Source organism: Spea bombifrons, chromosome 1 (assembly GCF_027358695.1).
Source record: "Spea bombifrons isolate aSpeBom1 chromosome 1, aSpeBom1.2.pri, whole genome shotgun sequence".
Classification (NCBI taxonomy): Eukaryota; Metazoa; Chordata; class Amphibia; order Anura; family Pelobatidae; genus Spea; species Spea bombifrons.
This window is the reverse complement of record NC_071087.1, coordinates 77,120,015-77,264,193: the sequence shown is the minus strand read 5'-3', so window position 1 is coordinate 77,264,193 and position 144,179 is coordinate 77,120,015. Positions and strand designations below refer to the sequence as shown.

Sequence of the window (144,179 nt, the reverse complement as noted above, 5' to 3'; positions counted from 1 at the left end):
GGTGTTATACTAAATGTACGTGTGTGAGAGTGATTGGTGTTACGCTGAATGTAAGTGTGTGAGAGTGATGGGTGTTATGCTAAATGTACGTGTGTGAGAGTGATGGGTGTTACGCTGAATGTAAGTGTGTGAGAGTGATGGGTGTTATGCTGAATGTAAGTGTGTGAGAGTGATGGGTGTTATGCTAAATGTAAGTGTGCGAGAGTGATGGGTGTTATGCTGAATGTAAGTGTGTGAGAGTGATGGGTGTTATGCTGAATGTAAGTGTGTGAGAGTGATGGGTGTTATGCTGAATGTTTGTGAATGAGGGTTTCAGATAGCATGGATGTGTAAGTGTTGGGGGATAGCTTGGCATAGGGAGTCCGTAATCACATTCCTTTCATGCCCAGATTCCAGCATGTAGTGGCTGCCTAGGCATGATAGGAGTGTGATTGCTGTTATAAATTATTTTTTGGTCCAACTTTGGTGTGTTAACACTTTTATTGGACAGAATAATTCAATGACAGTATTAATATATATATATATATATATATATATATATTTATATATATAATTGCAAACAGCAATCACACTCCTATCATGCTAAGTCAGCCAGCACATGCTAGAACCTGGACATGATAGGATTGTGATTGTTGTTATATGTATGTGTGTATGTATATATATATATCTATATATATATATATATATCTATATATATATATATATATATATATATATATATATAATATGTGTGTGTGTGTGTTAATATTATTGTTGATTTTTTTGTCTAATTTTGGTGTTACTTTTAATAAAGCATTTTAAAGGTTTTTTTGGGGTTTTTTTTTTCAATTTTGGCCAAGTGAATGCTGAATTTTTAGTTTCAGTCCAGAATTTTCATTTCGGTGCATCCCTACTTAAAGTGTGTGTGGGGGGGGGCACATACAGGATCTGCCACAGGTGCCAAATACTCTAGGTACGCCCCTGCATCATGCGGCTGTCAGACCCAATGGCCATGCCTCAGCTCCCCTTCCCTCGTCTTAAAAGGGGTGTGATGAAGAGCTGAGGCATGCGGTGCCTGCACGCCGGCCACTTTAATTTCATTAGGCGCTGGTGGAGTGACTGCCGCACGACGGCCGCTTTCAATGTCGCTCGCAGCCGCTTTGATGGTGCAATGGGCCAGTTGACTAGACTTGCCCCCCAGGCCTTAGGCTGCCAGCCCTCCCCTGCTTCTTACCCTAATAAAGTTGGCAACAAATATATAAACATAATATAAACGAGAGGTTTTGGTTATATGAATTGGCCAAAGCATAATTAAGCTCACTATGTAGGAGGTGAGAGTAGGTTCTCACCCTATTGAGAGTGTGCCTTGACGTGGCGGGTGAGCTTAACTATGCTTTGGCCAATTCATATAACCAAAACCTCTCGTTTATATTATGTTTATATATTTGTTGCCAACTTTATTAGGGTAAGAAGCGCAGACAGTTTTTGTTTTTGTATACATTGTACAGCCAATACACTGTTTTTGCAGCATGCTTACACCTGTTTGGTAGGCCTCGTATTATACATTTGTATTATTTGAGCCTGTGACTAGCTTAGCGCACCGACATTTTTTTCTCTTCCGTATGGCAGAATGTATTGTAAATTATGGCAGGGCAAGCAAATACAGGTTGAACAGTCTCTTAGCAAGAAAACGTACGTATGGCAGGAAGCCCTCAGGACGGTGCACAAAGCAGGAAGCCCACTGGACAGGGCACAAGGCAGGAAGCCCACTTGAAAGGGCACAAGGCAGGAAGCCCACTGGACAGGGCACAAGGCAGGAAGCCCACTTAAAAAGGCACAAGGCAGGAAGCCCACTCGAACGGGCTCAAGGCAGGAAGCCCACTGGACAGGGCACAAGGCAGGAAGCCCACTGGAAAGGGCACAAGGCAGGAAGCCCACTATTGAGAGTGTGCCTTGACGTGGTGGGTGAGCTTAACTATGCTTTGGCCAATTCATATAACCAAAACCTCTCGTTTATATTATGTTTATATATTTGTTGCCAACTTTATTAGGGTAAGAAGCGCAGACAGTTTTTGTTTTTTGTATACATTGTACAGCCAATACACTGTTTTTGCAGCATGCTTACACCTGTTTGGTAGGCCTCGTATTATACATTTGTATTACTTGAGCCTGTGACTAGCTTAGCGCACCGACATTTTTTTCTCTTCCGTATGGCAGAATGTATTGTAAATTATGGCAGGGCAAGCAAATACAGGTTGAACAGTGTCTTAGCAAGAAAACGTACGTATGGCAGAAAGCCCTCTGGACGGGGCACAAAGCAGGAAGCCCACTGGACAGGGCACAAGGCAGGAAGCCCACTGGACAGGGCACAAGGCAGGAAGCCCACTTAAAAAGGCACAAGGCAGGAATCCCACTCGAAAGTGCTCAAGGCAGGAAGCCCACTGGACAGGGCACAAGGCAGGAAGTCCACTGGAAAGGGCACAAGGCAGGAAGCCCACTGGACAGGGTGCAAGGCAGGAAGCCCACTGGACAGGGCGCAAGGCAGGAAGCCCACTGGACAGGGCGCAAGGCAGGAAGCCCACTTAAAAAGGCTCAAGGCAGGAAGCCCACTGGACAGGGCACAAGGCAGGAAGCCCACTGGACAGGGCACAAGGCAGGAAGCATTCAGGATCAGGTACTAGTCATGATCAGGTCAATAGCCAATAGTTCTCGTTCTCCTACACAGTGGTTTCTTTCAGCGGGAGAGAGGGTACGAGAGAAATAGGCCACAGGATGTAGTTGACCATCAGTCTCCTGTCTTTGTGACAGAACAGCGCCCACGGCAGTGTCTGAGGCATCCACCTTCGAGTGTATATGGATATTGAGAGTCAGGCATCTGCAGTATAGGTGTGGAAATGAACTTGCCTTTCAAGTAACTGAACGCTCGTTGGGCAAAATCGTTCCAGACGAACTTGGTGTTCTTGGAAGTTAGTGCTGTGATGGGTTGAACGTGCTTAGAAAAGTCTCTTATGAACTTTCGATAATAATTGGCAAAGCCTATGAATCTCTGTACCCCTTTACGATCAGTAGGTGGGGGCCAATTAAGGATCGCTTCTACTTTCTTGGGGTCTATTTGGATGCTGGTGGGAGAGAGGATATACCCCAGAAAATCAATGCTTTGGACATCGAACGTGCATTTTTCCAGTTTGGCATAAAGTCTGTTAGCAGTAGATCCAATGATGGTGAGAAGATTAAAATGTCATCCAGGTACATGATGACAAAGTGGTCCAGAATGTCACAGAAGACCTCATTAGCAAAATGTTGGAAGGTGGAAGGGACATTGCAAAGCCCAAAAGGCATCACTTAATATTCAAAGTTGCCATACACCTGAACGCAGTCTTCCACTCATCCCCATGTCGTATCCTCACCAAGTTGTAGGCTCCCCATAGGTCAATTTTAGTAAAGATCTTAGTCGATCGTGCGTGTTCGAGTAATTCAGGGATCCGTGGAAGGGGATATCTGTCTTTTACTGTAGTGTTATTTAATTTCCTGTAATCAACACAGGGTTGCAAACGGCCGTCCTGGGGACATAGAGGGACGAATGAAACCCCTGGCGAGACTGTCATCAATATATTCTTTTAATGCAGCCAATTCTGGTTCAGACAACGGGTAACAACGTTTGTTGTGTGGGTAAGGCAAACCGCTGTCTGTTTCAGACAGGTCTGGTTGCAGCATGGGGAGGCGAAGCGGAAAACCCCTGTCTCCCGGTTGATGGAAGGGTTCTGTAGTCTTAACCAGGAGAGACCAAGGATAATCAGAAAAATGGGGGATGGTATGACATAAAAACGAAGAGACTCGATGTGTCTATCTCCTATTTTGAGGAGCAAGCTGATGGTTTCTCGGACGATGGGACCAGTCTTCAAAGGGCTGCCGTCGACAAGTAGGATTGAAACTGGGTGTTTCTTGTGATGCGTCGGGGTGAAGAGGGATTGGACTTACTTAGAGAGTCCACGAAGTTGCCGCTTGCTACAGAGTCTATCATTGCCAGCAGCGTGGTGGATCTCTTACTCCACCGCAAGGAGACAGAGAGGGAGAGGTGAGTTGACATACTAGGCAACTGGTCTGAGGGAACATATAGATGGACTATAGGCCTCTTACCCTTGGAGTAGCAGGCACGGGATCTGCAGTATTTAAAAGCGTGGCCTGCTCTGCCACAGTACAGGCAAAGTCCCAGGTTTCTGCGTCGCTCTTTCTCTGCTGCGGACAGGGGAACTTGCACAATCCCGATCTGTATTGGCGCCTCCTGAGACATGGTCAACTGGTTAGCAGGGGAGGACCATACCGGGGTCCAGGTGGAATTGGTGGTCAGCCGTTCCCTTCTCCTTTCTCTAAGGTGACGGTCGATCTGGGTAGCGAGCAAGATGAACTCTTCCAGTTCATTAGGAATAGTGGTGCGAGCGAGTTCATCCTTAACGCCGTCTGAGAGGCCCCAACGGAATTCATCGTGCAGTGCCGCCTCATTCCACGATGAATCAAGAGCCAGGCATCTAAACTCGGGGAGTTGTTGAAGTTCCGCGTCCACCAGAGACCGTTGAGAGAGCGAGAGACAGGGGGACAGTTAAGGGACAGCCGGAAAGGGGGCTTGAAAAAGTCTATGAGGAAACCCTGAACCGAGTGAAGAACCCACGGATCTAGGGAGACGAGGGGCCAGTTGTGAGAAAAGAGCAATAGTCTGCCCGCAACCCTTGGGGGGAAGAGAGATTTGAAGATAAATGACAGTTGCATGCTCGGAGCCTCTGGAATCTGGAAACAGGGCCCAGAGCCTGTAGCCAGATCAATATGATGGCTGGTAGGTACGGGAGCCTCTAGTTGCAGGCTCCTCAGACATCCAGCCCTGGCGGAAAAACGCTGACCCGATGAAAAGGCCTTCCTCGTGGAAGAGCTCTCGTAAAGGATGTAAAAATGTTGACCTGTTTGTTCAGTTCTTTAATAAAGGCATCGCTAAAGAGGAGACCCTCAGCAGTTGGACCCAACTCTTTGAGGCGTAGAAGGGCAGCACAGTGACGTTCAGTAGAAAGGGCCACGTTCTCGTTAGCCAGCAGAATGACACGTCTGACATGACCGCTTGATCAGCCATCAGGAACAGCTGTGTTAGGGGGACTGCAATGTCCAACAACTTATCCTGTGTACCCCTAATGGCCGTTCTTCCTCCTTTCTTGGGGTCCCGGCCTGTCTTGGACATATATGTCACCATAGTGGGGTCAAACTCCGGTGTCTTTAGCACCCTGTGTGGAAGGATGGGGCAAGGGCACTCCATCCACAGTTTATTGCGTACCTCCCTCTCCACAGGCTTGCAAATCCACTTTACCAGAAAGTTAAAGACGTAGTCTGGAGGTGTCCACTCAGCGGAGAGTGGGTGTCTGATGGATTCTGGGTCAAACCAAGGTTGGCCCACAGCGTCCAGAGCATTAGATTCCCCCAGAGTGTTAGTCGTGCCTGTTGGAGTAACCCTGTAGGGGTCTGAGTCACCTGTAGCTAGAGCCGTCTCACTGAACATGCGAGAGGTAGGGAGGTCTGGATTGCCAAGACCCAGATGATAATTGTGTGAATGTCCTCCCCAAGCATCCAACAGGGTGTAGGAACTACCTGCAGCCTCGCCATCCTCAGATGAGGAATCAGGAACATCCCCACTGAGCTCTAGGGCAAAGCTGCCGGGAACGTGCACAGCACAGTGTTTCCCTTTACTGGTGCCAAAAAAGAATACCCTTGCACGGGCGTTTATGTACTGAGCCCTCAGTATCGGGATCTGAATGGGCGAAATCTTCTCTGCAGCGTACTCTGGAAATAGCTAAATAAATTAAATAAGTGAAATGAACTAATAACAATAAAATAAATTAGAATCAAGAAAAATAAATAAAAAGATCATTTTCCCCCGATGGATTTTGAACCTGAGACCCTGCGGATCCAACATGCTCTGTAGTCAGGTTGTATAAATAAAGAAAAAAACATAAGAAGGCAGCGATTATCCAAAAGGAAAGGGGAAACATGAAGGGGTTAAAGTACCAGGAGAAGACCACAAGGGAGGAAATGAACAGCAGTACATCCTGGGGGCCCAAAGAGACCAGGCAAGAGGAGAACAAAAAACAAAATAAACAGAACAAAGACATCCACAGGGTAATTGAGGTTATGCACAAATAAGAAAAAACAAATAGATGTTGACATATGAAATCAAATAAAACAAAGCTTAACATACATAGGGTAATAATAAAGAAAAAGCCGACAGGGGCTCATCATCACCCACAAGATCCAACGCCCCCCCAGACCATGGTCAACACAAAAACAAGAGGGGACGAGGGAGGATGCAGACCTTTTCCCATTGGTGATCGGAGAGGGACTCCCCAAGCGCTTCCTCCCAAGATCCCATAAATGATGGGGGAGTAGAAGATGTGTTTGCCATCAGCAATCGGTACGTAGTGGAAACCCCACCTCAAGGCATCTTCTCTAGTCAGTTAAGCTGCTCAAAAGTCATTAGGTCCCTAGTCAAATTATGTGTCACGGACTGGGTCCAAGCTGGTGACTGGAAGGACCCAGCGCGCCCGATGGTTGTATGCAGGAGTCACGATGCAGCAGTGGAGTCTGGGGCAGGGCCTGGTTGCAGGGTGACCACACTCGCCCAGGCGTTGAGCACCTAGGTTAGTGCAGCCAAACACCAGCGCCCTGATATGGCAGCAGATGTAGTCCAGAACAAAACAAATCCTGCAGGCACCCTGGAGTAGGCATGAAGCATATCACATGGATCACGAGCAGGATGCTGCAGGCTGGGAGAATGGAAGCTAGGCAAAGGTTAATGTAGCAGACACATAACAAGCAAGGGAAAGGGAGACCAGGCAAGAAACATGATATAAGGTATATACACGAGAAGTGGCTCGAAACATGACATGAATAACGCAAGGTATAAACAGGCACAAGACAAGGAATAAACATAACCAGACAAGACATACATGTTACAGGGCACAACAAAGGACAGGGAAGAAGGCAAGGAACACAGGGGAAGGAGTGAGGAGCCGGAACCCTCGGACGCTTCTTCCTTTAAGCAAGGATAGGAAATCTTAACTGGGACATGGGGAGAGGAGAGAGGAACCGGAATCCTCAGATGATTCAAGGAAGAAGGGCAAAGGTACATAAAAGACAGGCAAACATGAATACAGAAACTAGCCTAGGACTACATGATAACTATTGGAGATTTTGTCACATGATATGGCCATAGTATGCTTAGCCCACCACTACGCCAAAGTACTCCAATGACGGTGGGTCCTAACGCTAATCCCTGCTGACAGTGGTACACAACAAACCACACATAAAAACCAAACACATAGCACTGAGACATACCTTAGACTGCAGACTGAGACAAACAGAACACACAGGTGGGGCACACCTAATAAAGGAAGCAGAGCTGAAGCAAAGAGCTGGAGCAGAAGCAAGGAATGGAAAATAGAACAAAGCAAAAGGAAATCCAGGAATGGATCAAAGCAAAGCAGAGAAACTAAAGCAGGACAGATATGAAGCTCCGCAGCCTGGGCAGAACGTGACATTATGTTTGCCCAGAAACATAGAAAGTGACGGCAGATAAGAACCATTAGGCCCATCCAGACTGCCCAACCTCTGAGTACTTACCTTAGTACCTGCCCTTATCCTATATCTAGCTTGGCCTTATGCCTATCCCATGCTTGCTTAAATGTATTTACTGTATTAACTTCTACCACTTCTGCTGGAAGTCTATTTCAGCTATATAGGTTAAGATCCTTTAACCTGTCCTGTAAGGTTTTCCTGTAATCCATGAACCATTTTGGTAGCCCTTCTCTGAACTTTCTCCAACATATCTGGAGATACGGTCTCCAGTACTGTACACAATACTCCAAGTGTGGTCTAACCAGTGATCTGCACAACGGCATGAGCACTTCCCTCTTTCTACTGCTAAAACCTCTCGCTATACAACCAAGCATTCTGCTAGCATTACCTGCTGCTCTACTGCATTGTCTACCTACCTTTAAATCCTCAGAAATAATTACCTTTAAATCCCTTTCCTTGCACGTTGAGGTTAGGACAGTATCAAATATTCTATATTCTATACAGCCCTGACCATTTTTCCAATTTACCTAAATCATTTGCCATTTGGCTTCTCCCTCCAGGAATATCAACCCTGTGGCAAATTTTTGTATCGTCAGCAAATAGACATACCTTTCCATCAAGACCATCTGCAATATCACTAATACAAATATTATAGAGAATGGGTCCAAGTACAGATCCCTGAGCTACCCCACTTGTAACAAGACCTTGCTCTGAATATACGCCATTGACTACAACCCTCTGTTGTCTTTCACTCAGCCACTCCCTAATCCATTCAACAATGGATTAGGGAAGAGAAGTGATATAGCGTATAAATTGAGTGAAGCGGAAGTGCTAAAGCCCTTTGGGTCTGGGAGATGGGACAACCCAATCAACAGGGAAGGGAGCATCCAGATCCCATGCATCCGACAGGTAGGACTCAGGAAGAAAGCCCATTGACCGAAGGAACCCTCCTTCCATACCCGGCAAGAAGTCCAAATTGCACGCAATAGGTGTCAACAGGGATGGAAAGGGTGAAAGTGTCCCTCCATTCAGCCTTAAGGGCCAAACACCTAGAGTAGCACGAACAAAGGGATTAGAACAGGACAAAGCTGGAAGAGCCCCCAGATGAAGCCACATGCATGATCACTTGTTCCAATTCTATCCATATCAGCGAAGGCAGACGATAGTTCCATTCCAGAATGCGCTGCAGGTGTGAAGCATGGTAATAGCCAAGAAAGTCGGGTAACGCAAGGCCACCCTTATCTTTCGGTCGGGTAAGCACAGCATAGCGTAGTCTGGGACTCTTTCCCCTCCAAACGAACCGTGTCATTAAGGAGCAGAGCTCCGTAAAGAACACCCTCGGAATAGAAATAGGTAGTGTCTGAAAAAGATATAATACCCGCGGAAGAATGTTCATCTTGATCACGTTGATCCTGCCGTGCCAAGACACATGGGGAAGAGTCCAGCGCTGCAAATCACCTCTCAATTGTTTCATAAGTCTGGGGAAGTTTTCCCCATACACCACGGATAAGTCACTCGGAACCCAGGCTCCCAGATATTTTATGTTATTATGGCACCACCTGTAGGAGAATTAATCCTTAATCATCTGCGCCTCACCCGAAGGTAAAGAGACATATAGGACCTCAGTATTTTTCAGTATTGATCTTGAAGTTAGAGAGGGAGCCATAAATACGCAACTCTTCATGAATATGCAGAAGGGTGATAATGGGCTGAGAAAGTGGGCAAGCAAATCCATGGATCCTGTGGGAAAGGTTCGAGTGAAAGGGCAAACAAAAGGGGAGATAGAGGGCAGCCTTGACGTGTACCGTTACGAATCGGAAAGGGTTCCGTGAGTGCACCGTTCAATCGGACTCGAGCAGAAGGTGACGAATATAAGTATGTGATCCAGTGGAGCCAAAAACGACCGAAGCCTGTAGATCGGAGGGTCTTGAACATGAGGTCCCTTGCAACCCTATCGAACACATTGGAGCCTGGTCACCAAAACCTTCACAAAGATTTTTGAATCCGAGTTGAGGAGAGATATGGACCTGTAGCTCTGGCATAACAAAGGATCCTTGCCGTCTTTAGGCAGCATAGAGATCGCTGCCATTAGTGAGTGAGGATGCAATTGCTCACCGGACCTCACGGCATTGAGCATAGATGTAAAGGGCGCCTGCAAGTGCTTCCAAAAGACCCTGTAATATCTGAGGGGGAGCCTATCTGGTCCCGGTGCTTTCCCGACAACCATGGATTTCATGGTGGCCAACACTTCCTCAACTGTAATTTCACTCTCTAGGTCCTCAGATTGATCATCAGTAAGTTTGAGGCGTACATGAGTATCCAAGTAGTCACTGATAAGAGAACGCCGACGTTGCGCCCCTGTCCAAATATCTAAAACCCATTTATTAGCCCCTGCTGTCCACACTGCCCACATAGAACCTGACCAGCACCCAGATAACACACATAAGATTTGTCACCTTTGTCCCCAAATAGCCCAGCACAAGTCAACTTTGTCCCCAAACAGCCTGGCCTGTGCCACCTTTGTCCCATAAACACGCTGCCTGTGCCATCTTGGTCCCCAAGGCTCAAACCTCCTGCTAGTGCCATCTTTGCCCTTCCACAATTATACATCTATGATACACACAAACACTTTTACATTCACTCATTAATTTACACTTTCATTCAGACAACTCATCCACACATTAACTCATGCTCTCCCTCATTCAAACAATTCATCCACACATTAACTCGTGCTCTCATTCAGACAATGCATCCACATATTAACTCATGCTCTCCCTCATTCAGACAGTTCATCCACACATTAACTCATGCTCTCCCTCATTCAGACAATTCATCCGCATATTAACTCATGCTCTCCCTCATTCCAACAACTCATCCACATATTAACTCATGCTCTCCCTCATTCAGACAACTCATGCTCTCCCTCATTCAGACAATACATTCACATATTAATTCACACTCTTTACTTATATCTACCCCCTCTCCCTTCCTTGTCACCTTCTTACCCCTTTCCCTACTACCCTCTTCCTCAATATCTACCCCCTCCCCTTACCTTATCACTTTCTACCCCCTCTCCCTCCCTTATCACTTTCTACCCCCTCTCCCTCCCTTATCACTTTCTACCCTCTCCCCCTCCCTTATCACTTTCTACTCCCCCTCCCTTATCACTTTCTACCCCCTCTCCCCTCCCTTATCACTTTCTACCCTCTCCCTCTTTGTAGTTCTCTCACCTTGAGATCCAACAACGGGAGCAGGAGTCTTCTGTCTTCCTGCACTGCCCGCTGCTTCACTTCTGAGCGCCGTAATATGACGTCATATTTTGGCGCTCAGCAGTGAAGCAGCGGGTACCAGCGAGCGGCTTTTAAACGCCAGCGAGCGGTTGCTAGGCGCCCCTCTCTCTCCTCCGCATAAAAAAAAAAAAAAGACGGCGTTTAAAAGCCGCTCGCTGGTGCCCGCTGCTTCACTGCTGAGCTCCGAAATATGACATCATATTACGGCGCTCAGCATGAAATGCCGGCATCGGGACGGAGGTAGAGGCCTCGTGGAGGAGAATGAGTGGCGCCGAGCGGTTGCTAGGTGCCCCTCTCTCTCCTCCGCATAAACAAAAAAAGACGCCGTTTAAAAGCCACGTTTAAAAGCATGAGCCATAGGTGCCATACCCTAGATATGCCTCTGCCTGTAGTTTTTTTCTCTCTTTTCGAAACTAAGACAGATTAAACTGTGTCTTTAGATCATTTACTCTACACTAGAGTTACACTAGAGTTATATATCTATTTCTTTTTTTGTGCTGCCTCAGCAGTCGTAAGATCGCTTTGGTTCAATTTTTGCACATATCGTGTCGCTCACACATTCACAAGAGCTACACAGGTTGCATATATTTTTTTTTTGCGCGACTTCATCTTTTTATTGATGTCCTGCCTCCGCAGTCGAATGATCGATTGGTGTTACGCCCAATTCTCCTCTTTCCCTCTGTTCTACATGTTCCCTGAATGCCGGAGAGACACATTGCTTCTCCTCACACTGAACGGCTCTACGCGTGGCTCATCGCTGAGTGACTTATATCTAACGAACTTCTCCTGCACTCTGGGACTTATTCTCGCACCTATAGCCACAGGTTCAAAACTGCACTTTTTAACCCAAGTAATTAGCCTCTGTGATGATCCACCTGCGCAGCCCTGCCTGTGCAACGCAGACATAATTTGAAAGGTCTGACTTCTTTTGTTTTGAGGCTATAACCCCTTGGTGCCTTGTTAGGGGGAAGGGGGGGACAGGTTTATATGTTTTGCATACTTGCAACTTTAGCTCCAGGTGGCCCAGTAGTGATGTCCGGATCATGAACGAATCGTTCATTTGATCCGAATCTTTTTAGTGATCCGGATGAATCGGTTCAGTAGACGATTCATTTGTAGCAGTTCAGTCTGTGAATCATGCAGTTGTAACCTGATCCTAGAGCGAGTCATCTGCAGAGCACTCAGACACAGACTCTGGGATCAGGTTACAGCTCATTAATTCACAGAGGAACGATGACCGTTACCGTCTCTTGCTGTTTGGGGGTTGTTTATTTTGGGGTGAGGGACGAGGGTGGCTGAGTACCCCCCTTTTTCTTTTTAAGAAACAATATGATGAGAGACACAGCAGAAGGACATCAGTAACCTATCCAGAAATGCATGTGTGCAAATCAGCATGTATTAGACCTTAGTTTACATTAGTGATTAAGCATGGGCATAGGAACTGCCTTCAATTAGATGGGGGGGGATAGAATTCAGTACTGGTACATCAAGTGGTTTATGTTTATCTTTGAAGCATCTTATTCAGGAGACATAAGCATATGTCGGGGAATGCGGTTCATTATATATCATGCCATATCCCAGCTCATGGCTTTACAACATCGAAAGGAGCCCATGTGAGAGTCATGATAGCAGTAGCACGGACCTAAATTTATAACACAGCTTGGTGGGCCAGTAAGAGAAAATCAAAGGAAACTGCCATGATCCACACTAGTGATGGGAAGTTCGGATCATTAAAGTGAATCGGATCATTTCGATTCGTTCACTGAAATGATCCGATTCATGATCCGGATCTTCGGATCACTCAGTGTGCCTGCACGGAGTTAGTGTTTTCCAGTAACTCCGTGCAGGCACACTAACGATTGGCCCCGCTCCTTTCATTATGAATCCTCCCCCCTGCCTCCAGTGATGTCAATGAAGGCAGAGAGTCGTTCAAAGATTCGGATCTTACAGGGATCCGAATCTTAAAGTGATCCGGATCATTGTAAGATCCGGATCATTGTAAGATCCGGATCATTGTAAGATCCGGATCTTTGAACGACTCTCTGCCTTCATTGGCATTCTAATCATTCAGAGAATATCACCATACTGTTATAAACAAATACATTAATAATCACTGCTCCCAGGATTTACATTCCCCTTTACCTGCAACTGCACCTTAAGCTAACTTTATTAAATTAATTAAATTAACCCTCACCATTAAATTAACCCTAAACACCCCATCAACCATGACTGCCCCTAAAATTAACCCTTAACACCCCATCAACCATGACTGCCCCTAAAATTAACCCTTAACACCCCATTAACCATAACTGCCCCCAAATTAACCCTAAACACCCCATTAAGCATAACTGCCCCTAAATTAACCCTAAACACCCCGTTAAGCATAACTGCCCCCAAATTAACCCTAAACACCTCATTAAGCATAACTGCCCCTAAATTAACACTAAAGACCCCATTAAGCATAACTACCCCCATATTAACCCTAAACACCTCATTAAGCATAACTGCCCCTAAATTAACACTAAAGACCCCATTAAGCATAACTGCCCCCAAATTAACCCTAAACACCTCATTAAGCATAACTGCCCCTAAATTAACACTAAAGACCCCATTAAGCATAACTGCCCCTAAATTATCCCTAAACACCCCATTAAGCATAACTGCCCCTAAATTAACACTAAAGACCCCATCAACCATACCAATTTATTAGGTAATTTATCTGGAGTATATGCAATTAATTAAGGGGCAGTTATGGTTAATGGAGTATTTAGGGTTAATTTCAGGGTCCGTTATGGTTAATGGGGTCTTTAGGGTTAATTTCAGGGGCCGTTATGGTTAATGGGATCTTTACGGTTAATTTCAGGGGCAGTTATGGTTGATGGGGTATAAGGGTTAATTTTATGCTGATGACTGAGGGTTAATTTAATTAATTTAATAAAGTTAACTGTAGGTGCAGTTATAGGTAAATGGGGGCAAACTCAGGGGAATCTAAATCCTGGGGGCAGTGTGAACATTATTAATGTATTTATTTATAAAAGTATGGTATCAGTAATATTCTCTGAATGATTCGAATCTCTGTAAGATTCGGATCCTTGTAAGATCCGGATCCCTGTAAGATTCGAATCATTCGACTCTTCGGATCATTCGACTCTTCGGTTCATTCGACTCTTCGGTTCATTCGACTCTTCGGATCATTCGACTCTTTGAACGACTCTCTGACTCTATGAGTCATCGTTCCTGTGTGAATTAATGAGCTGTAACCTGACCCCAGAGTCTGTGTCTGAGTGCTCTGCAGATGACTCACAGCTCTAGGATCAGGTTACAGCTGCATGATTCACGGACTGAACCGCTACAAATGAATCGTTCAGTCTAGTGAACCGATTCATCCGGATCACTAAAAAGAACCAATTCAAATGAACGATTCGTTCATGATACGGACATCACTAATCCACACTGCCCACAAAAAAACAGGAGAGTAAAGATGCTTTAGCGGGTAGCCCGACTATGTACAAAAATTGGGACACATGAGAGATGATAATATCCCTTTAATTAACTACAATATACACAGCAAGAATTAAATACACCAACCCTTTATGCCCATATTTTTTGAGAAAAGGGGAAAAATATCCAGCATTAGCTAACACTGTACAAAAAAGGCAAAAATGTATTAGTAAATGGAACAGCAGTTTTAATTAGCATTATTGTAAAAATGTCAGCCCACGTATCGACATATCTCATCTTTCTACATACTTATTATACCTCTCGTACCCTTGCTAATTAAACCCTAAATCCGTATATTTTTAGTTTACTGAAGGTATTTAACCTGTTATACACTTTCATGAAACTCTCTTTCACCTAGCAATATCTTATATAGGAGATACAGTTTTAATTTGAGCTCAGTCAATTCAATGGTATCTTAAAACATTTGATTAGTTATAAATAATCAATTGTGAATCATGTATTTTGGTTCCTTCATCCATATGCTTTCAAATGAGATCACCCTTTTCATTCAGCACACCTTTCTGTTGCTGTGCCTTATCTTGCAGTTAATGATTAACTGCACATTACCCATTACCCAAGATAACAGTCCAGTTGAGTGGAACTCCCTCTCCATATCTAAACTCAAAGACCTGCCTGGCACAAGAGATCCGGGCTCAGAGCTGGTACAGCGAATTTAGCCCGCATACTTCTTTAACATACAGATAGAGAATCGTGCCCAAATGGCCCATACAGATTTCTGCAAGGTAAATACTGTAATTAAGCTTTTTATAAAACTTATTGCTACTTATTAATATTATCTTATTTCCATCCCAATTTCATACTTTTGCTCCACCCCTACTGCTCTCCACTTATCTACAGTTTTTATTTGTATTCATTTTTTTAAACTCTTCAGTTAAGCACTTATAGTATTCCCGTTTCCTGTCACAGTGTATTATGTATTCTTTCTTCAGGCAAATCCACTTGTAATAATTTAATCTTAACATTAACATGACGACTTGATGTGCCATTAAACTCCACCTACTTTGTCTAAGTCCATGTTAAATAAGAGACTATATCTGTTTTCCTGTAGGATTTTTATCTTTGTGTAAGAAAGTTAGATGTACCACGTGCTTCATAAACTAGAGCAGTCTCTCCTAGGGGACATGGAAAAAGAACTGGAGCCTACAGATATATTTTCAGAAGCACATCTGACAAAGCATCATTAAAATAAGTGTTATGTATTCCATCCCCTTCCTCTCTGAGAAGGAAAGGAGCAGGAGACCCGTTGCATGCCCATCAGACACCTCTACTGCGCAATCACAAAGAGGGTCAAGACTTTGTGACAAAATGCCCAACTGGGGGGATACACCAAGCTTTTCATTTGATTACTATGATCACAATGCACGCACAGAACGTGGAAGATCACAACACTTGCATGATACAGAGCTTCCACCATCAAATGAATCAAAACCCACCAGACGTTTCATTCCTGATTCCTGGAGGAGCTGCTTTAGGAGAAATAAAGCAAATGGTGAACCTTTCACATTAAAGAATGTGGAAGGGGGACAGCGCTCACCACCTGTCACCCCTCTTCTTGATATCAGCAGAGACTCCAGCCTAACTGAAAAGAGTGATGCCCACACCAAGTCATGCAGCACCATCAATTCCAGTAAAGAGATCCAGATCAAGAAATCTTCGGATTCCATGGACAGGAAGAGTCAGGAGTCCACAAACTTCATGGAAAAGGTAGAAGCATACAACCTAAAATACTCATATATGAAGTCCTGGCCAGGTTTGCTAAGGATCTTAGCTGGAGTTCAACTTCTTTTTGGTGGGGTAGTATTTGCCTGTGCCTGTTCTTACATCCAGAAAGACTATCAATGGTACAATCTATTTGGCACTGAACTCCAAAGGACTTTACCTGGTGGCTACAGCTACTATGGCCCAATGACTCCATTTGTGTTGGTTGTGACCAGTGTTGTGTGCCTGATCACCTTGATTCTATTGGGGTTGGGTCTAACTATGTATTACCGGACCATTCTCCTAGACTCCCACTGGTGGCCTCTGACAGAGTTTGCCATCAACATCATCATGTTCCTTCTTTACATGGCAGCTGGAATAGCTTATGTAAATGACATAAATCGGGGTGGCCTCTGCTATTCCGTGTTTGCTGTGAATCCACTGATGGCAGCCTTCTGTAGGGTGGAAGGTGGGCAAGTGGCTGCAATAGCTTTCCTCTTCTTCAACATGTTTCTGTATTTGGTGAGTTCCCTGGTGTGCCTAAAAATGTGGAGACATGAGCAGAGACGGAGGCAGGCCAGCAAGGTTAAGGTGAGGGATGTTTTCTTCAGACCTTGAAGTTCCTTTCATCGCATGTTCTGACATAATGTAAGATTTCTGAAACAATTTCATGACCACCACTGCTTCTCACAAAGTGACTTTTGTTCACTTCATTTCTATTTCAGTCTCTTATCTTACCATCAACTTTTTTAACGCTTTCTTTCTACATATCATATTATTATTTTGTGTCACGTTATCTAAACCACATCCATCAGAAGTGAGCTAGACTTCTACACCCCAACAAACACAAGCAATGGACAATGTTATGTGACTGTTGCTTGCCTCATTTAAAAAAGCCTCTTCCCTTCTATTTTTTACTGGCTCTTTAAAAGCATGCATCAATTAATTACATCTGCTTATAAAGAACATTGTTTGTTTTTAGTCTCCTTGTACTTTTTAAATATTTTTTTTATGTGTGGTCAGTGCATCTTGACACATTTAACCACAGGAATATGGCCATTTGCCCTAAGACATTCTCAAATTGAAGTAAAACACACTTAACCTAGTTTGAAGGGTTGAAGAATTTTAATCCCAAAGGAACAACTGGAAGTTGATGCAACATTTACAGTTGGTTGAAACTTATCATAGTTACCATCTTATTAGGTATAAAGCAAAGTGAGTGTGGGCCATTGTAGGCCATCTCATAGCTCTCATTCTCCCGTTTTACTAGATATCGAGGATGATGGAATATTTTTACTGTTTCCTTTACCCTCAACGTCAGCACATTATTAAAATTAGGAAGGTAAAAAATAGACACAACTGTGTCTATTTTTAGACAGGCAAAACTGTGTTCAACTACGGGTCTGTTGAACCTTATTACTAGTTGCAATATCCAGAGAAAGAGTATTATTTTTTATTGGCCATCTATAATGATGAGGAAGCTTGCCACTTAATAATTTGAGGGGTTAAGATACATTCATTTTAAGCATCATTCAAATAATTCAGAGGATGTGGGAGAGGTTAATACAGCAAGATAATTCAAACATGCATCAGACAACAATTACACTATAAGACAAGGCCAAGAACCAAATAAGGATTGAGGCTTTTGCACAAGAAAAATGGGCAGACTAGATAGGCCGAATGGTTCTTACTAAAATTCTATATTCCCTTGTAACTCCTTTCTTTTTTGCAGAGATTGGACAGACCTAGAAGGATAGTTTTCCAGGATGAAGTTGAACATTTAGAAGGAATGAAAGGGAGAGTTACCAGTACAATCAATTTCTCAGACAAAGGGAGTGACATTGGTGTCTTAAATCGTTCCATTCCCACAGGTTATCGACCAAAACCTCATGTGGTACCAGACTATGTATTGTAAGCATCTTAAATCCTTCTTCAGTCCTCCTAAGGCATGTGTGCAATAGAATATAGTTAAGATATGATGTTCAGAAGGGTAAAATATCTTAAAAGGGCCTTTGGATGCAACTTGGCTTATTTTGGTCCAGTTAATATTTTGTTTTTAATTGATGAATGATCATTATGGGTAGTTAACTAAGCTTTGCTGAATATAGCATTGTTTTGACTAAAATAATCATATTACTTGATTGTGGTGTTATATGTCCTCTGTTTTAAGAAAGTATCCAGAGATCAGAACCACAGATGAACGAGAAAGTTACAAAGCTGTGTTCAATGACCAATATGCAGAATACAAAGAGCTGTATGGGGAGGTGAGAACAGCAATGGTGAAGTTTAAAGAACTGGACAATATGATGATTAAATTGACCAGTGGGCCACAAAGCCAAAAAGTGAGTTTGATAAATGACGTGCAGCTCTACATAAACATTTCTAAATCATTAAAGGAAAAATGCAAATATATACCATTGAACCAATGTCTTAATGTTCTACAAATCCCATCCTATCATATCCCATTATGGATGTGGCATGGAAATCATTCTGGATATTTGGTGAAACTGTTCCCTTATATGTTCTTTTTGGTCCTCAGTTCATTACATAATAGCTAAACATTAATACCTCATTATTTCACCCTATTAGATTGCTGCTTCACCAGACATATGCCACACAATGGCATTGGCCATACACCTCTATAAGGCAGCTTAATGTCTCATTGGCACTCATTGGCAATGGCGGTGCACCTAACCTGTAAAAAAAGAGAGAGACTAATGGAGATTAAATTCAGACCTTGAAACAGATTGTTTGAAAGAACAAAGAAATTAAAAGATACAGTGGATATAAAAAGTCTACACATCCTTGCTAAAATGCCAGGTTCTTGTGATGTTAAAGAATGAGACAAAGATAAATTGTGTCAGGACTTTTTCCACCTTTAATGTGACCTACAATGTGAACAATTAAATTGCAAAGCAAACTGAAATCTTTGAGGGGAAAAAAACTCACAATAACCTGGTTGCATAAGGGTGCACACCCTTAGACCAATATTTTGTTGAAGCACCTTTTGATTTTATTACAGCAGTCAGTCTTTTTGGGTAGGAGTCTATTAGCATGGCACATCTTGACGTAGCAATATTTGCCCACTCTTCTTTGCAAAAGCGCTCCAAATCTATCAGATTGCGAGGACATCTCCTGTGCACAGCCCTCTTCAGATAACCCAACAGATGTTCAATTGGATTCAGGTCTGGGCTCTGGCTGGGCCATTCCAAAACGTTAATTCCCTTCTGGTGAAGCCATGCTTTTGTGGATTTGGATGTGTGCTTTGGGTCATTGTCATGCTGAAAGGTGAACTTCATCTTCATCTTCCTAACGGACGCCTGAAGGTTTTGTGCCAAAATTGCATGGTATTTGGAACTGTTCATAATTCCCTCCACCCTGACTAAGGCCCCGGTTCCAGCCCCAAAGCATGATGCTGCCACCACCATGCTTCAATGTGGTTATGGTGTTCTTTGGGTGATGTGCAGTGTAGTTTTTGCGACAAACATACCTTTTGGAATTATGGTTAAAAGATTCAACCTTCGTTTCATCAGACCATAACACATTTTCCCACGTGCTTTTGGGGGACTTGATGTTTGTAGTTGCCAACTTCAGCCGGGCTTGGATGTTTTTCAAAAGGCTTCCGTCTTGCCACCCTACCCCATAGCACATTCATAGGAAGAATACGGGAAAGTTGTTGTCACATGTAGCACACAGCCAGTACTTGCCAGAAATTCCTGCAGTTCCTTTAATGTTGCAGTAGGCCTCTTGTAATCCTCCCTGACCAGTTTTCTTCTTGTCTTTTCATCAATTTTGGAGGGACGTCCAGTTCTTGGTAATGTCTCGGTTGTGCCATATTTTCTCCACTTGATGATGACTGTCTTTACTGTGTTTCATGGTATATCTAATGCTTTGGAAATTATTTTGTACCCTTCTCCTGACTGAGATCTTTCAACAATGAGATGCCTCTGATGCTTTGGAAGCTCTCTGCGCACCATGGTTTTTGCTCTGAGATGCAACTAAGCAAATGACAGGCAAATCCTACTAGAACAGCTGAACTTGTTATTTGTGATTAATCAGTCACTTTAAATGATGGCAGGTGTGTAATTACTTCTATTTAACATGAGTTTGTTCATTCTGAACACAGCCACAGCCCCAGTTATAAGAGGGTGTGTACACTTTTTTTTCGACAAAGATTTCAGTTTGTTCTGCAATTGAATTGTTCATGTTATAGGTCACATTAAAGGTGTCATGATTTATCTTTGTCTCATTCTTTAACATCCCAAGAACCTGGCATTTTAACAGGGGTGTGTAGAATTTTCATTTCCACTGTAACTGGTTCCATTGAATAGAATTGATTTCCCCTTTAAAACTTACTCCAACCTGCTATATGCTACTGGATGCATCTTTTGGCCCTGAATTATAAAGCAATGAGATTATTCACTGAGCAAGGATGCATATCATTCTTGCCTTGAGAATTAGGGAACCATCTTTCCCTGACTTTGCACTGATTCCTCATAACAGATCCAACACTCATTAGCTTTTGCACCCAAGACTATACCTTATTCTCCTATAAAGTTGTACTTGATGCAATCTTTATATGCCTATATTAAAGAGTTTATGGTGAACATATAATATATAACTATATAATATAATAATATAATATTATATAATAATAACTATATAATAGAATTAGAAGCCCTACAGCTTTCTTGTTACCCGTGGGATCATATAGTTTAGCACATATCCTAATAATGTTTGTTGAAGACCAGTTTTAACTGACCAATCACACAAAATTAACTGCACTTTTTATTACCCTTGGTTTATATGTAACACCAGATTAGTTGTTTAATTTTCCTGTTGAAAAAATTGACTATATGTTTCCAGTTACAGTAGTGCATCTCCTTTCATTTGGGGGTCTTTCATTTTTGCACCCTCTGCAAAATGTTTATCTTGTCGTTTATACTGTATTATTCCCTAATGTGCTCATGTGTTTCAAAAGAGAAACCAAAACATTTTGCTGTACTAAAACAACTCAGTCTCACATTTGGTAGAATTACACTTTATTCACAATAGGCTGTGTAAATAGTCCTTAGTTCTTCTTGTCTTCTAATATTTTCAACCCATTCACAGCTCCTTCATTCTTCCCACCTACATCACACACAGCAGTGGTTAAAAGCTCCAGACTGGATCTCATAAGTGTTTTTGCACTACATCATTCTAGCAAGAATAAAACTTTCCGATCTCAGGCTATTGCTTTCAGTGTATTCTACCCTCCATCCATAAAGGGGCGCACAATTCTTCCATTCTTTTTTTCTGTACATTGCCTCTGAGGAAGCTTTTAGGCAAAACATATCAGGTCAACTACAACCAGAAGTCACGAGTCATAAGTTGAAGAAATTCTGTATTGTATATCAATTTTATTAAATCTGGACTACATTCCTTTTATATAAATTGTTACTTTTATTTAAACACTACAAAGCCCTAACTATGTTTGCTTAAAATGCCTGTTAAAATATAAATCAATATAAAAAGATGGACTCTGAAATCACCTGTGAAAAATGTGCTTTGACCCTGCCATTTTGAAATAAAATGACAGCTACAACAAGGGGCTGACCCAGAGAGCTTGCAATCTTATAATTTAATTTCCTATATATTTTCTTCACTGCTGCCAGAATAACATTTAAATGTAAACACTGCAATTTATTGAAAGTTTAACATCTTTAATAATTTTTGCAATCTTATAGGCACTAGACAGAATGAAAACCATTACTCAAATATATGAAAAGAAGAAAAATGTAAGTGTAACAAACTTAGATGTCATGGTCATTGAATGTCACGTTATCCAACAGCACTGGATCATTTATTCAATAAGAGTTAAAACATACTGGCCCATCATGAGAAATTCCCTTTGAAGTGTGTTATACTAAATATGTGAGCTCAGTAGAATCATCCTGCTGTTCTGTTAGAGGGTCTTTCTAAACAGCAGATCCAAGACTCTTGCCTCATGGAAGTATGATGGCAAAAGCTTGCAGTCTCCTCACATACTTATACCTGTTAGAACTCTAAAAGGACTGACCCTCTATTATCACATTATGTTTTATTTCTGATTTTTCTTTTAATCAAACTGCATATGAAATGCTGGTACTAGGAAATACCAAAAAAAAATAGAATTCAGATTGTAATTTCAATTTTCTTGTGACCTGCATGTGTAGCTGAGATAAAGGGGCAAGGCTTGCCACATATTGGGCTGGGGTTGCCCCAACTCAGCTTGAAATTACCGTATTTGCCCGAATATAGGCCGCACTTTTCCCCCCACTTTAAAGACTTAAAGTGGGGGGAAAAGTGCGGCCTATATTCGGGCAAATACGGTAATTTCAAGCTGAGTTGGGGCAACCCCAGCACAATATGTGGCAAGCCTTGCCCCTTTATCTCAGCTACACATGCAGGTCACAAGAAAATTGAAATTACAATCTGAATTCTATTTTTTTTGGTGCGGCCTATATTCGGGGTCTAGCGCCCGACGCCTGGGACATGCAGTTCCGGGCGCCGGGCAGGCAGCAGGGTTAGGATACAGATCCCCCGCAGCGGTGCAGGGGACCTGCAGCCTACTCTCCGATACGCTCAGACAGCCTCCCCTGCCGGCACTTTTTTCTATGTTGGCTCAATAAAAGATATCAAATTTGACTGAAGACTTCTCTTGGGTTAATACTGCTGTATCCTTTTTTAGTATCCAAACACTAATCTTTCAGTCCTAAGGATTTGTAAATGTTTAGCTCTGTCAATTAAATGTAGCGTGTATGTTGCCTTTCATAAAGGGTATGATTTTAAAGTGATAAACCTACTTTTATTTCCTCAGGACCCTGGATTTCTTGAGAAACGTGAACGCTGTATGTATTTAAAGCAGAAACTCACACACATCAAGAAACGGATCCAGGATTATGACCAACGGGAGGGCTCTGTGTATTTTTAAATGTTTTTTCAAATATATTTATGGATAATTTAGTTCTCATGCAGCAGCTATAGTAATGCAGTTAAAGACATATTTAGGAAAATACTACTTTAAATATAAACATTTAATGTTTAAAGTCTGTTAATGTTAGCCACTTCTAGATACCACCTTCACTTATTGTACAGAACAAAGAAACATTGTCTTAATCCCATCGCAATCTTGGCCTAAGCCGGCACAGTAAACACGGTGCACATGGAACATGTGGCATATCCGGACATGTCAAGGGGAGCAGACTCCGTAGAGTGTAGAAGCTCTTAATAGGCTGGTTGGAAAGATACAAGATCCCCCTGCAACTGGCCCATTTATACAGTGGAGGACTGTAGACCTCCCTCGCCTCTTTTCTATTCTAATTTAAGGCAGGTCACAAGGATATGTAACATCTTGTCCATTTGCACACATAAAGAGACATGCAGTGTAGGTGACAGAGGTCTCTTTGCATAGTGGGTCTGGTTGCTGCCTAAACAGTGATAAGTACATCACTAGGGTTTCTGATACTAATCATGCACCTTATTCTTAAACCTTAGATTATAGACCTTAGGGGTAGTCACTGGTAGAGCTGGGTGCATTCAGCCAAGCTTACCCTTAAAAGGAATCTGCCTATTTATTCTCATGGGGAAACTATAGACAGGGCAAGAGTTATTTATGAAGAGAAAAGCCGGAAATGGGAAGCATATTGAACTATGTCTGCAGGGCTCTAAGGACAACTGACTTTTCAACAATATGTCTTTATCAAAGGCTACACATCTTGCTCCTGCAAGGGCAACCTTTATTCTGTAATGAAGAGTTCATGTCACTTTTATCATACGAACAGCACTTTATTGCAATAAATTACATGAAAATATTCTTCTGTGTATAAATCTTAATATTGATGCTATAAAATATTGGAGAAAGCACAAGGGTATTGCAGAAACCTGCATACATTTGCAGAAGCAACACCACAAAGATTTAAAGGGGCCACACATCAAAGTATATACGATGACTGGAGTGGGCCTTTAAAAAGATGCAAAAGTAATCTGACCAAAATATAATTAATAAAGAGCACAATGAATAAGCAAAACTTCAGATCAGTATTTATGAAGGCAATTGGAAACAAGTACAAAAGATCCGCAGAGGATCAGGGGTTTAGAAGTAAAAAAAAAAGATTCGGCCACCGTATGAAATGTGTTCATCTTATGCTTTGTTTAAATTATATTTTCACATTTGTGAAAAAAAAATCATTAGATATAACATTACAAACAAACAAGAAATAAAATCCAACACTTTCAAGAAGTAGACCAAATAATATAAAGGACCCGATAGAAGAAAAATAAAGAAAAGTGGATACATTTCACAAATTATTTCATTAAAAATAGACTTTCCTGAATTCTTATATAATTCTGTGTAACATTATTGATAAATTAGTGTCACTTATATGCAGGTCTCTCCCCTCCAACATCTGTATTGCACATTTAAAAACGAAACAGATCAGAATAAATGGCACATTCGTTGTTTGTTATAAAATAATAATGACAACAAACAAAACTTGGTTCCTCTGTATTAGAGTCCACCTTTTGTTACACTGCCAGATATACCCATTGATGGGAGCAATGAGGGCAAAACAAACAGTAAAACATATCAATGTGGGCTTGGTGTTACAAGGTGTAATAGGCAGATAATAACATGTTTCCTTTCCTTGAAATCTTTATTCAGAGATTAACAACCCATATTATGCAAGAGAATGAAAAAAACATAACATAGTGTAAACTTTGTAACAAGGTATATATTTTGTGTTTATATTACTGGAGTCACAAACAGAGCAGATGTAAAATTCTAATCAAAAGTTATTGCAAATTCTCTTTAACCTCTGGGGATGAGAAAGAAACAATATTTTTAGAACAATTATAGGTTTTACATACTTTTATTGAAATGTAGCTTCTTATATTTAAATCCTGAATACAGGATACAACATAGTATCCTTATTAAGTATGAGGTTCTATCAGTCTCTGTTAAAAAAGAAGGGAATAGTCTATGTCCAGTCCAAAATGTTTGGACGTGTTTCGCCCAATGAATGAGGCTTCTTCAAAGCTGAGATTGTGACTGAAGTTTCTTCAATGTTTTATGTGCTCTGCAGTCTGGTGTCACGATAATGCATATTCCATCCAGGCACATTTTTCCGGTTGCATATGAGAGCGATGTAGGCAGGGGCACATGGGGTGAAAGGAGGGATGGAAGCAGGGCAAAAGGCCACCAAGGTTATGGAACCTTCCTACTCCATGCTGAGGTTATGGATGAGCAGCACACATCAGCTTACTTTTTGGCAGCACTTTTTGGACCACAGGTAGGCACAGCAGTAGAAATGAGAATGGTGGTTACTGATGGGGCAGCAAATATGGTGAAAGATGAGGACTTTGTGGGTTTGTGTTGCGCAGAACATATACTACACCTGGTGGCAAGGGCAGCTATTCCAACTGACAGGTGGTGTAGGCTTGAAAAGTGCCATAAGATTGCCGGGCACTTTCACCACAGTGTAAAGGCAAGCAAGAAGCTGAGGAAGGAGGAGGAGAAGGCAGGACTACCCCACAAACATCTATGTCAGGATGTAGTCACCCACTAGAACTCCAACCTGGATATCACGGTGCAGATCCTGGAGCAGCAGCAGGCTCTTCACTCCATGTCCTCTGAGCAGAGCATTGTGGTTTCCAGCCCATTGGGCAGAGATGAATGGCCATTAATGGGGCAGGTGGTGGCAGTCCCGAAGCCATTTAGGTATGTGACCGAGGACTTAAGCTAGAGCACTACCACTTTGGGCCAGGTCATCCTCCTACCTACCTTGAACAACACATATATGACTTGCTGGAACAAAACTAGGTCTTTCCAAGCAAAACATTACAGGTTGAGGTTGTGAAGCTGATCAGTAGGCTGCTAAAGAAGCTGAAAGGTCGCAAGCAAGCGATCATGGAAACCTTAGAGTACATGCTGGCCACTCTCTGTGACCCAAGAGTTGAGCAATTGGCCCTTAAATTTATTTTAAAAGCTGGAGAGACATGTTTATCCGTAAGGTGCAAGGGATACTGAACAGAAGGAGCATGCTAAGAGAAGAGATGCAGGAGTTGGAAATGGAAATTCCCCACAGCAGTGGCAGTAGTGCCAGCCACATGTCCCAATCCCTTGCACCAAGCAGAGCAGCTGTAGTAGACTCACTGGAGCATCACCCAATTAGGTAGTGGCCCTCGATATTTTGGTGGGTACTAGCGCTACGGATTTTTATGGCGCTATATAAAACAATAAATAATAATAATACTAGAACCACCCAAGCTCCCCAAAGTCAGTGTAGCGCCTCTGAAATGGTGAAAGCCTATCTTGAGGAATTGCCACTACCACCTGATACTGACACTCTATGTTGGGACCAGCAAGCTGTCTCTGGCCCAGTGTTGCTTTCATGCCTACTAATAAGCGTTCAAAGTGAAAGGGTTTTCTCTGTTTTCTCTGCAACATACTTAACCCCCAGAGAACACAGCTCTTCCCACACCTGGTTGAGCAGATGGCCCCAATGTTCCCAAATTAGGCTATCCAGCACGCAATATTCAAACTAGTGAGTGAGGTCTAATGCTGCTGCTCTCTTTCCTTACTCTGATTGATCTTTTTTTGTTAATTTTGTCAAATTCAGTCCTCCTCCACAGGGCTGCATGTGCCTATCATCTGCCAGTGCCTGCCTTCCCAGGTCAAGTGCCCTACTACTAGTGCTCATGCTGCACCTCTTTGACCGTCCTAACTCTGAAGGAACCTTATTTATAAAAACATTTTTATAATAAAAAGTGAGTCCAGAAGGTGTCAGGGAACTCCCCCTTTGGGGACACTTCAGAATGTCATCAAAAAAGGCTCTCAAATTTTGTCTGAGACGAATGACCGGGAATCAACATTCTTGCCCGAAAGCAAACGTGGTTTTACTCGTGTACATAGTGTGTGTGCTCATTTATAGTGGCATGTCATTGATGGATTGTGTTAAAATTGCTACTGTTGCGCTCAACTCTCAGGTGTCATTAACCTATAGCAGCCTAGATATTTCTGGGTGAAAAAACACTATAGTTTCTGTCATTCCGATGTAAAGAACAAAACAACACACAATGAAGTAAATATGACATACACATTTAACGCATCTATATGCATCTATTCCCATTGACATTTTTTTCACCATTCACTTTTTGTCCCTGGAAGCGGTCCCTAAAAACTTTAGGCATAGGGTTTCAAAAACAATTGTGAGGTTAGAGGCTCACACATTTGTTAGACTGGGGAATGTATGGATATTTGTGTGAGAAAGATGTATTAATATGTATCAGGTAGGGAATCGTACATTCTTCTGGAAGGCTTGCCACAATATTTTGGAGTGTGTCTGTGGGATTTTGTGCCTGTTCAGCCAAAAGGGCATTTGTGAGGTCAGACCTGGGCCATAGTCTCCATTCCAATTCATCCCAAAGGTGTTCAGTGGGGTTGTCAGGGTTCTGTGCAGGCCACTCAAGTTCCTTTACAACAAACTGGCCAATACATTTTTGTATGGACTTTGCTTTGTGCACAGGGGCACAGTCATGCTGGAACAGGAATGGCCTTCACTAAACTGGTGCCACAAATGTGTCTAAACTGTGTATGCTGTAGCATTAACCTTACCCTTCACTGGAACTACTTGTCCTAGCCCAAACCCCGGAAAACAGTTCTAGGCCATTATGCCTGCTCCACCAAATTTTATTGTAGGGACTATACATTCTGGTAGGTAGCATTATTGTTCTTACTGAAAAGAACCTTTTTTCCGCTGCTTTAAGTGAAAAACATTTTTTTTCAGCCTGAAAGGATGATCTCTTGTTTATTGCACAGTACTATTAATGAACAGGTTATCAGAGAGCGCCCCCAACTTCCACAGCTTGTCTGTGCCATCATTGCCCCCACACAAATGGTCTGTGACTTCTTTGCCCCCCTTCCCACATATTCAAACATACTTACACAATTATACACCCATGCTCTCACATACACAAGTAAACATGGATGCTCTCTCACACACACACACAAGTACATATGCATCCTCACACACACTCACACACACACAGGTACACATGCATGCTATCCCACACACACATTAATGCACATGCATGCACTCGCTCACTCACACACACACACAAGTACACATGCATGCTCACAAACACACACAAGTACACATGCATGCACACAAACATACGTACACATGCATGCTCTTTCACACACACAAGTACACATGCATACTCACACACACACACACAAGTACATGTGCATGCTCTCACACACACACATGCATGCTCACACAAGTACACATGCATGCTCTCACACACACAAGTACATGTGCAGGCTCTCAGAAGCAAGTACACATCTATATATATCAAACACATATGTCCCGTCCCTGCTTAACTCCCACTGTTTCTGCAGCTTTCCCTTTGGCTGCTCGGGCACAGTCTGCAGCCTCGGTTTCCCCGCGGGGTCACATGACGTCACGTGACCCCTATATGTTCCTGTCTCCCCGTGCCGGTTCAAAATAGTTTAGAAAGGGCCCTTCTGACCTGGATCGGGGTCCAGGATGGAAGGGCCCTTTCTAAACAATTTTGAACCGGTACTAGGAGACAGGAAGAAGGGGTCGCAGGGGTCACACCGGGCCCCCTGTAGTTACGCCAGTGATTGTCCCCATATGTATTTGCATAATGCTATAATATCCCTCTAAGATATCTTTTATATAATGTGAACAAATTCAACTTCTCTAGCCTTTCCTCATAATAAAGTGTTTTTATTTCTCTGTGAGAGAGCCCAGCAGGTCCCTTTATGACTTGCTGGATGATTTTAGGTCTTGGTTTTTGAGAGTGAGGATAACATCTTGCTGTTTGTGAGACTTTGACAGGAATGTCACTTCTGGAATCTGTTTGGTGAATATGACAGTGTGACAGAGCCCACAAAATGGCTGTGACAATTTGAAGGAGCCGTAGAAATGGCAGTGTAACTTTTTCCAGACTGATATGCATCAACAACTGTTTTGAGTTTTTTCATGCTGTGGATTTGGAACTTTGTGTGGTGATAACATCACTCTGATGACAAGGGCCAATGTTAGTCAGATTTACACATCCCCATCAGTTTTCTCTCCTCTAACTCCCTACTTTACCCTCAACAATCTGGCTTCTGCTCACAGCACTCTACTGAGACAGCTCTCAACAAAATGTTTAAGGATCTCCTTGGAGCTAAAACAGAAAGTTATTTATCTCTGCTTATACTCTTGTACCTCTCCGCAGTCTTTGACATTGTTTACCATCGCCTTCTTCTGCAAACCTTTAATACTCATCCATGACATGGCCATGTCATGGTTAAAATCATACCCCTTTTACCATTCCTTTAGTTTCTGCTTCTCTGGAACTACTCCCCTACTGCTGTCTGTTGGTTTTTCAGTTCTATGGACTCTAGTCTTTACCATCTACATCTCTGCCCTTGAACAACTTATATCTTCCTTTGGTTTCCAGTATCACCTGTATGCAGATGACACCCCTAACCTACATTCCCTCTCCTGATATTTTACCCTCTCTTCTAACTCATCTCAATGAGGGATAGCATCATGGATGACCTCCCATCACCTGAAGCTCAGCATCTCAGCATTATGGTTATTCCACCATCCCCTTCAACCACAATTGCTGACATCTCTATCACTCAACCCCACAATCCTCCCAACAGACCAAGTTTGCTGCCTTTTTGTAAAGCTTAACTCTTTCCTTAATCCTTCACACACAGTCACTCACAAAATCCTGCTGCCTTCACCCTAGAATCCCCCAAATCCTTCCCTTCCTTACACAAGAATCCATTAAAATACTTATCTGCTCTCTTGTGATATCCCATCTGGATTATGGCAACTCCCTATTAACTGGTCTCCCACTCTCCAGCTTTCCAATCCTCCAATCCATCCTGAACACTGCTGCCAGACTAATTTCACTACCTACCATTCTTCATTTGCTGCCCTGCTAATCGCTGCCTTTCTTTACATTCCAGACTCTGACCTATAGAACCCTCAACAACACAGCACCCTCCCAGCCACTCGCCTCTTCATTCCTCCAATGAGTTGCGTCTCTCTTTTACCATTATTATCTCTTCCCATTTCAGTATTCTGAATTTCACATGTGATATACCTGTTACATCAAATTTAAATTGTCTTATTTATTTTCACTATACCCTGTAAACTGCTGGCACTATAAAAATAAAACTAGTATGCCTAGTATATCAAATAAAAGGAAACAAGCACTAAACATTCCCAAACTCCATCTATATATTACCACATAAGATATTTTGTATTAAAAAATATGCGACATATTATATGTACCGCTAAGCAGAGACTATACAGTACACACTATGTAAAAGCACACACTATCAGTAAAGATTTATAGGTCAATTAAAACTATCAGTGAGGATTTATAGGTCAACATTTGTCATTTTGGCACCAACGTGAGTGTTATGTGATCGTGTAATGGCTTTCATTTAATATTGTAATCATTGTATTTTATTTGGTAAAAGGGTTGCTTTTGACTTACTGTATAATATGGCACATATTTTATTTCCTGATGTATAATTTTATTGATGTACATTCCGTCAATAATACGGCACATCTTTTATTCTATTTGTACTTTTGTATATGAGTTTTTGGCAGGAAAAAAATTGATATAATGGAAAGGAGGGAGTTAAAGTGTGTGTGAGACAGTCCATTATACTAACTCACAGGGAATTCTTATGTGCTCCCAGTACTAGCCTAGCCCTGAGGGGAGGATTTCACAGTGTGATTGTGGGCAGAGCTGGCTTCTAATCATTAATCCCAAGAACGCCATTACTGGAAAACAGAGAGGGAGAGAGGTGAGAGGGAGAAAAAAAAAGAGTAAGAGGGACCTAGTAAGAGAGAATAGAAGAGGAATAAACAGTGGGGCTGGGGGTACTATAGCTAGAGAAAACAGACATTTTAAAAGTGTGGTAGCAAAAGGTAAACAAGAGAATATCAGATATGGCAATTAAAAGTGATGGAAGCAAAAGTAATGTTGGAAAAGAAAAAAGGTGAAATGGAGGGGGTGAGGAGAGAATGAGAGAGAGGAAAAGAGAGGAATCATTCAAAATGGTCTGGCATTTATACCTTTATATATACGGTATATATATATATATATATATATATATATATATATATATATATATATATATATATATATATATGTATATATATATGTATATATATATATATATAACCTGTTATGTTAATATAATTTTCATTATGGGAAATGTTGGTTTCATGTTCCCAGTTTTACAGAGCTGTGTAGTGTGTTGTTGCTTTATACGTATACGGTAGTAAAGTAACATGTTACGAGTGCAGACAAAGTAATATCAGATTAACAGGGAGCCTGTTACAAAGTAAAGTAGAAGAAATATGTTAGTTAATAGAGGCGGAGACTTGGAGTGAGAGCAGGGAGGAGAGAGATTACTGATACCAGTGTGTGTACAGAAATGCTTTAACACTGTGAACCTTTTGGATTTTGCCATCAGAATCTGAAGTTGACACCAGGTACAGATGATGAAGTAACAGGTAGGTCCTTACGGTGGGCAACTGGCATTTGAAGCACAAAGGGCTAGGAGGGTTTGAGAATGGGGACTTTGCTTTATGAGGAACCACCAAATGATATTGACAGGCTTATCAACCTTTTAAGAAGGGATACAATCATTGTGCAACATTGGAATTGCTTACCCAGTGTCTACAAGCAAAGGCAGAGAGACACTTTATTATTTATAACACAAAAGTTGCTAGAGATCAAATTCACAATGGCAGAGAGATGTGTGTAACAGTGAGAGGTGGGGGGAGCGGGAGAGACATGGGGTATGAACAGAGAAAAAAGGAGTAATACAAACAGGAGAAAGCAGGATAGCATGCCATGAAAAGGAGAAATAAATGGATTAAAAGGCAGAGTGAGAAATAGACTGATAAGGAGAAAGAGGGAAACAAACAGGCAAATCGAAAGAGTGCAAATAAAGAAGGGTGTGCAAAGGGAGTCGAGAGAGCGTTGTAAGGTACAGACCGATAAAAAGAACAAAAAAGGAGAGGAGAGAAGGGATGCAATAGTTCAAAGGCAAAGTGGTTTTATATAAAGAAAGTGTTATTGGTTACTATGGTGACTGTACCATTTTAGGAAGTTTGTCCCAGAATTGATCTTTGTACACGACCCCTAAAATTTCAAAATAGGAGCATTCAGTCTAGATACAAGTAGAACATTTCAGTTGCTTGTCCCAGTTTCCCATATGGCATAATTGTTCCAGTTATGCCTTATAAACAGTGTTCATAATTTAATGAGTGAAGGAGTGAAATTAATCATTACTTTGTTTTAATCCTACAGAGTACACATACTGTCATGTATAACCACAGCCGATACGACAGCCCACCAGTCTACAGCCCACCCACCACCTATTTTCAGCAAAAAAGCCATGGCCCTGGATCTTATGCTTACCATGTCCAATCACCCCATCCTGACTCCTTCTACGCAGAAGACATCCCCCCACAGAGATTTTACAAATGGAACTCTCCCCCTGGGGTAGTCCGTATTCTCCAGGCCATTGTCATTTTCCTGTGTGTGGCAATCTTTGCTTGTGTGGCATCCACCTTAGCCTGGGAATACAACTATGGTGGTTTATATGGTGGAGGTATGTTGGGCGGCTATGGTGGCTACGGTGGCTACGGTGGCTATGGTGGCTATGGTGGCTACGGTTATGGCTATGGCATGACAAATCCTCAAGCCGCAAGTGGATTTATGATGGCTATGTGTGTGCTTACCTTTGTGGCTACTCTTGGCCTCTTCATTATGAGTGTATCTAAATCCAGTGGGTCCCGTTCTCGGAAGTTTTTCATGGCTGTCCTAGTGATGAGTGCAATTCTAGCCACTTTGGAACTCATTGCTACCATTGTGTATGTGGTTGGGGTGAACCCAAGGTCCCAAATGGGTGGCAGCTATTACAATAGCCAGATCATGATGCTTTGTAATCAGATCTACTCTCCTGTGTCTGGGGGAGCAGGCTTTGTCAATCAGTATCTGTACCACTACTGCATGGTGGATCCACAAGAGGTGAGAGCAAATTTAAACTGACCTAATTTTACCTTTGCAGTTTGTTTTCATCAATGTTCCCTCATACTTAAACCCTCTTGTCTCTTCCAGGCCATTGCCATAGTATGTGGTTTTGCCATAGTTATCCTGCTATGTGTCACATCTTTCTTTGCTCAGAGGACGAGACGTAAGATCTGGCGCTATGGAGAGCCAAACATTTATTGGGAAAAACCTACTGCTGCATTGCAAGAGGGACCCAATGTGGAAGAGTGGGTGAGTATGAAGGAGCAGTGGACATAAACTCATCAGGTGCTTTGAGTTAAGGCATATAATGTTTTAAACTAAAAGTGATAAGTATTTCCTTCCCGCCATCTTTTCAATATTTTCAACCCTCATAGCATCAGTAGACATCAAAAGCAACAGCATTGTTGGTAGCCACATGAGTGGCAATGTCTGTCTATCATTACATGAAAGCTGGGTGTAATGGACTGTGTTTAGCTGCCAGTCTTTCTCTGTGAATATTTGCTCACTGATATGGCTAGTTTCTGTCTGGTGACTTATTAACACTATTGCTGTGTCGTTAGGCACATAATGTTCACACGTCATTTTAGGGTTGGAGAACATAACCCATAAAATGTCATATAGTGTGACTATTCCCACTACTATCAATTATATCTGTTTGCAGATAAGAATGCGTGTATCTTTTTAAGTTATTTAATTTTTAAAAAAAATTAAGTTATTTACAGAGAAAAAACAGCCATTAAATATGGTCATTAACGTGGCTCTGCTAGGTAATAACTTTTTGTGTACATTTTAGAAAATAATCAGTCATAGTTCTTAAAATGTTAACCCCCTTAACACTGTTTTCTCTTCAGATAACGCGCATGTTAACCCAATTACAAAAATGTGTATTTATTTAACTAGTTCACTCAATCACATCCAGGTATGTCTGTACTTCTGTAATAGAGCAAAAAGGTCAGGCCCCTTTGCTTGGCTACAGGGGGGCACTAAAGCTGAGGCGCTCAGCAGGTCACGTAATGTCAGGGCCATAAACATACAAATATATACACATACCCACTAACACTTTACACACACATGCATACACTTACCCTTACAACATACACATACAATTACAAATACATAGACAGGGCCGTCCCAAGACATTATGCCGCCTGGGGCGAAGTTTAAAATGGCGCCGGGGAGGGGGCGGCATTTTAAACTTCGCCGACGCCATTATCTACCCTCCCGCCCTATCATCTATCCCCCCCTTTGTACTTACCTTTAAACAGTCCTGCGGCGAGTCTCCCTGCTCTGCCACTGTGCCAGTTTGTAATGCTGAGCGCCGGAAATTGACGTCACTTCCGGCGCTCAGCATTACAAGCCGGCACCGAGACCAAGCTAGAGGGCTCGCAGAGGAGAGAGCGGGGCGCCGAGCGGGTACTGACAACTTGGTAAGCGAAAACCACTCGGCGCCCTCTCTCTCGTCCGCTTAAAAAAAAAGCGCAAAGTGCCGCCCCTTCAAAAGTGCCGCCCCTTCAAAAGTGCCGCCTTGGACAATTGCCCCACTCTGCTCCATTGTAGGGCCGGCCCTGTACATACACACTAATAGCCACTCTAACACCATATACTTACATATACATGCGCACACAACTCTAACATCAAACACATACATACACACACAGCCCGTCCAACACTATACACTTATACATACATACATACATACACATAGCCTCTCTAACATAATGTACTTACACATATAGACATGCATGCATATACGCACATATGCACCATAACACCATACACATCTCAAGATTGTAAGCTTGCAAGCAAGGCTAATGTATCGGTTTGTCTTAGTCTGTCAATTCTAGTCTTGTCATATCCATTGAATATATGTATTGTAAGAAGCACAGCATACATTGGCGCTATATATAAAAAGGATAGCTGTATTTACATACATTTTAAAAAGGTTAATTTCATCTAAAGATGTTTTTTCGCATTAGACAGTTGGTCCCAGCCCGTTACATGAGGTCATGGGTCACAGTGAAATTAGGAACTATGTCTTTATAATTACAATTACAATTTAAATAAAACAAATTTAATAAAATGATTAAAAACATAAAATAAAGGCTACAATATGTTTACTCTAATTAATATTTCTGAGACCTACTTTAAAAAAAAATTAAATGTAAAGAGGTTGTAATGGCAAGATTTCTTGTTTTGTGGGATTGGGGTAGGAGGTCTTGCTGATGTCTGTGGGCGGTCCCGCCGACATCACAGGCAGGGCTAGCCACTTGTCATTATTGGACTGGAAGTGGGGAGTGATTGAAGTTGGCATAGAGGGCATATCCAAATAACCTATATACACCTCTAATTTAATCAGGGGCTTTACCAGAACACCAAACACACCAAGCTTGGGGTCATGAGACATTACGTGATGCCATTGCAGACAGATCCAGAGCCTGGCCAGGGGAGGGGCACTCACACTGAAGACACACCCAACCACTCAACACTAACACACACCCCTATACACTGAGACTTAAACACACACATATATTGACACTAACACGCACACCCAGACACCCACATATACACACACTAACATAGTCACTCAAACTCTTGCAATAATATACAAACACACTTACATTAACCCCTTCAAGACCGGGACATACCTGGTACTTCCGGGTCAAAGGTCACCGGCAGACCGGGACGTACCAGGTACGTCATTGATGATGCGCGATCCAGCGTCGCAATGGACGCTGGGGTCACGAGGGGTGGCTACTACTGACCGCTGGGTGTCCCCAGCGATCAGTAGCAGCAACTCCCCCTCAATTCTGTGCACGTGATCGCTTAGCAGCAAATCACTAGCACGGAATATAAATATTTTACAAAAAACTGCGGTCTTCAAGGGAAGACACAGATTGCCAACGCCGGTCCTGAAGGGGTTAACATACCCAGAGAAACATACACACAGAATAACATAACCACACACACTAACATACACAGACAAAAACACATACACTGCCGGGATAGCCCGCCCACTGCAGGGGAAGCAGAGCCGGTTGGGGAGATCATTGATCTCTCTGTGACAGGCGGCGCTCCAGAAGCAAGACCGGGACCCCGGCGTCACTGTGCCATCCCTGGTAGACTTACCTCTTTAATTTTCTGGAGGAGCCTAGCGGGGTCACCCAGCGTTATTGCATAATCCCGTGGGAGCTGCAATAAACACCTGCTGAGGCATCACAGTGAGTGAAGTGCCTTAGTTGCTTGAGTGCGTGTCTTCGTTTGGAAGTGTGTCTGAGTGGGTATATTAGTGTCTGGGTATGTAAGTGTCAGAGTGGGTATGTTAACGTATGGGTAGGTAAGTGGGTATATTAGTGTCTGGGTGTGTAAGTGTCCCCCTATATGCCACTCTGTCCCATGATATGCCTCAAAGGCATTTCTGGAGGTAGAGTGGCATATAGGGGATTAAAAGGTATAACATGGGGCAGAGTGGCATATAGGAGGTAAAACGCATATCAGGGAGGCAGAGTGGCATATAGGGGGTATACGGCCTTTCTGGGGGCAGAGTGGCAAGCCTGGGGGCAGATGTGCATAACTGGGGGCAGGTTGGCAAATAAAAGGAAATAAAAACAAACAAAAAATAGTTTACATGAATTAATATTTACCAGTAAAAAAAATTTCCTCTAGGGTCGTCTTATAATCAGGCTTTTTCTTTTTTTCCTAAATTAATATTCAGATTTTGGGGGGTCGTCTTATAATCAGGGTCGTCTTATAATCGATCAATGGTCAGGCCTCACCTAGAGTATTGCGTATAGTTCTGGAGATCCCATCTCCATAAGGATATTGATACATTGAAGAGAGTTCAGAGCAAAGCTATAGAAATGGTAAGTGGTTTGCAGGACAGAAATTATCATGAAAGGTTAAAGGACCTTAATATGTATAGCTGGGAGGAAGGCAGAGAGAGGGAGGATGCAATGGAAACATTTAAATACTTAAAGGGATGTAACAAAGTACATGAATCAAGCTTATTTGAAAGGAGGAGCAATGTTTCAACAAGAGGTCATGGTCCAAAACTTGAAGGCCAGAGGCTTAGATGTAATGTAAAGAAGTTCTACTTTACTTAGAGGGTAGTAGATAAACTTCCCGCAGCAGTGATGGAGGCTACTACAGTGAGGGAATTTAACTAAGCATGTGATAGACATAAAGCTTTCCTCACAATAGGACCTGATCTAAAGTTGACATCCCAAAGTATTTTACAAGGGGTAATTTAACACTTTTTATTTGATAATTTAAGCCCCAATCTGTCCTAAACATTGCAGTAAAATTTAATTTTTTTTAATTTTTAACAAACCCATTCTATCGAAACAGAATTGTGGTACATTTTCTTCCCCCTGGAACTTGAAATTACTCAAACAACACATACCTGAGTACAGGAATACCCCATATGCATGGGTAGGGCATGTCTTTTAAGCTCTGTGGGTTCAAAATTGGAACATGTGCATTACAGTTTTCAAAACCTTGACAGATCAGTTTGCTAGGTACACGTCTCATTTAAGACAAGTGATCAGGTAATAATTATTTATTACATTTTTTATTAATACTTTGTGGTTTTTGTATTATTCCCTTAGATGACCCCACTCTCTTTCTAGGGTAGGGTCCTCCAGGGGCTACCATAATGATCAGATCCCTCCTATTGGCCAGGAGTGGTTCTGCAGCAGATTCTGAACGCACAGTAATTGACGTGGAAGCACCCTTGACATTTGGCCCTGTCTCTGAATCTGCAGCTGGGACGTGATTTACGATTTTTACACTGGGAATAATGGGTAGATCAGATGGACTGAATTATTCTTTTCTGGCACCACATTATGTTTCTATTCTATTCTATTCAATTACATAGCTAATATATAATATATATCTAACCCTGTATTTTACGTTTGACTGACAGTTTTTTTTCTGTGGGTCTTGAATAGTGAAGGAATGCTAAAAGATTTATTCAGTCTTCTTAGCCTCCTTTCAAGAAATTATGAATAAATGTAAGGTAGTGTGGCATTAATTCTATAAATATTTACAGATACACTATTATCTGACACATGAAAACAAACATCATAAAGCATGGTCCTGACTCCCATCATGAACAAGGAACTATGTGCTTTTCAAAGCCATGTGTTGTATATATTTTGTATATATTTATATATTGTATTTATTTATATGTTGCATATATTTAGACAATTGATTAAAATCCGATTGGAAGTATGCCCTTAAGTGGAACTATTTTATAACTTTTCAGAAGACAAGCCAAGTCAAGCTGTGGGAATTATATTGCTTGCCTCTAAACTGATATTTGGCCCCCCATAGGAAAATTATGAGGAAACTTAGGCTCCGTGGTTACAACTACATGGCAAGTGGTCATTTGCTATGTTATTTGTTTTAATTTAATTTTTTCTGTTACACAGTATATAATTGACTTGCTTGCACTTCTAGCAGCATAAATCTCACATACAGAGTAACGTTGTCACTTTGCAAAAATGTCATACATTCAGCCAATTCAAGGCATTGGTGGGCCCTGGGTAAAAAATATAATAGTGACCTCCACGCCAATACCCAACTGTGTTTACAGCGCATCCACGCTGACACATTTACCCATGCTCACACACACATACATACATACATGCTCTCACACAAATACCAATACATGCTCACTGTAATGTACATACAGTCATACATTGACTGGCCCAGAGGCAGCATGCCTCTGTGTGCTAGTGTGCCCCCCTCCCAAAAGGCTGAAACTCAGGGCAGATAGCCTCCCTCCCCTTTGGAGGAACGACAGAGGTGCCCCCATGGCTCCAACCTTTTATAGAAGTGCAATGAGAGGCCAGAATAATGCAGATTGGTGGAGAAAGAGTGGTGCGGAACCACTTCCCTTTTTCCACAAATTCAGCCCAAAAGACAATGTATTGGGGCAATAAATTGCCACCCTTGTCAAAGTGCTGCCTGGGCCCCATAGACCCATCAGGACCTATGTGAAGGTCAGGTCTGCTAGGCCCCCTGTTGCTAATGGGCCTTAGGCATGTGCTCACTTAAAATGTGGCCCTGCATACATGGCAAGCAGCCTGGGGACCGCCATTGAGCGCTATGAAATGAAGTAGTTCAGGCCTGAAAATGGGAACATCTGCCCTCTCCACTATAAGACCAGGAATCAAGTTTTGCATTTTACAGCTAGTACAAAAACAACATGCTGATTAGATGGGTTTATTTGGTATTATATAGAGTTCTAGCATTGGTGAAAATGTGAAGTGTTTTGGTGCAGTGGTTCAAAAGCTATTGCAGTTCAAAGAAAAATGGCAGAATAATAATAATCCAACGCAATAACAGTAGGTTGTCCAAGCGACTGCTTAGCCACCTAGAAACCTCATTGATGTTGGCTACCATTCTCTCCACAGGTCAAAAATGTCCCTAGTGGTATGCTTGATGATGCAGCCACACTAATTTACTCAGAGAAGCCACAGAGTCCAGTCCCGGCTCTCAGCAACAACAGCATTTACAAACCTCCACAAGAAGATGTCAGCGAACGAGTACAGACAGCCATCAACAATAGGTTTCTATATGTGTACAACTACGCAATACACATTTATATTAATACTACTTATAACCGAGTGGGGGGTCTAAAGTAAAAGTATATGTATAAAAATGACACTGTTTCTAGGTCTGCTTAGTCTTTTGTTCTATCCCTAAATTGACTACATAAAGTAATCCGGGTTTGATACATGAGAACAAAAAAGGCTCAGTTTTAAGTCACAACATGTAATCACTTACTTAGGGGCAATTTTAATTTGCTGCTTTTATTTGTTACATTTATAGATGAAGTCCACTAAATATTTTACCACTAAATATTTTGTAACTGACCATACAAATTAACACATTTCCATTTAGGGGAGGTGAAATAATTAGTATTGCGGAATTTTCAGGGCTTTTTGGAATGTTAAAAGTTATAGTACAAAGCAAAAATAAGTGTTCATACTGTAATAACAAAAGCTGTGCTTGTATTTAGTACTTTTAAGCACAGAGGTAAAAGTGGGGTTATTAAGGCCAATGTGTTCATTTAAAACACAATGAAAAACATTTTTATTGTAATTTTTACTGTATGTCTAGAATAACCTATAGATGACTGTGAAGCATATTGTAATAGCATAAAAGCAAACGCTGAAAAGTACATATAACCCAGTACATCATTGTGTAACATTAGGTAACAGGAGAAAAGTAAAAGAATTTAATTGCAAGCTTTCAAGATCAAGTTGTTAGGTTCCTTCTTCAGGCATTAATGAAGCTAAAACAGAATTTTCTAAATACAAAAGCATACCTTAACAAAAACGTTAAATAAACACAAAGGCATGGGGGAATTTGCTCAGCAGTAAATTAGCAGGCAGGCAGAGATCTAATAGACAGATACTGTTCAGTCAGAGCATCTTTGGTCAGTTTACTCCCTGGTTAGAGGGCCATAAAACCATTTGACAGATGCCAGATCCATGAAGGTGTCAAATGTTAGCAGGAATAAGTTGTTTGTAGTCCATTTGATGTTGGTGAGAGGATTCATGGTTTGTAATGTTATAATGGGAGATGAATTCTCAGTCTCTATTGAGGCCAGTGAGAAGGGTATTAAACAGGCAGATTAGTTTGACCTCCCATATTTTTCTCTCCCTCTGGGTGCCTGATGGGATCCCATCAGCACTAACAGCTTCACATCCCGAATGTTGTGTCCAGGCTGACAGAAATGTTCTCCAACAGGTGTATCTATTTTTTTCTGTTTGATGGTATGTCTGTGGGAATTAAACCGTTTGTGTAATGCTTGGCCTGTTTTCCCCACGTACATCGCTGTTGGGCATTTAGCACACATGATGAGGTACACTACGTTAGATGATTTGCACGTAAAGCAGCCATTGGTTTTGTGGTGTGAGCCTGGTATCTGTATTTCATCTGTGGGAAGGATGTGTGCCCAAGTCTCGCATCTCTTTAGTTGGCAGGGAGAAGTACCATTTGTTTGCCTTTGAAGGGTGCTCTTCACTATCCATTGTTTGAGATTGGGAGGCTGTTTGAATGAAAGCAGTGGGGATTTGGGAATATTGTCCGAAGTCTTTCATCAGTGTGCAAGATTTCTTGTAATTCCTTTGAGATCTTGCGCAGGGCTTCCATTTGAGAATTGTAGGTTACCACTAATGGTACTCGATCTCTTTTTTGTGGCTGCTGGTATCTCAGGAGGTTTTCTCTGGAGATATTGATAGCTTTCTGTATTTGGGAGTCTGTGATTCTTATACTGTACCCATGGTTGATGAATTCCTCCCTGAGATTCTGGAGGTGTTTATCCCGGTCCATATTCATCTCCCATTATAACATTACAAACCATTAATCCTCTCACCAACATCTAGTTAACTACAAAAAACGTATTCCTGGGAGCATTTGATACCTTCATGGATCTGGCATCTGTCAAATGGTTTTATGGCCCCTCTAACCAGGGAGTAAACTGACCAAAGATGCTCTGACTGAACCAAATCTCTCTATTAGATCTCTGCTAGTCCCACTAATTTCCTGCTGAGCAAATAACCCTATACCTCTGTGTTTATTTAAAGTTTTTTGTTAAAGCGTGAATTGTGCTTTTGTATTTAGAAAATTCTGTGTTAGCTTCATTAATGCCTGAAGAAGGGACCTAACAACTTGGTCTCAAAAGCTCGCAATTAAACTCTCAGTTAGTCAACAAATGGTTTCATTTTAATTATACTTTTCTCCTGTTTTCTCAACGGCTAACACGGTACAAACCCTTTTATCATATTAACATTAGGTAAAGCATTTAAACATATGGTCCTCCTTCTGAGAGCTCTGCTCAGTCCGCAAAATCCCCTTCTCCTGTTATTCTCACATGCTGGGGTACCTGCACATGCTGCAGTATTTTGTCCTTATTGAGTACTGGTGCTAATATAGGATACATATCTCAATTTTAATGGACTTTGCTATTGCAGCCCTCCTGTCTCTGTAAGTGAGCGCCAGGAGCAGAGCAGGGGAAGAGCTCCAGTCCGCAGAGGCCGGAGATGGAGGAAGAATCCAGAACTTGATGAATCTCAGTATGAGACAGATTATACCACAGCTGTAGAATCTGGTGATGAAGATGAAGAGGAGTGGGATAGGTAACAGGGTTGTATGGGGCCTGTGCATATGGGTTATGAATGGGAGACCAATTGTAGAGAATCAAAGGTGCTGCAACGACTGTAACTTCCTCTGTGCCTCATCTTTTCCTCTTTACTTGCATGACTTGCCCCCTTTTTTTAGGAGAAAAGTTAGGTTTTCCTTACGTACATTTTATCATAAAAAAATGTTTTTTAAATAATTAACCAAAAACAGTTATCTAGTGGTTGTGACATTACCTAAAAGTCATGGTTGGCCCATAGCTACACAAGAACAAGCTCCCCAAAACAAAGGACTCTTGGGAATAATTGACCATTTTTACATGAAATTGTCTTTGCAAAGTATGTGGCACTAGTTATATGATGGTGTGTGGTCATGGGACTTCAAGGTCAGCAATTGACCACTAATGCTTTCTAATTATTATTAGTAATAAGTTCTCTTATTTCTCCTAGTCTGTATCCCCCAATCAATTGCGATACACAGCGCCAGGAGTATAAAAAAGAGTTTGACTCCGACTTGCGACGATACAAACAGATGTGCGCTGAGATGGATGATATCAACAACCAGCTGCAACAGCTTGGCAAACAACTTGATGGATTGAATGAGGGCAGCATACAGTACCAGGTAAAAGGCAATGATTATGAGATTATCAATGTCGGAAGAGTAACTCACCAGTAAATCCTAATCTGCTCTGCTTTCTCACGTCTAATGATACATTTTTGTTTATAGGGCGTTGCTGAGGAGTACAACAGACTGAAGGACCTCAAGCGAGTGAGTGGCTTTGGATTATTTCTTACATAACTGTTGTCCAGTAGGATGTAAACAGGTGCAACAAGGGCCGGCCTTAGGGGTGTGCGACCTGTGCGGCCGCACAGGGCGCCATGGCAACAGTGAGAAGGGGATGGGGGGAGCGCCAGAGGTGTAGTCCGCACAGGGCGCCAGAACACTTAAGGCCGGCTCTGGGTGCAACTATTGGTAGCATGAAGTAAGGGGACACTTAAAGCTGACCTAGGTCTCATGTTGTAGAGGGCTGTTGGTAGTATTAAATGTATTATAATTGTTACCCCTCGTGCTAACAACTAGTTAATGATCAGTTGTTGTTTTTTTTCAAATTCTGTGTCAATTTGTTTTTAGACACCTGATTACCAAACCAAGAAGACTCAAACCAAACAACTCAGGAACAAACTATTTCATATCAAGAAAATGGTGAACAATTATGACAAGTCAAGGGGTTGAGGTGTTCTATAGTGACAATACTCCTGACTGCCACAATAGGCAAACAATAGGACATTTTAAAGAACATGTGAAAAAAAAGCTATACATTAATTTTACCAAATTGGTCCAAAACTGAGGTGTTTAACATTTATAATTACTCTACAGCTGTTGCACTGCACATACTATTTGTGTTAATGACAGCTTCTACAACTAGGTGATCATTCCACTTTTCTTGACATTTTCTAAACATTTTCTATCTTTTCAAGTAAAAAGATCACCCTACCATACACAGAAGGTCTGCACTAGATTTTTCTGATAACCTACAGCCAGCAGGTATAGCAACAGACATTAGGACATGGCCTATCTGTGTCCCAGCACATCACAATTAATTGCAGTCAGGATGCCATCCGACATATCTAAAATATCTAAGGCATTTTTTCAATGTTGTGTAAATTTTGTGATCAAGAATAATCAGCAGTGTGTTTAGTATAGTTACAATCGTTTAAATTGTATTTTTGTATACAGACACTAATACAAATGTGAATAATCATGACAATTATATGTGGAAGATACATTATTCCACAGCAACTGTGGTAAGAAAAAATACATTTATTTTAGCACAGAAAGGGCACATTTGATGTTAGACTTTATGGAAATATATTCCATTAGCAATTATTTTTCCATTTACAGAAAACATATATTGGTGTATAATGGCAACAAATGTGGTACTTTTATTTGCCCCTATGAATGTTAGATACCGACCCACCTTTGAGGCCCTTTTCAGTAATCAAACAATATTGCTTTTCAGAACATAAGGTGGTAAAGGCAAACCAGTGATGCCAAATAAATAATTACATACATAATGTACATATTTTTCATGATCAGTTTTGTCATTAATAAAGCTTAAAAGCACTTTAATGTTCGAAGTGGCATATTTGTGAACTAGATGGGACATGTATGTACTACCCTGCAATATGTAGGACATATATGAAATATATATACCAGTATATAAACTTCCAAACTGCTCAGCATAACATCAACTATATCCATGCCGTGGAGAAATGGTCGGTGTTGTAACCTACCACCTCGGAATTTCAGATTGATGTGTGACCTATCCATGAAAGAATGGAGGATCTGTACAAGCAGCATCATGAGATAGGTCCATATGTCCAAGCATACTTTCAAGGACGATAAAACAGACAGCTGTCCAGAGAGCCAGTTTTAGAAAAAAAAGGTTCTTCACAATTACTTTAATGTCATGACAATATTTTTGTAAGTATTCGGGTAGGAGCGCCACTATGAAAAGCACTGCCCAGAGCTAATCAGTGTCTTTCTGACCTAGATTTTCAGTCTAACATACTAAAGAAACAACTAACAAATAAAACAGTGTGGGTTTACATGTGGGCATGTTACAAATATGTATTTGTACCTATATATTTTAAGCAGTTTATTTCTAAAAAATAAATTACATTAGCAGTATGAGTTTTGTCCTTGTGGATGTTTTTCTTTAGACATTTTATGACTCCAAACTATATTGGTATAACTGTACTTCTAATAAAGTTCCTGGATCCAAATGATGTGGTAAGAAAGGATTCATCTATACTTCGTCCTAGGCTAATGTATAGACATTAATCTATAACACATTTTCCAGACAGTATCAATGTCTTCAACATTCTTGTTTATATGGGTAGGTAAGCAGCATTTTATCTCTATACTAGCATTTTGGTGTATCGTTAAAATTATGAAACATCTCGTCAGGATGTCCAGACAAACACTATATGACCAAAATGATGTGGACACCCTCTTAATATTTGAGTTTAGGTGTTTCAGCACAAACGCATGCCATCTCCATCAACAAAATTTAGCAGTAGAATGCGTCATACTGAAGAGCTCGTGACCTGGCCACCTTTGCCACAAGTCAGTTCGTAAAATGTCTGCCCTGCTAGAATTTTTCCCCCGGTCCACTGTAAGTGCTATTATTGAAAAAAAAAAGTAACAACAGCCTGGAAGCGGTAAACCACGCACACAGAGCAGGGCTTTCGAGTGCTGAAGTGAATAAAGCATAAAAATTGCCTGTGCTCTGTATCATCACTCACAACAGATTTCAAAACTGCTTCTAGAAGCAACATCAGCACAAGCACCGTGCATCAGTAGCTGCAAGAAAAGGGTTTCCATGGCCGAGCAGCTGCACACGAAAAGAAGATCACTGGGCAATGGCATGCATTGGCTGGAGCGTTGTAAACCACACAGCAATGGAAACATTCTCTGGAGTGATAAACCATACTTCACTGGAAGTCTAATGGACAAATCTGGGTTTGGCTGATCACAAGGGAATACTACCTACCAGAATGCATAGTGCCTACTGTAAAGTTTGGTGAAGGAGCGATAATGGTCTGGGGATGTTTTTCAGAGTATGCTACAGCATATATTAACATGTTAGACAATGATATGCTTCCAACTTTGTGACACTATTTTGGGAAGGCTCCTTCCTGTTCCAACATGTACTGTGACCCTGTGCACTAAGCAAGGTCCATAATGTCCTTGTTTTAAAGGTTTGGTGTGGAGGAACTTGAGTGGCCTGCAGAGAGCCCTGACCTTAGCCCCACTGAACAACTTTCGGATGAATTTAAACACCAATTGCAAGCCAGACATCACAAATGCTCATTCACAGCGTAAGTGCTTCTCAGCCAATAAGGTGAGAGCTGTACACAGAAGTCACAAATCACATCATATTGACAATGGCAATGCTACTGTGGGACTACTGGTTTGATGGATGCCTCTATAAGAGAACCATTCTTGCAAGAGACCAGTACTCTTCTTCCTCTGAAGAGGCTGTGATCACAGTTAATAAAACAATATACAAAATGTCTTCCCTCCTCTTCTGATGGGAATTTGACAGGCTCATCTCCCCCTACTGCCTGTCTTCCCCAGCTAATTTCCCCTCACAGTTTCCCTGAAATTGAATGGGAGTCTAAGGAAGTAGTACGCTTGGTTGCTTTTTCTTAGAGAGGAACGTTAAGCAATTTACAAATGGACAGAGTTAATTAACTGGGCAAAAAGCTCCCATCAAAGCACTTTACCTTTTGATGAGCTATAGAATCAGACTCTGAGGTCAGAGATTTTGGCCTTTAAAGCACATTTGATGAACAAAGATGATGTATTTTTTATAAATTATATTTGGGATGTTTTGGGGCTTTAAGGGTGTTCCTTCCTCACACAGTCAGGGAAGAATTAAGGGCTATTCTGGGTTATGGGATTCCTAACCTCACACATTAATTCCACTACCCTTTGCCTTAATGCTGACCATGAACACCTCAAACACAGTTGAAAAAGCTCAAAAGGCAGAGCAAGAAAGCTCCATTCATATAAATGTCTTAGAGTTGAGAGGAATTAAATTTGCCCTTCACAAACAAGTTCACTTATGCCCTACAGAAGTGACTGTTCCCATTCAGTCAAGCAACAGGAGGAACACAAGGTCAAAAACTCTGTATTAGAAATTCTGTGGTCTTGGGCTTTGGCAAAAATGTTAAAAAATGAGTGGTCATAGAGTATGTTCCCGGGGGGGACAACGACGAGTAAGCAGATGCTCTATCTCATCAACATATTTCGTTAGCGACAGTTCAGTTGAAGACTTCCCTGTTCCAACAGAAAAGACCTTTGGTCAGAAGATGGTAGATCTATTTGGCTCTCAGAAGTCAGCTCAGACCCTAAAAGTTGTATTGCAAATGTGGACAAAAGGGGCATGTAGGATGGATGCAACATCCTTCACGTGGAGTGACATACCAGCTCCCTCCACTTTTCCTCCTCCATTCTACACTGATGAAGGTTCTGACAAAGATCTGTCAGGACAGAATTTTGAGCGCTAGTCCTGGTATATTCAGTTTCAATGTCCAGACCTTGTTACCCCCTGATTCAACCTTCAAAGGAGCAAATATTTATTTTTTATTATTGGAGGATTGCTTTCAGGGGATCAGAGACTTGCTTATCAGTCTTCCATTGATGTGGATAGCAGCAACCATCCAACTGATCCTATTTCATCAGGTCAAGCGTTAAGAGTTAATTTTTGATAGTTGATGCTATCCTATTCGCATTGGTATTCCTCACATTCAAATGTCATTCAAGTTATGAGTCTGCTCTAAATTTATTGGTGCCAGATCTTACACAAGACCCCTATTACCATATCACCCCTTGGGACATTAATCCTTTATTAGACTTCTTGAATAATCTTAAAAACAACAATCTTGACTGGCTATAAAATTGCCATCTTTGTTAGCTTTGGCAGCCATAGGGGTGGAAATAATGCAAATCGACATTTTGGATGCATGGCTTTCTAGGACCCCTAGAGAGCAAAACACATCACATTTTGAACTTGCGCAAGTAAAGCTTGGTTTGATCCAGGCCTATGCCTAGTACACTCCTTTCAGTCAGACCTTGATTTATTGGCTGTCATTAGGGGGCCATTCGTTTAGTGGTGCTTCAGCCTCCAATGCAGGGGCTAGGGGTCTTCTTGCTCAGTGGTAAACTAGTAAAATCTTTGTTAAGTTTTAATGAAGGCCATCTGAAGTAGAAAGACCTCAATTTCTCACAACTAAAACCAGGTGTGCTATTCTACCCACTGGCTGTAGCTAGGTGATCGTGTCTCGTGGGGGACAAAACTTAGCTTGCAGGAATCTGTGATCTGCAAACTTTCTTTGTCCTAGGTATAGGCATGACCACCTAGCAACAACGCCCATCCCTCCTTCCCTGAATGTTGCCTGGTGGTAATCTATAAACATTTAACAAATCATATAAAGTTAAATAATTGCAGCCTTAACTCAGTGTAAAATAGTTTATTCTACATTCTGTCTTTGGCAATTTTTTCCACACATTTTTGGCATTAGCAGGCTGTTTACGCATTTATAAAAACATCAAAATAAAACATGTTGTTGGCCATTTCTTTTAAAACACAGTAACCCATTATATGCCATTCTACTTTATTATTTTCCAACAATAGGTGCTAATGCACTCATATTAACAATATTTAGGGTATTATGTATCTCAGGTCCAACATAGCCATCGCTGAGCAGCCAATATTATTTTTATTCTTTTGGTACTTCAGGTCAGCAGTAATCTTAAGTTTCATTTTAGGGATCTTTACATTAAGAACTAAATGAAATGGCACAAACCTTGACTTACTGTAATGGTACAAAGAGAGGGGTCTTCCAGCGCTAACATATCTGTGATCTCACAATTCTTCCACATACATGACAAATTAATATAAATAATGAACATCATGTCTTCTCATATATGGGCACTCTCCCTAACCTTGATATATTTCCCCATGCTTCATGTAATGCACAATAATTATTCTACACATAAGAAGTACAATACAATGTGACTTCCTGCCAAAAAAACAGGACCAAACCCATTTTCTCTTTTTGCTTGGAATCCTATATGCTGTCCATTTAATGTCTACATACATTATACAACATAGTGTATGTCATATGTGGCCCTGTTTAGTCATACAAGTTTTTCTATAATTGGTTTTTCACAATAGGCAAATTACTGTGTGTACGTAAGGCTTTTCTTGCTGCTTTTATGAATGTTTTATTCACATTTATTCACACGCAGCTGTGTTCTATCTACGTGTGTCGGCTTAACCATCCTAAGAACGGAGCTTTGGAATGTGGCCATCACAAGGTTGCAGCCAAATTGGGTCAGTCCTTAATTAAAGTTTAACATATGTGTTTTAGTGGGATCAGTGCTTTTCCATGTAAAGTGTTCATTATACGGTCTCTGTATTGTAAAAATATGTATATTTGGCACCAAAAGACAGAGGCTAGGACTTAATGATGTTTAAGACAATATAGACAATACTTTTGTCATGGGCTATACAATGCACAAAGAGAGAGGGAGGGCAAATAAAGATTTAAGGGGACTTTTTTTGTTTGTCAAAATAAGAGACACCAAACTTAAGAAAACATAACAAAAATATTTAGTGTATATATAAAGATTTTTTTTTCCCATCCTGTTTTAATCTCTGTGTACATAAGTATGAATCAAGTATATTTTTTTCATTGTTCTTGGAAGTTACCTATTTCATAAGCCAAGTTTGATGACAAAATACCTCACAGAAAATGCCCCATCGCTAAGTGATTTCTACAAGTATACTTAGTTGTGATGCAGACAGGAGGGCTTAGATTTTAAGATAAGGGTGAAAAGGTTACAATTCTTTGTCTTGGCAAACATCCAATAAACATATTTCCCATAAGAAGCATTGGAATTTAGTAAGATATCATATAAAGAATGGAGAGTCCTGTTATTTCCTAATATATCAAGGTATCTCTCTCTGAGTGATATAAAGATTTTCAGTAAGTGTTCTCCAGAATAAGATATCCGAGTACAAATATAACACATTTTAAAGGATCACATTGTAGTGTTAAAATCATTTTCTTTCTTCTGGGACACAAAGTGTGGAGATTCCAGAGGTAGAGAGAGTGTGCAACAAGTAAATCAGAATATTGTTAACTTGGATTGTGGATTGAAGAGTCATTTTCTCACAGATATCAGGTCTTCTGAAACTGATGAAGTCAAGTTATAAAGCATCACCTAGAACTGCCAGAAACCGCTATAGTCCTAGTGGTTTAAATGTTCAACCACCCAAGCGATGACTCTTTTAGGAGCTGGGTCCCCGAAGCTTTTCCTAGGCCCCAACTATAACCAGTGTCCCATATTGCCTGAGAAAATAGAGAGGGCTTTTTGAAACAATTTCTCAGTATTTTCGAAGTGCCTTCATAATTCCAGGAGAGGCGGTTGCAACACAGGCTGCCCCTTGTTAGTGTGTATTGCATGGCTATGGTGGTGGAAAAAACTGAAGAGACATGAAGCACCAGGTGGCGCTACTGACCAGATGAATATGGCCAATTGAAGGTACTGCCGGAAAGAAGCATATCTCTGATCAGTGTCTCTATAGGAGTTTTTCCAACAAGCCTCATGAAGAACAGCTGGGAGATGAGGGACGCTGGCACAGCCCTGAGGGCAGGTAGGCGTAGCAGAAGGCGGCCAAATCTCTGAGGCTGAGAAGGGTACTGAGCTCGAACATACTCTGTAAGAGCCACTTGGGCTTTCTCCTGTAAGCTCTCCACATGAGCTGGGTCAGTGAGGCCACAGGCATCTAGAGGTAAAGATAATGAAGGATTAATGTAAGACCATGAAGCAAGTTGCGTAATTATACACATCTGTCTCTCCCTTACACCCTCTTTAAATATACATATTTAAAGCCACAGTACCTAATTCCACTTACCTGAAGTGAAGAGTGCAATAGCTTTCAGGCAAGCATATTCAGCTGAATCCACCTGCAGTCTGTTAAGTTTCTCCACCTGATCCTGGAATACCCGAATTTGGTCCATAAAGGACACAACCCTGTCAGCTGACATCGGAGAGGCATGGAAGCCAGCAGCTGCCAATAAGGGTGCCATGTGGAGCGGAAGGGCAGACTGTGCCGCATTGAGGACGAACAGTTCACTCCAGCTCAATCGAAGCAGAGATACCTGGTCTGCCATAGCCAGCTCTGGAAAATATGGAATGCTCCTGGACCATTCCACAGTGCTAAAAAGAAGGCGCGCAGCAAGCTCGCAGATGTTATCAATGCCCATCACACTGCCCTGCTGAGCATACTGGGATCCATAGCGGGACGCGGGGTATGGCTCTGCACGGAGCAGCTGGGAAATTAACTCAGAGACAGGTTGCCCATTGAAATACTCTCCCCCTCCCGGCACAGACGTGGGGCTGGCACTGGAATGAGCAGGCGGTATACGACCTCGCTGGACAGCTGTTGGATTAAACAAATAAGAGTTTCAGAAAGGTTTAAATGGACAAATAACAGGAGATATATTAGAATGATAAAAGGCATCATAAAAGCATAACTGTCCCTTCTATGCCTTACACTCACATCCTAAGCAAAGTGACCAGGGGATTCATATTTAAAAGCAATGTATACATCAAGTCTAGGTTCAACTCATAAATTCTGGATTCCTTGTGAGTGTTTGAGACTTATTACACTATCTGGACACACTTCAGACACTAAAATGTACTGCTTTACATAAAGAACTATGTATTTTACAGAGAAGGAAATACAGACAGAATTACGTACGTGGTAATAATAATATAGTAAATAGACTGCAAGATGATGTAATTTTGAGTCTGCCATGATGTAACTTGAGATATGGCCTAAGATAGTAGACTGTAAGATGAGTCTATTTATAATAACTGTAGTTATTTCAGCCCATTGTTTTGTTTTGTGTTTACTTGGGTTTTTTTGCACACACTTCCTCACCTACTACCTTTTCTCAATAACCAGTTAGAGCAAGTGCCTGCAGCCGCCACCTCGTCCCAGGAGACAGATTAACCCTTTCACTGAACTGAAAAAATTATACTAATGTGCATTTGTGAAGCTACACCCCATCTTTAAATATATACCAAATGCCTTGTGGTTACCACCTTCCTGTTGCCCTATTCAGGTACTCATGTTTTGTTGACTTTGCCTAACTCACACACTTTTAAAAGGTGTCCTTTCCCCTGCCATTGTGTATTCAGAGCATTTTTATACAGTCTTTTATACACACAGGCAGTATTCATTTACACAAAACATGTATCTTCTATGCAATCAGGATAGTGCGGCTGTTCTGCACTAGGATCACTTTTCCCTGCCCCATTCTCAGTAATACTGCAGTGGCCTGCGGGGACCCCTCCTCCCCTATGTGCACTCAGGTCTTTGGTACATCTCCCCCCTCCCTTATCTCCACTTGGTTTGCTCCATGTTTGCTGAGCCCTGGCTGGAATGTGCTGAACTGAGGAAGTGGCAGCAGAAAGAGGGGGGAGTGTGGGGGAAAGAAAGAGCTTTTATTTACTCTCTGATGCCTGAATGGGCGCTTAGGATTCACTCAAGCAAGGAGAGGGCATGGAGCTTAAACTTCATCAAAAGGAGGGTAGAGGAAAGCGGGTTATAGAATGGAAAGGAGGGTAGAGAGTGAGTGACCCCCAAAAAAAGGCAAATAAAGAATAGACATATGATAAAGGTGAGAAATGAGAGGTGATATGGGAGTTAAATGAACAGAAAATAACTATAAATAGCTATAACAGAAAATGTAAATATCATGATAAACAATCTAGAATAACAAGGGAAGAGTGTTAAAAAGTACAACATAAGTGGATTCAGCACACGTAATTTAAGTGTATTTTCCCAATATCCCTCTCTCTTCTCCTTGAACGTTACCCAGTTTTGCACCTTTTACACACACACCCCGGCCAATCAAATAAAGCTGCCAATTCTGGAATTCCATTTCACATTACATTTCAAACCTTGCTCTCCATCAGAAAGTTTGTGGTCACACACACATAGCATTCAGCATGTGATTTATTGATCTAACCTTTATCAGTTAGGTCACATGACACCTGTCCTTTCCTCACACACCCTGCCCACATTGAACCTATTACACTCACTGATTAAAACTTTTATTTAGAAGCAGGGCAAAGTGTAGCAAAACTAATCTTTGCCTAAGAAGAGGAAGCGTATAGCAATATGGTAGTTTTTTCCATTGATAACTAATTTCCACGTATCTGTAGGTGAGAGGACACCCAAGTAGGATAACCACATCAAACCATTTTATTTCCAGGGCACACATGTTGCTGAAGAGCGGGAATGATAACAGTAATCAATTCCCTTAGGTGAGTTTATGCATCACACACATGCTGCAGGATTCACATGTGTTGGTCAGCAATATTTGGCATGTATACGAGTCCTGGAATCAACCTTCTGCCAAGTTATTTTATTCTTTTGAAAAACAAACCTTCATACAGGCATCTATCAGTTTTTTACCTTTCACCTTTTGGTAAGAACAGCATAAAATGAACACTGCAAATCACTTTGCCATAGCCAACAGGTTTGAATGTTAAAGAGATGAAATCAGTATTGCCAGGGAATGAGTCACTACTAGATCAAAGATGGCAGCCAAAACAAATTAGGAGGAACTGAAACTTGATAAGGCCATGTCCTCTTATAAAAGTGGCAGACTCTAATTTCCTACCCTTAATACTTCACTAAATGTTATGTGAAATAGTGATAGGATTTAATTAGTGAGGTGAGAATGCCACAGAAGGTAATGATCCTTTCGTGGCAAATGCAAAGTAAATATAATTCAGAAGTGAATGAAAGGGTTGTTGACAATTGGGATGGATTACGAAACCAAGGCAGTGAAGTTCTGGAGAAATAGGAGATGTCAGGCTTTAAGGCTGGTTTTTACTCAATGGCACCAGGCCCAGATTGGTAAAAGAGGTTGGCCGATTATACCTCCCACTAACCATATTACCTTGAATAGATGGCTACCCTGCCCCAGTGCAAACGTTTAGGTGTCTGATGTAAAAGTGTAGAGTGGTCATATGAATGTGATTTATGAGCCATTATGATGTTCAACCTCAGTCCGTTCCTGAATGCCACTTAAACATCAATGACCAGTACAAGGCTTCTTTTTTTTTTACAGTCACTGGTGCTGTCATGGACACATTGCCTAACCCGAGCATAGGGGAGAGAGATGTCGTAAAGTATGTGGCATGGGCATGAGCACAGCATGAGAATTACTTTACATATTACAGTGTAACAAGATCCCATTTGGGTAGTGTGAGCACAAGCAGGACAAAGAGGTCCATGAGCAGTACCTTCTTTCCTCATGCCCACTCGGAAGCACTTCTTCAGACGGCAATATTGACACTGGTTGCGATGGTGCTGGTCTATCTGACAGTCCCGATTTGATCTAAACACACAAATAGAGAGACACATAAGAAAGACACCAAGTTAATCTATCTAAACACAACGGGAGACGGTGCTTTCCTAAAAAGTTGTGGTACATGTCATGTATACCCACAGCTATAAACAAATGTATCCCAACTAAACACAAGCCCATAGTTTGGAATTAAATTCATTTGCATTTAGCTTGTTATGAAACCTTGTGAATGAAAAACAGTTGAAGGTAGGTAATGTTTTCTGCCAGTGCCTTGGAGGCACTTTAGGTCCTCCATTCCCTTATTCTTCAAGCCACGTCAGCTTTTTGCATATTAAGTGTGCTATAATTCCTTTTGGTATTTGAAGGGCCAAGAAAAGATTTGGACACAAAGAAGAATTGAGACAAAAGATGTAATATGGTCAAGATGTATTTGGGAAATATGAGGGTGTATGGCAAATCATTATATTAGGGAAGGAAAAGGTATGAAACAATATGGGGCTGGAAAGGGTATAAGGGAATAAGAATGATAGAGATCATGGTATTGTTGGACGGAGTGTCACAAGGTGTTTTGTTTATTGTAACATGCATGTGCTTGACATTGACAAATACAATGGATGAATCAATAACAATAAAATCTACAAGGAAAAGAAAACCCTGCTTTCAGCTCAAAGGGGGGTTTATGTATGGAAAATGTATTGATTATATAGACATGACATGCTGAATGCATGTTTTTTTGTGGCCCTACCACAAAAAAATATTTTGAATATTTTCTGTAACCGACTTCAAATATGTTTAGGTCAACCAGTTGACAGATATACAACTGGTTGATTTGTGTGTTGTGCATGTGAATAAATAAACACACGCAGCATGCTCCTGTGGCTGCTTGAATCATGATGAATAAATTACTTAGTTGCTGATTAATTTTTTATAAGTGGAGCCTGTCCCACAAGTTCCTGATCTCACACTGTTGTCGTAATTCAGTGTTACCAAAACAGCAAAGCCTGTATGCCAAATGGGAAAGATACCATTGATGTAAGACGCAGCTGGGTCACAAAAAAAAAAAAAAGAAATTGAAAAATCCGCCAACACTACCCACACTGAGTTAACTAATAAAGGTCAATGTGTTGTTTTTTTAATAACAAAAGTTATGGTGGGTAAAGGTGAAGGAAAATCCTTCCACTTAAAATTAAGGGGGTAGTAGAAGCATTATTAAAACACTCATCTACAGACACCAAACAAGCCAGAAGGCTTGGACAGCTGTCCATGAGTGGTGATCTGGCTACTGCACCCGAGTTTTGTTTAAAGGCTGTCTTGTACAGCGGGCAATTACTTTCAAGGGATCCATGTATAAAGTGGATATAGCGGCAAAAGGCGGTCATTGTTGACCTTATTTGCATGTGCCTACCCAGAGTCCCCTGAGGTTGTGGCAGCACCATGAGATTTCTGAGGGAAAAACAAGCCTTCTGGCTTGTCTGGTGTCTGTAGATGAGTGTTAAATAATGCTTCTACTACCCCCTTGTTTTTTTTAATGCTCTGACACTTTGTACTGCAGAGACTAAGGGTTAAAGAAAGGAAACCACCTGGGTTAATGTAAATACATGAATTAGGTAGACAGGAGAGGAGGCGCTGTGTAAAATAAACACTTTGCAAAGGTCACGAGTTGTGATCTCTTCTCAACTAAGACAAGGAACAAGGGGTGTGCGGAGATTGCATAGCTAAATGGTAGATTCATGGTATTATCTACCAGGACAGCATCATTAAATAGGCAGATGTAGAGCAGTGTTTTATTTAATCGGACGGCACAATGAAGGCAGCTGTTGTTGGGGCAATGAAAGAATCAAAGGCAAATTATACTTTATTTGAGAATTTACACAAGTATATCCAATAGCCCTTGGTTAAAGGATTTTCCTATTTAAATGTAGGCGTTTCAATGAATAGGTCAATCATTTAGTCCCACTTGGATTGCTCATAATTCCTGAGGACTGAAATTGCTCGCCCCTGCTGCAATATAACACTAGCTTGCCAGTGCCAATTTGGATATTCTACAGAATTCATGTCAGGGTTTTCTTTACAGTATTTTAAGATACAATCTAGCCTTTTCAACAAGTATCACAACTTCCAGGTAAGGACATGCTTAACTTAGAGAAGATTCAGACATAGCTTCCGTCAAGATGAGCTCCTGAGTTGAACCCCCACTAAAATCAGCAAGAAGTCAACATAGGACAACTAGCTAAAGCTCAAGGATGCTGGATAAATAGCGAATTAGCTGAGCACTTGGTGTCAAAGACCCCTTTCAGTGATTAATAACATACTGAAACAGTTACAGATATGTCTTCAGGGGCTTCTATATGCTTCTCGTTAGTCTCAGCAGAGGCATGATTTGTTGTAGTGGACACGCCAGCACTAAATGCCCCCCTTGGGCATTCACAAATGCCATTACAAAAGGTTGTTATACGTAAAAAGCTTAAGGGGTAAAAGGAGGAATATAATGCACATTTAAATGCCAATATACCTTGCCATCTACATTGCCAGTTCTGTAAAAAAAAAAAAAAAAAGAACTTATGATCTTAAGGGTTTTTTTAATGAAATTCCATGACCCTGCCAACTCCCAGCTTCAGAGTATGACCTCTTGCTCTAGTGCTAACATGTCCAAGCAGGTATAAATTCCATCTGTGAGGGGAGGAAAACATTAAAAAGCTAGTTTAAATGTCACTCAGCAAAACTTCACCAGTTGTCACGACTCACGACCTGACGATACCCAACTTTTAGTTTAAACGTTTTCTAAATCTGAGGATATTTTGATTGTCACAACCAAATCTGCAAAAGATTTTTTCCAATACCAAATATATACTCAGTGCTTTCATTTGGGATACCACACTACTTTAAAATGACAGTTAAACCCAAGTAACACACTTTTAATCAATCTATAGGCCTCAATATAATCTACTCTGTTTATTCAGAACCAGGGGTTTTCCTAAATCCAGTTGGAATTCTCATATGCCGGAATGTAAATTCTTAAAATATATTTGTAAGATATATTAGAACTTGAAGCTTGACTGATAATACAATATTATGTAAGCTAAACGTCAACGGTAATACTATGTATTGATGTGTGATGAGGTAAATTGTGTTATTATGACTATTGGGTAGCAGTATAATTATGGTTGGCTCATATTAGAACTAAACTATACAGGAGCATCGTCAAACCTACAGTGGGTTGTTATATGATGATAACTGACAGATTTTCATTTGATATCTGGACCCTTGCGTCAACCAGGTACTCAGCTCTGTATCTTAATAAAGAAGCCACTACTCAGCCCTGATGACGTAGAGAGACAGAGGGGGCGAAATGTAATTGTGGCCCTCACAGAAATGTTTAGCAATTTAGTCATGTTAGGGATGGTGCATAGCTGTAGGTGATCCTATCCCTGTTTGAGGTTGTAGCCCTAAGCAATCGTATATCATTCAGTATGAAGTCATAACGCCAACCATACCACTCTATACGAAACTCTTGTTCCAAATGTTCCCTACACGTGTTGTGTAAAGTCACAGTTGTAAGATATCCTATATCACTATGCAATGAGGTCACAGCTGAAAACTATCTTACCAGAGGTCTAATGAAACCATGTTTCCAAGCGATACTGTTTCACTCCGCATGAGGTCATAGTTCCAAGTTATTTAATAACACCCTCTGAGTTAAGTACAAAGACCAATTGTGCATAGTTCTAAACTAGAGCAGTCACTATAGCAACAAATCCAACGCTCCTGCTAATTGCTCCACTGTACTTTGTATCAGGAATTAATACATAAACCCCAAGTGACACTTGGGGTCTGCATGTTTGGGCGGTCAACTTGGTTATTCTGCTTGGCATCGTATGCAACAGAAAATACACAATTTTGTAAGAATATGAATGCTGTAAGGTAGTATATGTGTCATGTACGGCTATACAGTTCTACATAATGTGGCACCCATGCGATATTAACTGTGAAACCAAGGCTATAGATTTCAAATACTAGAGCAGTTAAAACATTATCGTTTATTCAATATAATCAAAGTAATCCCAAAGGCAGCATAAATATTCCAAAAATAAAACATGCTGGATATCCCCAAGCTGTTTTGGATAGCAAAAGTGTCTGCGTTCTCTCCTTGCCACTCTTATTCATATGATTTACAGCATTATCTAAATTTTTAACACAATTGTATGAAATACTGAATTATGCTTATATTATATTATGTTGTAAGATTAGATGATCTCTTGTAGGAAACTCTCATTAGTCCAAAAACCACAGGAACAGGGACAATGGTTAGGCATAAAAATGAAGACCAAACATGCGGAAAAAGGGTGCACGTAAATTACTTTAAACACAAAAGGTATACGGAGTGTGACCCACCTGCAGGTGTAGCTGAGATTCCTTCTGATACTTCTTTTAAAGAAACTTTTGCAGCCTTCACAGGTAAATACCCCATAGTGTTTGCCGCTTGACTTATCTCCACACACCACACAGTCCACTTGGATCCCCGGACGTTCTTCATCTCCTTGCTCTGGGTCACTCATTCCACCTTGAGGCGAGGCTTCCTCTTCTTCAGAATTTCTAGGGTATCCCTTCCCCATACCATTTGTGTCACCATTGGGGTCTCCCCATCCCCCAGACACCATGGCCATACCAGCACAAAAAAAATATAATTTAAAAAAAAAATCCTATAATTCGTGAGCCTAGCCCTAACCTACACAAGGATGAAGTTTTACGTCCTATTAAGTTATGAGTCCTCGCTTTAGAAAAAGCCTGGCAATCAATAATGGATTGCAAGACAAGTTAAAGAAGGGGTTTTATGTTACCATATAACACTGTTGGAAATGATGACGGTTTCTAAGTGGGGGGACTAGGAATCTTTCTGTGGCTCAGACAGAAAGTGACAGTGTATGGAAGATGAAGGAGGCTGTAAGAAGAGGTCACAAGTGTTTTGGGTCCTATGCCCGTCCCCGTATGTGGACTTCCTGGCTTGCAGAAACTGGGCAGACCGGTTCTGTAAGACCAAACAGGATGGGATAAAATACAACAGCCCTCAGGGATGTTTTGGGGAATGACAGAGCTGGCTTGGTGTGTGAAATAATGGTTATTAATATGCGATGTCGCACTGTAGTGATTGATCAATCACACAGGCTATCTGGGTTGAACAGATTCATTTTGAAGGGTAGGCAGGGCGGGGGGTATTAAAACTGAACAGGGGTAAGTTATAAGGTATGTGATCGACTGTGGAGTATATATAATTAACGTCATAGGTTGTGCAGCTATGTGCGTTAATATGGGATGATCTGAAGTATACAGGGTCCCAATGTTGCGAACCCCGGTGTGAGCAAAATATAGAAGGGGCGACTTTTAGAATGATTAGTATTAGGGAATGCGATTTCTTTATGGAGCAACTTGTGGGTTGCAAGCGATCTATGGTGTGATTCGTGGGGCGTGTGTTATATGCCGAGTTGTGTAGGGTGAGTTGTGTGTTCCGTGGGGTATTAGATGTTGTGTGTGTGAGATTGCTATAGGGTGAGTTGCGGTATAGTGGAAATCCTAAAGGATTATCCTGTGTGCGAGGACTGCTATAGCGTGCAAACAGGACTGATGTATGTAATCTCTCTCCCGCAACCAGAATCGGATGTGTGTGAGCCCCCCGTGGGGTGCAGTTACCCAGCGAAGCCCCTCTCTGCTCGCCCCATGCCCGGTGCCCGGTCCGGAGTGAGGCCGATGGGAGCGGAGAGGGCGGAGTGCTGGGGCCCCTCCTACCCGGTGACACTGAGAGGGAGGCTCCAAACAAGGGAGGGCAGAAGGTGAGGAGGGATGGGACCTCGGCGGGTGCGCACGGGGTGGGGGAGCGGTGACCGCATGGGTTTCATGGAGTCCGCAGATAACTGCAATGTAACCGGCTCATCTGTTGGATGGGAGAACTGGTCATAGATTCATTCATTCATTTATTTTAATAGACGTTTTTGACGCAGAAATAGTGTTTATATGCGCGGTGTTTTTTTATTTTATCTATAAATGCATAGTTTATGTGTTGAGAGATCCAATTTTAGAAGGGAGAGCTGTGTTTCAGCTCCTTTACGTCACTATACATTATGAATAGCCAACCCCAGGGAACTTCTAGTATAGTATAGTTAAATGAGGTTTCTGCCGTTACCACGTATTAACTTTTACAGCCCTTCCTGCCCTTCATCAGCTCTTTTACAAACTCTCCTGCCAACTGTCTGTTATTATTATTTATTGTTTTATATAGTGCCATCAAATTCCATCTTTGCTTCCTTTGGTGACGTATTCTGGACAAGAACAACTAGGCCCAGGGCCTTGACTAGCAACCTTCTTCAGTAATAAGGGCAGCACTACCCCTGCATAACTTTATAATTCAATATATAATAGACTTCCCTGTTATAACTATACATTATGCGGGTGCAGCCAAGCTCACTGAGCTTGTACCTTCATATTGTATAGTTAAGTCAAATTGCTAAATTACAGCACTCTAGAAAATAGACCCCTTTGTGTTCCACGCACAGGACTGAGACCTTTAGGGAGGGAAATTCAGTTAAGCAATCATTAAGGTGGAAAAGAAGGATACACTCGGGTCTTCATTACCCTTCTTCATTGAGGGTAATGCTTCTGGGTTTAAGAGGCAAAGGAGCACTTATTTGAGTTGGCACATGCACTCTGTGTTCTCTAGCCATATACTTTTATTTTGTGTGTATATATGTGTTAAGTATACTAGTTACTTTTATATCTTATCCACCATACAAAGTATTTATGTAGGTTGGAAAAAGTTCAATATTTCTAAGATGATCTTTTATTTATATAGAGCCAACAGTTTAATACAATACATATATCCAAGGGGTATGACAAGACGGGAATTGACAGACTAAGACAAACCGATACATTAGGTGGAGAGAGCCCTGCTTACAATCTTGAGGGAACGGGGAGAGGAATATCCATAATTGCATTGTTACAGATGAAACCGAGTTTATTCTTAAAAGCCTTCACAGTAAATCGTGACCACCGGCACTGTAGGTGTAGTGCATTATACAGCTTTAGAATCCTCAGGAGTTTATTCGCTAAAGAGGGGTGTTTGCAGGAAAGCTGTAGTTCTGTTGCACTGATTTAATGTAGCATTATGAAGTCCAGCACTAGTCAATTGCTGTGCCAAAACTAGTTGGATGGCCATGTGTAAAGCATATCTAAACCAGTGAGATTTCTTGGACGTCGCCTTATTGAACTATGCATTATCCAGGGTCAGATCAACCATTCTTGCAGACAAATTATCCAGGGATGCAGTGGTTCATTGTCCATTAGGAGCATGTCTAGGGGTCCCTAACCATTTTGGCAATGGATACAATGCTAGCTCATTGTCACATGCTGCATATAAGTCCAAAAAAGGCCTTAATCTGCCACTACAGGGATGGCCCATTGTAATGCATAGTGAATTCAGGGAGTTAAAACTACTACAACTCACCTGTCAAGGGCATGCCCTTGCTAGATACGGTCACACGTAGTCTTAAAATGTATTTTGGAGAGGTTGCCAAAAGTTAATGGGTAGTTAGTGGGTATAGAGTAAGAGGTGGCACTGAGAATATCAATACTGAAAAGGTAAAGCAGTGTAAGCACAATTGGATCCAAAAACCAGAGGGGCCTGACACACTCTTGTTTTCTTGGGAGGTCCTTTTTTTTGCTGCCCCACATAACACAAACTTTTCACATGCCAGTAACATGATCTCCCCCACCTTTCCACTCCTCCCCCAATAGGGGAATGCTGGTTTGTTTTGATATTGCCCTGGCCAGTGTTTGATCTTTAACCCTGGTCCTAAAGATTGTTCACTTTTCTTAACCTCTTTGTTGCCTGTAGATCCTCTGCTGTGTCATGTGAATGAAACATACACCAGCTAAATATAGTTTAGTAACGTGCAAGTTCTCCATGAGCAAAATGAATTACCTATCTGTAATACTATGTGTATCAGTAAGTACTCTTTATTTTTCCTTTACTTTATTAAGCCGTAAAAAGCCATTTGCTACTAATCTCTCACTCAGCTCAAATTCCGTTGCAAAAGACTTTCATCTTCTCACAGAATAATCACATAGGCTGCCTTTCTTTTGTTGGGGGCCAGTGGCAGAGCAATGTAGTTGCTCTATGCAGAAAGCATACACAGTAAACACAGATGCCATTAAGTAGTCCTTTGTGAGCAAGGTGTAGTGTTGGACTGTCACAATTGAGTTTAAGGAAGTAGTAGGTATATTATTAATGGTTACTATAGACAATAACATATATACAAAGAAAATATTAGCAGTTACTAGCCAAAAGGTGATTCCCGAGGGAATAGTTAAAGGGATTCTTCAGTCTGCAAAATGCTTTTTCTGTATGTTGGTGTCAGTTTTGCACAACCCTTTGACGCCAGTGTGGGCACTACAGTGCTTTTGTGGGAAGTGCAATTGCTCTCTTTCTGTACAGGCAGCCAGTAGGAAGAAGAAAATACAACAGAATCCAATATAAAGAATGTATGCACAGATTCATGTGGCAAAATGCTGGACCAAAATGCATTTTATATAAAACTAGGTCTATATTAGGCTCTCCGCTGACCGCTTCCGCTTCTGCGGACCCCTTTTATCGTTTCCCTTCTATTCTCTGCCATTTCCAATCACTGAAAGCACTTTGGCCCTAACTTGAACTCAGGGCAGTATGTCGCTGTGTCCAGTGATGTCCTCTCCCCAATCCTCCAACCGGGGTAGAGGATGTTGCAGAAAGCGCTGTCATTTTGCCCTAACTTGAACTCATGGCAAAATGGTAGCACTTTTTCGATGACATTCTCCCCGATTGGAGGACCAAATGATGACATCTCCAGACGCACTGCCATTTTGGGGGGAAGTTCCCGCTGGCTTACGTCCGTGAAGGTGCAACCAAAGATAGAACATAGCAGAGCGAAGATAGAAAACAAAGAACAGAAGGAAGAGGATAAAAAAGAGAAGATGAAGCGGGAGTGGTGGACAGAGAAGGTAGGGAAACATTTAGAGAGAATGAGAGCGTGAGTGAGGATGTGAGAATGTTGTTACCAAATTAAAAAGCCCCCCCCCCCAATTTTCAGCCGAACCAAATGGGTAGGGAACGAATTTGCACATATCTAGTCTGGAGTGGTTCTGGTTTGTTGAGGGCCTGAAGTTAATGATAATGATAATAAAATACATTTGTCACACAAAAGCTTCACTTATGTTCCAGAAGGTCGGTGTGCCAAAATAAGTGAGAATTCAGTCATTGAAATACACCAACTAGATGTCATGAAAACCTGATATGTTACTTTATAGTGATAAACATCATATCTGTTATAAGTTTACAGTTTGCATGGTATTTCTATCCCAATAAGCAATCACTACACAATGGGTTTTCCTATCTGGTTCGACATCTAGTCCAGCAACCAGCAAAATGTTACTAGAAAGCCCCAAATAACACAGCCCAAATCCACAATGTGGGAGCCTTAAAGACCAAGCTTGTTCGGCTGATTCCAACCCACCGTATAAAGGCCACGGTACTTAATTGTGTCCACAGGTGAGGCTAATGGGTACAGCCTAAAAATATGCGGGGTCCAAATACCTTCCATACAAAATTCTGCCTGCCTCACCTTTTTCTGGGATTCTGCTGGGTCCTAAACAGACCGCCTTTGCCTTCATAACACTGTACATATATATATATATATATATATATATATATATATATATATATATATATATATATAGGGAGTGTGCTGTATTTAACTTAGGGGCTGCCCTAAGCCTGACCCAGGGCAACCTCAGGCAGTCTCATGTGAATACATATGATGTAGAAACCTGCATGTACAACATGGGGAAATCACCTCATGGTATCTTATCTCCCCTTTTAAGGAGTAACATAATTATTTCTTGTCCCAGAGTGTCTGACTGGGTGATTAGGACCGAGCCATTTTAGTGTTTACTCAAATGTAGTAGGAAAAGGCATCAGACTTTGTTGTTGGGCTAAGACAACAGCTAACACATATACAAATGACTATTATACAGCTGTCTGAAAACATTAGGCGTTAGGCACAAAATGGAACTGTTTAAACACAATAGATTTTAAAAATGAATCTGAAACTGGAAGTAAAACTTGTTGGTGGGAGTTCCTCTTTATAATAGTGATTGTTGGTGAATATAAGTTAAGGCAACCCTTGTTGTTGAGATAAGAAGGCAGATAATACCTGGGAACTCTCAGGCCCCAACCTTAGAGTCTCGGGGTGAAAAGGCAGATTCTCAAGGTCACACAGTCTGGAGTTGACCTACTCTGCACTGGGGATCATATGACAATTGGTACTTTTGCTATATGTATGGTATGGTTGATATCCCTCCTTGAAAGCAGGTGACTCAACCAAGTGCATCTTTAGATAATGACATCAAAGTTGCCATGAGGACCGTTATTAGAGCCATTTGGTTAACACATTTGGCCAGTAACTACATGAAGTATTAACCCTTTGAAACCCACTGTGAAGATTCTCAGGGCCAGCTCACTTAGAAACTTCACAGGTATGATGATATATCACCAGAAGAATTACATTGACTTCAGAACAAGAAACTAATTAGATACGGTAACTCTACCACTTTTGGCCGCAGATCTCAAGGTAAAAAATCCCATACGAAGCAAAATATCTCTGGAACATTTAACAAAGAGACAGAACAATCCCAGCCCAGACTGACATCAGGCACGCTGGGTTCTACAGTGTGCAGCCGCCGGCTGGATGTGCACAGCCATGCTGCAACATTATTAAAACATAACATGCGGCCACATGCATGTCATTTAGTGCCCACCGGCCTTAAAGGTCATTTTTATACCCAGTCTGTCCGTTCTATCTGTGGGTAGTTTTCATAAACAGATTTCACTATGCTTAGTCTTTAGTAATCAGGCAACTGTCATCTCCCTTCTGTGCATGAAATCAATCCAGCTGCTGCAGAACATGAAGATACAATGTATTTTGCACACTACATATAAAACATAGGAGGGATAACAGCTTTCTTTTGTCCGTTTCCAAAAAAACTGGTGCCTAAATACAATTTTACAATTCTAGTGAATCATTCATCTTTAACATTAAAACAAATATGTTTGCTGTTTTCATGACTGTGAGAATTATGTCACTTTTCAGGCATTTCAGAGCAGATACAAGTTAATACTTCCCCTTTAGTATTCTACTAATATTAATAATAAAGAATTCTTACGATTCTACTGATATTTCCAGTTTTTAAAATCGTTTGGCATTACTTTGTTATGGAAAGCAGTGTGCCACCTTTTAATTGGGAAATTAAACAACTTGAACGGCGAATCCAATTTAGTATTTAGCCCAAGGCTCTTTAGAATTACCACCCTGTCTCTGATTGCATTTTCCATAGCCTCTCTGTCTGTTTCACCCAGCTTTACAGACAGGCTCTAAGTCTTACACTATAATTTATGTGTCACCGTATGATTTTATACAAGTCACTCTGGGATGTGTCGCACTTAGAAAGACAGAACCCAAGACCCACAATGTATTTGTTCTCAGTGCCATAGGAAGCCAAAGCTATGGGTACAAATGCCCTCTATTCACAGTGACCTTGGATTGCCAAGGACAGCTGGACATAAAGTACAGTCCAATCTGTGGGTTTATATCAGGACAGGAGGATTAGAGGGTCATAAAAATTAAGGATAGCATCCAAAACCTCCTGAGAAATAGGATCTGAAGAGATGCCAAATCATGAGTGTCACATGGAGCACATGGTGACTGGGAAAACACTACAACATTGCTGTGCAGGGATTTTTGTCAACAAAGGGGTTAAAGACACCAATTAAACCTTTAAATGTGTCCAGTCCCTCCCAAAACATGCACAAAAACCTCCCTCCCCTTCTCCTCCAGGACTCTAACCTCTGCCCTCCATCACTCACCCCCCTCCATCCCCTCCCTTTCCCTGGTATTAACCTGTGACCTCCTTCTCTGTGTGGAAGGCGGGACAGGGAGCAGAAAAAGGGGACTATGGAATCCTGGGAAATTTTGGGTGGCAATAACATCTGCCATCACATTACCAGCCTGGGAAAGTCCTTACCCTGCTTTAACCCCCAGACAGGCTCCTAAAGTCTTCACTTTACGACAGTCTGAGGAGAATTAATACCTGTTTACCTGTAACTCCCTAGTACACTTGAACATAATCTACCTTTCTCACCTCTCTGCGTCTCCTTTGCACCCTTTTCCACTCCGTGCTCACCTTTCACTTTCTAGCCACCACCTTACACACTTCCACCTTTTCCATGGCAAATACATTTCTGTTGTGGAAATCTTTTCAGGCATTTTCCATACTAGACCTATGTATTTTTTCACAATATAGTGCAGGGCTCCCCAACCTGGAATCGGCCATATTTTAAGCAAGGTTGTTCTTACACGTACGTGCCAGTTATCCCAAATTGTTAGGGATAATCTGTGACCTAAATGTATATATACTTGAGATTAGCTGTCCAGTGCTGTTTACTGCTCTGCGTGTGAGAGTCAGAAATCGTTTGGGGAGCCAGTAGAGGGACTGGCATGGTGTAGCAGCAGTATATCTGGCAGAGCTTTTATAGGTTATAGGAACAGCATCTGCAGGGTGGTTAAAGCAACTTCTCTGTGGTCTTCATATGTGTATACAAAACACTGCTTCTTAACATACCTTGCAGTCTATAGGTATGATACAGTTTGAATTGGTGGCACATGTGTGTACTGTGAGCACGCACACATTCGTCTCGATTGCTTTCAGCCCTTTTAGCTAAGTTTAGCAATGAAGTGAGTAGGGTGCCACCCTGCCAGAGTCACTAAAGAGGAAGGCCGTTTATCAGTCCTGCACAGTGTTTATCATTGATTGAAATACACTTAAAAAGGCTATATTCAAGCTATACCGGAGTCAGGCTTATTTTGTTTTTGCTCGCTTCCTACGTTTCCCAACATTATCCTTACATTATCCTAGCAGCTAGTGTGATCATTTAACACTGAATATAAAGCTTAGCACCATCAGTCTAACCTCTATTTAAGAGGTCTACTAATAAAGTGGGAACCTATCACTGTCTAAGCCTGTCATTAGCTACAAACAGTGTAGCCACCATTTATATATATATATATATGTATGTATGTGTATATATATATATATATATATATGTATGTATATATATATATATATGGTATACACACACACACATATAGGTAGGGTATACACATTTTTTGGCGGTGGACTTGGCAGAATAATGGTTATGTGGTGTACCCCCAGCTGCTCAAATCTCATTCATAATGAGCTGGCTCATCTCACTCCAAATACATCTACAATGTTCAATACACAGCACAAAGAGTCCACGCTGGCTGTCACGTGTCACCCAATGCACCCAGCTGAGCCTCACACTGCCCCAGTAACAGGTCTGTGACCTTGGTCAGATGCTCACTGACCCCAGGGGTTTAACACTTGACCTCAGTAGAGCTACCCTTGCAGATATTGTTTTGAAAGAGGTGAATTAAGATTCTGTGGAGAGATGCATGCCATTAGCTCCAAAGCAAAGCTGAATTTTAACACTACAATATACATACAATATGTTTGTTATAAACCCTTTAGATGATCAGTATTTTAATATTAAATCCTAGATTTGCCAACTAACACTACATAATTTAAGCCCTGTGATTGTGATTCACAGTATAAACTAAAATATACAATGAAGCCTGGAGTTGAATCAAAAAACTAATTATATTACTAAGCAAAAAGTGCAGCTGCATCCCCTAAACACCCACACCCCCAATCCACCTTTTGTTTCAGAATCATGGCACTAGGCCACGACCTGCTGTACCCAGAGCAAAGGCACTGCCTTCCTAAATAATCCACTGAGCATGCAATGTATTTAATGTCATTTATAGACATACATATGGGGCTTAAGTGATGAGGGTAATTCTAGTGCAGTTGGGCACTAGTTACCCAGTCCATGCATACATTTTTCAGGATTACAAAGTCTCTTTTTTGTATTCTGAACCCAGTTTTGGATTATTTGGGCTCTTTGTCTAAGTATATGGTTAATGAGACAGAAGAAATAGATGGATACATCATATAGGAGAGGCAAAAGAAGACGAGACAAAAGAGGAAAGAGAAAGAATAGGAAGGGAAAGGAACGAAAACCATAACTGAAAGACGGGAGGACAGGAAAAATGTTTGGACACCGGGCTGCTGCATTAAAAACATAGAAAATATACCTGCAAAACCTGGTCATGTTTTAGTGCTCCAGACAGTGTCAGCCATGTAAAATCTAAACTGATTGTACACCCTTAGTCTACAAATCTCCAAAATGTACCACAATAATCCACTTTCACTTGTCCAAAAGCTGCCACCCAGTCCCTCCTATTGTGGAATGTGGACTAACATTGGCCACCACTGGCCAGCATTTTCCTGGACGTAAAGGAGGTATTTCCAGGACCTAGGATATACCTCTCAATTCCGGGACTGTCCCGGTGGCAACCCTAGTTCCAGGGTATATTTACCCATTGGGCAGTGTCAGTGGCCAATAAATCAAATCCGATTGGACACTGGCCCACTGGTGTGCCCAATGACCTGCTTGGCCTTGATGTAAGATGAACAGAGAAGACTGGAATGCATCACAAATGGTACAATTTATCTAAGATTTTTTTAAAACAACTTTTCTGGATAGGACCTAGGTTTTGGATGACTGGTGATGTATGTCCTCCAGATGTTGTATACTGTTAGATGTTGTTGTGGCATTGATGCATATGTTTAGAGAGACAAAATGCTTAGCTACTGTGTTTTGAAAGACAAGTAAAATGGAAATGAACAATAAACTCTTTGAAATACAGCGCCTCATGATCTTCATGTCACTGCCTCAAGGAAAGTCTAAAATAGTGAAACATTCCACATGTGGCAGGCAAGGTCTTGTGGGTCTGTCAACATTTCCAATAAAATAAAAGGTCACATGTGCACACTAAAATTTAAAGTAAAATTGAAGAAAGAAAAGAACGTGGAGTGCAACCCATAATATTAAAAACAGAATAATGATAAAATGTGCAACACTTCAAGCTGAATTTGGTCTTTATCAGAAGGCAAAACCTCGGGTCTAAGCACTTAACTTGATTGTAAGCTTGCGAGCAGGGCTCTCTCCACCAAATGTATCGGTTTGTCTTAGTCTGTCAATTCTTGTCTTGTCATATCCCTTGAATTTATGTATTGTATTAAGCGCTGCGTAAACTGTTGGCGCTATATAAATAAAAGATAATAATAATAACATGGCAAGCAAAATCATTTTTTTTTATTTCCTTTTTGCCTTTCTCGTTTTCAGGCAAAGATTTTTGTTTTCTGACCGTTTTGTTCTGACTAAATTGGGAGGCCATTTTTTGATTTGGATATTACATTCTGGGGCATTCCCAAAGGGCAAGGTCCTGACACCTTTAGCAGCACCATCTCAAGGTTTAGGAAGAGGAAAGAGGAATAGCAGCACTGCACCAATGGATACACACATCCAGAAGCATTCTATGGGACTGAATTTCTCCAAACATTGAGCAGTTTTGATGAATTGATCCCTCAGAGTAAGGGAGGTGATATGGCAGCAGCAGCTGTCAGGTAGAGACATCCAGCCCCATGGTACAGAAGGACACTGAATTTCCCCCAATATTAGAAAAATATGCCCTATACCGATTGGACTGTTTCCGATTTGGACTATCCTCTGCTCTTATGCTCCAAACCCAATCCTGACAGCAATTTTTGAAAAATAAAAAGATTAAGGAGATTGAGGTGAAGCAGCAGTAGGGCACTGGACCTAGGCAGGCATTGGGAAATAGACACATGCAGGCTCTTAATGCTAGACTGAATTTCCCCAATATTAAAAAATTAATAATTGATCCCGCAGATTAAGATAGGAGATTGAGCAGAATCACTAGAACCTCACCCACTTTCAATATTGAGTACTAGGTAACCTAGTTTGATCAGACTGACATTGAAGAAAGTCATCTGTTCCATCAGGTGTGTGGAGAGCTACACAATATGTACAATATTGGGACACCTGACCATTACACCAACTTTGCATTCTAAATACAGAGATATTAATATGAAGTCCAGCCCCCTTTGCACCTATAACAGCTTCCACTCTTCTGGGAATGCTTTCCACAAGATTTTGGAGTGTTTCTGTAGGGATTTTGCCCATTCATCCAGTAGAGCATTTGTGAGGTCAGTCACTGATGTCGGAGAGCCTGGTTTGCAATCTCCATTCCAGTTGATCCAAAAGGTGTTTGGGTTGAAGTCAGGGCTCTTTGCGGGCGAGTCAAGTTCTTCCACACCAAACTCATCCAGCGATGTCTTTATGGACCTTGCTTTGTGCACCACTATATCGACAATCGTATTGGAACACACCTATTCATTATTGAAATCAGGGTTTGGGCTAGGCCCAATGAAGGGAAATCTTAATGCTTCAGCTTACCAAGACATTTTGGGCAATGCTATGTTTGTGGGAACAGTTTGGTAAAGGGCCTTTTTCTATTCCAGAATGACTGTGCTCCAGTGCACAATGCAAGGTCCATTAGGACATGGTTGGATGAGTTTAGTGTGCAAGAACTTGACTGACCCCTCCCTAACAATGTAACTAGTTCCCAGAGACAGGTGGGACATGGACATTCATTGCACTGGCCTACTCGAGTGGGGTAATTCAGTCCTAGATGGATGTGTCTCTCTTTTAGTGCCTGCCCTGTGTCCTGCCCCTGTGGGTCAATCCCTGTGGAGGATCAATTCTTACCGATTATCTAATATTGCTAGAAATGTAGTCCTGTATCATGTAGCTTAATGTGTGTGCCCTGCCCTACCCTTACTACTGCAGCTCACTCTTCTTCTTTGCTCTGAGGGATCAGTTCTTTAAAATCTGGGGAATTTAGTCCTGTACTGTGGGGCTCTGAATTTTTCCCTCTGAATTTTGTTTCTCAATCAAAAGAGCCCTTCAAAATTCATCTTAACCAAACAGTGGGAAAACGAAATTTGTTATCCCGAAACAAGTATGGCAAAACAAAACAAAATCTACAATTTGATTCTTGTGGTACTGAATGTAAAAAGATAAAAAGCAGATCTGTGAATTTTAGTGTCATTAAACAGAGGTTGTAAAATGATGTGTATTGGCCTTTTATTTTATTTTTTTCTGCCATATATCATGCTTTTAAAAACAAAAGCTTCACACAGTAAAAAATGAGTCAATGACCAAACTAAAAAAAATCCCTACACCATCTAGGCTGTAATGTACGCTATGCTTGGGTAATAAAATGTTGATTCCTTAGAATATTCGGGTCTGCAGAACGAGTCTGCAAATTTAACACAATGGTACACTCTCCTGGATAATATGTGCATTGCAGGGCTTAATAAAAAAATTTATATTTACTAGTGTTTTTTAACCAAATGGATTAATTGTACACTGCAACACTGCATTCTGTTTATACTCATTTACCAAAGTGGTATCAAAGCAAATTATATGGTGGGCATACTATTGTAAGAGGATTATTTAGACTAGGCCCAGACCGGCCATCTGGCAAACAGGGCAAATTCCCAGTAGGCTGCCCAAGCAGCAAATCTGATTACCAAGTAGATGGCCATCGACTGCATACATGCATCCACATACTATGGGTGTTTAAGAGTGTAACGTACAGTTGCACATATCTAGCCAGCAGCTACTGGTCTTAAAATGCTAGGTCTGCCTATCCTTGCTGGTACAACCCTGGGTTAGACTACAGTAGATGAGGGGGAGTATACTTAATGATTTACAGCCTGACCTGAGACTTTAACCCCTTAACATCCATTGGCACGTTATTTCATTAAACAAGCTTTCTACAATCACTTTCTTCTTCGCTTAAACGAGGTATGGCAACATCCGCCATACACTGAATGGCGTGGACGTCCATTTTAAAAGAGTTAAAACTTCAATGGTGTCGCTAAAATGGCTCGATAGCTAGGCATTCAGCAACACCAAACACCCACCCCAGTCCGTGCCGTGACCGCTCCGGAGGAAAGGGTTAAAAGGTGCCTAGTTTAGTTGCATTGGGTGGCTTTAAAGATACCCAAAATAGCACATGGGGCAGAATGACCAGATTTGAAAAAGAAAAATGGTATTGAAATAGCAAAATGCTACTTGTAAATTGCCAATATCTTGCAGAAAAAAGCAAAAAAACATAAAAATGTTGTTTTTTCATTAGTTTTTTTGGCTGAGCAAAAGATTTTTCAAATAAAAGTGAGAGTTTCTTTTATTATAGGAAATTGGATAATATGATCAAAAAATAGTATCTGAAGAAATCCATTCTTGTCCTGAAAAAAACAATATATAGCTTGTGTGGATACACTAAATGGGTGAAGAGAAAATTACAGCTAAACATGAGCACCGCAAAAGTGTTAAAACAGCCTCGGTCCCAAAGGTTGCAAAAAGTAAAAAACGGCCTGGTCCTTAAGCGGTTAAATACTAACCCTTTAATGGCCTCTAATGCAGGGCCGCCATCAGGGGGGCCACCCTGCTCTCTTACCTGAGGGGGCAGGGAGGCTGGACCCCTGCTTGGCCGCAGTGTCTCCACAACTGAAGGTTCTTGTAGTGCACATTGTGACCCCGCGGTAGTAGAGGCAATGGTGTAAAGGAGGGCCCCCTAGCACCAGCTCCATCAATCCCCCCCCCCAAGATGTACCACTAGTGTATGTTAGTGTATGTGTAAGTATGTCCATATGTAACTCTGTTTCATGTATGTTCATGTGTGTGTTAGTACAGTGAAGAAATTTTTTTTTGAACCCCTGCTGATTTTGAACTGACAAAAACATGATCAGTCTATAATTTTAATGGTCGGTTTATTTGAACAGTGAAATACACAATAACAACCAAAAAATCCAGAATAACACATTTCAAATAAGTTATATACTGATTTGCATTTTACTCAGTGGCTCAAAAGGCCCCTTTCTAAACTATTTTGCACCGGCACGGGCAATATGTGATTTTTAATATTATTCCGATTGAAACAAACCATATGGGTACAGTTTTGCATGTGTACTTAAAACGTATGCAAGCCAGGATGTCCTGGCTCAAAATCTAGAGTCTTGGTTACTAAAGCCTGGGTGTGGACAAATCTTTTTAAATATTGGGTTGATGTAGTTAAGTTAGTGCTGCCATGGCTGTCCTTGTTTGCGGTGCAAGTATACTTTGTAATCTCTGTGGTTGTGATAAAGAAAATACATATTTACCCATATGGGTAATATGGGTTTTAGGGGCACTGATACAAAAATATTTTGGTGATCCACATCTAACAAAATAAACAATTGTAAGCAAACTAAATGATTTTCTACAAAACTCCATTACAGTAATGTGACAATATAATACATTCTGATCACACATGTTCTGATCACAGGCCCGTTCAGTAAATGAACTACAAGATAAGGTGACCAGATTTTTTAAATTAAATCCGGGGACATTTTTTTAATTGGAAAAAGATAAAAAAAACACACACACCAAGACAGGCTCTGCCACACCGACACCCAAACACACACACCAGGAGAGGTTCTGCCACACCGACACCCAAGCACACACATCAGGACAGGCTCTGCCACACCAACACACACACCAAGACAGGCTCTGCCACACTGACACCCAAGCACACACATCAGGACAGGCTCTGCCACACACACACGCCAAGACAGGCTCTGCCACACTGACACCCACATCTCGATGGGCTAAGCTACAAAAAAAGTATTTGACCCCCCCTTTAGTGTTTTTGCCCCCTTGTGTATTCCCCCCCAGCCAGCACTAAGTGTATTTATGCCCCCAGCTTGCCTCTCACTTTAGTATTGATTTATGTAATAGCCCCAGATGCCCCCCTTGTGTATTGATGCCGCCGGCCCACATAAAATACTGCCCTACAGTATGGGAGATGTATATCTGACTAGTTGGTTCCTTTCAATTGGTCAATACATCCCCTATTTTGCAGGGCATCATTTTATCTGGGCTGGTCAGCAATATGTAAAAGTTATGTGTCCTGGAAAACATGGCCGATGTGATTACCCTTATTTATTGCCCAAGTTAGCCGCATATTTATCCCACCACCCAGCCCCTTTTTAGTATTTATTTATGTTGCCATCCTAGCCTCAAACAGCCTCCCTGTGCCATGCCCCTTCCCCGCTTACACATCCATGCCATTATACAAATATTAATTCATTTACTCATTTACAAACATTCATTCACTCATTCATATACTTATTTAAAGATACTCATTCATTCCCTCAATCACGCATAATCGTTCATACATCCTCCCCCACCTCCTCACCTGAACCGCAGATTGCTCTGTGTCAATCGCAAACTTCCGCAGGGGCAACCGCTTCCCTCTTTGTTGCTCGCACTCCGTGTGAGCGCTTCTCTTGTACTGGCCAGGGGAAGCAGGAACGGAGCATGTGACGTGACAGAAATTCATGTGACTCCGCTGGGCTCCTGCTTCCCTGGACGGACACATACTGTGCGAGCAACGCACGGGTAAGCAGCAGGGCCCCTGCGGAAGTTAACCCGGCCCTGCATCCAGGGACATGTCCGGGGACATAATTTGTCCGAGGACAGTGTCCTCAATCTGGGGACTGTCACCCTACTACAAGAGCCTTAATATTTTTGTGTATCTCACTCTGGATATTTATGTTTGTGCTATGCACAGACTGAACATAGTATTCGAGACCATTGACCAGTTAGCCTGTGCCATTTATAGGGAAGTTTCCCCCGTATCTCTTGCTGTTTTCTGTGCCTGGAGTCTCATGATAATCTGCAGAAGATTCTGCAGCTGTTGGCGCTGACGTTGTGCCATTGAACCAGCCTGGGATTCCAGCCTGCGGTGCTGCTGTTTGTATTTCCTGCAGGCATTCTGGTATGTGATGAAAAGATTCCTGCACCCAAAACACACCAAGGCATCAGGGAACCACACACTATCTCCAATAAACCACCCAATAAACAGACATCATGAAACACCAATTACCTCCTTATATCCAGTAGCCACATCACGTACCATTAATATAATGTGCACAGACGCAAATGTGTACCACTCACATTTTCTAGTATACAAACTAGAACACATTTCAACTTCTACATATAAATATATAAAGACATTTAACTCACACCTTCCAAATACACAGATATCAAGATCTGTATCACATTAACTTTATTACCCTTTCAGTAATTATCAATATACCTGTGGGCTTTGAAGAAATCTATGATGACTTGGGCAGACTGAGTCTTCTGATTACGGACCTTGCAGGATAATTTATCCAGTTCAGAAGTCAGGTTCTCTACATGTGCCCTCATCTCGGTGCTCCTGAAATAAAAGCATATTTGATAAACCAAAAATTCAGCGCAAAAAACCCAGCACCAATTAAAAGTACACCAGCAGCTCTTGTGACTAGCGTGTAATTTCTCGAAACACACAAAAGAGAAACAATAAAGAATGGAGTGTCAAAGTGCAAACAAGTGCAGTTAAGAAATGTATATACAGTTAGCTCCGGAAAGTTTTTTGACATTAACACAATTTTCACAAATCTGGCTCTGTATGCCACCACAGTGGATTTTAAATTAAACAACTGAGATGCAATTGAAGTTCAGCTTTAATTCAGGGGTTGAAGAAACATATTGTATGAAATGTTTAGGAATTTCAACCATTTTCATACACAGTGCCCTTATTTCAGGGTCTCAAATGTAATTGGACAAATCAACACAATCATAAATAAAATCTTCATTTTTAATAGTTTATTTATTTTCCTTTGCCCGTAATGATGGCTTGAAGTCTGGAACGCATGGGTTTCCTCATTTGTGATGGTTTGCCAAGCCTTTACTGCAGCTCAATCGGGTTCAGCTTAGGTGATTGACTCGGCCATTGCAGAATATTCCACTTCTTTGCCTCAAAAAACTCCTGGGTTGCATTCACAGTATGTTTGGGGTCATTATCCAGCTGTAAAGTGAAGTGCCATCAAGCCAACTTCGCTGAATTAGACTGAATGTGAGCAGACAATATGTCCCTATACTCTTCAGAATCGGGCTGCTTCTGTCACATCATCAATAAACACTAGTGGCCCAGTACCATTGGAAGCTTTGCATGCCCATGTCGTCACACTGCCTCCACCATGTTTTACATATGATGTGGTATGCTTCGTCTCAAGCCTTCTCCATACTTTTTTCTTCCCATCATTCTGGTACAGGTTGATCTTAGTTTCATCTGTCCAAAGAATGCTGTTGCATAACTGGCTGACCTCAACTGGCAGACCTCAAGTAGGTCTGACTATGAGACTAAGATCCAGATCCCCCGCAGCGCTGCAGGGGACCTGGATCCTCCTGTCTTATGCCCCCATTTAACACCCCCCCCAACTTACCGGTGCGTCTGACTCCCCGGTGTGTTGTCCGGGCAGCGGGTAGATGTCTACGCGATTCGCGGTTAGCAGCGGGGGTTGTCTACATCCATCGCGCAGACCTTCCCCAGCTGTGAGAGGGCAGAGTTCCCCGCACCGGTGTCAAAAGGCATATCATGGGGCACGGTAGCATATAGACGGTTAAAAGGCATATCATGGGGCACAGTGGCATTTAGAGGGTTAAAAGGCATATCATGGGGCACAGTGGCATATAGGGCGTATAAGGCATTTCTGGGGCAGAGTGGCAAGCCTGGGGGCAGATGCGCATAACTGGGGGGGCAGGTTGGCAAATGAAAGGAAAAAACAATCATAGCTTTTATTACAAGAAAATAGTTTACATAGTTTACTTGAATTAACATTTACTCGTAAAACTTTTTTCCTAAATTAATATTCAGATTTTGGGGGGTCATCTTATAATCAGGGTCATCTTATAATCGAGCGAATACGGTATTTAACTGTAACTTGAGTTTATTTTGGTAAACAGCTGAAATAGCAAAACTTGTGACAGTGTCAAAATATTTCCAGACCTAAATGTAACTTGATTCAGATAGGAATCTTCTTTGTATGATTATTCCTTCATAACATGTAATGCAAAATATAATTTCATTGTGTACGCTGTCTTTTAATGAGAAATGAATGAATGATTTCTATGCTCACAAACACAGAAACAGAATATGTTCTTAAAAATTAATCTTCCAGTAAGAGACACAAGTGTAGATTTAGCCTCTCTGAGAAAAGTCTCAGAAAGTCATGTTTGCAGCTATTTGATTGCATTTAAAACAAATAAGATCAACTGGCAATGCATAAATCACACTAAAGCAGGGTCTTCTTTATGATATGGCATATGGAACATTTGCCCAGGCCCTGAAGGAAATCAAACTCCTTCAAGAGTTTATAGATAATGTTCAGTATATGTTCAGTAGAAATGAAAACATCACATTTTTTTTCAAATGCTGTCTTTGTAATCACATTCTAATACAGTGTACCCATCTTCACAGCAATTTCATAGTTACTCTGTAATTATAGTCTACAAATTCTGAGGAAGCAAGCCTTCCATACCGTGACAATGAGTCCAGCAGATTCAGCATGTCTCCTGAAGGACCATATTGCTCACCAGGACCAGAGGTCTCTTTCACACATTCCACGCGCTTCTAAAGAAAATGTCAAATTCAGAATTTTTGCCTTGGTTATGGAGCATTTGATATGTTACATGTTCCTCAGATGGTGCACCTAAAAGTAGGGCTAGCTAGTCAGGAATGCTCATATTAAAGTTAAATATAGTGTCTCAGTTGGCGGTGCAATAAATTGCTTTACCCTTGAGTCCTCCACTAGCACTAGTTAAATGTCATGAAATACATCTGTATGTAAGCATACCCATAGTATGAGGATACTTTTTATTTTGTATTTATAGTTGTGTAGTTTTATTTTAGAAATTACAATTAAAATGTAAAGGGTTTTACTGCTGTATACAGTAATATAATTTAGCCACAAAGAAGACCTAGTTTTATTTCATTTTGTAGCAATATAATTCCTTTATATGAAGACCTGGAGGCTGTCAATTATAGGCAGTCATGTTATATTCTGAGCGACTCTTCTTGCTCAAGCTCAGTCCAATGAAATACACTCCTTCATAGATTCTCATTAGTTAAGAGTATCAATGTTTGTGTGGTTAAGACATAGTCATTCTTTTATTTAACCCGAGACAGTATGATAAGGAGTAGGGGTTTTGTCTAGTATATAGGGATACAATAACAGAGCTAAAACATATACAGATGACTAATATGTTGCTGCCTGAAAACATGGTATGTAAAATTCAAAACTGTTTATAAAACAGAATAGCATAATGCTTTTGAAAACTAGTAACAAAAATAGTTAGGATTTCCTCTTTACTTTTTATTTTTGCAGGGGCACTCCTTACATGTTTTGGTTACAATGTGCTTTTGCTCCACGTCATTTAAATAAGCCGAATTCCCACATTTTTTTTTTTTTACATTTTTCTATATTCTGAGAGATCTAATAGTTTAAAGTCCCATGGAAAAAATCTTGAGCATAAAATAAAGCGCTGTATACAGTAGTGGAGGCTAGCATTGATTTAAATAAAAACTTGCTTTATCTAATTTTGTTGGAATAAACTTGTAGGTTGACATTGTTGTCAGTCAAGAGATGTTTGAGTGAATTTTCGGAGTCTAACACACTGAGCCGGTTGTTTATGACAATGCTAATAAAGATAATTTCTCCACAAACGTTCATTAGTCAGAGTGCCAGATTGGGTAATTAAGCTTGACCCATTCTATCTTTTATAAAAGGCAGTATGATACCAGCCAGGGGGTTTGTCAGTAGATTGGGCTAAAATAACCCAACTAGAACACATACAAATGGCTGGTCTGCAGATGTATGAAAATGTTATATTATGCAACACATATAACTGTTAATCTTAATCTAACAATAAATCATTTGGTAGGAGTTTTATGACATTATGCTGTGATGAAGGCATTTATGGCACTGCTGTATCACTACTATGAACTGTAGTTTGGGGTTGTGATTGTGTTCGATAAATACCTCTATTCTCCTAGTATGATCTTCTCCTGTTGCCCATTCGTTCAGTTCCACCTGCAGTTCGTCTCGGATAAGCATGTAGGCTCGTTCCTCCTCTGCCTGAGATGCAATCTGCAATTCCAGTGCTCTCTTCTCTGTCTGCAGCAGTTGTAGGCTAGCTTTTATTTCTGCCAGGCCCTCCTGTAGAAATTAAATGTTTACTTTGATTCTATTACAATATTTTCTACAAAATAGAAGCAACAGTATGATCGGATGCCTCAAATGAATGTTTGAGATAAAGACTAATTGCATGTCTATATGCAGAAATGAAGTAAAAGTGGCAGAAGGGATAAGGGACACAATAGTAAAAGGTGTTTGTGCTGTATGTATCAATGACTATAACCACCAGTAGCTTAAATTTTGACATGGCTACGAAGGCATGTACCCACACATATGACCCCAAATATCTTTCTGTAGCCCTTTTCTTTCCTTAGAACTCCTTATTACAAAGATGACTGACCATGAAAATTGAAGGAAAATCATTAAAGGAAAAACTACCAGGCTTCTATAAAATCTAAAAACATTTTGGAATATAGACTAGAAATGAATGCGATGTTTACTATAATATTTATATATATACCGTATTTGCCAAATATAGGCCGCACCTCCCCTCACACTTTAGGTCTTTATTCGGGATGTAGCGTAGGGATGCACAGTTTGTGTCGCCCGACGCCCCCCCCCGGTACGGGTGGGTGCTTTTTTTTTCTTTTTCATCTAGCCCTACTGTGGGTACGCAGGGTTAGGATCCAGATCCCCCACAGTGCTGCAGGGGGCCTGGATCCTCATCTCCGGCCGTGGACGTCTGGGCGATGCGCTTAGACAACCTCCGCTGCCGGCACTTCCGCGGGGCTTCTATGGCGGAGCACTTCTAGGAAGCAGAGTAGCATATCAGGGGGGGCAGAGTGGCACTTCTAGGGGGCATAAAGCATATCTGGGGGGCATGTGGACATTTCTAGGGGGCATAGAAATGCATGAAGCATATCTGGGGTCAGGGTGGCATATCTAGGGGGCATAAAGCATATCAGGAGTTATACAGGATTTATAAAGCATATCCGTGGCATATCAGGGGGGCAGAGGGGCATCTCTATAAGTAAGGTGCATTATGAATTAAGGGAGGGACCTTAAAATGGCTATTTGTTTTCTGTTTGTATATATAACATATGCTGACAAACTGTATAATAGATACCAAACAAGTTAAAATACATGTATGCCTGTTCATTAGATAAAATACTGTATTACCATTTCACTAATGTGTATTTTTTCTTTAAAATAGCACCACACTTTAAGGGTGCGGCCTATATTCAAGCCAATACGGTATATATATATATATATAGTTAAGGGGATTTCCTAGACAATCCATAGGTTAATGTGGCGCATAAAGTTCCTGTAATGAAAGAGCTTAGAGGCATTGCAAAGTATTGCCCATTTATAACAGAATTATATAAGATTTTAAAATTTGAAATACAGCACAGACCAAATGAAATTTCTGGAGCCACCTAGTGGTGATTTCATTTTAAACGTGACTTTGTAAATTACCCTGCCTTAATCTGCCCTGTGTATAATGAAACCTATGAAGAAGGCCATACAAAATGAGATTACTTTGGGCCTAGTATCCTAGACTGTTTGATGAAATAATTCCTGTCTGGCCCCATTGTTATTTGCAGTTACATCATTAACTACATGGTTATATGGTTTTATAACATGTGTATTATGTTTTTCGATGTGTAGTGATGAAGTACCGTATTTGCTCGATTATAAGACGACCCTGATTATAAGACGACCCCCCAAAATCTGAATATTAACTTAGGAAAAAAAGAAAAAGCCTGAATATAAGACGACCCTAAAGGAAAAAAGTTTTACCAGTAAATGTTAATTCATGTAAACTATTTTTTTTAATAAAAGCTATGATTGAGAAAAATATTTTTTTTGTTTTTATTTCCTTGTATTTTCCAACCTGCCCCCAGTTACGCACATCTGCCCCCAGGCTTGCCACACCAATATGGCACTGTGGCCCATGATATGCCTTTTAACCCTCTATATGCCACTGTGCCCCATGGTATGCCTTTTGACCCCCTATGTGCCACTCTGCCTCCAGAAATGCCTTATACCCCTATATCCCATTCTGGCATTTAGGGGGTTAAAATGCATATTATGGGGCAGAGTGGCATATAGGGAGGTATAAGGCATTCCAGGAGGCAGAGTGGCATTAAGGGAGTTAAAAGGCATTATATAGAGCACTCTGCCTCCAGAAATGCCTTATACCCCTATGTGCCACTCTGGCATTTAGGGGGTTAAAAGGCATATTATGGGGCAGAGTGGCATATAGGGAGGTATAAGGCATTTCAGGAGGCAGAGTGCTCTATTAAATGCCCCCTTAACGCCACTCTGCCTCCTGAAATGCCTTATACCTCCCTATATGCCACTCTGCCCCATAATATGCCTTTTAACCCCCTAAGTGCCAGAGTGGCATATAGGGGTGTAAGGCATTCCAGAAATGCCCTACACACACACACACACACACACACACACACACACACACACACACACACACACACACACACACACACACACACACACACACACACACACACACACACACACTTACTTACCGGTGCTTCCAATTTCCTGCTGTATTGCCGGGGCAGCGGGTTGACGTCTCATTCCGCGGCAGCCGGGAGGAGGTGGAGTTGGCAGCGGGGGTTTGTATGCGTCCGTCGCAAATACCTTCCCCGGCTGTCAGCGATCAGGAACTCTGGAACTCTGATCTCTGACAGTCGGGGAAGGTATTTGCGACGGACGCATACAAACCCCCGCTGCCAACTTCACCTCCGGAAGCACCGGTAAGTGCGTGCGTGCGTGCGTGCGGGGGGGGGGGGGCGACGATAGGAGGATCCAGGTCCCCTGCAGCGGTGCGGGGGATCTGGATCTTAGTCTCCTAATCAGACCTCTATTTGAGGTCTGATTAGAAGACGACCCCGATTATAAGACGAGGGGTATTTTTCAGAGCATTTGCTCTGAAAAAAACCTCGTCTTATAATCGAGCAAATACGGTAATACCAATTCCCAGGGAGCACATCTAACAACATAATTTTGTCTTTAGTTGTTCTAAGTCAAAACTGCAATATATACAATCATGGAAAATGGGCAACAGAGAAAACAGTATGGGATAAAAAGGGGCTTTAATTCACGGGATAAAAATATAATTTCCTAAATCAATGGTAAGACCACACCTTGAATACGCTTTGCAATTTTGGGCACCTATTCTAAAGAAGGATATTATAGCACTGGCAAAGGTGCAGAGGCGGGCTACAAAATTAATAAAATGAATGGAACACTTTAGTTACGAAGAAAGGTAAATTCATTTAAATCTGTTTAGTTTAGAAAAACGGCGCCTCAGAGGGGATATGATAGCATTGTATATATTCGTGGGCCAATACAAATCATTGTGTGGAAATCTATTCATAAACAGGACTATGCATAGAACACAGGGTCATACATTTAGACTGCAAGAAAGGAGATTTAGTCTAAGGCCAGGCATGTCCAAAGTCCGGCCCGCGGGCCAATTGCGGCCCACGTTCCGGACTGATAAGGCCCCACAGATAAGTTGCCCAAATATAGATCTTACGGCCCCCCAAGGAGTCCCCGAGCGCCGCTCAGGACTCCTGGGATCTCTGGCCGCGGGACTTGACGGCATCAGCCGGCGCAGGGAGAAGAAAAGCCCAAATCTCGCGAGATCTCGGACATCGCGAGATTTGGGCTTTCCTTCTCCTGTGCCTCCACACACAGCCACAAGGGCGACCATTAAGGGCTATTGAAGAAGAAAAAAAACTTCTGCCTACCAAACACCTTGACAAGGATCAGTAACTGCACAGACAACACACTGACAGGCAGACAGGGCTGTGCACTCAGGATACATGTATAAAGCAGACAAGGGAGCATATAGGAATCTTTGGTAGCAAGCTGTCATACCCTTCATTAACCCCTGACTGTCCGTGACTGTGCTATAATTCCATTATCTGATGACCTAGTCTATGTGCTGCAGTCCAGATCTCAGTTTCACCCTTCACATTAGGCAGGGTTTTTTTTCAATTGAGATGAATACATTGTAAAATCTCAGTTAATGTCAGTTGGTCTAAATCAGTTATAAATATATCTGAACACATGTATACTTGGTGTTATGTTCCTGTTCACATTTTTTGAACTTCAAGTTGACAGACAACCTTTATTACTTTGTGTAATGCACTTTACAATGTTCCTGACATATTTCAGCTTCCTGTTTTTTTGATATTAAAGGCAGAGTGATTTAACACCTGTTTAGATTTGTCATCCAAGTCACAAAATGAAAAGTATGCCATTTTCAATAAACTTTGCATAAAATAGTTAATTTGCATTTAATTTTAATGGTTCAAAGAATGTCAGGCAAAATGGTTGGCCCTCGCACATGTTCACTTCATCAAATCTGGCACTCTTCGAAAAAAGTTTGGAAACCCCAGGTCTAAGGCAAAGGAAAGGTTTTTTTACAGTTAGGACAATAAGGATGTGGAATTCTTTGCCTGCAGAGGTAGTTTTATCAGAGTCTGTACAGACATTTAAACAACAATTGGATAAATACTTGCAAAACATAATATTCAGGGATATAATGTTTAAATTATGGGGAAACAGCTCCTTGATCCAAGGAGAAATCTGATTGCCATTCTGGGGTCAAGAAGGATTTTTTTCCCCTAGTTTGTGCAAAATTGGAAACAGCCACAACTGGGGGTTTTTTTTGCCTTTGTTTGGATGTAAACAGATATGGGAAAGGCTGAACTTGATGGAGGCATGTCTTTTTTTCAGCCTAACTATATAACTATGTAATAATAAGTTTCTTCATTGGACACTGTGATGGAACCCTTCATCACTGGGGCCACTGGAAAGGCCTGACAGCCAGCCTCCTCTCTATTGACTATGAGCTCCGGCTTTGTAAAGACCCCCAGCAGTATATTATCTCATCATTTGCTGAGGGAATTATCTCTGGCCGAAAGTCAGGATCTGCCACCAGGGAGCGACGCCATTGTTTTAGTTTAATGTCAGACCCTGCCCCCACCCCCACCCCATGGTGCACTACTATGTTGTACAAGTCAGTCCCCGCCCCTATGGCATACTATATGTTGTATAAGTTAGTCCCCCCCAGTTCCTCCACTACAGACATTTACCCTGGCCAAACGTTGGAAATGATTTTGGACAGTAATAGATAGTGGAAGTTGGGACCCTATTGTATTGTTAATCCCTTTACTGCCCCTGTTGTCTCTGGGAAGCAGATTAAGGGGCGGTTTGTATCCCAATATCTTGATTTATGTTAATGTGTGATTTGCTGGCTATATCCAGCCATGTGTGTGAAAAATAAAGCAGTCTTCATTTTGGTTATACCCTACACTGAGTCTCGGCTAGTGACTGGGAAACCGGGGAAAGAGTGTGTTGTTCCAGGCTAAGGGAGCACAAGTCAGTGGATGTAGTCGCTCGGACTATCCAGCTCCGTGACAGAGACTACAATACATTCTCTTACTCTGGTATCCATCAGCTCCTGCACAATCTGGGTTCGGGCAGGTTTCTCTGGCTGACGTGGTGAAGCTTCCATTGAAGATTTGACAGCATCGTCCACCTTGGTTCTTATGATGTCAGCAATATGAACCACTTCCATAGAGTTGGAAGCACCATCTTGTCCAATGGGTTGATGTTCCTGTAGGGAGATGGATGCCAGATCCAGTTTCAAGGACTGGACATAGTCTTTTAAGGTCAGCTCATCTTCCTCACTCAGCCAAGGAGCATAAGACCTGAAAATCAGTTATACAATGAGCATTTGTGCCTATGAACTGTAACATTATCTATTGTAGTTCAATGCTTCAAACTGGAGGTTTGACTACGCTTGAAGTTTTCTAAAGTTGTATTGGAATTAATTATTAAATAATAATTTAAAAAAATATGGGTTTTAATGTTATAACAAACTAGGTAGTGAAATAATAAAAGAAGAACAATGTTTTAGCATATATTGGTTTTGTACTGTAATGTGCAGTAGATTGCATTCAGAGTCATATGAACTGTAAATTTACCGCATTTTGGTACATTCTGCAATTCATACGAAGCCCCGAAAATGAGGCCAGACCCCCACACGGTTCAGAATTCATGGGTCTACATTCACTCACACTCTCATTCTCGTTCACTCTCTGCTTCTGCCGACCACCTCCGCTTCCTCAGACATAATCCGGTTGAAACTTCCTCCAAGATTGGGCGGTACGGTGACGCCCTCTCCCACTATTGGATGATCAAGGAGATGACGTCTCCAAAAGCGCCACCATATTGCCCTCAGTTCATGCAAGGCTAAAATGACAGTGATTGTGGTGATATCATCTCCCCCGATTAGAGGATCATGGAGATGATGTCACCGCAAGCACCTCCATACTGCCCTCAGTTCACCTGAAGACAACATAACACCACTTGACAAAGTAGATAGCAGATTAAGAATTGAAGGTAGACTAGAGAAGATAGAAGAGGAGGGAGAATATAGAAGATAAAAAGTATGCAGAGAAAGATGCAGAAGGGGAAGTTAGCAGAGAAGTTACGGAAACATTTAGGGAACGTGAGAAAGAGTGAATGAGAATGAGTGTGAGAGAGTGAATGTGGGCACCAAGCAACAAATTTTGTTGCCCAAAAACAAATTGGCCAAAAGACCTGAAACATGTCTGATGTGCAATACGGCTTTTTTTTCCCGCATTCTGCTATTCTCTCAAGAAAAATTTGAAAAGCGGATCCATTATGCAAGCAAGCAGAAACTTAGACAGCAACTACGTCTTATCTTGACTGATTAGTGTGTAACATTACAAATTACAAATACCTATTTATTAAATGCATTACAAATCTGTATCACAATCCATGCAAGCCAAAAAGTCACTAGTAACAAACAACCTGGACTGTTAGAGGTTGTAGAAAACCATCAGTGCATATCCCCAATTAGTTTACAGAATGGTTGAACAGACATAATGACATGAAATAATAATAATATCAAATTATGTATTACCCATACAAAAAATAAGTGTAAATGTAATAACGATAATGGATAATGATAAAGGGGGACATTGTTACATTTAAGTTTCTCTCCCTTGTGCATTACAGCCATGTTAGCTTCTGAGAAATGCCAATGTTTGCCATCTGGTTGTTCATACAATGAATCACTTTTATAGTCTAATATGTGTTTAGATGGACGCATGGTAACAGTCTCTCCTCAGGCACTATAAACAAAAGACTCTTTTAGATCCTCTGTTCAAACACAGACCTAGGATCTGTGTAGCTTCCACTCTTCTGGGAAGGCGTTCCACAAGATTTTGAAGCGTTTTTGTGGGAATTTTTCCCCATTCATCCAGTAGAGCATTTGTGTGGTCTGACATTGATGTGGAACGAGAAGGCCTGGCTCGAAATCTCTGTACCAGTACATTTTGGATCAATGCTATGCTTCCAGCTTTGTGTTTGAGGAAGGCCCTTTTCTATTCCAGCATGACTGTGCCGAAGTGCACAAAGTAAGATCCATAAAGATATGGCTGGATGAGTTTGGTGTTGAAGAACTTGACTGACCCGCACAGAGCCCTGACCTCAACCCCACTGGACACCTTTGGGATCAACTGGAACGGAAACGCACAAATACTCTACTGGATGAATGGGCAAAAATTCCAACAGAAACATTCCAAAATCTTGTGGAAAGCCTTCCCAGTGGAAGCTGATATAGCTGAGAGAACCGACTACATATTAATGTCTATGTACCGTATTTGCTCGATTATAAGACAAGGTTTTTTTTCAGAGCAAATGCTCTGAAAAATACCCCTCGTCTTATAATCGAGGTCGTCTTCTAATCAGACCTCAAAAGAAGATAGAAGAGTGTCACATAACTCTGCCTCCCCCATCCTTCCTCTGGGGGCGGGGCCAGAGAAGTTGCTCGCACAGCCGGGCCCCTGCAGAAGTCTTCGAATTAGAGATCTGCAGTTCAGGTAAGGGGGTGGGGGAGGGTTTTTGAGCAAGTATGTGTGATTAATGGAATGAATGAGTATTTAAATGTTTGTGAATGAGTGTGTGTTAGTATGGATGTGTAAGGGGGGTGGTGGTGGTAGCATGGCATAGGGAGGCTGTGCTCAGACTCCTATCATCCCCAGGTTCCAGCATGTACTGGCTGCCTTGGCTTGATAGGAGTGTGATTGCTGTTAGCAGTTATATATATATATATATACCTCCAGAAATGCCTTTTAACCCCCTATATGCCACTCTGCCCCATGATATGCCTTTTAACCCCCTATATGCCACTCTGGCATATAGGGGATTAAACGGCACATCATGGGGCAGAGTGGCAAATAGGGGGTATAAGGCATTTCTGGGGGCATTGTGGCAACCCTGGGGGCAGATGTGCATAACTGGGGGGGGCAGGTAGGCAAATAAAAGGAAATAAAAAAAATATATATTTTTCTCAATCATAGCTTTTATTAAATATGAAAATATTGTTTACATGAATTAATATTTACTAGTAAAACTTTTTTTCCTATAGGGTAGTGTTATATTCAGGCTTTTTGTTTTTTTCCTAAATTAATATTTCGATTTTGGGGGGTCGTCTTATAATCAGGGTCGTCTTATAATCGAGCAAATACGGTATTTAGAATGCAATAAATCATAAAAGCACATGTTGGTGTAATAGTCAGGTATCCCAATACTTTTGTGCATATAGTGTATGTATGGATATATAGAGAGAAAGAGACAGTGTTCATACATACACATGTTTAAATGCCTAGACCTTTCCAGGTTGAGATTTTAAACCAACAATGTCATAATGCGGAAAAGACTGTCTCTACCACTATAACACCTGCTCATTGTACACACGAACAAAGAGCCATTGCATAGGTCCTATTAATAACATTTTACTCTATAAGGACATTCTTGAATCAGGAAAATAGATGTAAAAAAAAAATCTATAACCTTGGAAAATGATCTCTTGAAACAGCAGGTTTACATTTATCTCTATAAACACAATGACCTTGAATACAGGGAAAGAATATTAGACTTGTGCTCCCAGTGGAAAAAATAATGGCTGCCAATCTCTGTTATTTGCAAATGCAGCGGCTTGGAACACGGTTTGCTTGAGTCATGTCACCTTTGTTTACAATAAAAATAACTCATTGGTGGTCATGAAAATCCACCATTTATCTGCAAAAAATTATTTCCAGCTAATATTCTACAGCTTAAGTGCTTACTACTGTGTGTGTTATTTGACATACATACACAGGCTATAGAGCTTACCCCATTGATTTCTCAATATACTAAATTTGAAGCCATTTTTGCTATTTATTTTGCTATTTATTTCCACTTTTTAACAAGACCACAGTATCAGCCTATTCTTTGAAGCCCTGCAAGGTAAACCTACATTCCAGGATCTACTAGGTAAAACATATTGGGCTCCCACTGTCCCTACAAGTTGGGACATAGGTTGGAAATTATGAAAATAAGCATTAAACTTGTGCATTTGTTTTAGTTGTACTTTATTTTAAAAGAAAATTGCCTGCTTCATGGGTTCATATGAATCAATAATAAAGAAGGGCAACCTCCAAGGAACTGACAGAAACTAGCTGCAAAAGTTTGTCATGATTTGTGAATTGTCGCCACACGTAGCCGCCATTACCATCTGCTTTGGTGCCATTACAAGCCGTTTTGGCTCCATTACAAGCCATTTTACCGTTGATGAGGTAAAGTGAGAGGGACTGTGTGCAGTAGCATACCTATCAGGAGCACTGGGTCCACAGCTTACCACTGAGGAGCTTGCATAATCTGTGAGGAAACTCTTTTGCGGGCCTGCGTTAGGTGGTCGTGTGGCCGCATAGACCTCAGCACAGACCCAGTGCTGCTCGGCCGGCCCTCAGACCAGTAAAATCTGTGAGGGAGGTTGAATGAATGAGTGAATGAATGCTATAAGTGTTTTGGGGCAGAGATAGCACAGGCAGTCTACTTAAGGGGAAGAGGTGGCACAGGCAGGTATGGGAGGGTGAATGAATGAGGGAACGAGTGAGTAAATGTTATAAGTGTTTAGGGGCAGAGGTGGCATAGGCAGACTACTTTAGGGGCAGAGGTAGCACAGGTAGGCTGCTTAAGGGGCAGATGTGGCACAGTCTGCTTAAGGGGCAAAGGTGGCACAGGCAGGCTGTTTTAGGGGCAGAGGCCTACCACGTTGATGTCTGGCTTAGTATATAGTGATTAGGGTTATGCTACGCTACCGTCAATGCCTGGTTCAGTGTATAGTGATGGGGGTTAAGCTGTACCACTATCAATGTCTGACTCAGTATATAGTGATAGGAGCAATGCTGTACTATATGGGCCCAACAACCTGTGGGCGTCTCATTTTTTTCACTCTCGCCAATCAGCATTTTCAAGGAGAAGGGGCAAGTGTTAGATATATAAGTTTGCTAACACCATTTTAACCCCAAGGCTGTTTTAACACTTTTGCGGTGCTCATGTTTAGCTGTAATTTTCTTCTCACTCATTTAGTGTACCCACACAAGTTATATTTTTTTTTTTTCAGGACCATATGATCTAATTTCCTATAAAAAAAAATATGATAAGAAATTGGAAAAAAAAAAACACTTTTTCTCATTTTTATTTGAAAAAAATTTTCTCATCCAAAAAAGCTAATGAAAAAACTTGCTAAATAGATTCTAATATTTGTCCTGAATTTAGAAATACCCAATGTTTTTATGGGGTTTTTTTTTTGCTTTTTTCTGCAAGTTATAGGGCAATAAGTACAAGTAGCATTTTTTTTCCAAATCTGGTCATTCTGCCCCATGTGCTATTCCGGGTATCTTTAAAGCTGGTCAATGCAATTTACCACATACCATATATTTTTGAAAACTAGACACCTTAAGGTATTTCAAATGTTGGTGTTTTAACTCTTTCCATGTAACAGCCGTTACAGACTGACGAGAGTTGGAGTGTGATACAGTGACAGTGAGTGTTAGCTTAGCAGAGGCTGTAATTAATGTTCATTGCTCACCTACCATACTGCAAGTTAATTAGTAGTGCAGAAAATGTACTGTTGCAGTGTGGATTGGAGAAGCTGTAGTGACTACTGTAGTGTATTACAGGGATGACAGCCCCCCTGTACATGAGTAGAGTTTAGTTGATTAAGACCATTTATCCTACTTGACAAACAAGTAATTTGTGGACAAGTTAATATTATGTTTATTATCTCTCTACCATATCATCTAATATTTTTCATTGATAAATAAAAAGGTGACAACCAGTCTTTAAGTTGTTTACAATGTAAAACATCTAATTTGTGGACAAGTTAATTTTTTAAATTACGATTTTATCATATCATCTATGTCACGCACAGCGTACAATAGAACCTGTAGTCAGGTAGAACAGCACGGGCAAAGTCCAATAAACAGATATCAAAGGTAACCAGTGCAGAATAGTCGAATAACAAGCCAAGGTCGGGAAGCCGGAAGTCAGGATCGTAGTGGAATAAGCCGAGGTCAGGAAGCCAGAAGTCAGGATCGTCGTGAAGTAAGCCAGAGTCAAACGCCAGGGAAACAGGAACAGGAACAAGCCGAGTCGGTAACAGGAATCTGGAAACGCTTACTGAGGAATAGACACTATAGAGAGATAGGTACGACCATCAGAAGGCAAAGCTGGAAGGTTTCTGAGTCCCTTAAATAGGCAGAGGAAGTTAGGCACCAATTAGCGTTTTCCTGCCAAATATTCAAAGTGCCGTTATGTCACTTCCGGTCCGCGGGCATCTTGTGATTGGCGAGATCGCAAATTCCTAAAAGGAGTGGTAGTACCGGCTGGTGCCACTAGGTGGCGTGCAGAGGATCGCGTGGATGCGGCAGGACCGGACCTGATTCCCGTAGGTGGCGGCTGCCGCGTAGAGGTGCGGGGTCTTCCTCGTCCTCGGGGCGGAAGCTGTCTCGCGGAGACAGGAGGTCTCCCTCTTCTCCGCGGTGGCTGAGGCTGCTGTACCGAGGCGGGAGGTCTCCCCCTTCTCCGCGGCGACTGAGGCTTCTGTACCGAGGCGGGGGGTCTCCCCCTTCTGCGGCTGCAGTTCCGAGGACCCGGAGGAACCAGCAGCCAGGTACGTAACAGTACCCCCCCTTGAAGGGGCGACCACCGGGCGACCCCTGGAAAGACCAACACGTCTCCTGGCGAGGAAGGCACGTACCAGACGAGGAGCGTTGAGACGAACAGCGGGAACCCAGGAACGATTCTCCGGCCCAAGTCCCCTCCAGTGGATCAGATACTGCAAACTCCCTTGTTGTCTGCAAGTAGCCAGGATCGTTTGAGGACATCGCCGGAGGGACTGCGCGACAGAAACTCCCGCAGCAGGAGGTCTCCCCGTAGTAAAGCGGTTGCAAACCAGTGGTTTCAGAAGAGAGACGTGGAACACTCGAGGAATCCGGAGGGCTCAGGGTAACGAGCTCGTAGGCTACTGGATTCACCCGGCGAACGATAGGAAAAGGTCTAATAAAACGTTGAGCCAATTTCATGGAAGGAACCCTGAGCTTGAGATACAGGGTGGACAACCAAACCCTCTCTCCCGGCAAATACGCAGGGGCACAGGAGCGTCTCTTGTTTGCATGATGCTCCTGACGCCTGGCCGTCTGTTGCAATGCCTCCAGCACTGACGACCACGTGGACCGTATGGTGACCAATCTCTCCTGTAATTCTGGAACCGCAGAGACAGGAAACGTTCCAGGAAACGACTGAGGATGCAGACCATATAAGCAAAAGAACGAAGATACTCCTGTGGACTCCTGTACAGAGTTGTTACGGGCAAATTCAGCGAAGGGTAGCAGATCAACCCAGTTATCCTGGTGGTTGTTGACAACAAGGCATAAATACCGTTCCAGATGTTGATTGGCCCTTTCAGCTGCCCCGTTAGATTGGGGATGATACGCGGACGAGAAGGCCAGAGTAATACCCAAGGCTTTAGTAAATTCACGCCAGAAGCGTGCAATGAACTGTGAACCTCGGTCTTAAACAATCTCGGTCGGTAATCCGTGGAGACGGACGATGTCGCGTATAAAGACTTCAGCCAACATGGCAGCAGAGGGCAACTTTTTCAATGGAATCATATGAGCCATCTTCGAAAAGCGATCAACGACCATGAGTATAACAGTATGGCTTCTGGAGTTAGGTAAGTCCACAATAAAGTCCATAGCTATGTGCGTCCATGGCGTCGAGGGAAGAGGCAGAGGATGCAGCAGACCAGCAGGCAGCCTCCTGGAAGACATGTTAGCCGCACACTTAGTACAGGACTGGACGAATAAGACAACGTCCTTGGCCCAATTTGGCCACCAAAAAGTTCTGGAGACGAGATCCTTCGTGCGTGTAATCCCCGGGTGTCCCGCCGTCCTGGAACCATGAGAAATGCGGAGGACTCGAGACCAGAAAAGAACTGGAACAAACAACTTGCCAGCAGGTAGAGACGCCGGAGCTTGGGATTGCATACTGATGATACGATCCAGAAGGGGAGTACGACAGGTAAGTTGGATAGCAGCCATGACCTTGGTGACCGGAACGATCGCCTCGGGTTCGTGACACTCCTCATCTGGAAACGTGTGCATACGTGAGAGAGCGTCAGCCTTGATGCTCTTGGACCCCGGACGGTAGGTTAAAACAAAGGGAAATCGAGACAGAAACAAGGACCACCTCGCTTGACGAGGATTGAGACATTTTGTGGTCTCAATGTACTGTAAGTTTTTATGATCCGTCAGGATCAAGGTTGGAACCTGTACGCCCTCCAGCAGATGTCGCCATTCCTCCAGGGCAAGTTTAACAGCCAAAAGTTCCTTGTTGCCGATATCGTAATTCCTCTCCGCAGGCGAGAATCACCTGGAGAAATAACCGCACGGGTGTAGTGGCCCACTGTAAGAGGCCCTCTGGGAGAGAACAGCCCCCACCCCGGTCTCTGATGCGTCCACCTCCAGGACAAAGGGTAGTAAGGGATCCGGATGTCGCAGTACAGGAGCTGTAATAAACCTCTCCCTCAACCGGTCGAAAGCGGAGACGGCCGCAGGTGGCCATTCGATAGTGTTCGCCCCCTTCTTGGTAAGAGCCGTCAAAGGAGCAGCAATCTTAGAGTAGTCCCTGATAAAACGTCTGTAGTAGTTGGCAAACCCCAAAAAGCGCTGTAAAGGTTTCAGGCCCACGGGCTGTGGCCAGTCCCTGATAGCCCGTACTTTGGAAGGGTCCATCTCAAACCTCTCCGGAGAAATTACATAACCCAAAAACGTGACCTTGCGGACCTCGAAAGCACATTTCTCCAGCTTGGCGTAAAGCCCATGTTGCCGTAATCGGTGTAGCACTTGAGCTACTTGTGTGCGATGGGTTGAAAGGTCCAAGGAATAAATCAAGATGTCATCTAGATACACCACGACAAACTGTTGAAGAAAGTCTGAGGAAATCATTGATGAATTCCTGGAAGACAGCTGGTGCATTGCATAACCCGAACGGCATAACTGTATACTCGTAATGTCCCGATCGTGTATTAAAAGCAGTCTTCCATTCATCGTCGGCGTGAATTCTAACAAGGTTGTAAGCCCCACGAAGGTCCAGCTTAGTATAAATCGTAGCTCCGCGCAATCGGTCGAAAAGTTCGGATATCAACGGAATGGGGTAGGTGTTGCGTCTGGTGATCCTGTTTAGGCCCCTGTAATCGATGCACGGGCGAAGCTCTCCATCCTTCTTCTTCTTCACAAAAAAAAATCCTGCTCTGGCGGGTGATGTAGATCGGCGAATAAATCCCCGACGAAGATTCTATATATATATATATATATATAGATATAAGGCCCTCCATAACAATGCTCCTCCATACATTTCTGCCCTCATTAGAAAATACTCGATCCTTACGTTTTTCCCATGGGCTAAGGCTCTCCTCCTCACATTCCAGAGATATGGGGCAGATTTCACTTGGGCTGCCCCATATCTCTGGAATCTACAGCCACCGAACCTTCAGCATTCACCCTCCCGCCCAATATTCAAGAAATATCTCAAAACTCACTTCTTCAGAGAAACATACCATCTTAGCTGCTAGAACTTCCCTGTCACTGATACAACCCCACACTACCTCTCACCCTTTCTCTGTGCCTTATGTTTGTCCTCACTGCATTCCCTCAAGATTGTAAGCTTGCCAGCAGGGCCCTCTCCACTTAATGTATTGGTTTGTCTTAGTCGATCAACTATTTTCCGCGCTATATAAATAAAAGATGATAGTAATAATAATAATAATAATAATAAAGGTCTCATGCAAGCCATCAGGGACACCCCTGAGTACATACATTACTCTGGGGAAACCGTTTTAAAATTTCTATAATGAAAAGCGAGTCTAAAAGGTGTCAGGGACCTCACAGTTTGGGGACGCCTCCCCCGACTCTCTTTCTGAATGGAAAAAGGCCCCCAAATTTCATCTGATCCGAATGGCTGGGAAACGAACGTGCCAAAAACTATGCAAAAACTTTGTCTGAAGAGATTTAATCTAATAAGCATTAGGAGACAAATTATTCAAAGGATTGTGAAAATAGAGCAAATGAGGAGATTATAGGGGAATTGTGGGGCCAACAGTAAACCCCTTCACTTATGTCTCAAGTGGCACACCTTTAATACTGTTGCTCTAACTAACAACTTAATTGTCCAAACAGATGGTTGAAGTATTTGAACAATAAGAGTTTCTGCCAATATCATAAACACTTCCACAAATTAACTAAAATTAAATGAATCTATATTAATAGCCTAGCTGTAGAGATTTACTATGTCATTACTAATTTGTGGAATATTTACACAGTAAGCTTTGCATTATTTGGGGACAGTTTAGGTTGTTTCAAGAGACTTGTTGCATTCTCATTTTTTAACTCTATGTAATAGTATAGCTAGAGTGTAGAGGTATATTTCAGGAATATATTGGAGTCCATGCAAAAAAGGACTGCAATATGCACTAGGAGTCCAGGCAAAAATGGGCTCCAATATGCACTAAAAGTTAAAATACAATTTTGGGGACTTGAATAAACACACAAGATGAAACTGGTCTGTGGTCTTATTTTTCTGTATAAATTGTTTTATGAATGCAGGTTCTTGCAAAACCAATGATCCACAATGAGTTGCAATTGAGGATACAGTGTACCCTGAGGATGATATGGATTAATTATGGATTAATGATATAAATGATTTGTATAATCACCAAACATGGATCAGTGTTTTTCTATGCCATCAGCACACTAGCCTGTTGAACATGGAAAGGGCTTTTACATAGGAACGCTACTTTTTGATATTATTAACTTTTATTAACTTTTAATTATACAGCGCCAACAATGTATGCAGCGCTTCTTACAATACAAATATTCAAGGGGTATAACAAGACTAATATTGGGTGGAGATGGCCCTGCTCACAAGCTTACAATCTATATAAAGAAAGGGTTTAGGTGTATGGAAGGTAGGTGAGTTTCAGTATTACATGAGGCATGAGTTTCCATTCTTCCAATCTCTGTCTTTAATTTTGTTCTCCTTACTTCTGTTGCTTCCTCTGTTTCTGGTAACGTATTTGACACTATGTGAATTCTACACCTGATCCCTAAATCCAGTGAGTATGATTGTCGGAACATAAACTGGGAACAATGCCAACATATCTACATAAAAACAATGTTGTCACACAGTTTGAAGGCATTAGCTGTTACCTGTGTATAGTAGGGTTTCCTGTATCTGCTTTCTTATCAGAACTCATTCCCTCTCTGCGAAATGTCTTCTTCACCTCCATCATGAAGAGCTTGGTTTTAATCTCTAAATCTTTGGGTAGAAGGCTCCATCCTAAATATGGGCGTAAAAGAATGTCTGTATGTGAAAAAACATGATGAAACAAAAAAAGCAGACACTTCATGACTTCTTGATAAAGCTTTGTGTCTTGTGTAATGTTTGCCCCAATGAAGCACAGCACCAAACGCACACAAGTAGATGAATTGTTTTCTCTTTCTTGCTTCAACTGAAGAGCTGTCAGACCTGAGACACAGTAACAGCTTTCATCTCATTCAACATTCATATTTGAGCCAAATTTGAGTGTACACTACTTTATCCTACCAACAATATGAAAGATTAGGGAGATTAATAGTCTTCTAATATAATAAAGTCGGGGCACTGTATCTCACCTGCAATGCTTTTGGTCCACTAACTGTTATAAAATCCTAAGAAAACATGGAAGACTCTCGCTCCAAGCTAAATATTAACAGGTGCACTTGTGTGAACAACCTATATTCATATATATACACAGATGTGCATGTGAATATTTACTTTTTTTTCTTTGGATTATTCTGCCAACATACAGAAATAGTCACCACAGTTAGAATCACTGTAACAAACTACAAAAGGATACAGTTAGAAATTAAATGTCACTAAAAGTGTTGGACTGCCTCTTTTTCTAAATCAGGGGTGTCCAACTTTGAAGTTAGCAGAGACGTACTGGCCCCCGGGACATTTCCCGGAGGGCCGGCCGCTCCGTGGGCCAGCTTTCAAAGCAGCCGTCGTGTAGCTCCGCCGGCCACCTAACAAAGTTAAAGCAGCCGGCGTGCACACACCGTGCCGCCCAGTGGCAGCAGTGCCTCAGGTCTTTATCCCGCCACTCTTAAAATGTGACGTTCAAGGGGGAAGGCTCACAGAAGAGTTCCTCCTGACAGGGAGAGGATTGTCACGTCGGAAAGGCGGGCAATACACAAGGTTGGGGGGGGACATTAATCAATACTAAAGGGGGCCGGGTTGGGGCATCAATACACAAGGGGCAAAAATACAATAGAAAATACATGTTTTTATGCTTCAGTGCGGCAGAGCCTGTCCTGGTGTGTGTGTGTGTGTGTGTGTGTCTGGGTGTCGGTGTGTCAGAGCCTGTCCTGGTGTGTGTGTTTGGTTATCTGTTTCCTGGCACTTTACTTACTGCAGGAATAAATAGAACTATTTAATTTTTTCTTATCCGTAGATAAAATGCCCTCCTGAATTTATAGTCAGAGGACAAAACTTTCTTGGAAAAGTAAAGGTTTTGTGTCATTTACTCTGTTTCGATCTGCATATTTTATAAAAAATTATTAGTGGGACTAAATTGTGGCTTCTGGCGTCCCGTGTATGATGTACTGATTACTCCCAATCCCATAAGATTCTATACTATATTATCTGCCGAGCACTGATGTCATCTTTATCCAGTACACATCGATTCCGAGGAGTTAAGATTCTGTCTATTTTATTTTTTTCCATAAAATGGCCACCAAAATCCTCAGCACCAGGCCCGTGATGCTCTTAATCCGGCCCTGATCAACTCAGTGTGCGTCAGTTTAAATCTAGCTTGTACCCACAGTGTGCTCCAGCCTTGTGCAGTTTATTTATTTATTTGCCTAAACTTGTTTTAAATGGTTTGTGGACGGACTTTGTTTTACTGTTTAAGTAATTTAATTGATAGACTTTTCCACTGCTTTTTTCATTACCCCCAAATAAATCCTGGATTAATATGCATTATAAAGCTAAAAGGCCATATTTTCTCTCAGTGAAAAATGACTTGGACACCCCTGATCTATGAGTATGTATAAATAAGCACCAATAATGGCCATACCTGGGAACTTCTTGGCTCTGGCTACCCGGAGCCTTCCCTTGCACGTTGCAGCCAGGACTGCACACTGACGTCGAGGGAGTTCCCGCTGACGTCGGGAAACAGCCCCATTTAAAGACCCTGTGACCCGGAGGATTTGGGTCTTGACCCGGAGAACCGGAGGAGCAGCGCTCACCCGGCAATCTCCGGGACAAACCCGGAGAGTTCCCAGGTATGATAATGGCTTGGCTGGCAATTAGTGGTACAGTGTTTTTACACAGCTAGAATGTAATCTACTTACCTGCATTTATATTAAAGTGATAATATGAATGTCATCCCACATATAAATATATATTTTATTAATATATATTCCTTTGGGGATTTAATTCATATGGATCTTTATATATTTCTTTATATTTGTTACTGGTTTCTTTTAACATCTGTAAGTATCTCCTTTATTTATTATGGGATGTACACTTTTGAATATTTGTTTATGTTAATTATGATCATTAATTAAGCTACATGCGTTACTATTTTGGATTGGTCTTTTGATATGTGCTACTTAAGCTCTCACTTTTGAATATGTGGTTAACTTGAAAAAGACCTCATTGTGAGGTCGAAACGTTGTTCTTTTGTCAAGCTCAGCGTATAGGTAGACACCGTTGTCAGGTAGAACAACAAGAGCATAGTCCAACAGACAGAGATCAGAGAGTCCGAGTACAGGATAGTCATAAAACAAGCCGAGATCAGGATACCAAGAATCAGGAACATCGTAGAGCAAGCCGAAATCAAGGAAACCAGAAATCAGGAACATCGTGGAGCAAGCCGGAATCAGGAACGAGAACAAGCCGGGCCGGTAACAGAAGTCAAACAGGAAAGCTTTACTGAGGAGTGGGCACTATCAGGATAGGCACGACCATCAGAAGGCAATGATAGGAGGATTCTGATGCCTTTAAACAGGAAATGAGATTTGGCGCCACAATAGAGTTTCCCGCCAATTTTCTAAAGTCTGTTACGTCACTCCCGGTCCGCAGCCATCTTGTGATTGGCATGATCGGAACCTCCCTGTAAAAGGAGAGGTAGTTTCGGCTGGCGCCACTAGGTGGCGTGAAGAGGATCGAGTACAGATGGAGGAACTGGGCCTGTCTTCAGTCTGCAGCCGTTGAGGCTGCTGCGTAGAGATGCGGGGTCTTCCTCGTCCTCGCAGCGGCGGAGGCTGCTTTGCGGAGGGTCTCCTTCACAGCGGCTGAGGCTGCTGTGCCGAGGCAGGGGATCTCCCCCTTCTCTGCAGCGGCTGAGGCTGCCTGTGGAAGCAGGAGATCTCCCTCTTCTTCGCGGCGGCTGAGGGTGCTGTGTGGAAGCAGGGGGTCTCCCTCTTCTTCGCAGCGGCTGAGGCTGCTGTGTGGAGGCAGGAGGTCTTCCCCTTCCTCGCAGCGGCTGATGCTCTCAGTCAGGTACGTAACATCTTTGTCTCAATAAATCTGCCTGACATTGCAACTCTTGAGTGCCTGGAGCCTTTATTTATCTATTGGATTTACCGGGGAACTGGACCTTCCTGGCACAGTTAAGCACCTGGGTTCTCTTCGAGTGTGCAGATTCCTCATTCTGACTATTCATCCCACATATAAAGGTAATATATGGAGCTGCCTTGGCACTTATATGGAAGGGGTATGGCTCCTAGGTTATCTTCTATATTATAAAGCTGGAGGACTGTGACAAAAGCAAAGTTTGTCTAGGGTACTAGATATCCTATGGATTTACCTTAATCTAGCTGCATGTGTTATATCCCTGAGGTCCAATTCTGATGGCAAGGAATGTTATATCATAATTGACTTGTTTAACCATTAAATTCAATTAATTATGACTCCAACTAAACAAACATCAGTTAAATAGTACTATCTGTTACACAGGATGCAGGGGGAAAACACATATTAAAACTCACATTACCTCTCATTTTACCTACTGTAATCTACATCTGATAGGTATCACTTTTACCCAATAGTGCCCACTTCATTAAGTTACCAGAACCTCTGCCTCGGGCCCCCCCAACTTACCAGCTAGTCTGTGCCATTATTGCCCCCACACAACTGGTCTGTGCCTTCTTTGACCCCCTTCCAACATACAACATATTAAAACACAGTTACATTAATTTACACACACTTACTTATATTTACTAACACACACTCCATCTCACCCCACTTACACAAGTATACATGCATGCTCACACACACACACACACAAGCATACCTCCCAACATTTCAAAATGTGAAAGAGGGACACTTTTGGTTTTTTTTAATCGCTCTCACCAATACAAGCAATTGCACTTCACAATGTCACTCTAGCATGACCACTTAAAACACGCTTCATTTTTGTCAGCACAGTCATGCATATTAAAAATAACCAACACATTGAATTAAATTTCCATGAGGCTCAGCCTGACATACTACTTCCATGATGCTGGCTGAGCATCATGGGAAGTGCAGTTAACAGTAGATAAAGCTGCAGATGTTAGCTGTGAACTACAATTTCCTTGATGCTGAGCCAGCCAGGTGTCCTCCATGACTAGGCATCATGGGAGTTATAATTCACAACTACTACAACTACTCCTCTGGCACCCCCTTCTCACTACCTCCCCCCCTCTGCCCCTTCTCACTACCTCCCCCCTCTGCCGCTTCTCACTACCTCTCCCCCTCTGCTCCTTCTCACTACCTCCCCCCCTCTGCCCCCTCTCACTACCTCCCCCCTCTGCCCCTTCTCACTACCTCCCCCCTCTGTCCCTTATCACTACCCCCCCCCGCCCCTTCTCACTTCCCCCCCTGCCCCTTCTCACTATCTACTCACTCTCCCTACTTCTCATTATCCTCACTTACCCCCTATATGCCACTCTGCCTCTATAAATGCCTTTTAACCCCTATATACCACTCTGTCTCTATAAATGCCTTTTAACCCCTATATACCACTCTGTCTCTATAAATGCCTTTTAACCCCCTATATGCCACTCTGCCTCCAGAAATGCCTTATACCTCCTTATATGCCACTGTGACCCATGATATGCCTTTTAAACCCCTATATGCCAGAGTGGCGTATAGGGGTATAAGGCATTTTTGGAGGAAGAGGGGCATATAGGGGGTTAAAAGGCATATCAGGGGGCAGAGTGGCAAGCTTGGGGCAGATGTGCATAACGGGGGGGCAGGTTGGCAAATAAAAGGAAATAAAAACAAAAATGTAGATAGAAGGGGGGGAGGGAGAGGGGGGGAGGGGGTAGATGGTGTGAGAGGAGGGTAGATTGGGTTGGGGGGGCCCCTTAACAGATTCTCGCACCGGGGCCCTGAGGCTTCTAGTTACGCCCCTGCCCCTCTCCAAACATAGCGCTTATGGCTGTAAACCATTTTGGTCTCGTCACTACAAATTACAGCGTGCCAGAAGCTGTGAGGCGTGTCAAGGCATTGTAACCAGGCTTTTTGTGGCATTGACGCAGTAAAGTCTTGTTTCCGGCAACTTGACGATGCGTCTCATTTTTGTCATATTGTGCTCCTTTACCAGAGCAGCCTGTTTTTCTCCTAAGTTTACCTGTGGGTTTTTCTTGGTATCCCGAACAGTTCTAGGCAATTGTGGCTGAAATATTTCTTGGTCTACCTGATCTTGGCTTGGTATAAAAAGATCCCCAAATTTTCCACTTCCTAATAAGTGATTGAACAGTACTGACTGGCATTTTCAAGGCTTTGGATATATTTTTTATCTCCTTTTCCATCTTTATAAAGTTCCATTTCCTTGTTACACAGGTCTTTTCTGCTCCCCATGGCTCAGTATCTAGCCTGCACAGTGCATCCATGCGAAAACCAACAAACTCATTGACTATTTATACACAGACGCTAATTGCAATTTAAAATGCCACTAGTGTTGGAAATTAACCTTTAGTTGTCATTTTAACCTGTCTGTGTCACCTTGTGTGTCTGTAACAAGGCCAAACATTCAAGGGTATATAATCTTTTGATCAGGGCCATTTGGGTGATATCTGTTATCATTATGATTTTAAAAGGAGCCTGTGATGGAGACCCATACTCAAACTGAGTAGCTCCACCATAGAGATCTTCCTTACCGTGAGTGCTCAAGGGTTAATCTCTGTAATCCTCCCCCCAAGCAGTTGTCGAGACTTAGTTTGGGGTAAAACAGAACTCAATTTATTGAAGACAGCACAGATATTTATACACAAGACATGGTAGGATTAGGGGTATAATCTCATCAACCACCAGACAGCCCGGCGCTGCCATACAGTTCTATGGCCAGCAATGCCCACCCCACAAAGAGTCACTATTTCGGGGTGATCCCGAGGGAACGGCATCAATGCCGGGGTACCAATGGAGAGCTCAGCACGGTAGCTAGGCCACAGCCGTGGCTGGGAAAACCCCAGTCCTAAAGATTGGTAAAAAAACAGGGTTCCCAAACGAGCTCCCTCTCTGTAACCAGCACCAAGTGTTGCCCACCACATGCTTAATGTAACCTCAAAAGAGAGACGTGGTGGGACAAAAGGTGTCTGTAGCAAAGCAGTTCCAATTGTCTGCGGACATCGCCACGGTTCCTAGAATTTGCGGCTAGGTCCTGGTCAGGCGCATCGAGCATTTCCTGGCTTGTAGAGCACCCATAGCTGGCTAGTTCATGGGAGTCTGGTTAGGTCAGACCACATGGGGTTTTCCATTCACCCTGTGCCCCCCCAATGATCACAGTTTTACTTAGACAAAAGAGGAGACTGGGCAGACAAGTAAGGAGTCTCCTCAGGAATCCACCAGTGCCCCCTTCCCAAACTCAAACCTACCCCCATGTGTCCTCAGCCTCAGGGGGTTACCGTGACAGAACCAAACAACTATGTCATAATAAATGGCTTCATATGATCACTATATGAGCCTTAAACAAAAGACAGTTTTTCCAAAAATCAATGACAACATTTCACAATTTCTGCCAGGGTATGCAAACTTTTAAGCACAACTTTGTGTTTTTATAACCTTCTATAAATCTTTAACCTAAGACTAAACCAGACCATGGTAGACATTGATTTTATGATCATGAAAATATATGTTCCCTTCTCTTAATTTTGTTTTTTAATGTTGTACCTGAATTTAGTAACTCTCCAGTAGCCAGTTGTCCAAGCAGGATCTCCTCCTTTGCCTCTGCAAGAGCTAGCAGCACACTGTAGGTCTTCAGACATCGTTCACTGCCAAGCAATTGTAAAGACTTGTTTCTGATAGCTATACGGTGTAAGTCGTATTAAGTCGTGTTAAGTATGAACATACAAATGCCTTCTCAATAGCTTTTCAATGACTGAATTATCCCTTCATAGTGCCACACTCTTTAGAATGCCTAGGGCCTAGAGCACATACAAATATATCACTTCCATCTGTTGTATGTGTTATCAGACACATGGTTTGGTAAAAGGACAAAATAAAAGAGCATGGATTTTTTGACATCAAATGACCGTCATTAGGCAGGGTAATTCAGACTAACCTGGATGTTTCTTCTTTGCAGGAGGATTTAGACAGAGTTGGGGACTGGGCGTACAAGTGGCAGATGAGGTTTAACATAGATAAATGTAGATAAATGCAAAGTTATGCATTAAGGTAAAAATAATAAAAATGCAAACTATACTATAAATGGAATATCCTTGGGGAAACTACCATTGAGAAGGATTTAGGAATAATGGTAGACAATAGACTTGACAACAGTGTGCAATGCCAGGAAGTAGCTGCAAGGGCCGATAAGGTTTTGGCATGCATAAAAAGAGGTATTGATTCACCGGAGGAGGATCTCATCTTGCCTCTTTACAGGTCAATGGTAAGACCTCACCTTGAGTATGCGGTACAATTCTGGGCACCGGTCCTTAAAAAGGACATTATGGAACTAGAAAAAGTGCAAAGGAGGGCTACAAAATTAATAAGGGGATTGGGAGATACTAGTTATGACAGACTATTTTAATTATATACACTGGAAAAACATTGTCAGGATATGATAACATTATATAAATATATGCAGGGCCAATATAAAGAGCTCTTCAGTGACCTGTTCATTAAATGTACAAAGAACAAGAGGTCACCCTCTGAGACTGGAAGAGTGGAGATTTCATAGACGACAAAGGAAGGGATTCTTTACAGTAAGGACAATAAAGGTATGAAATTCACCTAGGGAGGTGGTGTTATCCAATACATTAGATGCCTTCAATATGGGTTTCGATATTTTCTTAGAAAGGCATGACATACAGGGATATAAATAGAATTAATATTTTAGAGCGTCTTGATCCAAGGAGAAATCTGATTGCCTTTTGGAGTCAAGAAGTAATTTATCCCCTGATGGCAGAATTCGAAGTAGCTTAATTAGGGTTTTTTTTTGCCTTCTTTTGGATCAAGAGTAGGAAGGTTAGGTAGAAGGGTTGAACTTGATGGATTTAGGTTTTTTTTTCAACCTTATGTACTATGTAACTATCATAAACCAACATCACAATAAGGAACAACTGTTAGAGAAGATTATTGTTTCTGTTCCTTTTTTGTTTTGTTCTTCAGCTTATGTGGAATTTTTAGGGTTTTGAGCTTTTGTAATTGTTATAGAAAATGGCATGAAAACTAATAGAATTTTCTTACTTTGAGTCTGAAGAATTAACAGTCCCTTTTAAATGTTACCTACCCCCTGATGGAGAACTAATTAAAAAACATTCTGTCTTTGGAGTGTTTGTTGTGAAAACCTGTCAAGATTTGCTGGGACAGATTCATTGTCACCTGGATTGTAGGGCCAGGCGCAGTGCAGTACATGTGGACTCCAGTTTTCCAAGATGCATGCTGATTTTTTCTGAGTCTGTCTTGCACTCCTTAAGAGCGACGCAAAGCTGTTCATTCAGTTGCTTCATGAAGTCGTGGTGTCTGAAAATACAGCAACATTTCAGCCTAAGCATGAGCTGGGAAAGTGATAGTAATACCAAGTGAAAACTATTTTACACCCACTTCAGCTATATATTTTCTTCACCCCTCCACAGTTTAAGATTTTTATTAACTTCTCAGCCAAGCTTAGAGTTATTGGGTCAGATATGATGTCCATGCTCACCACCAGCTTATAGGTTAAATTATCTAGCTTAACAATAAGCTCTGCATAGTCAAACCAGACACTTGATTTGTCCAGGGCGAAATTTTTGGATCAATAGCAGGAAGGATGGGTAGAAGAGTTGAACTTGATGGGCTTAGATCTTTTTTTTTAACTTACATTATTATATGTATACTATATATACAGTATATGTGACAATAATTTTTATTATTATCATCATCATTATTATTTATTGATTTATATAGCACCATCATGGTCCACTGTGCTGTACAAAAAGGCATTAAGAAAATGTAAATCTACATAAAGTAAATTGATGCAATTCGGGCACATCATAATATATGATATGTTTAAAAGCTTTACACCTGCAACAAAGGTAGCAAATTACAGAGGGACCTCAGAAGGACTGAAAATCCAAGTGCACAGCCTGAGGAGGTACAATTCTGCTACGTCATAAAATACGGTATATGTAAAATGTTTTACACCTGTTCCAAAAGTTGCAATGTACAGCATAATATAATAATGCATTATAATAATGCATAATGCATAACATAATATGCATTATGTTATAAAAACATACTTCAGAGGCGGGAGTACAATAGTTTTATGTAATGTGATGTTGCTTGAACCATCTTTAGTATCATGGCTGCTTGCACAGGAAAAATGTGAATGTATATGTTTGTGTGTATATGTGTGTGCTAGTATGAGAGTGTATTAGTTAGTGTGTAAGTGTGCTACTGTATTTGCAGCATTACTGTGATTGTGTATGTGTAGCTATGAGATTGTGCTGGTGTGCATGTGTATCTGTGCTAGTATTCCTAGGTCTTCTCCCCAGCCTGATGATCTAACAAAATCCAGCCAAAGTTGGACAGAACCAATATACAGTACAAGCAAATGGGGAAAGTTGCGAAGCTTTCAAAACAAATGAGTAAAAACCAGACCTTTAATAATACATGTAAAAAGATGAAAAAATCTTAAATGGAACAGAGACAAATAATGATACCTTCAATGCTGGTATGTCACCTAACAGAGACAAATAATGATACCTTCAATGCTGGTATGTCACCTAACAGAGACAAATAATGATACCTTCAATGCTGGTATGTCACCTTAATCTGCAATAGCAAAGTTGGACAGCACCGATATAGTCTATGATCAAATAAAGTACACACGCACCCTTTCAGTCGTTCAATTTCAGCCTCTAAGCCTTTGGGTGGAATTTCAGGAGCACTAGGCTGTTTGAGTTGGATCCCAGGGATAGTCTGAAGATATTGTATAAGACTTTGAAGCATTGACAAGGGAGCCTAAGACAGAGAGAAATACATAACTTCAAGATTTGTACATAGGCTAAAAAAGACACAGTCCATCAAGTTCAACTAATCCCCTAATTACTCTGATCCAAATTAAGTAAAAAAATCCTTTTAAGCACATGACAATTTTCTCAAAAGGGTGTAGGGGGTTTTCTTTTATAGTTCTATGAATAATCCCTGGATAAAAATAATGATATAGGGACAATAGAGGTGTTGGAGTAATGTGTACTGATGTGCAGGGCACACTGGGGATAGATACACACCGCCACAAGCTATACACTTTAGCTGCAGCCAGAAACAAAGTATGTGGGACAGGCCATCAACCAGGATCCAACCTGAGCCCACTTGAGATGCATGTTACATGAGGTATGAGAATATGCATTAGCAACAAATATTTTCCATTCATATTCTCTGATGCCACCTTGTTGATAAAATTACCACCAAGGGACTATTATTATTAACAAAATAAAAGCAATCTATTTAATCTATGAAATAAATACATGTCTTTAATAAAACTCTAGGTAGATTTCTTACTTTAGATGTGTGAAGGCTTGTTGAAAAAGCAAGGTCAGAAATTGGAGCTTCGGCCTCAGGACTGTTTGGTATTGAATGGGGTTGAGGAGAATCGTCCCTATCTAGAAGTTCTTGCAGCATCTTTTCCTTTAGGTAAAAAAAGAAATCGCAGAAGTGAAAGAGTGGAAGAGGGCCAACTTTAGCAAAAACAAGAAGAAAATTAGAAGGTGTTATATGTGAAGAAAACAGAAATGGGAATGTGCAAAGGCAGATATATATAAAAAGGATCTCTGACTGCATTCTTAGAGCAAAAACAACTACTTTGAAGGACTGATACCCATTAAATTCATACTACTGTAATTCATCGACAAAAAGTGAGTAATAGGCTACCATGTTCTCTGGTACAGTATATTTTCTAGTATATTTTCTGAACATCTGCAAAGTGAGATCCCCAGTTTATTTTTAAGAAAATCTACAACTCATTTTGGAATGGCATTTGTACTAATATTCCACTAATGACCCCACTCAGCAACTTGTCTACCGTGGTTTCCATAATAAAAAAATAGAATAACTTGAATAGAACCAAAAACGGCAATTCAAATCTATGACCTGAGAATCATCAATCTTTAGACTATGTCAGTGTTGTTATGTGTAATATTTGAAACCATAGTTAGAGAAGATTGCCAAATATATCAATGCACAACACTACTTGACCAGATTTCATGTCTGATGCCGATCCCTCAAATAATGACTGTAAACCTCTAATGGCACAAACAATAAACCAAATAATACCTCGGCTTGTAGCTTTTCCTTCTCCTCTATGGTGTCTCCAAGTGTGACCTTTGACCTGTCCAGTTCAACATCCATGTACATCAATTTGAACCTCAGGGCTGCGTTCTGTTCCCGCAAATGAGAAATCTCAGACTGCAGGTAGTGCTGCTCCCCATCTGGTGATACAAGTGGAATCTGCTAAATAAAGACACCACCATGTTTGTATTTACATTATGAACTATTTACTAAAGGAGTAATGAAGCTCAATAGTAATAAACCTCAATGGTAACAAATGAGACTAACAATGCACAAAGCTATCCTTGTAAAAACTGCCCATATTGTTACAGTAATCTTAATAATAGTATAAGAGTTACACATATTTGGATATACCTGGTTCAGTCCACTTGCGACAGGTGTGAGTATGGTGACACTGGAGAGAGGTGAGTCCAGCAACGGTATGGCATGACAATCTACAGGTCCACCTAGAGTTGGACTTTTCAAGGAAAAGACACATGTTTCCAAAGAAGAGATCACCTCCTGCAGCTGCTGGAACAGGTTACTCGGGCATCCTGAAAGTCAATGGAGCCAACAATGCAACATTAAATCAGTGTCAAGGTGTGGCTCCAAAGAGGCATAGCAAAGCTGGCGTGTTAATGGGATGTGCTTTTGTGGGGAGGCATAAGAATATTAAGTGAGCTGAAGGGAGAGTTTGGAGTTGGCAAGTGAGAAAAACACAAAACACAGTTAGAAGGAAACCTTGGATTCGGGTGTGGTATTGCTAAGCAATAAATGATGGTTGCCCTATTTATTCATTTATTTTATTTCATATAGCTGTTAACACTGTATACTACTATATTTTAATAGGGATTTAAAAATGTCCATGGTGTCTTTATTCTTCATCCTTCATCCTGTGGTGGGAGCGCGAGGCCTGTTACTTCAGACCTCACTTTACTGCTCCCTAATCACTCCGCTCCGGCAAATAATGCAGAGCGCGGGGATATGACATCATCCCTGCACTCTGCAGCAATAGCAGACGCGTAGTGATGAGGGTGCAATAAAGAGAGGTCTGAAGTACCAGGCCTCGCGCTCCCACCACAGGATGAAGAATGAAGAATAAAGAATGAAGGATGGAGGAAGAGGTAAGAGATGGGGAGAAAGGGGTGTAAGGGCAGTGTATGTGTATGTGTATGTATGTGTTTGTAAGCGTGTGTGCGTGTATGGGCCGGTGTGTGTAAGAGCAGTACAGGTATGTGTATATACCTGTGTGTAAGGGCAGTTTATATGTGTGTGTGTGTGTGTGTAAGGGCAGTGTACATGTATATGTGTGTGTGGTTAAAGGCAGTGTATGTGTATATGTGTGTGTGTAAAGGCAGTGTATGCATATATGTGTGTTTATGGGCAGGTGTGTAAGGGCAGTGTATATGTGTGCGTAAAGGCAGTGTATGTGTGTGTTTATGGGCAGGTGTTTGTAAAGGCAGTGTGTAAGGGTCCTGAGAGGGAGGCTAACATTAGCCTTTTTTAATCTAAAAAACATTCTGCTGCTGTGGACTACTCTTTCAATGATGCATTATGGTGGACACCTGGCTGGCTGAGAATCATGGGAATTTTACTTCACAGCTAGCATCTGCAGCTTTACTGTTGCTTCACTTCCCATGACGCTCAGCCAGCATCATATAAGTAGTATGTCTGGCTGAGCCTCATGGGAATTCAATTGAATGTGTTGGTTATTTTTAATATGCATGACTTTGCTGACAAAAACGATGTGTGTTTTAAGTGGCGATGCAAGCGCGACATTGTAAAGTACAATTGCCTGTATGTATACTGTATCATGAACTCAGAACAGTTTGATCTTTTTAATTAATTTGTTGAATTCTATAAATCCCTTTACAACCGTGTTGCACTTGGTAGTGCCCCACACAACATAGTGCTGATGCCTTTTTAGAGCAATTTGTAGCGTCACATGTTTATGCTTAACAACAGAATAAAAAATATACAGAAAGGGGATCACAGCCCAAATAGCATAAAAGGCTTACACAATTCTGAGCATGTACCAAAGGAATTTGAATGTGTAAGCCTTTTATGCTATTTGGACTGTGCTCCCCTTTCTGTATATCTTTTGTTGAGCATATTACTGACCAAACTTTAGGGTTTGAGCACCTTACCTAAGGCATAGTCTCATTAATGGAGTCCAGAGAAGGCTTTAAATTGTTTGAGGGTCTCAGTTGGCTAAAATGCAGTGTATTCCCATTGATTCAGATCATTAGTGCTCACACACACACACACACACACTAACACAATTACACATCCATGCTCACACACGCACAAACACATCCATGTTCACACACACACAAGTACCCATCCATTCTCACACACACAAGTACACACCCATGCTTACATACATATATATCTACCGTATTTGCTCGATTAGAGGACAACCCTGATTATAAGACGACCCCCCAACATTTTAATATCAATTTAGAAAATAAAAAGGCCTGAATATAAGACTACTAGCAAATATTACCGTATTTGCTCGATTATAAGACGACCCTGATTATAAGACGACCCCCCAAAATCTAAATATTAATTTAGGAAAAAAACAAAAAGCCTGAATATAAGACTACCCTATAGGAAAAAAAGTTTTACTAGTAAATATTAATTCATGTAAACAATATTTTCATATTTAATAAAAGCTATGATTGAGAAAAATATATATTTTTTTATTTCCTTTTATTTGCCAACCTGCCCCCCCAGTTATGCACATCTGCCCCCAGGGTTGCCACTCTGCCCCCAGAAATGCCTTATACCCCCTATTTGCCACTCTGCCCCATGATATGCCTTTTAATCCCCTATATGCCAGAGTGGCATATAGGGGGTTAAAAGGCATATCATGGGGCAGAGTGGCATATAGGGGGTTAAAAGGCATTTCTGGAGATATATATATAACTGGTAACAGCAATCACACCCCTATCAAGCCAAGGCAGCCAGTACATGCTGGAACCTAGGATGATAGGAGTGTGAGTACAGCCTCCCTATGCCATGCTACCACCACCACCCTTACACATCCATACTAACACACACTCATTCACAAACATTTAAATACTCATTCATTCCATTAATCACATATACACACACACGCTCAAACCCCCCAGCCCCCCACCCCCTTACCTGAACTGCTGATCTCTCACTCAAGACTTCTGCAGGGGCCCGCTGTGCGTGCAACTTCTCTGGCCCCGCCCCCAGAGGAAGGAGGGGGGAGGCAGAGTTTTGTGACACGCTGCTAGCTTCTTGTTCTCCTGCTGCTCGCGACCAAAGCCCGGTAAGTAGCATGGCCCCACCGGACATTTTGAGGTCTGATTATAAGACCTCGATTATAAGACGAGGGGTATTTTTCAGAGCATTTGCTCTGAAAAAAACCTCGTCTTATAATCGAGCAAATACGGTAATTCACATGTAAACATTTTACATATTTAATAAAAACTATGATTGAGAAAATGCATTTTTTGTTTGTATTTCCAGGGCTTCTGTGACTGAGCACCGGAAGGTAAGGTCACGCCAGTGCTCCAGGTAGCAGCAGAGGTTGCCTGTGCTCATCGCGCACACATTCGCCAGCTGTCAGAGAGGAGGATCCAGGTCTCCTGCAGCGCTGCGGGGGATCCTCGTCTCTGGCAGCCGGTGAACGTCTGCGCAATGCTAGTACACAACCTCCACTGTTGCTGGCCATCATAAAAGTCCCGGCAGAAGTGCCGACAGCAGTGTATCTTGTCTGCGCGCATCATGCATACGTCTACCGGTGCCAGAGGGGGGATCCAGGTCCCCTGCAGTGCTGTGGGGGATCTGGATCTTAGTCTTGTAGTCAGACCTCTATTTGAGGTCTGATTATAAGACGGCCCTGAGCATTTGCTCTGAAAAACCCTTGTCTTATTATCGAGCAAATACGGTGTATACACACAAACAAATCTACATACATCTCACCTCCCTCCCGCCCCTGCTTACCTCTCACTGCTCCTGCAGCTTGCTATCCACACTCTGTGAGCAGCCTCAGTTTCACTGCTGAGTCACATGACCACCCCTGATACGCTCCTGTTTCCCCGTGCCAGTTCAAAATTGTTTAGAAAGGGCCCTTTCGTGCGGCCCAGGTCAGAAGGCCCTTCCATGCGGTCCAGGTCAGAATTTTGAACCGGTACGAGGAGACAGGATGAAGGGGTCGCAGGGGTCACACTGGGCCCCCTAGAGGCACGGGTAGTAGTTACTAGACTTGGGCACCAGGGGGCTCTTCGTGTTCGTCTTCGTGCTCGTCTTCGGTGGGGAAAAAAATCTTCGTATTCCGCGAATATTCGCCTGTTCCTGTCTTCTCTTCGGGCGAATATTCGTGGACATTCTTCGTGTTCAGGTTTTTCTTCGTTTTTCCTGGTTAAGGGGTTAATATGGGGTTAACGCGTACCGCAGCAGCTCTGGCGCCAGGAGTTTAAATCTCCGTATGAGCAACTCTATTGGTCGTCAGCAGGGGGCTGGTCTGCCAATGGTTGATGGCAGACGAGCCCCCTGCTGGTGACCAATAGGGTCGCTCGTACAGACTGTTAAACTCCTGGTGCCGTAACTTGTCCGGCAGATGCCATTGGTCTCCCTGTTATATCAGTTAAATGTCCGGACGAACGACCAATAAAGTCGCTCGTACGGACATTTAACTGATAGAACAGGGAGACCAGTGGGATCTGCAGTGTAAGTTGCAGCATTGGGGTTTTAAAAGTCTGTACGAGCGACCAACAGGAGTCTCTGTTGGTCGCTCGTACAGACTTTTAGGCTCCTGGTGCACTTTTAGGCTTTTTTCTGTTTATATGGCAATAAATCGTCAAATGCTGGTATTTTAACCCTTTCCACGCACTAATTCTACCACCAGCCTTTGTCAAAGTTTATGGTAGTAAATCTTTTTTGAATTTTTTTCATACACGTTGTACTTCAAGTATGAATTTACCCAGGGCCGGCCGAAGACTTTACGCCGCCTGGGGCGAAGTTTAAAATTCGCCCCCCCCCCGCCGCCGACTTCGCTGACGCCATTATTCCCCCCCCCCGGTGCTTACCTTTAAAGAGTCCTGCGGCGAGTCTCCCTGCTCTGCCACGGTGCCGGTTTGTAATGCTGAGCGCCGGAAATTGACGCCACTTCCGGCGCTCATCATTACAAGCCGGCACCGAGACCGATCAGGGAGACTCGCCGCAGAGGAGAGAGAGAGAGGGGCGCCGAGCGGGTAAGCGAAAACCACTCGGCGCCCCTCTCTCTCTCCTCCGCTTCAAAACAAACAACAACAAAAAAACGCTTGGGGCGGCAAAATGCCGCCCCTTCTAAAGTGCCGCCTGGGGCAATTGCCCCAGTCGGCTCCATTGTAGGGCCGGCCCTGAATTTACCGCACCTGGTATATGTCTGTGTCAAACAACACCCCAATATGTGTTCCGCAACACAGTGATACCCGACATGCATGGGTTTGTTAGGTTATTTGGGAGGTAAAAGACCACCTTTGTGAGGTGTACCTGCATCCAGACCCTCTTGAGAGTTTGTGAACTCATTTTCAGTTAGTGACACCATCTTGTGAGTTACAGAAATGTCATTTGCATGATGGCACTTGTGGTTGCTCTTCGGAGCAATCACAAGGCTATCGGGGTAGGGGTGTTTTGTTGTGACATGCCTCGATATCGAGGCATGTCAGCAACACCGTTTATGCTTAGGAAGCAAAAAAAATGTGGTCACCCTAGTAACAGGCCATTATCATATTTTTAAGGCTGGACAATTCCCAGATTCTCTGTAGGAAAGCCCCTTTCCTAATTCCTTAGATTAGATACATCTGGCTTCTACAACAGTCCAAATCTTAAATAAATCTGATCAGAAGGGTGTAGCAGGCTGCTTACATCCATGACCCTAAAGATCCTAATTCATGGTTGTCTAGTGTAAGAGTCTTCAGGGAGGTCTTAGACCAAATAACACCCCTGGCAGGAAGCATCCTTGGCTTATATGGTAATCCTGTTTGGTAAACAGCCCACACAAACTCTCTTCATTTTATAAAGCATTATTTTAAGAAGATAATTGAAAAGTACTAGATAAAGGCCAGGTTAACAGTGATATAAAATGAAATAATTGTACTACCTGTGACAGAATGACCTGTCATACAGGGGCCCAAGGTACTCAGAGATGGCTCCAGCCTTGCTGCCAAACAGGCAGGAACTCCATTGTTAAACTAATCCCATTAACAGGATGGCTACCAGGGGGATATTCAGTACCTAAAGGGGATTAAAGGTTGGGTTAACTACCTGTTTATCAATGTTAATTTATGTTAATGAAGTTCTTTGGCTATATCAGTCTATGTTTTACAACAATAAACTGTTCATTCCTGCTGTTCTCAGTTCAAGGTAGTTGTGTCTACTTATTGGGTACACATAGCAGGGTTCCAAGGTGCGCATGCTGACTGGTGCTGGAAGTGATTCCGGGGACAACAGGAGGATACATGTGGGTGATCTCTGGGAGTTACTACAGCTCTCTTGGTGAACCCGTTACACTACCAAATAAATTTAACATTAGTAGCCACTTAATGGCGATCATTGTCAAGCAGTTATTGTCTGCTGCTGTTTTATTACAATTTTTTTTCCTCAAAGTGTAGCCACTTTATTATAAGGAATATCTGAAATTATTAACACAAAAGCCCTATTGCTTTATATCATTATGTTATATCATTATAACTGACTCTCACCTGAACAAAATGTCCTTTGTGTAATTTCCCCATACCTAAGCTCATAATAGATCATACTGGTGGTATTCACGAAACTGTCTAATAAATGTTAACAGTAATCTATCCATGCATATCTTGTGTTGTCTGTTTAAGTTGGACATGTTGTTCTTTATATTTTACAGGTTATACTTTGGAACTGATAATGTAATGTTGAACTACAGTGATCACAAGGAGTGATGGCACTCACAGTACCAAACCAATTCTAATTATACTTCTGTTAATTTCCAATCTTCGCATCAGATGCTTTCATTTCTGACCATTTAGTAAAGGTTTTAGATCAAAGCACTAAGTAGACAAAGTGGTGCCATTCCAAATAATACTTGAAAGATTATAAATGATCAACATGTTTGAAGAAGCCACGGAAGGAATGTCAAAATATATTGTGAACCTTAGAAATATTATCACCTTCTGTCATGCTGAAACTAAAAATGATTCCTTACAAGTTCTTTTAACACCAACTCCCCTAAAAGCTTCTACAAATGTTTCACAGTGGATATAAGTATGAAGATCAAAGGAGTAAAGATCTCTTGTTAAGTGTTCAAAATATTGGGATTATGTTTAACCCCTTAATTACAAAGCTCTTACGTGTACGGGCTCAAAATGCATTGTTTTCAATGGGTTTAGGGACCGCCCCTTGTCCTTAAGGGGTTAAGAAACAGCTCAGGTGAAAATGATAAATGCCGAGCAATTGCTATTGCAACCAATTACATGGTTTTGTCAATTTACTTTACTTTAGATCACTTGAGATGTGCTAGTCAGCAACATGAGAAATGTATATGCGGTGTGGAAAAAATGGCCCATAAAGTCCCCTTTATTTTCCATTAACCTATGAAGTCATATTTTTTAACTTGAAAAACCAGCCAGGGTGTGGCCCATATGTCAAAGTGTGGAATATCATATAGTTATGTTTTGAATTCAGGGTAATGTGGTACTATTTTTTTCTTTATAGAGCCACCCTTAAATGGCATACCACCAATAATTTTGTCTCCACATGTTGTTCAGCTACGTGTCAGATCCCTTACAATGCATGCATGTCCGGTTGCACCTATTCAGTCAGCTGCTAGCTATATGCAATCTAAGATTATGCACCCAATGTAGCTGGAGGTCATAAATTGTCAAAAGAACACAACAGCCTTAGTGATTCATGGGGCTCCATAAATGATACAGCTAAATCGGTAACATATAGATGAGCTTCTGGCAATCCTACAGGTCATTCGGGTACTTGTGAACCCTTGCCCAGGTGTTCCTGTGTTTATTGTGTGGGGTTCTGCTACTCTGGTACCCTTACTTGTGAATGTTTGGACCAACCCTGACCTTGGATTACATAAGTATTTCCGCTTTCATTACAGTTGCCTTGTCTTGCTGTTATCCTCCACTCGGGTACCTTTTCTACCTGATTGGTTGGAATTTGTAAGGATGTGCACTTTCCTGATATTAGGCTGTGCCTGATGACACAGATAAGTATCCTAATCAGATGTGTGTTATAATTTATTTTACAAGTAATCTAACTACAACAGCTATATTAAGGAGAACAATAGCATAAATAGCAAACTGTTTTAATTATTTCTGGTGACATGTCTTGTCCCAATAGCATCCAGTGTAACTATCCTGCTGATTGGACCATTCCATTGGTTACACTTTACACCGGAATCACCATTTATACATAACCTCCATAGTATTAGAAATTGTTATGCAAACTATAGAACAGATTAAATTGCATAATCCCTTGTGTCATAGAGTGAATTCACATATCATATAACATTGGCACAAAAGTAAAGAAACACTGCCTGTAAAAAGAAACGAACAAATGATAAAACATTTGGTTTGAATGTGGTAGAGTAAGCTACTCTGGAGGTGTAGAATAATGTTGTAAACGGCTAATCCATGGTGTTATTTATTATTTTCTTCATATTGTGTGGTTCAGTTTATATATCTACAAAGCAATGTTATTTTCATAACAGAAATGCTTTTAAGCTTATGGCTCTGTAACCAGGTATTTTTTTTAATATTCAGACCTGCTTTTGGGAACTAATTCAGCCACTATTTAACTAGCCAAGGTGTACAGTGAAAAGCCTTTTATGTTCTGTGCTTTGGAGGGGATGACCAGTGTAAAGACTCCAAGTATGTATTATGTTTTAAACTTTGTTTGAAGCCAGTATGGTCTATACCCATCTTGTATGTGCTATGCAGTTGCCCTGTAACTGGTTTTATAAAAATCACTCTCACTCTTCTTGAAAAAGTAGCTGGGGAACCTGGAAGTTCAGAAAACGCAATGCAAAACATGAGCTATTTTTTCATATTCATAATCTGTTTCCTTTTCTCCTTTTCTTAATATAGATTAGAGTGTACCTCCATCCCCAAATTGTGCTAGTGTTGGCTTTCTGGAGTCTTGATTCTTTTCTTCCATATTATTCCCAAAATCCCAATTCAGCCCTGTAAACAACACAGGCCAAACATTAAAGTACAGTAAATGTGCAATAAATAAACTGTGGCTCTTTCCATAACTCAATTATTGTTCTCCCATTCATAAAATACATTTCACAATAGACGACTGGAATTCTAATAACTTATTGAGGGGAATTCTTTTCAAGTGTGTGTTGGCCATTGATTTCAGTGGACATCAAACGCAAAACATGTCACAAGAGCCATGAGATTAATTCATTGGAATTATTTTGCTTTTAATTACAATTTAAGGGGGGTTCCTCCATGTCTTGACAGATGTGTATTTCTTATATATTTGGTGCAATCCAATTTTATTGGAATTTTTATGATTTAGCCACTGAAATATTTTTTTTATTTATATATTTTAATGCATACTGGAGTTTGAATGGAGTCCAATGTATTTTACAGCATGCAAATTCTTTAATTCTTTAATTATTGGAGTTAGAAAATGATACGTCTGCCCTGTAATGAAAAATGGTCATTGTCTGGTAGAATGTTTACATAACCTTCATGAAATATGAGCAAGTTTATCATATTGGAGTCAATTCTTTTCTTCCATTGAAGTAAGTGTCTATTTGGTGAGTTGCTTCATAGTTTCTTCTTAATGAGCTATTAAGTGGTGAAAATTTTGATTTGCCGTAACAGATAGGATAATCTAAAGTGATCTATAGCCATGCAAAATGTAACTTTTTTGATTTATTTACACAGTAGTTGTGTCTCGGCAGCTTGTTTGTCACATGTATTCACCCATGAGCAGGCAGAAGTAGTGTACATTGCCAAGTACTTCCAGTGCATTTTCCCTTAAAGCTGGGTTAAACCTAGTGGGACCACGTTCATACTAGACTGTGAAATATGAAAGTGCTTATCAATCTTATAGAGCTTTATCCACACTAGATGAGGAAGTTTTCTTTTTAGATTAAATCCTTTTTAAAAATCCTTTTTACATACTCTTTGTGGACATGATAAGATGGGGCATCTTATCAAGTCCACAAAGGGTATGTAAAGACATTTTGTATATAAAAAATCAACAAGTACATGTAACATAGAGGGGGCTATGAGGAACCACAAGGAGCGTTATACAAAACAAAGTTCAAGTAGTATCAGTGTTCTTGTAGTGCTTTTTAAAATGTTATTAGCCCTTTTAGAAGAAAGCTCAGCATAGCATATTTGTTCTCTGATCTCGCCCATGTACCATTTAACTTACCGTTCCTGTGCCAGGCATCCATACAACTCAGAGGAAAACAAGAGACTGGAAATGTGAAGCAAAGCTGGGAGGAAACGTCTAACAGGACGTTATTTGGAGACACGGATATTCATCTGAAAGGAAGGGGCTTCCTGAACAGGGACAGCAGAGTAAATGCATTTTATCTACACAGACACATTGTATTGTGTATTTTTATGTAGAACTATGGTTGTCTGTTTTTGTACATTGCCATGCTGTTTATATACTTTTCTGAAACCACCAAAATAGGTGCAAAAAGAAAAATAACACAAACATAAACAAAGCCTAGTTACTTCCTTTTCAACTGTGTCAACTGAAAAGTATCTTCAATCTGCCTATAGCTATAATCTTTGGAAACGTGTTATACTTTGGGAGTCATGTTTAAAAAGTAGACTTTTCACCATAGCAAGTAGTAGTACATGTTCCTGCTTATGTTATTTTCCACCGATTGCTATTGTGATAAGACCACTTTTAAACTCGCTTTCAACATTTTGCTCGTCTAAAGTTATGAGTTGCAAGTTGGAGACTATTTCACCTTTACTGCCAGGGGCCATGGTGTGCTTTTGGTTATAAATTTTGAATAACTGTTACATAATCTTTCACACACCATCTGGGCTCACCTCGACTATATCTAACTTTCTCCATCTCATGAATACAACTATTATAGCTCCACAGAATTTGGGGCACTCCCAATGTCCTTACATGTGAAGGTCATATAAACACCATAAAAATGCATGTACTGCCCCGATTGCTGTACCTCTTCCAAATCATACCGATCAAAATCCCAGAAGCCTTCTTCATATCACTGAAAAAGGCAGCAGTAAGGTTTGTGTGGAGTAAAACCCAACTGTGCATAAGTCATGCCCAGCTGAGCCTCGCTAAATATAATGAAGGATAAGCTCTCCCAGCATTTCGAAAATACTATATTGCCTTCTAAGGATCATGGGCTATCCCATCTACAATGAAGACAGATGGCGTGGGTCCCGATGCAGAACTCCCTTCTGAGCACACCCATTAGCATGCTCCTTTGGCTTAACGCGGAGATGAGGAGGCCATTAGCTAAAGTGCACCCTTACACATCAGCTACCCTACCTGGCCATTCACATTACACTCTTACAAATTTTAGATATCGCCAACTTTGCCACTCCTACCGCTCCATTCCGCAGAGCCATAATCCATAACACACAAAATGTATTAAATTGTTAGAATTGCATTATGTGTAGAATATGAACATATGAACTATGAAAATGTGAGCCACCTTATCTCCACCCCAAGGGTGTGCCATAATCTTATTGGTTGGTTTTTGTGTAAGTCTTTCTGTTTATCAGTTAATGTTATCCAAAGCCTAATTTAAATTGTTATCCATTGTTAAATCATCCCAGTATTGTTCTGGTAGGTATAATAGACCTGGTTTGTCCATAATAAAGGTGTTCCTGGGAATCTGTCTGGCATGTTTTGCCATTTGACTCCAATCCCAGCAGAATTCCTGATTTGGACCTGAGCAGTTACCTCCCTGTAGCCAGCTAACAGAGAGGGAAACAGGGCAATAACGGCCAGGCACTAATTGGGCTGCCTCTTCCGGTTACATTTGGTGTTAGACATGGGATCTCTCTCTCTCTCTCTACAATCAACCACCAGGGACTATGTTTTGACTGGATGACCGATGCCTATAGACACCTTACTGTGGTCACCCTTCAGGACCTTCTAGCCTAGAGTGAAAGAGGCATCAGTAGGCTAAAGGAGCTAGAGCTACTTGCCTTGCTCTTGGACACAGAATCCACGGATCTACCTTGGGTCTGCAGGCCCCAGTCCACACCTTGGAGGCCCCAGAGTCTCAGTCAGGCATTCCTTCAATGACACCCCCTACCTTGTAATGAGAAAAGTGCAGAAGCGTGTGGCCTACCTGAGACCCAGCCGCTTCTTGCCAGTTCGCGCAAACCGTTTCTTTAAAAATGTAAAGTTTGCCGAACCGTCTCTTAATTACCCTATTATAGGCCGCACATTTTCCCCAAAACAGCAGGGTGAGGATCCAGATTCCCCGCAGCGCTGCAGGGGATTTGGATCCACCTTTCTGGTAGCGGGTGGACGTCTGTGCGATGCAGACAACCCCGCTGCTGCTGGCCAGTACTTCCGGCACATAGTCTGAGCACATCTGAGCACATAGCACAGACCTTCACCAGCTGTCAGAGAAGAGAATCCCCCGCAGCGCTGCAGGAGACCTATATCCTCCTCTCTGACAGCCAAGGAACGTCTGCGCGATGTACGCAGACAACATCCGCTGCTGCCGGCACTTCCGTCGGGGCTTCTATGATGGAAGCCATGGCGGATGTGAAGAGCAGCAGCGGGGGGGGCAGAGTGGCAGATCTGGGGGGACATAAAGCATATCAGGAGGCAGAGTGGCATATCTGGGGGGAATAAAGCATATCAGGAGGCAGAGTGTCATATGTGGGGAGCAGAGTGTCATATCAGGGGAGCATAAAGCATATCTGGGGCAGAGGGGCATATCTGGGGGCAGAGTGGCATATAAGGGGGGCCATAACGCATATCTGGGGAGCAGAGTGTCATATCAGGGGGGCATAGAGCATATCTGCAGGTGCATAAAGCATATCAGGGGGGCAGAGTGGCATATCTGGGGGGCAGAGTGTCATATCAGGGGGCATAGAGCATATCTGCGGATGCATGAAGCATATCAGGGGGGCAGAGTGGCATATCTGGGGGGCAGAGTGGCATATCTGGGGGGCATAGAGCATATCTGGGGGGCAGAGTGGCATATCTGGGGAGCAGAGTGGCGTATCACGGGGGTAAATGGGCATATATATAAGTAAGGTGCATTATGAATTAAGGGGGAACTTAAAATGGCTATTGGCTTTCCAAATTTTTGTTTGTATGTAACCTATGCTGATTATGCTGCATAATAGATGACAACATTTTTAAAATACATGTATTCCTGTTCATTAGATACAAAAAACAAAAACTGTCTGCGCTTCTTACCCTAATAAAGTTGGCAACAAATATATAAACATAATATAAATGAGAGGTTTTGGTTATATGAATTGGCCAAATCATAATTAAGCTCACCCGCCACGTCAAGGCACACTCTCAATAGGGTGAGAACCTACTCTCACCTCCTACATAGTGGGCACACAAAGCAGTTTATACTGCTACCAAAACCTTATTAATGTGTTGGGGGAGGTGCAATTAAACCTCCTCCCTATTAACCCCTGGACAGCAAGCTGCAACCAGACTAATGAGGAGCCAACAACCTCAAATATGTGCAAACAGGGAAAAGAAAAAATGTCGGTGCGCTAAGCTAGTCACAGGCTCAAATAATACAAATGTATTATACAAGGACTACCAAACAGGTGTAAGCATGCTGCAAAAACAGTGTATTGGCTGTACAATGTATACAAAAAACAAAAACTGTCTGCGCTTCTTACCCTAATAAAGTTGGCAACAAATATATAAACATAATATAAATGAGAGGTTTTGGTTATATGAATTGGCCAAAGCATAATTAAGCTCACCCGCCACGTCAAGGCACACTCTCAATAGGGTGAGAACCTACTCTCACCTCTTACATTTGTATTACCGTATTTGCTCGATTATAAGACGAGGTTTTTTTCAGAGCAAATGCTCTGAAAAATACCCCTCGTCTTCTAATCGGGGTCGTCTTATAATCAGACCTCAAATAGAGGTCTGATTAGGAGACTAAGATCCAGATCCCCCGCACCGCTGCAGGGGACCTGGATCCTCCTGTCTCACACCCCCCCCATCATACACACACTTACCGGTGCTTCCTGCTGTGTTGCCGGGGCAGCGGGTTGACGTCTACGCGATCCGCGTAGACAACGTCCGCTGCAGCCGGAAGGAGAAGTGACTAGCAGCGGGGTTGTCTGCGTCCATCGCGTAGACTTTCCCCGACTGTCAGAGATCAGAGCTCCCCGCACCGGTGCGGGGAACTCTGATCTCTGACAGCCGGGGAAAGTATATGCGACGGACGCATACAAACCCCCGCTACCAACTCCACCTCCTTCCGGCTGCGGCGGAAGACGACGTCAACCCGCTGCCCCGGCTGGAAGCACCGGTAAGAGAGGGGTGAGAGAGAGAGAGAGTGTGTGTGTGTGTGTGTTAGTTAAATGGGGGCATAGGGTGTGTGTGTGTGTTAAATGGGGGCATAGGGCATTTCTGGAGTGGCGTTAAGGGGGCATTTAATAGAGCACTCTGCCTCCTGAAATGCCTTATACCACCCTATATGGCACTCTGCCCCATAATATGCCTTTTAACCCCCTAAATGCCAGAGTGGCATATAGGGGTATAAGGCATTTCTGGAGGCAGAGTGCTCTATACAATGCCTTTTAATTCCCTTAATGCCACTCTGCCTCCTGAAATGCCTTAAACCTCCCTATATGCCACTCTGCCCCATATCAGTCAGGAGAAGGGTACAAAATAATTTCCAAAGCATTAGCTATACCATAGAATACAGCGAAGACAGTCATCATCAAGTGGAGACCATATGGCACAACAGAGACATTTCCAAGAACTGGACGTCCCTCCAGAATTTATGAAAAGACGAGAAGAAAACTGGTCAGGGAGGCTTACAAAAGGCCTACTGCAACATTAAAGGAACTGCAGGAATTTCTGGCAAGTACTGGCTGTGTGCTACATGTGACAACAGTCTCCCGTATTCTTCATATGAATGGGCTATGTGGTAGGGTGGCAAGACGGAAGCCTTTTCTCACAAAGAAAAACATCCAAGCCCGGCTGAAGTTTGCAAAAACAAACATCAAGTCCCCCAAAAGCACGTGGGAAAATGTGTTACGGTCTGATGAAACCAGTGTTGAAACAACACTGCAGGTCACCCAAAGAACACCATACCGACAGTGAAGCATGGTGGTGGCAGCATCATGCTTTGGGGCTGTTTTTCTTCAGCTGGAACCAGGGCCTTAGTCAGGGTGGAGGGAATTATGAACATTTCCAAATACCAGGCAATTTTGGCACAAAACCTTCAAGCGTCCGTTAGGAAGCTGAAGATGAAGAGGAAGTTCACTTTTCACCACAACAACGACCCAAAGCACACATCCAAATCCACAAAAGAATGGCTTCACCAGAAGAAGATTAACGTTTTGGAATAGCCCAGTGAGAGCCCAGACCTGAATCCAATTGAACATCTGTGGGGTGATCTGAAGAGGGCTGTACACAGGAGATGTCCTCGCAATTAGACAGATTTGGAGCTTTTGCAAAGAAGACTGGGCAAATATTGCCACGTCAAGATGTGCCATGCTAATAGACTCCTACCCAAAAAGACTGATAGCTGTAATAAAATCAAAAGGTGCTTCAACAAAGTATTAGTTTAAGGGTGTGCACACTTATGCAACCAGGTTATTGTGATTTCCCCCTCAAAGATTTCAGCTTGTTTTGCAATTGAATTGTTCACATTATAGGTCACATTAAAGTGGAAAAAGTTCTGACATGATTTATCTTTGTCTCATTATTTAAAATCACAAGAACCTGGCATTTTAACAGGGATGCGTATTCTTTTTATATCCACTATATATATATATATATATATATATATATATATATTGTGACAGAAAGGCCGGTACAATAGTTGATGGGCGGTATATACGCCCTACTCTGGCTAACTTTGTCTGTCCTTATGTGTAAAATTGAAGTCCCAGGGAAAGATGTTGTTTGACTACAAACTGCATTACTGGCAGTTTGCAAAACATGGTAAGGGTCCCTGGGGCGGAGCATCTGGAAGAGCAGGGTGGGCCAGTGCTCCAACAGCACTAATTGCTGTCCAGAGTCTGCATTCTGGACAGGAGCTCCACAGGTGTGGACTAAGTAGCAGCTCACCTGTGGTTGATTAATTAGCAGGCAGAGGGTAAAAGGAACTGAGCCTGATTCAGGAGGAGGCCATTGTTATTCCAGCTGGGAGAGCTGAGGAACTGAGGAGTGTGGTTTCTCAGTTGAAACAGGACGTGCAAGTTCTCCTGCAGCTACATACCTCTCCACCAAAGCAATTAATTGGTCTGCTGTCTGAGGGTCACTTTGACTAACCCATCTACGCAGAGTGGGAGGCAAGCCCCGCAAAAAACGGTCCATTACTAAGAGTTCCACAATGTGACTAGCTGAGTTGACCTCCGGCTGTAACCACTTCCTGGCCAGATGTATTAGGTCAAACATTTGGGATCTTGCAGCTTTGTCAGAGGAATATGACCATGAATGGAACCTTTGTGCACGTACTGCTGAGGTTACTCCAAGCCTTGCCAGGATTTCATCCTTCAACTTGCTGTAGTCACTGGCCTGTGCTGGCTCCAAGTCATAGTAGGCCTTCTGGGGTTCTCCACTCAGGAACGGTGCCAGTATGCTTGCCCACTCAGCTGCCGGCCATCCTTCTCTCGCTGCTGTGCGTTCAAAAGCCAGAAGATATGCCTCAGTGTCGTCTACTGCAGTCATCTTTTGAAGATAGTGACTTGCCCGAATCACCTTGGGTCCTTGATAGGTCCCTTCAGAGTCCCAGTTCAGTTTTTCAGACAAAGCGTGAATCTCCTGCTGTAGCGCATGGGTAGCGGTTTGCTGTTCCTCACGGGTCACTCTGAATGCCTCCGCTTGTGTCATAACAATCTGCTGTACCAAGGTCTCAGTGCTTTCCTTCTGTGTTTTGGCCATTATCATAGCATTCTCTGCTTGAGCCAGCACCAGCTGCTGTAGGGCTGCACTATTTTCTGCAGCTCTCCTATTAGCTTCCTGCTGTGCAGAAGTAGACTGGATCAGTGCTTTAATAACTTCCTCCATGGTGAGCTGTAAATGGCTTCTACCCACAGACTTACGTGGATGCCCGCATTCTCCACCATATGCAACAGGCCTCCCTTTTCCTTGGGATTTTTGTCAAGGATCTCGGTTGTTACCACAGTCTTCTAGGGTAAATGAAGCCCAGGATACATCCAGCTCAGTATCAATGTTTATTTTACAGGAAGGAACAGCAGCAGTTATAAGCAGCACAGGATTACAGTCTTTGCTTGAGCACTGACTTAGTATAAAAGAACTCCAAACATTCACCTTCCAACAAGTCACAAGTTTCCATCAAATGGCTTTTCAGAGAGAAACCACACTCCTCAGTTCCTCAGCTCTCCCAGCTGGAATAACAATGGCCTCCTCCTGAATCAGGCTCAGTTCCTTTTACCCTCTGCCTGCTAATTAATCAACCACAGGTGAGCTGCTACTTAGTCCACACCTGTGGAGCTCCTGTCCAGAATGCAGACTCTGGACAGCAATTAGTGCTGTTGGAGCACTGGCCCACCCTGCTCTTCCAGATGCTCCGCCCCAGGGACCCTTACCATGTTTTGCAAACTGCCAGTAATGCAGTTTGTAGTCAAACAACATCTTTCCCTGGGACTTCAATTTTACACATAAGGACAGACAAAGTTAGCCAGAGTAGGGCGTATATACCGCCCATCAACTATTGTACCGGCCTTTCTGTCACAATATATATAATATCTTTTCATGTGACAACACTGCTACAGTGTAAAGTAGTGAGTGTACAGCCTGTATAACAGTGTAAATGTGCTGCCATTAATGTCTAAACCTTGGCAACAAAAGTGAGTACACCCCTGAGTGGAAATGTCCAAATTGGGCACAAAGTGTCAATATTTTGTGTGGCCACCATTGTTTTCCAGCACTGTCTTTACCCTCTTTGGCATGGAGTTCACCAGAGCTTCACAGGTTGCCACTGGAGTTCTCTTCCACTCCTCCATGACGACATCACAGAGCTGGTGGATGTTAGAGACCTTGCGCTCCCCCACCTTCTGTTTGAGGATGCCCCACAGATGCTCAATAGGGTTTAGGTCTTGAGACATGCTTGGCCAGTCCATCACCTTTACCTTCAGTTTCGTTAGCAAGGCAGTGTTCGTCTTGGAGATGTGTTTTTGGGTCGTTATGGTGTTGGAATACTGCCCTGCAGCCCAGTCTCTGAAGGGAGGAGGATCATGCTCTTCTTCAGTATGTCACAGTACATGTTTGCATTCATGTTTCCCCTAATGAACTGTAGCTCCCCAGTGCCGGTAGCACACATGCTGGCCCAGACCATGACACTCCCACCACCATGCTTGACAGTAGGCAAGACACACTTGTCTTTGTACTCCTCACCTGGTTGCCACCACATACCCTCGACACCATCTGAACCAAATAAGTTTATCTTGGTCTCATCTGACCACAGGACATGGTTCCAGTAATCCATGTCCTTAGCCTGCTTGTCTTCAGCAAACTGTTTGCGGGCTTTCTTGTGCATAATCTTTAGAAGAGGCTTCCTTCTGGGTCTGCCATGCAGACCAATTTGATGCAGTATGGTCTGAGCACTGACAGGCTGACCCCCACCCCTTCAACCTCTGCAGCAATGCTGGCAGCACTCATACGTCTATTTCTCAAAGACAACCTCTGGATATGACGCTGAGCACTCAACTTCTTTGGTTGACCATGGAGAGGCCTGTTCTGTGAAACTGCTGTATGGTCTTGCCCACTGTGCTGCAGCTCAGTTTCAGGGTCTTGGCAATCTTTTGACAATTCTTTTTTTCAGATCCTCAGAGAATTCTTTGTCATGAGGTGACCAGCGTAATAGCTAAGGCCATCTTTATGTAGAGCAACAATTCTTTTTTTCAGATCCTCAGAGCATTCTTTGCCATGAGGTGACCAGTGTGAGAGAGTGAGAGCAATAACACCAAATTTAACACACCTGCTCCCCATTCACACCTGAGACCTTGTAACACTAACAAATCACATGACACCGGGGAAGGGGAAATGGCCAATTGGGCCCAATTTGGACATTTCCACTTTGGGGTGTACTCACTTTTGTTGCCAAGGTTTAGACGGTAATGGCTGTGTGTTGCGTTATTTTGAGGGGACAGCAAATTTACACGGTTATACAGGCTGTACACTCACTACTTTACATTGTAGCAGGGTGTCATTTCTTCTGTGTTGTCACATGAATGAAGACAAATCTCTGATTGTAAGCTCGTTTGAGCAGGGCCCTCCTCACCTGTTGTCTCTGTAAGTCAATTTGTTATGTTACATACTACTTGTTATGTCCTGTCTACACATTGTACAGCGCAATATAAACAATAAATAATAATAATGATAATAATAATAATAATCCAGGCCTATCACTTATAAAGAAACTTGCCTGTAACTATTTCTGGTGGTCACAAATAAATGAGGACATTGCAAATTATGTAATTTCCTGTGAAGGATGTGCTCAGTCTGCATGTCAAGTACAACCTTGGGTTTGGCCAACACAACCGTGGTATCGAATAGACATAGATTATGCAGGACCAATTTTTGGGCAAATGTATTTCATTATAGTTGATGGTCATTTTAAATGACCAGAAGTGACACCAGTTACAATGGCAACTGCAACATCAACTATTTCAGCATTAAAGAAACATTTTGCTATATTCGAGTATCCTCATGAAGTGGTTTCAGACAACGGCTCTCAATTTACATCAAAAGAATTTGAAGATTTTCTAAGACAAATGGGCATTAAACACAAAACATTGGCCCCATACAACTAATGGACAAGCTAAACGTTTTGTTCAGACATTCAAAAAAAATGATTTATGCAACGCTTGTATCAAAACAGAATCCATTGGATGAAATCAGTGATTTCCTGTTTGCTTATACACACAAAACATCCAACAACAGGAAAAACACCAGCACAATTGATGTTAGGTAGACAACCTCGTACACACCTAGATGCTTTAAGGCCAACTGAACGTATGCAAGGGAAAGTTGTTGATAAGACATCAAAAGTGATCAATAATAACTGGAAAGGTGTGTATAGAGAAGGTGAAGAAGTTTGGGCATGATTGTATGGTCAATCAAATAAATGGACACTGACAACAGTGATAAAGGTCTTAGGACATAAAAATTATCAAGTCAGTTTAGCTGATGGCTGTGTTACACGAAGACACTATGAACAATTACGACATGGACCTACAAAAAGAGCAGATGATCAACAGGCAAATGCAAAAGATACAAGATTTCCTCAGCCTGACATATGGCAAGGAGTGTGGTTTAACCCTGATGTAGGATGGACAGTGGAAGAAGAAAATGGTTTAACAGTAAATGAACCCGTTACAAATTCAGACACCATTACACCACATTCTTCAGATGCTGCAAAGCCTACTTTTGATGTGCTGCCTGGTTGCGATACCAGACTAAACTGACCTACACGGACCAGATGCCCTCCTGACCGGCTGCAAATGGATGAAAGACTAAGAGATTACAGCCATAAGAACTATATCCAATCTCATCATAAATAAATAGTTCAAGATTAGTTGCATCACTTCACTGTATTATGTGGAATACATGTATAATTTTGTTTTTGATTCACTGCATTATATTTACTATATTGTTATTGTTGCTCTGCAATTGTTGGAAGGAGAGGATGTCTTCTCTCTAGATCTGGTGCTATATGATTTGCTGCGCTCAGTGATATATATATATATAAATAGATAGTGGAAGGGTTTCCATCACCTTTACCCATCATAATTTATGTAATGGTATTTCTTGGCTACCCCAAGCCTCAACTATTAAGCCAGTATCCCAACCTCATGCTGACGAGTCCCATTAAGGACGAAACAGCTGTCTATGAGTGGTGATCTGGCTATTGCACCTCTTCACGAGTTTTGTCTAAAGGCTGTCTTGTGCAGTGGGCAATTACTTTCAAGGGATCCATGTATAAAGTGGATATAGAGGCAAAGGTGATAATTGTTAACCATATTTGCATGTGCCTACCCTGAATCCCTTGTGGTTGTGGCTGCACCATGAGTTTTCTGAGGGAAAAACAAGCCTTCTGGCTTGTCTGGTGTCTGTAGATGAGTGTTTAATAATACTTCTACAACCCCTCTATAGATAGATATATCATAGCTGTCATGTCAGGCATAGGGAAAAGCTGTCATGTCAGGCACAGTTGGAAGGAAGCCAGCAGAGCAGAAACTGTGTCATGATTTCATGACGAATACTATGTTACCTCTACAAATCTTCTAAACTGTTTAATGAATTCCTGAATCATTTCTGGAAGTATATAACACATGTGATGTGATCAAGTGTGGTACCCCTATGCCTGGGGGGGAAACACTGATCTTGCCTTAAGGCTGGGAAAGCATGGAGCCCGAGGTGCCGATTTGCCCCAGCAGACACACTGGAGTTGCCACGTGCAGTCTTGCATGCCGCTGCACATGGCGAGCGCACAAAAGCACTAGGCGGTTTCTCTGATGCACGTCTCTCCCCATGATCCATCAGGTCCTTTTAAGGATTGACCCAAAGTTCAAAGGGGTCTCACCCTTCGGGGCGAGACCTGAAGATCCGGCCCTCCCATGGGGGAGGAAAGGAACTCAGTCTGGCCTCTCCCTTCGGGGAGATCCAGAATAGTGTCGGGCTTCCGCTGCCTTAAAATGCACGGAATGCAGCAACAAAGGAGCACGCACCTCGGGCTCCAAAAAAAAAAGCGTCCTGGAAAACATGGTTGATGTGTTCATTCCTGCACACTTAAATGTGTGCTGTGGCATCAGGATGTCTCGCAAATCACGTGTTGGAGCCATGGCATCACTGGTCTGGCATAACAGAGGACCCCGCACTGTCTAGTGGGGCCCTCAACAACAAGACCCTCCCCCCCTCAAGCTGGGCCTATCTATGGGCCTGATTCCATCCCCCTCCTTAGCCATTAAGTGTGAGAGAGTATGTGTGCGTAAATATGCTTCTGTGTGTATGTGTCCATAAGTATGTTACTGTGTGCAAGTGTATTACTGTGCGTGTGTGTTACAGAATGTGTGTACTGTGTACCTTATATATGTAAGTCCTACACGGTTTAATAGTTCAGACGTGTATTGCACACTTTGGAAGTATTAGCACTTGAAAACACTATGTAAAACACTTTTACTATCTATTTACCTGCAGTCCTATAGGAACAAATCCTGTTCCCCATTTCATTCCTAGGGGTGGAAAGGAAATTACTAATAATTAGTAAGCTGCAGATCAATGCTTCAGAGCTACATTAGAAAACCAGCAAGTGATACAGTAATTACTACATTATTATATGCTTCTGTAGTTTTCACTAGTTACATATTATACATAGCACGTCTTTCCCAGGAAGCCCATGTTCCTATGGTAACCGATACATTCACGGAGAGGAAAACTACTTTTCCCAGCATGCCCTGCTCCACAGACATTTCCGGGTGCAATATGTCTGCCACCAGCAAATAGTAGTGGTATACAGATGTGTTGATCAGTGCAGTAATTTTTAAAGGTAAGCGTATCGTCACCGTCTAGGGCTAGCTATAGGAACGAGTAATAAATAGTATTTAGCTACGAGGGTGAGAAACTAGTAAAATGGGTTACCCCAACAGGTTATTGTAGGAGAGGCTTATATGGATCAGTACGGGATATCAGGACTTGTAAAAGTGCTCTTAGGAAAAGAAATATCACATACTTTCCAGCTTGCTCTGCCCTGAACCGATCTCTTTCTGTCTAAAATGTATTTTAGCGTGATATATTTCCATATAAATATATTCTTTCAAAGTGTAGCCCCAAACACTGCTATTTTAGTGAAATGTAGCAGGGGACCAAATTACCTCAAAAGTCATCAATGATTGAGCAAGAAAAGCAACAGTTACGGGTTTTTGCATTGCCTATGATACTTTTTGTAGTATATGTTATAGAACTATTTTAAACCAAGATTATACGTATATATTATATATATTATACCTTTCTTTTGCAGAGATTTCTTGTGTTCTCATTTGAACAAACACAACACAAAGCTGGAGACCCCCATTAAAGAGCCCTGCAGCATGGATACATCTGAGGCAACAGAAGAAGCGGAACGGGCAGAGCAAAGACCCCGTACCCGGTCGAATCCCGAAGGAGCAGAGGACAGAGGTGTACCTCCCCAGCCTGCAGTGGGCAGCAGAAGTGAGGGAGAAGGTGAAGCGGCACAAATTGAAGATCAACCACCTCCGTCAACCGCTCCGCCATCCTGTCCCCTCCCTCCACCTATAGAGTTTCAGGTCAAAACTCCCAGAGTCAACTGCCCTGAGAAAGTGGTGGGTACACGCGAACAGCTGATACCTCACAATTTCAATGCTTTCAGTGACAGGTTAAAAGGACAAAAATATTCTCCAAGATATACCCTGTAATAGTGACTAAGCTTCCATATTGAAAAAAACCCACAAGTGTTTTGAGATCAATGTTAACCATGCCTTTCTTTTAGTCTATTAACTAGGAATTTAATTAATGAAATATGTATGAATTATATTTTATTGATAAAAAAAACTTAAGTATATTATATAGTAGTAGCTATTTATTTCATGTCCATGTGTCCACTGTCAGACTTATATTATATAAATATTTCATAGCAATAACTAACTACATTTGTGGTATATATATATTAGTACACTATTGTCTAGTGACATTTTTAAATGATGTTTAATATGTTGTAATACTTGAAACAAAGATTGACCTGGAGCCAATCCTTATTGCCGTAATGTAAAAATAGGATATTTTTGTAAATTTGAATTGTAAAGTTGACTTTGTTTTCAGATAATTTGCCTAGATCTGGCAGAAGAAATGTCCTCTCAGAAGCTGGAATCATTTAATGGGTATGAACAGCTAAATATGTAAAAATGTGTTATGCCTTTCACAATAAGATGTACAGTCTAGTTCAGCTTGGACATTAAATCATTGGAACCAGGACTCCAGGAGGGTATAGGGTGACCACATGTTTTCTGCCATTCAGGGACACATTATGAAGCAGATGATATATATACACACATAAACTGATTCACACATGCACACCGTCACATACACATAAAATACATTTTATACACCCTGATTCACATATACTATTATATATTCATTTTTAAGAAGCCTTGGAAAACATGTTGATTTCAGATTTAATAATATACATACACTCGTTACAGACATGAGTAGATATAGAATGTTAACCCCTCTAATACCAGGCATGAGTAGATTCAGAGAATTAACTCCTCTATTACCAGACATTACAAACAGTCACACATACCTGGGGCTGGCTGCAGCTTACTCTGAGTTGGTGTGAAGGAGGGACTAAGCCTATCAGGAGAGGCTTCTGAACTCTCAAGCAATCAGTGAGCAAGAGTGTTGAGAAATCTCTCCTGATTGGCTGAGACCTCCTTCACTCAGACTCCTCATTGAAGAGGGAGGGATTGAGGCTGCCCGGGCCCTGGGACTTAAAGTCCCATTGCGGGACTGTCCCGGGCAATCCGGGACATGTGGTCACCCTAGTAGCGGAATTGTTTTTTTTTTGTTCAGTGAAACAGCACCTTTAATATTTTGGAACACTTAAATGATTAGTAAGTCCTCCTTTTTGCTGCATTTGTTTAAGCTACTGCTTTTTAATAAACTTTTGAAGCCTGCCTCTACTTTTACCAAAGCACAATAAGAAACAATGTGCCTTGGACACCAAACAGCACCATAGTCTGTTTCACAGGCTACTATTAGATTGAGAGTGTGCCAGAGCAGCACCCTCTTCTCCTTCTGGACCAGTGTGTTTTAAATTGTGTTAATATAAGTTTAAATTGTTAAGTAATGTCACTATCCCTTGCTGTAACAGTCCTTTAGAATCTGCTAGTTCTATTTAAATTTAATTCACTCAGTCCAGATATTAAAAAAAAAAAAAAAAAGGCATAAATGCCCCTTTAATAAATGTTGCCTTTTTCACATATGAATAAATAACACCGTGAAAAATAAAACCAAAATTACGTGCTCATATGGTGAAAATAAAATATAAGTGTAGGGCTGAAACAACGAATCGATAAAATCGATAATAATCGATAACGGAAATCGTTGTCGACGATTTCCGTTATCGATTAATCGAGTGATCGATTCGTTGTTGGAGCACTCGGCTCCTTTTACTTACCTCCGCGAGCGTTCCCCGCTTCTGCTACACGCTCTGCACTCTCCGCCTTCTTTTAGCTACGTGACGGATGTGACGCGCTTCAATCAAGACTTCAATAAAGTTTTAAACTTGAAGCTTGGAAGTGGAACGAGTCCGTAGCAGAGGTGAGTATTCTTTGTCTATGTGCGAATCGCTCTATTCGAACAGAGCGATTCGCTCTGTGCGAGTGGCTCCATTCGCTCTGTGCGAGTGGCTCTGTGCGAGTGGCTCCATTCGCACAGAGCGATTCGCTCTGTACTAGTGGCTCCATTCGCACAGAGCGATTCGCTCTGTACGAGTGGCTCCATTCGCTCTGTACTAGTGGCTCCATTCGCACAGAGCGATTCGCTCTGTACGAGTGGCTCCATTCGCTCTGTGCGAGTGGCTCCATTCGCACAGAGCGATTCGCTCTGTTCGAGTGGCTCCATTCGCACAGAGCGAATGGGTAGGAGCCAGGGTAGGAGACTGGGTGCAGGGCAGAGTGGGGGTGGGGATGCAGGGCAGGGTGTGAGTGTGGGTGTAGGGCTGGGTGGGTGGGCAGGGCAGAGTGGGGGTGGGCATGCAGGGTGTGAGTGTGGGGGCAGGGCAGAGTGGGAGACTGGGTGCAGGGCAGAGTGGGGGTGGGGATGCAGGGTGTGAGTGTGGGGGCAGGGCAGAATGTGGGGGCAGGGCAGAGTTGGAGACTGGGTGCTGGGGCACAGTGCAAAGTGCTGGGTGCAAAGTGCCAGGGCTGGGTGCAAAGTGCCAGGGCTGGGGCAAAGTGCTGGGTGCAAAGTGCCAGGGCTGGGGCAAAGTGCTGGGTGCAAAGTGCCAGGGCTGGGGCAAAGTGCTGGGTGCAAAGTGCCAGGGCTGGGGCAAAGTGCTGGGTGCAAAGTGCCAGGGCTGGGGCAAAGTGCTGGGTGCAAAGTGCCAGGGCTGGGTGCAAAGTGCCAGGGCTGGGGCAAAGTGCTGGGTGCAAAGTGCTGGGTGCAAAGTGCTGGGTGCAAATTGCCAGGGCTGGGGCAAAGTGCTGGGTGCAAAGTGCTGGGTGCAAAGTGCCAGGGCTGGGTGCAAAGTGCCAGGGCTGGGGGCAAAGTGCTGGGTGCAAAGTGCTGAGTGCTGGGTGCAAAGTGCATAAATATTGTGTTTGGGTTCTTGTACTTTGAAAATATTGTTTTTTATTACATCATAACAAAATAAGAATGTTAATGTAAAATTTAAGTTGTTTTTTAACATCCAGTTCATTAAATTATTTTAAATAAACGAAAAATTTGCATATTGTTTTTTTTATCCGATTAATCGATTAATCGAAAAAATAATCGGCCAACTAATCGATTATTAAAATAATCGTTAGTTGCAGCCCTATATAAGTGATACTTCCCTGATTCGGACCGCAGCACCCAAATAACACTCTCCTCCAAGTGTTAAAATATAAAACAAACAAAATGTACCTGCGCCCCATCTAAATTTCGTTTGTTTTTCACATATGAACCTCATACTTCATTAGGATAACATATCAAAGTGCTGTACGGTTTCACAGAGTTCATGTTGCTGCATATTGGCAAGACGGTTACAGATGGTAACGTCCAAGTAAATGTGCATTCTCACCTTTTCTGCTTTCCTTGCACAGGTCCAAAGCCAATGCCCTTAATTCATCCCAGAAAATGATTGAGATGTTTGTCCGTACCAAGCACAAGATAGACAAGAGACATGAGTTTGCTCTGGTGGTGGCAAACAATGAGGCCATGTGGGTGAGTATAGGCTGCGGTGATAGTTTAAGAGATTAATGTAAAATACATATATTTTACAGCTCTTTTAAATCAGGCGCCCACCGCCATACAGTATATGGCGGATGTTTGCAACACGGGGCCCCTTCTGCAGATCTCAGTGTTGCTGAATGCCTTGACATTGATGCATTACAGCAACACAGTTTAAGTGAAGAAAGCGTTCTTAGATCACTCTTAGCTTATTCATTGCCATGACATGCTCCCCCTTTTTCTATTCTTTCACTGTTTTGTGAATTTTTCTTTTTTTATTATCTTAAAATCCCTCAGTCCAGCTTTAACCTTTGCACACTATTACAGGGCAGAGTGGCAATGGGGTCAGGAGAGAACTTGAAGTGTGGGCTGTTCTAATTTGCAGATTTTGAGCCACTGTTTTTACTTAACACCCTGACTGGATCCTTTTTGTGCTTTTGCAGTCCATTTTAAACATATGAATTGCATAGGGCCGTGTTTTGTGCTTTAGTATTCCTGCAGGTGGCATTGTTATCTTTATTATTGCCACCATAGCTTTGGATTACCTCCTGGGATGAATGATGCAAGATCTCCCTAGTCTATTTGGCTTAGTTCTCTATTATTTCTCCGCAGCTTTCTGGATTCACCTCTGACCCACGTGAGGTATGCAGCTGTCTCTACGATCTTGAGACCAATGTCTGTGACTCTTTCAGTATCCTTTTCCTTCCTAAGGAAGCCCTCTGCGAAAGTATATTCTGACAACTTCAGTTTACTATACCCAAGGTTATACTGCAGTGCGAGGACTGGTGTGAGAGCCATCAATGGAAAGTGTGTGTGTGGTTTGAACAGTCTTAAATGGGAGCTGCCACATTACAGATTAACCACATTATCATTTCTTACAACTATATGCAAAATACTAATCATGCGCTGTTCTTGTGCTATGTTCAGGGCCGGCCCAAGACTTAATGCCGCCTGGGGCAAAGTTTAAGGTGCCGCCCCTTCAAAAGTGCCGCCTGGGGCAATTGCCCCACTCAGCTCCATTGTAGGGCCCTGGCTATGTTTGAGAACTACCTACCTCCGGGTGCCGGCACTTCTATGGTGGAGCACCGAAATGTTATGTCAATACCTGGGAACTTCTGGACTACCCGGAGCCTTCCCTTGTGGGACGCGCCCAGGACTGCACACTGACGTCGGCGGGCAGTCCCCATGACGTTAATGGGAGTTCCCCCATTTAAAGGAAAAATGGGTGGGGAGCGGGGCGTGTCAACACCCTGCTCCTGCGTCCCGGAGGATTTGGGTCTTGAACCGGAGAACCAGTACTCACCCGACAATCTCCAGGTCAAACTCGGAGAGTTCCCGGGTATGGTTATGTTACGCTTGCCGGAGAGAAGGATCCAAGTCCCTTGCAGAAATAATGAAAACGGAACAAAAACACCTGCCAGGTGCCCGGAACTGCATGTCCAGGGCATCAGGCGACACGAACTGTGCATCCCTGTGCAAAACCCCGAAAATAGACTGCACCCCCACTTTAAAGACCTAAAGTGGGGGGAAAAAGTGCAGCCTATATTCAGGCCAATACGGTATATGGCTGCAAGACTTAGTACTATTCTTTTTAATGTCTAGCATGTCTCTGACCTACGAGGATTAAAATGTAAAAATTGGTTTGACATCGGTTCGATTGTGACTTCATGCAGACTTCCTTGAACAGGGAAGTCTTTCTAAAAATGGATTACATATAAAGTTAAAGAAAACCCTCCCTTTTTGTTCTTTTTACATTGACAAAAAAATTACTTAAAGTTCACTTAACTCCATTGTTCAGATTTAGAAGGACTTTTCAACCTTATGTAAGTAGCACATGATAGTGTGATGTCGGAAATATACATAATGTTTGCCTTTTTATTCTCTTTATCCTTGACAGAACCTATTGAATTGCAGAAATAGATTAATGTGATTTAGTTTGGCACTTATGGTTCAGTTATTTATTTTTTTGCACAGGTAAGCATGGTCAAATAATATTACGCTGTTGTTTGTGTATCACAGAGTTGTCACCATTCCTGGAACACAAAAAATACGTTTTATTGCTGATATGTATAGTTTTAATACAAGTTTGGTTTAGTGACCTCCCACGAAGAAACATTGTTAAGCTTTACTGTTTTCTGCTGAGACATACAGGCAGTCACTTTTCCCTCGTGAAACGAATGCATTGTTCCGGACTAAATTTTTCTTTTTTTTTTTTTTTTTTCTTTTTTTGGTTTTCTCTCTCACATGATGAAGCCAACAGAGGACTGAGTTCCCAGTTACAGATAACGTGCAAACCATACCTCCTCCCTATGTAGTGAGGATTATCTTGATATACAGTCGTCCGGCCTCTCAACCACCATTGACCCTTACAGAGAACATGAAGGTAAAGAGAAGTATAGTTTCCAGCCAGAAAGTAAAGCCATTGTTTTTAGGTAGATTAAGGTGAGCTTAAACATACTGCTTTTTATAATGCACAAAAACAACAACTATTATATATATATATATATATATATATATATATATATATATATATATATTATAGTATAAAGCATAGAATATATATATATATGTAGGGAGGAGGCTTGCTGTCAGGCCTCTCCAGTGGTCCCAGTGATGGAGGTTTCCGTCACAGACCTGTTTTAAGTGGAGTTGGGCGACTCAACAAATATTTGTGTCCTTGCAATACAGCAGCTCACCCAAATATGTGTATACTTATGCTAGGGAGCTTTAAGATGTATCCTGTCACAGAATTTGTGGTGTCTTACCCACATAGCTCTATGAGAGTGATTGTGGTGCCATTTAATGCTAAGTCAGTGATTGCAAACAGATGATTTTGCAGCACCTGTCAGACTACTACAACTCCTACAATCCTCATACAGCTTGCACCTAGTCAAATAGGAAAAATGTTGGTTACCCCTGAGGGAGAGAAATGTCAGTGAATTCCCATTGACCTAATTTATTACAAAAATGTGCTTTTAGGCCTTTCCTGGTTAGTTTTGTGAACCCAGACAGCCATTTTACCACTAGATATTAATTAGTTCATTGTTTGTGTACTTTTCTTTTCTTCCATATACCGGACTGCTGGTTAGTCAGAATTACACTGAATGAAAGGAACATAAGCTTGTTTATCAGAGGTTTTCTAGTACATAGAGCCAGTGTCATCACGTTAACATTCATAATACCAAAACCATTGTTCATTTCTGAGAAGTACTCAAGTCTGGTTCGGTTCTGAAATCATGACATTCTTATTTCCCGTCAGTCTGTTCTCATGCTACTTTCAAATTAAAATTGGCAAAATGGCAGATGGCATTTGCATAGATGCAAAGGTTGCATACTTATGCAAATATTTATTTAAAGACCTAATGATTATTCACCCAGCTAGAAAATGTGTTGCAGTACAGACAGATTACAGAAAATAAAAATATATCTCTTATTTTACGTACATGTTATGGTATAATTATATATATATTCTGTTCTGCTTTTATGACAAAAAAGCTATGTTGTCATTGATTGGTTATTCACTTATTTTCTCACAGAAAATGCTGCAATGTCCATATTTTTTCTTTGATGTAATTTATATTCACAATGGAACAGAGGAGGACGAACTGAGCTGGAAGGTGAGAGTTGACTGTGGAAATACAAAGTGTGATACTGCTGACCACTTCTTTTAAGGTCTTAAAGGGACAGTCCTTGACCCCCTTACTATAGAAGAATGCATATTTTAGTACAAATAATAAAACACTTACCTAACACAGAAGCTGGAACCCTGCTAAAAATTTTCTATTCTTTCATTATTTAAAATTTTCTTTCCACCGATTAGTGCTTCAGCCAAATTACTCCATAAGACCAAAAGTATGCGGGCATCCATCCTGATTATTGAGTTTAGGTGTTTCAGCCACATCCATTGTTAACGGTTGTATAAAATCAAGCACATAGGTAGCCATGTCTATAGATAAACATTGGTAGTGGGAACTACTGAAAGGATCAGTGACTTTAAACATAACACTTCACCAGAATCAGGAATCTGCACACACCCCACAGGAACTCAGGTGCTTTAGCTGTGCCAGGAAGGGCCAGCTCCCCAGTAAATCAAAATAGAAAAAGGCTCCAGGCACTCAAGGGTTCCATCAGGAAGATTTATTGAAGGAGAAGGACAACAACATTTCGACCTCACGATGAGGTCTTTATCAAGTTGGTAAACTTGATAAAGACCTCACCATGAGGTCGAAACGTACACGTACACGTACACGTACGCATCCATCAAATAGAGGTCAGATAATAACAAGCTGCAGGGGACCTGGATCCTCTTCTCTGGCAGCCAGCCAGCATCTGTGGTATATCTGGGGGTATAAGGCATATCAGGGGATATAAGGCATATCAGAGAGAATAGTGGCATATCAGGGGGGTATAAGGCATATAGGGGATATAAGGTATATCTAGGAGGCAGTGGGGCAAGCCTGGCCTCAGATCTGCTATTTGTTTTTAACATCTTATTTTAAATAAACTAAAAATTACCTTTATTTTTTGTATCAGATTAATCGAACAAATAATCGGCCAACTAATCGATTATGAAAATAATAGTTGCAGCCTTAATAACACTCCTAAATCTTGTGTAAAGCCGTTCCAGAAGAGTGAAGGCTGATATAGCTGCAGAGGGGATGCAACGCCTATGGTTTTGGAATAGGATGTCCAGTAAGCTCATATAGGCATGATGGTCAGGTATCCGCATACATTTGGTCAAGTGGTGTACTTGCAATAAAAACATCAAAATGTTAAGTTGCCACATACCTATCCTATGCTTTAAAGGCTGGAGTTTTGCTTTAAGTCTGAAGCTTGCTTTTTACACAGAGTGACCAGAGCACCCCTTTAAAAAAAAGTGCTGTTTCACCTACCCTTCAAAAATGTTGTAACTAAATGCAGCACTAGAAATGTCCTTGCTAGGAGTGTTGAATTTGCAGTTCCTTCCTATAAATAATTATTTAATCCTGTAAAAAATTGTCCTGTTTGTAATTTTTTCCCCAAGGACTACTGCATAATAAAGTAGTCACCCAAAAAGCACCTATCTTATGTATTAAAGTACATATGATGCATAGAGTGTGATAAGGGAAAGCCTAGTATATCCCATAGTTTTTATGAACCTTTCCTGATCTTTATTGCTCTTCTCGAATAGGACGTGTTTGAGTTCTTCAGCAGTCTGGACACCAAAGGGACCAGCTACAAATACGAAGTTTCAATAACAGGCCCAGCCCTGGAGCTACATAACTGTATGGCAAGGCTGCTTGCTCACCCCCTCCAGCGCCCGTTCCAGAGCCATGCAGCCTATAGCCTACTAGAGGAAGAAGAGGGGAGTCCTGAAGGGGAAGTGACTGTGTAAATTTATTTTATAGGAGATGTCCCACAGCCAATGCTCCATTTGCTTTGTTCAAATATAACGTAAATGTGTGTGTTTTTGTTGTTTTTTTAATATGTGACTTACATTTTACAAATGGGTAGTTCAGATTTTATAAAGTGATATATATCTTTATAGAATGCAATGGAAAAAACTTAGATAAGGTAGTTCCCGCGGTTAATTATGTGTGTTAACCAATCTAGGCCTACAAACCATAGACAATAGCATATATTTTCAAGCATGCTTGTTGTTTCTTTATTGGGTAGCCTTTTCAACTTATATTTGCAAAAGTCACTCGACCCAGCTGTATATATTTTTAGAAGTAAAAAAAACGTACACAGTTTGTGCCTCACAAAATATGTAATATAGCTGCATACTGTTTTGGAACTTGAACATTTGTTCAGTTGGGGACTGCAAACCAATAATAAAACATACTGCTAAATATTAAGCTTTCAATAGAGCAATTCTAGTGTTTTGTGAAGGAGGTTTTCTACACTTAGGAGCAATAAACAAGTATTGAAAACAAAGTATGATTTGCTATTTGATAATTTAGCCCTAATTTAACAGAATATACTGTATCTGCCACCTGCAGAAAATACAAATCATAGTATGTTAATGTAATAAATGATGAAAGCCTATATATAATTGAACATTCGCTTTGTTTGTAACATTGGTCACCCTTTTTTTTAACCCCTTGATAACAATTGCCGGTCCGGGCACGTCACGGAAAAACATGTTGTTAACGACAAATGACGATTTTTTTTACCCAAACGGAGGCATTCAGCGACGCCACGATCGGCATCAGGGGCCATGTCTGGCCCCTCCCGGGGCGTCAACATCCGCCATACAATGTATGGCGGCGGACGCCCGTTTTAAAAGCGTTTAGGAGGAACAATGATCACCTCCTAAACTTAAATGGTGTCGCTGGAATGCCTCAATCAGGAGGCATCCAGCGACACCAAACACTTACCTTAGGATGGACTGTGATCGCTCCGGAGAGCGGTCACAGCCGCAGCTGCCGGTGATCTTCGCCATCAGCAAGATTGCGGCGGCCCGGGAAAAAAAACAATAAAGACGAAAGAGTTTGCTAGAGAGAGAACTCTGGCTCCACTTGTAGGTTGAATACAGGTACTGCATTCAACCATGCAAGTCAATGGAGCCCAGCTTTCTAATCACAGTGTGATTAGTAAAAATAAATTAAAAAATAAAATAAAATTAATAATAATTAGAAAAAATAGTAAAAAAAACAGTACAAGTTGAAAAAAATGTAAAAAATGTTTTAAAAAAGGCAAAAAAAAATTAAAATATATATATAAAAAATATATTTTTGTGAGCAAGTCCTAAAATTAGCACATTAGCTTAAAACAATTCTCGCATGGAAAGAGTTAAAATACTGGCATATTAAATGCCCATGGGGTGTCTACTTTTAAAAAATGTATGATTTGATGGGGTAAATTGAATTGGCCGGGTTCAACAAGGTCCCAAATAACACGGGGGGAAGGATGGCCACACATCTAATTTCCAATTAGAAAAATGCACACGTACCAAATGTGGCCTTTTAGTTCCCCCCAAAAAATGACAAACCCATGCATGTGGGGTATCACTGTACTCAGGAGATGTTGCTGAAGACATATTGGGGTGTCGTGTGACAGCGGCATATACCAGGAGCTGTAAATTCATACATTAAGTAGGTGTGTGTGGGAAAAATACACACACAAAAATACTACTGCAAACTTTGAAAAAATGCTGGTGGTAAAATGTGTGCATGCAAAGAGTTAAAATACCAGCATTTAAAATACCCTATGGTGTCTAGTTTTCAAAAATATGGTTTTGTTGGGCTCACTGAAATGGCCCGGCTCAAAGATGTACCAAATAGGGCATGGGCAGTGGTTCCCCAAATGCCAAAGTTCAACATTGAAAAATGTGCATGTCCCAAATGTGGCCCTTTTGCCCCCAAACAGCCAGGCAAAATCATTCATGTGGGGTATCACTGCGCTCAGGAGATGTTGCTGAACACATATTGGGGTGTTTTGTGATAGTGACATATACGAGAACTTTTTAATTCATACCTGAAGTAAAATGTGTGTGACAAAACAAATGCAAAAAAATGACTACCACAAAGTTTGACAAAGACTGGTGGTAGATATGGTGCATGGAAAGAGTTAAAATACTAGCATTTGAAATACCCTGGGGTGTCTAGTTTTCAAAAATATATGGCTTTATTGGGCATACTGAAAATGGCCCAGCTCAACGATGTACCAAATAGGGCATGGGCAGTGGATCCCCAAATGCCAAAGTTCAACATTGAAAATGCGCATGCCCCAAATGTGGCCCTTTTGCACCCAAACAGCCAGGCAAAATCATTCATGTGAGGTATCGCTGTACTCAGGAGATGTTGCTAAACACATATTGGGGTGTTTTATGATAGTGACATATACCAGAACCTGTTTATTCATACCTAAAGTAAAATGTGAAAAAACAAATGCAAACAAAATTACTACCATAAAGTTTGACAAAGGCTGATGGTAGAATTAGTGCTTGGAAAGGGTTAAAATACTAGCATTGGGAATACCCTGGGCTGTCTAGTTTTCAAAAATATATGACTTGATGGGGTAAATTGCATTGGCCGCCTTCAAAGATACCCGAAATGGCACATGAGGTGAAGAATTACCAGATTTGGAAAAAATGGCTTTGAAAAAGCAGAACGCTACCTGTACTTTTTGCCCCATAATGTGTAGAAAAAAGCAAAAAAACATAAAAACTTTGGGTATTTCTAAACTCTGGACAAATAGTAGAATCTATTTAGCAGGTTTTTTCATTACCTTTTATAGATGAGTAAAAGATTTTTCAACTAAAAGTTAGAAACAGTCATTTTTTTCTAAATTTTTCACCATATTTTATACTTTTTTTTTAATAGTAAATAATATGATGCAATCAAAACAATGTCATCTAAAGAAAGCCCTTCTTGTCCTGAAAAAAACAATATCTAATGTGTGTGGGTTCAGTAAACGGGAAAGAAGAAAATTACAACTAAACACGAGCAGCGCAGAAATGTTAAAACGGCCATTGTCACAAAGGGTACAAAAAGTAAAATCAGCCTAAATGAGGGGGTTAACCCCTTCAGTACCGGGACGTACCTGGTACTTCCTGGTTAACAGTCACCGGTAGACCGGGACGTACCAGGTACGTCTCCTCCAAAAAACGCCCCCACATCACCACAATCACGGTGATCGTGGGGGCGATGCTGCTGCTGTCTGCCCAGGACTCCTGGGCAGACAGCACAGCCTGTCTAAGCCCGCCCCCAAGCCTACGATCACTCCCACGGAGTGATTTTGTAGGCAGAAACAGCGATTGCAGAAAGATCTGCAATCGCGGTTTCAGCTGCCACAGGCAGCTTCAGGGAAGGGGGGGGTGTTGAATGGGTCCCCACGCAAGTGTGGGGACCTGATCCAACACCTCCCTGCTGCTTGATCGCTCCATGAGAGCGTCAGTGCAGCGTTAACCCCTTCAATACCGCGATCCCGGCATTGAAGGGGTTAATTCCCGTTTTGTAGGGGCCTCTGCTGCTGGTGGTCTGCCTGGAAGCCCATTTTTTTCAGGATGCTCCGGACAAATATCCAATCTCATACACAGTTTGATTGCCCCCAGTCTTCTGACTCCTGAGATGAGCTTCCCCGTTTCTTCCTCTTCTTGGTCCGATCAACTCTAAACCTAATAGATAAAGTACCAGAAACAAAACCAGATCCTTTCCAGGGTCATTCCAGGAAACCACAGACCTTCCCTATTCATGATTCCCTTTCGGAGATCTTTTCAGATCAGTGGAAAAACCCAGACAGAAGATTTCTCACCTTCAACAGAATTAAGAAATTGTTTGATAAAAAGGCCACAGATACCTGGTAGGTTCAGAAGGTGGATGCTGTGGTAGCCAAGGCCACTAAAAAGACGGCCATTCCTTTGGAAGACGCATCTCATTTCAAAGATCCTATGGATAGGAAGGCTGAAAATGCTGCAAAA

General features: G+C 41.8%; 5 protein-coding genes across 7 annotated transcripts; 3 read left to right on the top strand and 2 right to left on the bottom strand.

The window, feature by feature from the left end:
* Positions 1 to 15,001: 15,001 nt before the first annotated feature.
* On the top strand, positions 15,002 to 23,940 carry OCEL1 (occludin/ELL domain containing 1). 3 transcript variants are annotated; one of them, XM_053464356.1, is made up of 6 exons: positions 15,002 to 15,121; positions 15,448 to 16,103; positions 17,830 to 18,008; positions 18,268 to 18,439; positions 21,824 to 21,874; positions 22,936 to 23,940. In XM_053464356.1, the coding sequence occupies exons 2-6, from the start codon at positions 15,594 to 15,596 to the stop codon at positions 23,047 to 23,049; spliced, it is 1,026 nt and encodes a 341-aa protein (XP_053320331.1). In that variant the 5' UTR covers positions 15,002 to 15,121; positions 15,448 to 15,593; the 3' UTR covers positions 23,050 to 23,940. The 3 variants fall into 3 exon arrangements, with proteins under 3 accessions (XP_053320331.1, XP_053320323.1, XP_053320340.1); XM_053464348.1 differs by having other exon boundaries at positions 15,448 to 16,688; XM_053464365.1 differs by lacking the exon at positions 15,448 to 16,103 and having other exon boundaries at positions 15,069 to 15,121.
* Positions 23,941 to 30,919: 6,979 nt separating this feature from the next.
* Positions 30,920 to 44,196, top strand: LOC128491938 (occludin-like). The gene is made up of 9 exons (XM_053464336.1): positions 30,920 to 30,960; positions 31,636 to 31,675; positions 32,478 to 33,200; positions 33,291 to 33,452; positions 39,620 to 39,774; positions 42,188 to 42,352; positions 42,803 to 42,974; positions 43,080 to 43,121; positions 43,485 to 44,196. The coding sequence occupies exons 3-9, from the start codon at positions 32,493 to 32,495 to the stop codon at positions 43,584 to 43,586; spliced, it is 1,506 nt and encodes a 501-aa protein (XP_053320311.1). The 5' UTR covers positions 30,920 to 30,960; positions 31,636 to 31,675; positions 32,478 to 32,492; the 3' UTR covers positions 43,587 to 44,196.
* Positions 44,197 to 49,147: 4,951 nt separating this feature from the next.
* Positions 49,148 to 60,089, bottom strand: NR2F6 (nuclear receptor subfamily 2 group F member 6). Its single transcript, XM_053464325.1, has 4 exons — positions 58,715 to 60,089; positions 54,258 to 54,352; positions 50,848 to 51,375; positions 49,148 to 50,718 (listed from the first exon to the last, which is right to left on the bottom strand). Exons 1-4 carry the CDS (start codon positions 58,984 to 58,986, stop codon positions 50,444 to 50,446), a joined length of 1,170 nt encoding a protein of 389 aa, XP_053320300.1. The 5' UTR covers positions 58,987 to 60,089; the 3' UTR covers positions 49,148 to 50,443.
* A 14,897-nt stretch (positions 60,090 to 74,986) lies between these two features.
* Positions 74,987 to 124,873, bottom strand: USHBP1 (USH1 protein network component harmonin binding protein 1). The gene is made up of 14 exons (XM_053468322.1): positions 124,144 to 124,873; positions 116,761 to 116,844; positions 108,029 to 108,207; positions 107,660 to 107,836; positions 106,889 to 107,014; positions 106,221 to 106,348; positions 104,729 to 104,869; positions 103,076 to 103,176; positions 96,082 to 96,211; positions 84,900 to 85,167; positions 79,322 to 79,498; positions 77,822 to 77,913; positions 75,556 to 75,678; positions 74,987 to 75,253 (listed from the first exon to the last, which is right to left on the bottom strand). The coding sequence occupies exons 1-14, from the start codon at positions 124,871 to 124,873 to the stop codon at positions 75,073 to 75,075; spliced, it is 2,637 nt and encodes an 878-aa protein (XP_053324297.1). The 3' UTR covers positions 74,987 to 75,072.
* A 5,419-nt stretch (positions 124,874 to 130,292) lies between these two features.
* Positions 130,293 to 140,692, top strand: BABAM1 (BRISC and BRCA1 A complex member 1). The gene is made up of 9 exons (XM_053456048.1): positions 130,293 to 130,376; positions 130,848 to 131,169; positions 131,666 to 131,724; positions 134,650 to 134,770; positions 135,389 to 135,467; positions 136,575 to 136,599; positions 137,030 to 137,159; positions 138,313 to 138,393; positions 139,947 to 140,692. The coding sequence occupies exons 2-9, from the start codon at positions 130,918 to 130,920 to the stop codon at positions 140,148 to 140,150; spliced, it is 951 nt and encodes a 316-aa protein (XP_053312023.1). The 5' UTR covers positions 130,293 to 130,376; positions 130,848 to 130,917; the 3' UTR covers positions 140,151 to 140,692.
* Positions 140,693 to 144,179: the final 3,487 nt, after the last annotated feature.

Coding starts and splice junctions, on each gene's coding strand:
- BABAM1 (XM_053456048.1), top strand. CDS start 130,918: ATGGATACATCTGAGGCAACAGAAGAAGCGGAACGGGCAGAGCAAAGA. Junction 131,725..134,649: donor AAGCTGGAATCATTTAATGG/GTATGAACAGCT, acceptor TTCCTTGCACAG/GTCCAAAGCCAATGCCCTTA. Junction 137,160..138,312: donor CCCTTACAGAGAACATGAAG/GTAAAGAGAAGT, acceptor ATTTTCTCACAG/AAAATGCTGCAATGTCCATA.
- USHBP1 (XM_053468322.1), bottom strand. CDS start 124,873: ATGGAGGAAGTTATTAAAGCACTGATCCAGTCTACTTCTGCACAGCAG. Junction 103,177..104,728: donor CGCCTGGCCCTACAATCCAG/GTGACAATGAAT, acceptor ATTGCTTGGCAG/TGAACGATGTCTGAAGACCT. Junction 75,679..77,821: donor CTGCTGGACTCATTGTCACG/GTATGGAAGGCT, acceptor CTTTTATTTCAG/GAGCACCGAGATGAGGGCAC.
- OCEL1 (XM_053464348.1), top strand. CDS start 15,594: ATGTATTCCATCCCCTTCCTCTCTGAGAAGGAAAGGAGCAGGAGACCC. Junction 18,009..18,267: donor GTGGTACCAGACTATGTATT/GTAAGCATCTTA, acceptor CTCTGTTTTAAG/AAAGTATCCAGAGATCAGAA. Junction 18,440..21,823: donor GTGGGCCACAAAGCCAAAAA/GTGAGTTTGATA, acceptor GCAATCTTATAG/GCACTAGACAGAATGAAAAC.
- NR2F6 (XM_053464325.1), bottom strand. CDS start 58,986: ATGGCCATGGTGTCTGGGGGATGGGGAGACCCCAATGGTGACACAAAT. Junction 54,353..58,714: donor AATCTCAGCTACACCTGCAG/GTGGGTCACACT, acceptor TTGTGTGTTTAG/ATCAAATCGGGACTGTCAGA. Junction 50,719..50,847: donor TATTGCACTCTTCACTTCAG/GTAAGTGGAATT, acceptor CTTTACCTCTAG/ATGCCTGTGGCCTCACTGAC.
- LOC128491938 (XM_053464336.1), top strand. CDS start 32,493: ATGTATAACCACAGCCGATACGACAGCCCACCAGTCTACAGCCCACCC. Junction 33,201..33,290: donor GCATGGTGGATCCACAAGAG/GTGAGAGCAAAT, acceptor TGTCTCTTCCAG/GCCATTGCCATAGTATGTGG. Junction 33,453..39,619: donor GACCCAATGTGGAAGAGTGG/GTGAGTATGAAG, acceptor TTCTCTCCACAG/GTCAAAAATGTCCCTAGTGG.